General features: G+C 60.7%; 2 protein-coding genes across 14 annotated transcripts; one reads left to right on the top strand and one right to left on the bottom strand.

Annotated features, from left to right (window-relative positions):
• Positions 1 to 15,606: 15,606 nt before the first annotated feature.
• On the bottom strand, positions 15,607 to 108,424 carry DNMT3A (DNA methyltransferase 3 alpha). Of its 13 annotated transcripts, none has more exons than XM_070069735.1 (23): positions 108,406 to 108,424; positions 82,684 to 82,931; positions 70,465 to 70,569; positions 55,092 to 55,362; positions 49,806 to 49,849; positions 49,361 to 49,507; positions 28,873 to 29,088; positions 28,422 to 28,580; positions 27,939 to 28,046; positions 27,551 to 27,707; positions 27,183 to 27,332; positions 27,054 to 27,098; positions 26,376 to 26,455; positions 25,734 to 25,846; positions 25,474 to 25,657; positions 25,185 to 25,269; positions 23,556 to 23,701; positions 22,243 to 22,333; positions 21,984 to 22,132; positions 21,089 to 21,174; positions 19,697 to 19,766; positions 18,616 to 18,734; positions 15,607 to 17,083 (listed from the first exon to the last, which is right to left on the bottom strand). In XM_070069735.1, exons 2-23 carry the CDS (start codon positions 82,744 to 82,746, stop codon positions 16,942 to 16,944), a joined length of 2,730 nt encoding a protein of 909 aa, XP_069925836.1. In that variant the 5' UTR covers positions 82,747 to 82,931; positions 108,406 to 108,424; the 3' UTR covers positions 15,607 to 16,941. The 13 variants fall into 13 exon arrangements, with proteins under 13 accessions (XP_069925836.1, XP_051696799.1, XP_051696793.1 ...); XM_051840839.2 differs by lacking the exon at positions 108,406 to 108,424 and adding an exon at positions 108,045 to 108,218; XM_051840833.2 differs by lacking the exon at positions 108,406 to 108,424 and adding an exon at positions 107,416 to 107,551.
• On the top strand, positions 105,970 to 108,320 carry LOC138848742 (collagen alpha-1(I) chain-like). The gene is made up of 2 exons (XM_070069523.1): positions 105,970 to 107,903; positions 108,080 to 108,320. The coding sequence occupies exons 1-2, from the start codon at positions 105,970 to 105,972 to the stop codon at positions 108,318 to 108,320; spliced, it is 2,175 nt and encodes a 724-aa protein (XP_069925624.1).
• Positions 108,425 to 111,407: the final 2,983 nt, after the last annotated feature.

Here is a 111,407-nt window from a genome sequence, read left to right as displayed (position 1 = left end):
CACAGCAGAGAGCTGGATCGGAAGAGGAGCAGCCGGGACTCTAATCAGGGCTCATATGGGATGCCGGCATTGCAGGCAGTAGCTTAATCAGCTGTGCCGTAATCCTGGCTCTGGAGTTTTTAAATTAAAAATGCTTAAATAGGCCGGCGCCGCGGCTCACTAGGCTAATCCTCTGCCTGCGGCGCCGGCACACCGGGTTCTAGTCCCGGTTGGGGCGCCGGATTCTGTCCCGGTTGTCCCTCTTCCAGGCCAGCTCTGCTGTGGCCAGGGAGTGCAGTGGAGGATGGCCCAAGTGCTTGGGCCCTGCACCCCATGGGAGACCAGGAGAAGCCCCTGGCTCCTGCCATCGGATCAGCACGGGGCGCCGGCCACAGCACGCCAGCTGCGGTGGCCATTGGAGGGTGAACCAACGGCAAAAGGAAAACCTTTCTCTCTCACTGTCCACTCTGTCAAAAATAAATAAATAAATAAAAATTAAAAAAGTTTAAAAAAATGCTTAAATAAAAACTTCATTGAGGTATAATTTACATACAATATCTGCACCTTTGTTAAATGAGTTTTAATGAAAATCTACACCCACATAACCATCAGATGGTTCAACATTTTTTCTTCTGATTTCTAATTTTTTAACCCAGTAAACAAGTGTGGTTTCAATACTTTGATAAAAAAAATAAAATAAAATTTACAGGGGCCGGTGCTGTGGCGTAGTAGGTAAAGCCGCTGCCTGCAGTGCCGACATCCCATATGAGCACCATTGGAGTCCTGGCTGCTCCACTTCCGATCCAGCTCCCTGCTAATACACCTGGGAAAGCAGTGGTTGGGCCATCTTCTACTGTTCTCTGGCCTCTTTAAAAAAAAAAAAATGTGGAGAGAGAGGGGAGAGGGGGTCGTTTCTGTTTCAGGCTTGGCTGCCCAGGGCCTGCGGTAGCTTCCCACTGCCCCTCTGGGAGTTCGCCTGGGCAGAGCGCGTGCCTGCCTGGCAGAACCAACCACAGCTCGACTAGGCCCACTGACTCCCAGCAGTGGAGTCCCAGGGCCTCGAGCTCCGAATCCAGCGGGTGGGGGTGCCCGCCGAATTTCATCCGGGTCTGCGGGGGTCCTGGTCCCTTCGGCCCGTTTAGGCACAGCAGCTTCAAAGCACAGCTGTCTGTCCCTCTGCTTCCCACCTGGGCGGGCTCAGGCGTCCTGCTTCCCCTGGGAACCGTGACCACCCCCCCACACCCGGGCCCTCTGACTCCTACCCCGGACACGCAGGGACAAAGCACACGGCAAACCGGAGACGCAGCCGCGGGAGGCAGCCGTGCACCTCCCAGACCTGCGCCCCTAGCTGGAAGCAAGCGCGCGTGTTCCCGCGGCGGCCACCGGGCCCGTGCTGCCCAGTTCCGCCGCAGCATCACCTGCAGCGTCCACCAGAGCTCCGCCACGGCCCCAGTTCCCAGTTCCCACTTCCCAGGTGGCGAAACCGCGCCTCCGGGCCATGACGTAACTTGCCCACGGCTAGAGGCTGCGGCAGGCAGCCCCCCAAAACCTCGCCTCCGCATCACCGCGCTCCCGCCACTGACAACCAGCTGGGGACCCCTTCCCCACCCCCGCACACAGCTCCGGCCGCGGCGTCCTCCTCGGACACCTGCAGGGACACCCCCCAAGGTCCCCTAGGCACCAGGGGACACCCCACCGGGTTGGGCCGGGCACTGCGGGCCCCCTCCCCGGACATGGACGGGCGCACACTCCCTTTCCGGGGTCCCAAGTGCTGCGGCTCGCACTTAGACCTGAGATGTTGCTGCGACAACGCTCGGGCGTGTCACCCCGCCGACCGAGCACACGGAACCCCCACCCTCGGCGCGCCCGCCGACGCCGGCCGACGGAGCGCTCCAGGCGGCTACGTCACCGCGCAGGCCCCGCCCCGCAGAGGCGGGCCCTTCCGGCTCTCCCGGAAGTCCCGGAGCGCGGCGGAGGGCGGTGCGCGCGTGCGTCGGGGGCGGGGCTCCGGGGCTGCGGTGGCCTGCCCCTCCCCCAGCGCGGGGTCGCCAGGGAGTGGGCTCCGCCGGTGCGGCGTGGTCCGTCCCAGTTAGTGGCGGTACCGGGGATCCGCATCCGGCCAAGCCGTGGACGCCGCAGCCCCCAGCCCCGGGCTAGCGCCACCACTCGGCTGCCTTCTCGTACTGTGCTAGGGCGTTTGGTTTTTTTCTTTTTTTTTTACCAAAAAATTACGTAACTGTATGCCGATTTGTGGAGGAACATGCTAGAATACTTACCTAAGCATTGCTGATCATGGAAGCATCTAGAGAAAAGACAAGAAAGCAACCTAAATGTCCGAAATTATGGATGAATTACGGCACGCCCACGACGCGGAGTAGTATGTAGCCATTAATGGCCTCTGAAAATGTTGCAGCAGAGCAAACAAAACAAAACAAAAAAGTGCGTGGTGTGTGTGTGTGTGTGTCTGGCCCCTCTTGATGGCTCCTGCTCCACAAATAAATTTTTTTAGGATTTTAAGATTTATTGTATTTATTTGAAAGGCAGAGTTAGGGAGAGGAAGAGAGAGAATCTTCCATCACTGGTCCACTCCCCAAATGGCCACAACTCACAGGGCTGGGCCAGGCCAAAGCCAAGAGCCAGGAGCTTCATCAGGTCTCCTATGTGGGTGCAGGGGCCCAAGCACTTAGGCCATCTTCCACTGCTTTCCCAGGCCATAGCAGAGAGCTGGCTCAGAAGTGGAGCAGCTGGGATTTGAACCAGCGTCTGCATGGGATGCTGGCATTGCAGGTAGCAGCCTAACCGGTTACACAGGCCCCATAAACAAATCTTTAAAAACTTGTGTGTATGAAAGGAGAGATACAGGCAGGTCGTCCTTTTGCTGGTTCACTCCCCACATGCCAGAGACAGCCAGGGCTGGGCCGTGCAAGCCCAGAGCCAGGGACTCCATTCTTTTTCACGTGGGTGGGGGGGACCCAAGTGCTTGACCATCACCTGCTACCTCCAAGGTGCATGTCAGCGGGAAGCCGGAACTTGAACCCAGGCAATCCACTATGGGGTGTAGGCTTCCCGAGAGGCATCTTAACTGCCGTGCCAAACATGCACCCCAAAAAGATATGTTCAAAGGATGGTGATGTGGAGTGCAGGAGACTTCCCGATCAGATGTTTACAGAATAGCACCCGGCACACAGCAAGTGCTCCATAAAGGTTAGTTCTTATTACAAGGTGGGGTAATAAGGAACTACATGATTTTAAATTAGTAGGGTTGTATTCGCATCCAGCACAAAGGAGAGACATGGAGAAATTCCAAGAGCGATCATGGAATGGGATTATGGACTGTTTGCTTTTCTCTCTTCTTTAACTGCTGTAAAGTTGGCGCGATTCCTGGAGTGGCCACACGGGGGACACAGCCTCTAGTACAGTCTTTCCCGTGGAAGGCAGAGGCAGGGTCCCTCCTGGTGCCAGCTGCAGCCGGGCCCTGGCTGCCTTTCCCCGGAGCCCGGAGTGGAGGCCTAGGGTGGTAGCGTGGGTCCCTGCCCCCTATCCCTGGCTGGCCCCGTCAACCAGCAAGCCCAGGCCCCGGGCTCTGATGGGCAGAGGTGTTCTGATCCAAGCCCTAAGCTCCTGGGCTGGGTCTACAGCAGTGGCAGCAGAAGCTGCCTGGCGGCAGAAGTGAGTTAGTTTCAGGTTGCCTGGTTTCTTTTGTTAACATTTATTTTATTTATTTGAAAGGTGGAGTTACAGAGAAAGAGGTCTTCTACCCGCTGGTTCACTCCCCAAATGGCCACAACAGCCAGGCGGAAGCCAGGAGTCAGGAGCTTCTTCCGGGTCTCCCACACAGGTGCAGGGAACCAAGCACTTGTGGGTGCAGGGCCCCAAGGCCTTGGGCCATCCTCCACTGCTTTCCCGGCCATAGCAGAGAGCTGGATCGGAAGTGGAGCAGCTGGGACTCGAACCGTATGGCGCCCATATGGGAAGGCGGCACCACAGCACCCGCCCCTCAGGTTGTCTCTTGACTGGAGAGAGCAAGACCCATTTAGAAGGCGCTGCCACCTTCTGCTGTGCAGCCCCACTGCCGACCCAGCCGTCCAGGACCCCTCGGAGGGAGGGTCCCCCGGGAGCTCTCCTGCCCCCACGCCATCGTCCCTACAGGGCAGGGCATCCTCCCCAGCAGCACACACGGCGGCTCCTGCCAGGGCAGGACTCACTTTTGTCAGGGCCCTGGGGGGCGACTGAGGGAGCTGAGTGCCCGTGGGTCGGCTATGCCAGGCCGTCCACCTGCCCAGGGTCCCTGAGGGCCAGGAGAGGGGTCACGGGTGGGGACGAGGGGCTTCCTGTCACGTGGCATCGCACCCAGGGCACCGAGGCGCTGCTGTGGGCCCGGTGGGCCTGCGGGCTCAGGGCCAGAGGCTGGCTGCTGACCAACCGCAGCCCTGGCCGTACTCGGGGAGCTTTGCCCTCGGCCCGCATTCCGTCTCACTCTCAGAAAGCCCCGGCCCAGCACAGTTTCTGCGGCAGGAATTTTTGTGAATTTGCTTAAATACAGGAGAGGTTCCAGTTCAACAGGAAACAAGCGCCAGTGTCGAGTATCTTCGTGCGGGGGTGCGGCTGGCGGCGGGCAGGGCCCAGCCTGACGGAGCAGGCATCCTGGCCACGGAAACGTAGCTCTGGGGGCCGGCGCCGTGGCTCAGCGGGTGAGGCTGCGGCCTGCAACGTGGGCATCCCACACGGGTGCCGACTCGTGCTCTGGCCGCTGCGCTTCCAGTGGCCTGGGAAAGCAGTGGAAGACAGCCTGAGTGCTGGGCCCCTGCACCCACGTGGGAGACCCGGACGAGGCTCCTGGCTCCTGGCCTCGGCTTGGCCCAGCCCTGGCTGTTGTAACCATCTGGGGAGTAAACCAGAGGATGGAAGATCTCTCTCTCTCTCTCTCTCTCTCTCTCTCTGTCTCCCTCTCCCTCTCCCTCTCTCCCCCTGTAACTCTTTCAAACAAATAAAGCTTAAAAAAAATAAATCAAGAGAAAGAAAAGGAAAAACACAGCTCTGGCCTTGTGCCCGTTTCCACCAAGGGGCTTAAGGTCGCAGGTGCAGCCCAGCCACGCCCTGGGACCCTGGCTCCCAGGCCCCTTCGCAGGCCATGGCACCACACCTTGCACCCACACATGGTGGTCAGCGCCCTCAGGCCTCCTTGGAGAGAGGACAGCTGGGGATGGGGGTTTTTGTTTGTTTTTAGTTGCAGATAGAAGCGGAGACCTGCAGCTCAGGCAGGATAGTCTGACCTTCTAGCACTGCCTCTGGCAAACGAAGTTTTCTGCGCCTGCGGAGTCGCCCTGGGGGGTGCGGCTTTCCTGAGCCGCAGAGCCAGGTGGGGAGGTGGGTCCCCGTGTCCCGCCCAAGCTGGGAATTCGCCTGCTGCTTTTACTGTGTAAATAAAGCCTCCTGATCCAGTGCCACCACCACCCCCAAAAAAGAAAGGGAAATGTGGGGCAGATAACAGGATAGTAGGCTCACTGGGGGTACGAGTCATATCAGTTTAAAAGCCCATATTCCCTCTGCACTTACAGAGTTGCTGTCCCGTGGGGTGGATGCTGGCTTGGAGGGGCTAAGGCAGCCTGGTGGGCTGTGGTGTCAGACAGTTTGTCTGTCCATTTGCTACCTTTATGAGCCTCAACTTTCTCATCTGTAAAATGGGTGTTATTATCTGAGTCCTTGCCTTTGCATGGGAATTAAATGAGATAAGGCGTGGAAAGGAATTGGCAGGAGCCTGCATCCTTAGGGAGCTCAGTCCCGTTTGGCAGGTGCACGGTAGGACTCCCGAGACTTGGGGGACTCTCAGGACAGGCGATGCCTCCCTTCCTCCTGACCCTGGGCTCCATGGGCAGAGCGGAGGGCCCCTGACGTCATGAACAGCTCCCAGCCCAGCAAAAGAGCCTTCGAAGCCCCTGTCCCAGAGATGCTGCAGGTGAGGAGCTAGGTGTGGTTAGTTATTCATTCAACAAGGCATACCCGGCTTCAGGGAGCCCATGAAGGAGAGGAGTGTCTGTTTCATTCCTCACTGATTTCCATCAGGTGAGGGAAACATACGAGAAATGAGCAAACCCTGAGCAGAGCCGGAAAGAAGCCAAGAGTGGCCACAGAAAATGGGGGAGACTGTCAGGGTCCCAGCAGGGCTCGGCTCTCATGGGGGCGCCCAGGGCACGACAGCAACCTGTGAAATAGGAAACCCAGCGGGGTCCCCCATGCAGTGCCTGGATCTACCAGATGTCGGGGGACTGGGCTGCAGAGCCGTGCTGTGGCCCCTGGGCCACGCCTCTTAGGGGCCAAGGCCCCCAGAGAGGACAGGCAGTGCTCTGCCCCCTGCCCACGCTCCAGGCCCTGCCCTGCTCCCAGAATCATCTAAGCCCCCCCACAAGTGTCCAGTCTAGGCAGGGGCTCGCACGGGGGTGATGCAGCCCCTGAGCCCACAGTCACCGTCGTGCCCGTGGGAAGAAGAGAGGAGCACTTTGGGGTCCGCCCCGTGGTCTGAACCTTTCGGAGTGTGTGTGTGTGTCTGCGGGTGTGTCTGTTTGTGTGTGTGTGTCAGTGGGTGTCTGTGTGCGTGTGTGCGTCTGTGTCTGTGTCTCTGTGTGCCTCTCTGTGGGTCTGTGTCAATGTGCGTCTGTGTGTGTCTCTGTGTGTCTGTGTCTGTGTGCCATCGGGAGTCACCTAGGAAGCTGGCCCCGCCCCTCCAGGTAAGACCCCATCAGACCGTGCCTGGTCTAAGTGATCTACCTGCCAAGACCAGAGACGCTAGGTGCTCCGCATAAACCCTATCAGCTCTCACATGACCTTATAACCGCAGGTCTAGGTCGTGCACACAATAGGCACTTATTAAAAGTTTCTTAGAATAAAAACATGAGAAAAAAAATTTGGAAACATAGTTGCTCAAGGACACAGGGCCAGTGGGGGCAGTGACTTGGCCGTGGCCTCCACCTCACCCGACGCAGCCCCACGGGTGGTGGGCGGAGAGGGAGCACGGAGCAAGCCTGGAACAGGGAGTGAGGAGCCAACACAGGGCCCCAGCGCACCAGCCCCAGACTTGGAGAGCTGGAGTGTGGATGGGCGACTGGAAGACAGGTTTTGAAATTCTGGTCTGGGGGCCAGCGCGTTGGCACAGTGGGCTAAGCCTCTGTTTGCGGCGCTGGCATCCCATATGGCCACCGGTCCTAGTCCCTGCTGTTCATCTTCCTATACAGCTCTCTGCTGTGGCCTGGGGAAGCAGTAGAAGATGGCCCACGTGCTTGGGCCCCTGCACCCGTGTGGGAAACCTGGAAGAAGCTCCTGGTTTCAGATCGGCTCAGCTCCAGCTGTCGTGGCCATTTGGGGAGTGAACCAGCGGGTAGAAGACCTCTCTCTGTGTCTCCCTCCCTGTGTGACTCTGCCTCTCAAATGAACTCTTTAAAAGCAACGCAGGCCTCGCCGTGATGCACTCTGCGGCCAGGACATGGGACGACGGCACCCAGCAGAGGGTGTGAAGACTGAATGGCTGACACAAAAGATGCTGGTCTGCTCAGACTCGCAATCCGTGTCACTTGTCACAGTGGGTACGGCCGCAACCTTGCGGTGGCGCAACAGAGACCAGGGAGATCCTGCCCTTGCAGAACGTGCATTTTAGCGAGGAAGGCAGACGATTAAACAAAATAATGTCTGGATTTCAAGACTGACAGCTGTGAAAATAAGAAAGCGGGGGTTGGGGGTGGGGTGGGGGTGGCCCTGGGACTCTCCAAGATACAGTGGTTAAGGAGAGCTCCTCTGAGCTGAGATCTGAAAGGCGGGAAACAGGTAGGGGAGGGAGATGGCAGCCTCCCAGGCACAGCAAACAGCACGTGCCAAGGTCCTGCGGCAGCACAGCCCTTGCTGTCTACCAGGGAAAGGCAGCCAGTGTGGCTGGAGTGCTACCTGAGGAGACCGGGCGGGACAGCACACGCTAAGGCACCACCTGCTGCTGAGTGGCTGGAAGGGGCGTGGCATGGTGGGGGCAGAGAGCAGTCAGGCGGCAGCCGACGGGCGCTCGGGCAAGCGGCTGTGCCTAGGTGAGATGGGTATGCTCTGAGGATGCCAGTCAGCCCGGGAAAGCGGAGAGGGAATGGGGCCGTGGGGGCGGATGGCCAGCAAAGAAGCCTGGGGGGACAGGAAGGGTGGGTGGGCGGGGGAGGAAGGACAAGTCCTCGCCCTGCTTGGCTGAGGACAGCCTGTCTGTGCTGGAAGCAGAGTGCAGGGCTAGCTGGGGGGGGGGGGGGGGGGCTGGGACCCCATCAGCACCTCCACATCCCCGCCCTGGACCCAGGAGAGCTGACTTTACCCGAGCCGTTGGCTGTGGGGGGTAGGGGGCCTCTGCCATCAGCGGCACGGGTCACTGAAGGCCACAGGCTTGGAGACCCAAGACAAAACCCAGGTTTGTGAGCGGAAGATTAAAGGCCAGGGTCACCGGGGACTCGGGCCAGGGGTTCTACATGGCGGGGGGGGGGGGGTCTTTCTTCCAACCAGGACCAGGTTCGGGGCACCTGGGGCTTAGCAGTGGAAGAGTAGTGGCCGATGGATGAGGTTTGTGTCACCCAGGGAGACAGCTGGTCACTGCCCCCAGTGGGGACTGGGCCAGCCGGGGTCTCCCACGGCAGTGCCCAGCCGCAAGCTGGCGGGAAGCAGCGCTGTGCAGCGCCCACCGCGCAGGCCTGTGCCCCGCCTGCTCTGTGGGTGTGGCCTCTGCAGCACCAGCTCCCCAGGCAGCCTCCAGGGTCCCGTCTCCTCGGTTCCACCCAAGCTCCCTGAGGCAGCTTTGCTGCGCCCAGCAGGCTCCATCACAGCCCAGGGGCCCAGAAGCGGCACTCCCCAAGCGCCGTGACCACTGCCCAGGCCTCTCCGGCCCCCGTCTCTAGCTCTGTCATCAAATGACACCCGGGGGCTTTTCTGAACCAATGGCCCCGGCTCAGGCGACACCGAGGGCTGGCGCCTGGCGAGGTTCTGCCCTCTCCTCCACCGCCTTGGAGCCAGCGGGCTTCCGTCCGGGGTCCAGAGAAGCCAGTTTGCAGAATTCATTGTCCAAACCGTGTGCGGCCATCTCTGCCCTCTCACTAGATGACTTCTAGTGTCTCAAAAAAGAAAAGCGCCGGGAGGAACCCCTGCCCACCAGCACACGGCTATGGCTTCAGTGTGCTTCGGCCCGAGACTGGGGTTGAAATCCTTGTGCGGCCGGTCCGAGCCCGGCGGCTCCACTTCTGCACCAGCTCTCAGCTGTGGCCTGGGAAAGCAGTGGAGGATGGCCCGGCTCCTGCAGCCACGTGGGAGACCCGGAAGAAGCTCCTGGCTCCTGGCTTCCGATCGGCTCAGTTCCTTCCAGCCGTTGCGGCCAATTGGGGAGTGAACCAGCGGATGGAAGGCCTCTCTGTCTCTGTCTCTCTCTGTAACTCTGCCTCTCAGATAAATAAATAAATCTTTAACAAAAAAAAAATCCAAAAACACAAAGAAAAATCGACAGACGCCGTGACGGGCCTGAGAGGCGGGGCCTGAGGAGGCGATGAGGCCCTGGGGGGCCGCCCTTCCCGCCTCCACAGGCCCGCGCTTGTACGCCGCGCCGTGACGCGACGCTACGACGCCATGACGTTACGACGCCGTGACGTCGTGACGCAGCGACGTCGCGCCAGCCCTCCCCAGGCGTGGCCCCTCCATCTTGGACTTGCAGCCTCCAGAAACGTGAGCTCAGTCCACTTCCTTCCTGTGTGGATTTCCCGGTCTCGGGTGCTCTCGCAGCCGCAGGATGCCTGGAGTGGGGGCAGACGCCTCACGGCCCCCGGGTTCCCAGGTCACCCCGTCTCACATCCGGGATTCAATAAAAAAAAATTTTTTTTGGCCGGCGCCGCGGCTCACTAGGCTAATCCTCCGCCTAGCGGCGCCGGCACACCGGGTTCTAGTCCCGGTCGGGGCGCCGGATTCTGTCCCGGTTGTCCCTCTTCCAGGCCAGCCCTCTGCTGTGGCCAGGGAGTGCAGTGGAGGATGGCCCAGGTGCTTGGGCCCTGCACCCCATGGGAGACGAGGAAAAGCACCTGGCTCCTGGCTCCTGCCATCGGATCAGCGCGGTGCGCCGGTCGCATCGCGCTGGCCGCGGCGGCCATTGGAGGGTGAACCAACGGCAAAAGGAAGACCTTTCTCTCTGTCTCTCTCTCTCTCACTGTCCACTCTGCCTGTCAAAAAAAAAAAAAAATTTTTTTTTTTAATGTAGACTGTAGGGGAAAGAGGCGAAACTGTGAAGATGCTAACTGAAGCTCTCTTCATGGCTAAAACGTACATGAACACCCCGCAGCAAAGTGCCACGCAGCCGTTCAGAAGCATCCTACAGCAGCCGCGACAAGAATGGAGAACACGGGAGGGCCTGCAGGGACGGGCGCGTTTGCTCCGTGGCTCCCACTCTTGTCTGATTTCCAGGGCTGCCACGGAGGTGGCGTGTCCTCAGCGGAACCGCCCGATTCTGACACTTCTTCCGCTGTCGCCGGGAGCCAGTGACGGTTGGCAGGGGCGCGAGGACAGAGGCCTGTGTGCGAAGGGGCTTTGCGGAGCACCAGGCGCCGTCCACTCGCGAGGCAGTTCTGGGGGTGCCCGAGGGACCCGGACTTGGGGCCCTGAGGCCGGCAGCACCCCCAGATGGCTGCGCAGGGCGTCACGGCAGCCCTGGCAGCGCTGGCCGCTGAGCGGAACCCGGCTCCCGCCCCCAGCCTCCACCCGCACCTGGAGCTTTCTAGAACAGTCCCAGCCCCCTGGGCGCAACTTGCTACATGCGTCCCCTCGGACAGCCCAGCCTGCCTGCCCTCTGGCTGCTCTGCTGGCCAAGCCCCGCGGGGAGGGGCAGAGACCCAGGGTGTGCGGACCGGCGGAGACCGCGCCCTCCCGCCGCTCAGGTCTCCGAGGGCCCGGGCACCAGGGCCTCCCCCAGTCCTGCTCACTGACGTCTGTGAGCTCGAGGCCCCCAGTGTCACGCCCCCGCCCGCTCAGGTTCTGCAGCCCCTGGCCTGGGGAGGGAGGGGAGGGAGGGAGGGGGAGGAGACGCAAGACAAAAGGACATTAGGACGGTGCTTTTTCCGGTTTTCTTTTTGCACAAAAACAGTCCATTTATTCAAGTGTTGTCCAGCACAAGTACATTAGAAAGGAGCTTTTATTATATTCTTCTGGGCACAAAAAAAAAAAAAAAGAAAAAAAAAACTGTGATGAAGGCGGAACTGACAGACTTTTCTACATCTGCTGTACGCATTGACCTCTTTAATTATTTCATAAACAGCTATGTCACGAGCATCACTTACACAGAGTACAAGAGGACACCCGGGACAGGGACCCACGCCCCTCCCCGATGGCCCAGAACCAGACTGTGAAATGTACATTATTATTGTCAATAAATAGAGAAGCAACCCTAAAAACAAACAAAAAAATACAGTGGTGAAAGGATGCCAGAACCAGGAAGAAGGAAGAACAAAAACAAAACAAAACAACAACAACAACAAAAAAAAAAAAAAAAAAAGGAGGAACTTAAGAGAAAGGAGAGGGGCGGGGGAAGGGGAGAAGCTTCTGGAAGGTCCTGCATTTAGCTGCGTGGAATGTGGAGTGAGCGCTCTGCCACCAGGGGTCAAAGCGAATCGTCTGTAACAGTAAAAGTTATTCCCCAATCAGCTACGGAGTTTACTCTTCAGTATGGATACATGATTTCCCACAAGTAAGTAAGCACCCGCTACTTCAATGCCTCAGCTAAAACACATGAAATCGCTCATTTAGTTTTCAAGTACAAAGTTAAAATGCCTTTTTAATAATAATATATCAGAGTAAAATAATAGTCTCTTTTAAACTCCACTACAAGAAAACAAAACAAACAGTCATTGTCCAGACAGCAGACTTAATTTAACAATATATATTTTTAATAAAATGTTTTAGCACCTTGTTGAGTCACCTCCTCCCTCTGCGTATTCTAAGGAATTTCAGCGTTTTTGTCTGTCAGATTCTAGGGCTATGCAACCAGATCGGTCCATGGAGGGGAGTGGGACGATGGTGATGCGTTAGGTCACTGCTCATGTCCTCGGGCAGCAGCTGGAGGCCGCGGCAGGCGCAGGGGAGCGCCCTCAGAGGGGGAAGGAGATGGGGAAGTCGGGCCAGGGGCCTCCGGGCGGGGAAGCGAGTCCCCAGCCAGAGCTGGCCTGAGGGCCAGGTCACCACTAGCTAAGGGCCGTTCTCTCCTGTCTCCCGGCTTCTCCCTTCCCCCACACTCCAGGGCTGGGGTCAGAGCCCGGTTCTCGGCGACACACAGGTCCAAGGGCCTTGCCTTCTAAGACCTCAGCTTCCTTAACCACAGCGCACAGACCGAGCGCACATCCTGCAAAGCAGCCTGGGCCCCTTCCTCCCCGGGAGCTGCCACCTGCCGCTCTGGGCCGCCCCTCCCTAACTCCTCTCCCACTCTGGGGGGCGGGGGGGGGGGCTGTAGCCACTCCCTGCCCAACTCCAGTGTCGCCCTCTAGTCACAAGCAAACCATAGAAGCCTGATGACACACTCGGATCACTCAGACCAAGGAGGTGACCCCGCCAGGTCCGACCCCACCCACTGCCTCCTGAGGGTGACGGCTCGAACCACACTAGCGCCGCAGTGCCCTGACTGAGAACAGCCACAGGGGCTCAGCACTGCCTCCGAAATCTGCTCCAAACACAGCCGGGCGCAGGCGTGCCCGCGGGTCTGCTGTGAGAAGTCTTTCCGGGCCGGGGAGGCTGGCCACCCAATCGGGCTGCCCTGGGAGTGGCCAATGCTTGGGGACCAGCTAAGTGGGGAGTGAGGGGAGCCGGCCGGGACGCCCTCCCTCCTGCCGGGGCTGGCTGGCCCAGCCCACAACCCCGGCCACAGTTCAGAGAGCACCTGGGCCGCTCACTTGACAGCCACACCAAGACCAAGTGGCCCCACGGACTCCTCAGGGGCGTCTGCTCTTCAACAGGATGTGCATAGGGTAACGCCAGACCGCCCAGGCCCGAGACTCCTCTAGCCCTGGCTTGCTGGCTTCCCCGCCTGCTGCTTGCCTATGTGCCTAGGCACCCACCACACAGTCGCAGGCGTACAAGGGTCAGCCCCAGCCAGCTTGGGGCCCTTTCAGTGGGGCTCAGCGGCCACCTGCTGGGAAAGAGGTCCTGGCCCTCCTGACCCCGGCACCTAGCTGCCGCCCCCAGGCGAGGGCACCGTCTCTTTGGCATCAAGCTCCACCTGGCACCTGTGGCAGGGAGGCTCCAGAACCCTGCCTTCCCAGGGAAAACGGGCCTGCTCTTTGGAAAGAAAATTCTACAGGGAACATCCTCAAGAATCCCCCCTGGGCCTGATGGTGCCCCCTCGCCTAATACCTTCCCCGGCTCCGCCCACTCAGGCGAAGTCCCCCCCATAGAAGGCGGGTGGCCCAAGAAGCACCCTAGGCCTGTTTGTGGCTTTAGAGTGTCCCACTGGGCCATACTGGCACACTCCCAAGGTCCCCTGCACCTACCAGGCTCTACCATGAGGCCAAGCCCGAAGGCTGGGCTGGAAGAAAAGCTGGTGATTGTCGCCTCCTGTCCCTGCGCTGGGCCCCCTCGCCCACGGGGCAGCGGGGCCACTCTGGGGCCTGCTCAGGTGCTCTCCAGTAGCCGCGAGGAGGCCTGTGCCCAGTGCTCCCAGACTGCCACACCAGTCCCCTGGGGTGCTACGTGTTTGGCTCTGAAGCCCCGGGGGAGCTGGGTTAGGGAGAACGGCCAGTTCCTTCACAGGTGCCGGCAGTCAGCGCAGGAGAGCCAGGAGCTTCAAAGGTAGGCCCACCCGACTGCCCTGCCGCTGTGGGCTGGAGACCTCAGCCAGCGGGGGAGGGAGCACCTGGACTGCCGGGGCAGCCCTCCTCCCCCGCCTGCCCTCCAGGGGTGGTGCTGGTGGGCTCCAGGCCACAGGATGGAGGTGGAGGGCGGCTGGAGCGAGGAGGGGACAGGTGAGCACCACAGTTAGCAGGGGCCTCCTCTTTTCCAGCCCCACGGGCCCAGCGCTGTGATCTTAGGGATCAGCCCATCCAGGAAACAGGCTGAGGGTCCAGCAAGGGCCAGGACCAAGCACCCATCAAAGGGGCCAGAGGCTGCCAGCTGTGATCAAGCCCCAGGGCATGAGCAGGGATTCCGGTTGGTTGCATCACGAATTACTAATTAGCTTAAATCACAAGGTGAGGTTCACGGTCCCATTTTTTTCCCCCAGTGGAAGCCCCATGGCCAAGACAGACAGATGTCAATTTGATTTCGATTGGGGAGAATAGGTAGGGGGAGGTGAGGGCTGACTTTACTGGTGCCTAAAGTTGCAGGTCAGTTATCACAGGTTGCTAACAGAAGAATCTTTTGACATCACCAGGGGCAAAAGAGATAGAACACTACCTGCTAGAGGAGAGCACCTGCTAAATAAATCCTCCTCCTTGTCCTGCCTTCAGCACCTAGCAACTTCTGGGATTGACAGTCTACCTGCAACCAGGGCAACAGAGGTAAAGAGCTGCACGGGCTGACTCCACAAAGTCCTGAAACGGGGGAGAGGGCGCCCCCTGGCGTGTGTGCGAGCGATCCGTTAGGCTTCCGTCGGGAGAGCTTCCTGTGCATGTGTGCGAGATTGACTGTTTGGCGTGGGGCTCGCGTCTGCAGCGGGGACCCGGGCTCGGCACCCCGAGCCTGCTTCCCCCACTCCCCACTACATAATATTTCTTAAACATGACCCTATCTATGTATTTATATAGCGCCTATCACCGTAGGCCCCATCTTTCTCGGGACGAGGACTGGGACCATGTGCTTCGCAGCACACCTCCCAGCCCTTGCCGGTCCCAGGAGGTGCCGCCCACCCCTCCCATTATAAAATATATATCTCTATATGCCACATATCTACACCCCAGCCACCCAGGCAAGCAACGCCCGTCGGGCCCTCGCCCTGGAGCCGCCGCCGCCCCTTCCTACCGCCACTGCCGGGCTGCCTGCCTTGGTAGGAAGCGGGACCAGGCGTCCTCGAGCACTTGGGCTCCAGGTGCTGCTGACTCGCGCTAAGAGCACAGCTATCATCAGACCAAGTACTAGAAAAGAAATACACACCACTCCACGTGCGCGCGCGCACACACACACACACACACACACACACACAAGGAGAGAGCCGGCCGGGCCTCCCTCCAGCCCTGACGCACCTGACCCGAGAGGAGGGAAGGAGAAGAGAAGAGTGAGGAGCCGGAGGCGGGCCCTGGGGACACCCCGGCCCCCCGCCCGGCCGCCTGGCTCTTGCTGCACCCAGTGGCCCACCTGGCCCGAGGGGCGGGAGCCAGGGCACCAGAGCCACCGCCACTTAGAAGCACCCTGCTCCCCGCACCTTGGTTTGAAACCCAAAGGGAAGGGGGTTGGGTTTTTGTTTTCTTAAAGAAAATCTGAAAACAAACATAATGATAACCAGAACCATAAGCATAATAACGATAATAAAGATGTCATTAGCCTCCCAGTATAAAACTGCAGCCTGTGGAGATGACCAAAAACATCACATTCCAGGGGCACGTGGCCGCCTTGTGCACAGGGGCTGGATGCTGAGGCCTCATAAAAGAACACACAAGAGGCGACTTAGACAGGAAGCACCAGTGCGCTCTGTATGTTTTTTATTTGCTCCAGGTGGGTCTGTAACTGTCACTGGCCCACACTCTGGGTCTTTCTCATCCCACCGCAGGAGCCCTCAGATCTGCGGGCCGCTGGGAACGAGGAACCCTCACCCTGCCATCCTGCCCACGGAGTCTCCTCTTAGAAAAAAATCAAAAGGTTATTGCATGGGTCTGGCTGATACCACTCTCAGCTCTCCACGCTCCCGGCCACCTCATCTTACATCCCCACCGCCCGTCCCGTTTTTTTGTTTTTGGCAGGGAGAGGCGGGAGGACGCCGCTCCCCAACTCTCCTTCCTCCTTCACCTCGTTAAAAACCAAGGGGAAAAAAAAACAACCCAGCAAGCTGCATCCCCTTTCTCCACCCTTGGTTGGAACCCTTTGCACGTAAGGCAACGTGGAACTGATGTTTTTACTCATCTCGCTGTTTGAAAGCACCATTGGGAAGTCGGGTTGTACAGTAGTTAACAGTACCTTTTATATATATATCTCGTATCTATCATATATATATAAACTGTAAACAAGAGGTAACAGCGGCTTCTAGAAACTGATTTTCTTCAAGGTCTCCTGTGTGGTAGGCACCTGAAATACTGTAGAAAAGGGTCTTGTGTGGTGTCGTGTCCCCTGCCCCTAGTTGGATTCTGTTTTGCATGACCAGGAATGGTGCTGGCAGGCAGCTCATGGCTGGAAGAGAATGCGGCTGCCTGAGTGTCTCTATTTTCTGTCCCTGCTTGTGCTCCTAATCTGATCAGGCTAGAGACAACGAAAAAAAAAAAAAAGATATATAGTAAAAAACAAACAAAAAAAAAAACCAAAAATTCCCAATATATAGATTTCTATAGAATTTCCATTCCCTCTCTCCCACCGCCCCTCTCAAGGTATTGTTACTATTTTGTTGTCGTTGTTACTGATTTTTGCTGCAATAACCCTCTTGTTTCAGTTACAGCAAGAAACAAAAACCCAAACAAACAGAAAAACCCCTCTGAAAGAGTAGAAAACAAAAGGTTTGACCCAAAAAAATGAGGGGAGGGGGAGCAGAGAGGAAAGGGAGGGAGGGGTCTCGGTTTTGTTTTTAAATAGGACTGAAGATTAACATTGAGAAATCAGGAGATGATGTCCAACCCTTCTCACAAGGCAAAGCCCTCCGGTATTTCCGCCTCTGTGGTTTTTGTTTTAAATTCCTTTTTCTCTTCTGGGTGCTGATACTTCTCTCCATCCTCACGTTCGTGGTGTTTTATTGTGTTTTGTGGTTGCTGTTTGTTTGTTTAACTGTGTCACTACCTCGGTTTGCCCCCACGTCCCTTACACACAAGCAAAGTATTCCTTCAGCGGAGCGAAGAGGTGGCGGATCACGGGCACGCTCCACGACCGGCCCAGCAGCCTCTGTCTCGCCAAGCGGCTCATGTTGGAGACGTCGGTATAGTGCACAGGAAAGCCAAACACCCTGGGGACGAGAGGTGGGAGGGCGCTTGAGTGCTGGCCCCGCCAGGAGGCATCGGGCGCCCCACGCTCACACCCACGCGCGCCACCTCGCATGCCTGCGTCTGCACACTCTCTGCCCTGCACAACCTGCGTGCCAGGCCCCGAGACCACGGCCTCATCTTCTAGGGCGCAGCAGAGACGGGAGTCAGCGCCCCGAGATCCTCCAGGCACGCCCCACGGCGTCTCCAGGCCGTGTCCTACACTCACAGCACCAGCACCTCCCCAGCGGGAGGAGACCCTGACCTCCTGCAGAGTCCCTGTCTGCGTGAGTGGTGTCTCCGTCTGGGTTCCGGAGGACCAGAGCCCCGAGTCCAGAGTGCACGGCCTCAGGGTGCTTAGCTCGTAAGGCCCACGCACCTTCTGATCTTGTTCTACAAAATACAGCCAACCCTCGGCATCCTCCAGGGTCAGATTCTAAAACCCCTGCTACCAAAAGCCAACAGATGCTCAAGTCCCTTATGCAAAACGGCACAGCACTGCAGTCGCTACTTAGGACGCCGGCATCCGCACTGCAGTGCTCGGGTTGGGGTCCCGGCTCCACCTGACTTCAGCCTCCTGCTAAGTGCACACCCCGGGAAGCCACAGGTGATGGCTCAAGTACTTGGGAGACCAGGAATGCCATCCAGGCTTCTGGCTTTGGCTTGGCCCAGTGTGAATCACTTGATGGTGTAAGTAAAAAACAAAAATTTTGAAAAAGGAAAAACAAAAGGCGGGGGGGAGGGGGATAGTGTTTTGCCATGCCACCTATATACATCTGTACTCTTTAAATCATCTCTATCTGGAGTATCTAACACAATATAAATGTCATGTAAATAGTTATTATACCTTCTTCGTACGAGAAGTCTACACATTCAGCACCCAGCACAGGTGAAACTTAAAAAGTAGTATCTTTAGGGCAGGTCAAGACACTGCCTGCAACTTCAGCCTCCCATATGAATGCTGTTTTGAATCCCAGCTGCTCCACTTCTGATCCTGCCCCCTGCTATTGTGCTGAGAAAGCATCGGAAGATGGCCCAAGTGCTTGGGCCCCTGCCACCCACGTGGGAGACCCGGGTGGAGTCCCGGGCTCTAGGCTTCAGGGTGGCCCAGCTCTGACGATTGCAGTCATTTGGGAAGTGAACCAGTGTATGGAAGCTCTCTCTCTCCCCCTCCAACTCTGCCTTTCAAAAAAAACCTAAATCTTAAAAGAAAAAACCTGACAGTTGGCTGAATCCTCAGACACAGTGGGCCAGCTGTCCCTACAGAGGCAGCACGGGTCAGGGCAGCTGCTGGGCGGCAGGAGCTCGCTGGCCGAGCCGCCAGGGACGGGCTCCTGGACTCCTCTTGCTGGAATCAGTCTTAAAGGCAAGAGATGTCCGCAGGAGTCCGCCGGGTCAGGAAAGCTGGGCAAATTGTGTGCTGCTCACGTGGGGCTTGCGGCAAACGCGAGACAGGAAAAGCGGAGGCGCCTCCCTCCCTCAGCACGGCAAGAGGCTGGCAGGCAGACGCGGGTACCTTTCCATCTCAGTGCACCACAGGATGTCCTCCTTCTCGTTCATGAAGACGGGGAAGTGCTGGTCTTTGCCCTGCTTTATGGAGTTTGACCTGGTAGTGATGGTCCTCACTTTGCTGAACTAGAGGACGAAGAGAGAAAAAGAAGTTGAACACGCGTGCATTCAGCCACACACAGGTCCTGCAGCTACCGAGCAGGCCAGGCACTCACCAACGCCGGCCAGGCCCGGGTCCATCCGGGGGCTAGGGTCCAGCTGCATCCGGACAAGCTGGGCTGGCCAGGCGGCAGCCTCCATGGGCCCCACCAACCTGCTTTTCCTCCTACTTTTGTCACTGTGCATCCTTCATCCCAACCCAGCACGTCAGATTCTCCAAGTCTCCCAAAGAACCTCTTTCAGAGGTGTGCTAACTGGCAGGCCACAAGATACCAAAGACCTCAGGGCTAAGAGACACTCCCTGGGGTGTCAGCGGCACAAGCACTCGGCGCTGCTGGTATGGAACCAGCGCTCCACACAGGCACACACACCAGGAGGTTTCTCCCGGAAATGGAGCTTCCACATCAGTGGAGGCTTCCCTGCTTTCACAGTGGGTCCTGGCTGAAAAAAACAAACTGAGCAAGGCCACAGGGAGCAGCCAGCGGTCAGGAGACCTGCGTCGATCATCAGGGCACCCGGTCTGGTTGCCAGCTCTGGCTCCTGACTCCAGCCTGCTGCTAACGCAGGTCCTGGGAGACAGCAGGTGAGGGCCTGAAGTCACTGGGTTCTTGTTACCCACATGGGAGAGACTTGGCCTGTGTTTCTGGCTCCCAACTGTGGCGCAGGCCCAGGCCCAGCCACTGCAGGCTTTAAGGCAGCCGATTAGCAGATGGGAGCTGTGTCTCTTTCTGCCTTGCAAAGGAAAAAAAAAAAAAAAAAAAGCCACAGCACATCCAGGACCTTGGTGTCCACCTCCCACTGCTCGCCAGGGAGGGAGGCGGGTCTGAAGGCCAGCAGCCTGCACCCTCCGCTCCTGTCCACCACAGCGCCTTCTCCACCTCGCCCTGTGCTCTGCCCTGCTCCCCGCGCCCAGGGGTGCTGAGGCTGACCTTGGCTATCCTGCCATGCTCCAGACACTCCTGCAGCTCCAGCTTATCATTCACAGTGGATGCCAACGGCCTGGGGGCAGAAGAGAGACTGTCACAGCGGGACGGACCCCAGCAAGGGCGCTCACCCCCCAGCAGCCATCTGACTCCCACCGGCAGGTAAGGGCCCCGCCCCCAAAGCACACACATAGGAGTAACCCTCCTCAAGTACCCCAAGACACACACACACACACACACACACACACACACATACTGCAGCCATCCATAGACACAGATCCACCAAGCAAAGTCAAGAGTGGTCTCAGACAACCAAGGGCAAGTGACACCCACCCTCAGGGCAGGGCGTATTTTTAAATGTTTGAAAAGTCCCACCACAAAGCAAGCTTTGAGTACAGAAGGCACTGTATCTTGACTTGCGGTGGGTACGCAGGCTGTACACCCTAGATGTCCAATTGGAAAGAAGACATTTTGTACAGTTCCCAAAGGCTGAAGTCCTGAGCGTTCCCTCCCTTCTCAGGGCCCAGGCCAGGCAGCTGACGGCCAGCTCCGGGGTGAGCACTCTGCACGGGAACCACAGGGACTTGCCATCTAACCAGGCGCTCGGTGCGCCTCCCGGCCCCAGGTGGTGCCTCTGCTTCTTCCAGAGCGCCCAGGTTCTAGGGTTTTAGAGTTGGAAGCAGCAGGTGTGACCGCCACAGGCCCACAGTCTATCCAGAGACACCACACCGAGTCCATGAACATCCAGGCCTGTGCAGCCCACCTGTTCTCCCCTCACGCACATCCCGGAAGGTCTGACTCCCGTGGGAACAGCCCAGAGGGGGACCAGACGACTGAGGCCAGGTTAACTGACACTCGCCAGGTTCAGGTGAACAAAGGAGGCTGAAAAGCCATGGCTCACACATGCTGGAAAGTAAACAGTTCCCTCCAGGGTGGATGCCAGGCTCCGCTCCTGAACCATGCCTTTCTCTTCACGCAGATCTTTGAACACTGCAATTACTACACCCAAAAAATGAAGCTTTCTTCTTTCCTGGTTTTCAAAATCTGTGTAATATCCAAAATGCAGTAAATTCTTCCAACAGTGTGATCAAGACACTGAGCAGAGCCCTGGAGCGGCACCGGGCTGCCTCGAGGCTCCCTGTCCTGCAGCAGGATACGGGCAGCTGGGAGACCACTCCCTGTGCTTCCCGGCCTCGTCCTCCACGGCTGGCCTCAGGAGAGCCCAAGGTCGTGCAGGTCATTAGAGACCACCACGGGCGGGCTTCTCACGCTACACCCAACTGCCTTCCTCCTCGACGCAAAGGGACGAAAGTGAACAAGGCGGCAAGCCATCGGGCAGAGGGGGCCCGCTCAGCGCCCCCACCCTCAGACCTCCCAGGCCCGGAAGCTCTCACCAACCTGTTCATACCGGGAAGGTTACCCCAGAAGTAGCGGGCCCTGTGTGCGGCCGACACTTCTTTGGCATCAATCATGACGGGGTTGGACTAGAAAACAGGAGAGAGCGCCGAGGTGAGCCGAGCAGGGGTGCTAGGCGGGACTGGGTGATTCTGCTGATTTGGAGGTCATGTCCTGGGGTAGCCAGAAGCCTCCAGGAAAGGCTGGAATGAAATCTAGCCACACTTCACACTCTCACAGGAACATTCTAGACCGGCATGGGCCACATGAACTTTCTCCAACAACGGGAAAGTCCTTCAAGTACGCTGTCCTACATGGTAGCCACCAGTCCAGCAGCTATACCCGGGTGGCTATGTGTACTAAGAAGGAACTAAAGGTTTCCTGCTACTGTCAACAGCCCCAAGCGGCTCATGGCTTCCACACTGGACAGTGCAGCACTGGTCTGGGGCGTGAGTGTGCTCACTGGACACCAGAGGGAAAGGAGAGACCTGTTCACCAGCCTGTGCTTAGTGACTCCAAAGACAGGAAAACAGGCTAGAGCCCCGCCTCGGCCCACCCCGAGAGTGCTGCCTGCAGCACCAAACTAATGCTCTGAGCACGGCTCAAACTAGACTCAGTACTGAACTGGACTCATGGCACACAGAACCCCCCACCCCAGGAGGCTGGACCATACCCCTTTAGTGAAGGCCACACTCACAATCCCACCTCGCACTGAGACCACTGGCTACACTTCCAGGGGGGCCTCCAACACTGCTTCCTCCCTTTCCACCCAAACAGGCCCCTTGCAAAGCAACAGTCACCAGCCCCCAGCTCCATAAGGCAGGTGAGATGGCGATGAAGCGGCAGCCCAAGGTAGAAGCCATTAGTGAGCGGGCTGAACCCCAGTTGCTGGCTATACCTCGAGAAATCGTGAGATGTCCCTCTTGTCACTAACGCCCATGGCCACCACATTCTCAAAGAGCCAGAAGAAGGGGCGATCATCTCCCTCCTTGGGCCGCGCGTCATGCAGGAGGCGGTAGAACTCAAAGAAGAGCCGGCCAGTGCCCTCTGCGAGGTGGGAAGAGAAAGCCGTCAGCTGGCTGGCTGCGTCACACAGTGGCAGGTGGGGGAGGGGAAGAATGGGGCCCTGGGAGCTGACCCCTGGAGGAAGCACCTACCATACAGCCCCTTGCGGGCAGGGTTGACAATGGAGAGGTCGTTGCAGGGGCTGCCCCCGATCACAAGGTCAAATGGGCCCCATTCCTGGATCTGGGAGGACAGGGACAGAGGCAGAAAGGAAATCACCTGTGAATCCGGCAGAAAAGTACTTGGCTTGGGAGGGGGGGACCTGGCCACCCCGCATGACTGCTGCCCTCGCTGCAGCCACAGGCAAGTCTCTGAGGCTCTCTGGGCTGAGCTCTCTCAACAGTAAGCAAAGGGACCAAACTGGGTCATCTGTGGAGCCAACAGGGGACCCAGTGTGTGCCACGAAAGCAGCCACTTAGGGGCTGGCGCTGTGGCACAAGTTAAACCACGGCCTGCAGCGTGGCATCCCATATGGGCACCAGTTTGAATCCCGGCCGCTCCACTTCCAATCCAGCTCCCTGCTAATGCACCTGGGAAAGCAGCAGAGGATGGCCCAAGTGCTTGGGCCTCTGCACCCACATTGGAGACCTGGAAGCAGCTCTTGGTTCCTGGATTTAGCCTGGCCCAGCCCTGGTCATTTGCAGTGATTTGGGGAGTGAACCAACAGATGAAAGATCTCTGGCCGGCGCCGCGGCTCACTAGACTAATCCTCCGCCTTGTGGCGCCAGCACACTGGGTTCTAGTCCCGGTCGGGGCGCCGGATTCTGTCCCAGTTGCCCCTCTTCCAGGCCAGCTCTCTGCTGTGGCCAGGGAGTGCAGTGGAGGATGGCCCAAGTGCTTGGGCCCTGCACCCCATGGGAGACCAGGATAAGTACCTGGCTCCTGCCATCGGATCAGCGCGGTGCACTGGCCGCAGCGTGCCGGCTGCGGCGGCCATTGGAGGGTGAACCAACAGCAAAGGAAGACCTTTCTCTCTGTCTCTCTCTCTCACTGTCCACTCTGCCTGTCAAAAGAAAAAAAAGTCTCTCTTTTCTGTAACTCTTCGTTTGAAATAAAAAAAAGAAAAGCAAGCAGCCACTTGGCAGGAAAGGAAGCCAGCCCAGTGCCTGGGCCATCTGATCACCGTCCCTCAGTGTCCAGAGGGCCTGTAGTGGCCACAGGCAGCCCCCGCCAAGGGCAAGGGCAGAGTCACACTCGGGTGGGTGGAGGTTGGGGAGACGCTATTGTTCTCTATCAGCAGGGCCCTAGTCAGAACTTGCCCAGGGAGTAGCTCGGGCCCCACACGAACAGCCCCCCATTCCTATTTTTCATCTGCCCGTTCCCTGTCGAGATAGAGGAGACGTGGAAGATGGAGGGAGAGAGACTGGGGGGACGGGTGAAGGGCGGGACGAGGCCACCGACGTACGTGCTTCTGTGTGACGCTGCGGACGTCCCCCACGTACATGATCTTCCCCTGGTGCCGCACCATGCCCACCGTGATGGAGTCCTCGCACACCTCTGAGGCGATGTAGCGGTCCACCTGGATGCCCAAGTCCTTCAGCACCAGGAGCCCTGTGCCAGCCGGCAGAGAGCACCGTCACCCAGGGCCAGCACCCAGCCAGCTGCAGTGCCAAGTCCCGTCTCTCTCAGACTGGAATACCAACAACACGGCCGTGACTGCAGTGGCCCCCTCCCAGCCTGGCTCTCTGGGTGGCAATCAAGGTCAGCAAGACTGACCCGACAGTAGCAGGTCAGGGAGTCTCTGTTAGATGTGAACACATCTAAGCCTGGTCCTTCCTCACCGCCCACGGCAAGCTTACTCCACCCTTCTAGTCCCAACCAAAACGCCAGTGTCCCCGGCCCTGGAAACCCCCGGCACTCGGCCCCTTTCTGGAACTGCATCTTCAGGACAGAGGCGGGGATGTCCTTCCTGGGGCTTCCTCCCCGCTCGCTCCCTGCACTGCCCACCTGACTGTGACCCGTCCCCAACGCTCGCCGAACCATCAGAACAGACTGTAGGGGAGAAATCAGGGCACAGCAGCGCCACAGGCTCCCAGCAGGCCTCCCACCACGGCGCTTTTTATAGCCGCCTGGGGTGTGACGTGACGTGACGTGAGAAGGCCTCCAGGTTCCAGCCTGGGCACTCACAGCTGTGACGAGCTACTTTAGGTCACAGGACACTGGCACTGAGAACGACAGACAAACGTCTGGCCGCCTGCGCCCTCGGACCCGGGGCCGCATGCTCAGGTGGCCTTGTCTCCATCTGGCTCGCTGCAGACAAGAGTGCTCAGGGAGCTACTTCTCTCGCCAGAACTGGGAGGCCCTGGGCCTGGCAGGAAGGGCACTGTCTCTCAGGAGGGCTTGCTGTCAGCATCGGCGACCACGTGGGGAGCAAAGTCGTGTTGCATGGTGACCCCGCTTTTCCTAAGAGGCATTCCCAAGGAGCTGAGGATCTAAGTCTATAAAAATGTGTGTATGAGGATGCTCGCCACAGGGCTGCTTCTAATAATGCAAAACGTAAACAACCCAAGGGGGCCGTGCAGCACATCACAGCGCTCCAGTCAATGGGACCGCAGCCAGCATTTACAAACAGAAAAGGTAGCTCTGCAGTAGCCGCCATGAGAAAGCGGTAACATGATAAACGACAAGCAAGTTACCACACATCACACACTCACTGTGCTCTCGCTCCACACACACGCATCACTGGTAAGATGAGACTTAGCCTTGTTTATCAAGACACAGTGTTACTGCACGCTCTGGTCACCAAGTCTGTTCTCGGAGGCTTTGTGAAAACCTCCGTCACTGACTCAGACCTGCCCTTCAGCAAGCGCAGGGCCCACACGGGCCGCGCCACCCCTCGGGCCCAGCCTGTGTCTTTTGCACACCAAGCATCCACCTTCTGTGTAATACTTGAATAGCTCTTGTGTTAGTAACTGTTCTGTTTCATCAGTGTCACTCACACACTCACACTCACACACACACACACACACACACACACACACACGCTTCCCCGCCGAGAGTGAGGGGGCCGGTTCTGGGAACCTGTGCTGCTCACCTGTAGCAATTCCATCAAAGAGAGACAGCACCCGGATGGGCTTCCTCTTTTCAGCTGGGACAGGCGGGTAAACCTTCGGAGGGTCCTAAGTAATGGGCCCCAACAGGTCAGGCTCCGCCTGGAGGTGTCCCACAGGCCCCAGCCCCGGGCTGGCCCTCCCAGAGGTACGCGGCAGCTCCTGGCTTTCTAGACCTGCGTGCCCAGTGTGCACTCCGGCCCACGGCCAGGGAGAAGCACTGCGGCTGAGGCTGGGCAGAGGGTTCGAGCGCGCCCCAGGCCCGGCACTCACGAATTCCTGGTCGTGGTTATTGGCGAAGAACATCTGGAGCCGAGAGGGCCAGTCGTCCCGACGCCGCAGCAGCCCGTAGGTGCCCTTGTGGCCACACATGTAGCAGTTCCAGGGGTCTTCCTTAATGGCCGCCTGTGCAGCCCCCGGCCCCACCAAGAGGTCCACACACTCCACACAGAAGCACCTGGAAGGCGGCCCAGTGAGCACAGGGGCCCCTCAGCCCCTGGGCCCAGCGAGTGGCTGCAGGGGTGGGGTCTCACCGGCAGCAGTTGTTGTTCCCACACATGAGCACCTCGCGCCCCCCGCAGCAGATGGTGCAGTATGACTGATAGCCATCGTCGTCGTACTGGTAGGCGCATTCCAGGAAACAGTTCTAGGGAGCAGCAGGGAGGACCCCAGCACAGTCAGGGCGGCGGCAGGCGCTGAGCCCCGGCTCTAAGGACTGACTCGGCCCTGAAGACCCCACTGCCCGCCCAGCCAGCACTAGGCCTGCTCCACACAGCTGGGTCGGGGGCGCCTTCTCTCCACACACACTGTGCTCCAAAGCACAGCTGGGTGGGAGCTGCCCACCCCGCCTTGGTCCTTCCTGCAATCCTGGGCCTTTGCATTCAGGGTCCACCCACCAGTCAACCTGCCCCATCCCTGCCTCTGTGCTGGCCACCGCACTCACACTAGCGAGGGTGACACCGAGAGCCCTACCCTGCCCATGTCCAAGGACAAACTGAAATCCAGAGAAACTTTCAGAGGAAAAAATAAGAGCGAGTCAGAAGCTTGGAGCCCAGGGGTCCATGTGATCAGGACCCTGCTCCAGAGCGAACCCCAAGAGGCCTGTGCCACACCCCCAGTCGGCTGCCACCCCCCACACGTGCACAGAGGCAGGAGGGGCAGGCCACGGGGCCTACCTTGCAATTTTGGCACATTCCTCCAATGAAGAGGGGGTGTTCCAGGGTGACATTGAGGCTCCCACACGAGATGCAGATGTCTGGAAGGCAGGGCGAGTGCAGTGAGCATCGGCGAAGGGCGCCCTCCCAGCCAGGCCAGAGCCCAGGTCGGGAGAAACAGGCCCGAGCTCGGCGGGGCCCCATCCCACAAGTCCATTCCTCTCTTGGACAAGCAATACCAGCATCCGTGAACAGGACGACACAGGTGCAGGACACCACGCACAAGAATAGGGCCCTGGCTGTGAGCCATTCGGGAAGTATTTCGGAGACAGTTTCCAGTCCTGGTCCCCTGCCCCCAGTGCTTCTAGGCTTCAAGGGCCCCAAGCCACTGAGGCCAAGGAGAAGATTTGGGATGAGAAAAGCCAGGAAAAAGGAAAGGCCATGAAGCATCTTCGGGAAGGTTCAATCAAATCCACCCTACTCTGGCCCACTGCGCCGTCCCAAAGCCCATGCCATTACCAAGAGGGCAAAATTGCAGCACCAGGGCAACAGATGGCACGTGACGCAGGCTGGAGATGGTGGACAACGCAGGACAGACCGCTCACACCGAGCGTGGGTGTCACAGCCCCTGGGTCCTGAGCCCTCCCAAGAACCCGTGCCGCTCTGTGCGCGACCTCCTGGCCCCGGCGGGAGGCTTACCCTCGATGTTCCGGCACTTTTGCCGCACCTCGTACACCAGCCGCTCTGCAGAGGGGGGAGTACAGCATCAGAGGTGGCCAGCGGGCTGTGCCCACCTTCCACGGCCGCTCTCTGCCGCCGGGCCAATACCTCGTGTGCGCTCATCAATGATCTCCTTGACCTTGGGCTTCTCCGTCGTGCTCTTCCGCGGTTTTTTGGCTGGTGGGGGTGGGGCGTAGGCGGCTGCCTCGGGTTCCACCCACATGTCCGTGTAAACTTCTTTGTAGGGGTTCTTCTCCTCTGCCAGGCAGCAGGTAACCAGGTCAGGGTGAGAAGGAGCACGTGCCGGCTGCCCTATCCTACCTACAGCAGGGTGCAGTGCGGCCCCCAGAGTGGCTGAGCCCTGAGCCCTCTAGCGGACCTAGGCAGCTCTCACCCAAGCACAGCTTCCTGAGCCCCGGCCTGGATCTGGCAGGCCGACAAGGGTCTCGAAGGCTGGGGTGGGCATCTAAAGTTACCTTCTGGTGGCTCCAGGCCCTTGGGGCCCGAGGGCTGGAATCCCCCAAGGGCCCACTCGATCATCTGCTTGTTCTGCACCTCCACGGCCTTGGCAGTATCACTCTCGTCACTGTCATGGCAGGCCGGGAAGAGCTTGCCCGCGCGGCTGCTGGCCACCTGCAGAGCAACGGGTCAGGGCGGAGTCAGGACTGCCAGGAAAGCAAGCTCAAGGCCTGGCTCGGAGAGCGCTGAGGATGGGTACAACAGGTGGGGGTAGGGGGAGGCGATCTGAGGCGGGAGGAGAGGCGTGGCCGCCCCAGGGCCTTGCTGTGGACTCGCTGCCCGCTGCCCAGGCCAAAGCTTGGCACCCTGGCTTCCAGGGCCCCCGCTGTCCAGCTCCCTCCTCACCTGCAGGACTTCGTAGATGGCCTTGCGGTACATGGGCTGCTTGTTGTAGGTGGCCTGGTGGAAGGCGCTGCAGAACGAACTCAGCGGCATCAGCTTCTCCACGCACACCTGCGGGGACCGGCGGCCATGTTGGCCCTGCTCCCACCCGCTCAGGCACCTGCCAGGGCCTCTCTACCGCCTGGGGCTGGGAGCACGAGGAGGACGAGTCCTCGAGGGGATGGGGACGAGAGACACGCCACTAACTTCCCCATGCCAAGGGGGCGTCCTTCCCAGGAAGGGGAGGAGGCGGCCTGAGCCCGGTTGGCAGGTTCATAGTGCAGGGGCTCCGTCGGGCTCTGACCACAGGCCCAGGCTACTCTGCTCACCACGCCCAGAGCCAGAGCCCACTCCGACCACCCCAACTCCATTCTGCCCCAGCCAAAACCGCAGGCCCCGCAACCGAGCCCCCTCCCTGTCTTCCCCCAGGGCAGCCCTCCAACTCACCACTGAGAACTTGCCGTCTCCGAACCACATGACCCAGCGGGTCCCCTCGGCTGCACGGCTCCGGCCCGTCATCCACCAGGACACTATGCGGCCTGGCCACCAGGAGAAGCCCCGCAGTTTCCCCCACACCAGCTCCCCAATGCCAAAGCCCCGGCCGTCCTGGAGCCCCAAGGAGCAGAAATCATTACGCGGTGGTCACGAGGCCCTGCCACCCGGATCCCCCCGGGGCAACCCCAGCCCTGGGCATCTGGGGGGGCAGGACAGCCGGGAGGAAGCTCCACCTGAATGGGGCGAGACAGAGCAAACTCGGGGCGACGAAGAGGCTGGGGGTCGGGTGGAGAGAGCGAGCGGCCAGCGGGAGATGGAGAGAGGAGAGCAGGACGGGAGGAGCTGGCAGTGGAAGGCCCCAGGAGAGCTGGACAAGGCTGTGGTGAGGAAGCAAGCCGCTCACCTCGTACTCCGGCTCGTCGTCGGCTGCTTTGGTGGCGTTCTTGTCCCCGGCATCAGCCCCCACGGGCTCGGGCGTAGTGGCCACAGTGGGGGAGGCGGGGTCGGTGGGCTGCTGCACAGCAGGAGGGCTGGCCTCCTCCACCTTCTGGGGCTCCCCGGACCCCTGGCTCTCTTCTACAGCATTCATCACGGCAATGACCTTGGCTTTCTTCTCAGCCTGGGGGGAAGAAGTAGGGGCCTTGAGCTCCCAGGAACTAGCAAGGCCACCTAAGACTCAGGGGGCCTCTTCTCAACCTGTCTGTGGCCTGAAGACAGGGACAGAAGTAAAGGGCCGGAGAAGCAAAGGCTTCCCACATCAGCCCAAGCGGCTTGCTACGGAAAAGTGGAGCAGTGAACTCAAATCAATCAGCTCAACCCCAGCCTTCTTAGGCAGCCCTGCTCCCTGGTCTCGCCTCTCAACCTGCTTAGCACATCAGGTGCACACCCTCACACAGGAAGTTTGGTCGGATTCGAGTCTTAATCATGCACCGTTGTTCAGGCACACACTTCGGCTCCGTCCTCTCCTATCTCCTTCCCAGTCGCGAGCGGGATCCTGTGGTCTTTTTCTCTATAAGTTCCCTGGGCAACGAACCCCTACGATTGCTGGTCTCCAGACCACAATTCTGGTTTAGTGATCAAATCACTGTCTGGAGTTACAAAGCAGGCTTCTCCCCTATCTGCCGGAACACCAGGACAACTCCCTGAGGGCCGCCTGCTCCCAGGCTCAGCCGCCAGCCACCAGGGGCCTAGGGCGGGGGGTCTTCAGGATTATGCCCACCCCACCGGTAGGGCTTGCCGTTCTCTTCCCCTTCCGGGTACAGCTCCCTGATCCATGAACATGCTGTGAGCCTGCGCTCTCCCTGCCATCCCACCAACACACGGCCAATCCACAACCCCCCATCATTCTCCCCCGGGACGGCCTCCATCCTTTCACCGTATCACACTCGTCTTTCGGGCTACGATCCGCGCGCCCATTCCTTCTCAAAACCTGCTCCAGGATCCCTATAAAGGAGAATGAAATCCTTGATACTCGGCTCTGAGGACCACCCAACCTCATCTCACCCCGCTCAGACTCTAGGACGCACAGGCCTCGGACTTCACGGCTCTGCATCCGTTTCCACCACATTGGACTCAAAGTAAAAAAAAAAAAAAAAAAAAAAAAAAGCCCCGTTTTCCCAGAGCCTCGAGCGCGGAGTGCAGCCCCAGGCTCTGGGTGAAGGGAGGCTCGGCTCGGGAAGAGCTCTAAGGGGGAGCTAGGACCACCATGCACGTTCCCATCTTAGCCGCACAGCTGGTCTCAGCCGACTTGGGAGCAGTCCTTTCTGGATTGCTCCAACCTGAAGCGGTTTCTGGTCACCTTTTCTAGCCAGCTTAAGGACTCTCCAGCTGGGGTCACCGGACCCCAGATCCGACGGTGCCAGGTTCAGAGCTTCTGCTGTGATCCCACCGGCCCAGTGTGCTGCCTCACAGGCATCGTCCTGTTCTGTTGATCCTCCCCGCCTGCTCCGTGAGTCCCAGGATGTTAGTCCTAGTCCTCCGCCTGACTCACTCAACAGACTCTAAAATGGGATAACGTGCCCTTTGCCCCAGCCCACAGACAGCTGGGAAAATGAGCTCGCGGATGGTGGAGGTGGAGGAGTGCAGAGTGATTGCTCACCCCTCCTGGGCCCCTCTCTCACCTGGCGGGGTCTCTGCCCGCCCTTTCCTTCTATACCCCTCAGCAGTCACGTCCTGCCCTCCCAGAAGGGGCACCCAGGAGGGGCAGGAGGATTCCCTCCTGGAGCCGCCATCAGGAACCCGCGCCTGCCTGCTCCTTCCGCCCTGCGCCATCTGCAAACTTCGGGCAGGAAGACGGACCTGGATCAGGGTGCTGCCTTGGGTGTCCCCAAGGCCCTGTGTGCAGCGGAGCCTGGCCCCTCAGCCAGGACAAGGTGTGCGGGGGGGGGGGGGGCAGGGAGCCGCGGCGGGTGGGCGCGCACCCTGCCCAGGCGCCCAGGTCCAGGAGCAGCGCCTGACAGGCCCTCGGCACTCCCCCACAGCCCCTTTGTCGAGCTCCTCCGCCCCTCCATGCTGAGTTCCTGAAAATCCCCTTCCCCCACAACTCCCTTCGGCCTGTCAGCTGCCGCCGCTGATAGGTGCTGCGCATCCAACCCACTCGGCACAGAGCACGCACCCGGCCCGCCTCGGAGGAAGGGGCCTCCATCAGGACCAGGCGGCAGGGTGGGGGAAGGAGGAAGGGGTGGGTAAGCAGCAGGAGGCCGAGAAGGGGAAGAAGGGGCCGAGCGGCCGGTGGGGGAGGGGCTCATTAGAATAGTCAGCCGGGGCAGTTGGAGAAGGCACCCTCCTCTCACACTTCTAGCTGCACCCTGGCAAACAATAGGAGGAAGAAGGGTTAACTCCGGGCCCTGGCTTCGGGGCCCAATGCTCCTTACCCCCGAGGAGCCCGGAGACCGGGCAGGATCCACCAGGGACACCACACCATCCCCCCCCCACCGCCAGCCCAAGAAGGCCACTTGGCCTGGAGTTTGTCCAGCCTAGGAAAGCCATGGGTAACTCCACTGAAGACCGCCTCCCGGTCCAGTTCCATCTCCCCAGGCAGCTGTCCGCCCCTGCCTCCCCCAGCCACTCCTCAGGCTTCCCATTCCAAAGGTCAGAGGTCTGTGCGCCACCGCCTCCCAGCCCACGCGGCCTGGGGCCATCCCAGAATCACAGGCCCAAGGCAGGCTGCGGCCCAGGGCCCCTGTCAGGGTCACAAGGCCCCCTCCCACTTGTCCCTGGCCGGGTGCCTGGTGACTCCCGAGAACTCACGGGAGAGGGCTCTCCCTCTCCAGAGGCCACGAGCTGACAGGGCCCTGAGGACAGCGCGGTCCCCCAGCAGGGAACACGGGTCAGCGGGATTTGCCAGGCGCCCACCTGCCAGCAACTCAGCCCAACCTGCTCCACCAACTCCACCAGCCAGGCCGCCTGCTCCCCGGCCCCAGCCCGTGGCTCCTCCTGTCCCCCCTGGGAGCGCCAGGTGCCACTGGCGCAGGGGCAGAGTGGGGCCTGGGACTCCCGAGCAGGGAGTAGGTGGGACAGCTCTGGCTCAGCACCTCGACAACTCGCGGGCAGGACCGCAGCTGCTGCAGGCCGGCGGGCACACTTGCTTCTTTTCAAGCACCGAGGGCTGGGTGATCCTCCCACCGGCCGGCCCGGCCGCCTCCCCGCCCCCGGTCTCCCCAGGGCTCCGTCCAGGAACCTACCCATAAGGCCAGGTGCAGCCCCTCTGCGGTCCGGCTCAGGTGTGAGCCCCGGCCCTGAAGCTCTGTAAGTAGCTGCCCGTCTGGGGGGAGGGGAAGGGGGCGATGGGGCTGGGGGCGGAGGGGGCCAGAGGGAGGGGGAGGGGGCGCTGGGGGGGAGGGAGGGAACATTTTCTTTGTCTAGAACTCCAGGTCACGTGGGCCCCGCTGGAGGGCCTGGTTGGCTGTGCGCGGGCCGGGGGAGGGGGCCGGCCTCCGACGCTGGCGCTGGGCCAGCCCCTCTCCTCCGGACCGAGGGGCGCGGGGCCGGGGGGCGAGGCCGGCCTCCGCCCGTTCCCAGGGCCCCCGCCCTGGCCGGGCTGTGGGGAGCGCCCCCTCCTGCGGGACCGGCCCGGGCCGCCCTGCCCCCCTCTCCCCGGCTCTGGAGGAGCTCGGCGCGGGGCGCCCGCTGGGGGCTGGGGGCCGGGGGCCAGGGGGCGGCGAGGCTCTCGCTGCGGGACCTGAGCGAACCGGGGCCCCGGCGGCGTAAGAAAATCGGAGGCTTCCGACGGCCTGCGAGCGCCTGCAGAAAGTTGTTAAAAAGTGAGTTTCTCAGAAGCACAACCAAAAAAAAAAAAAAAAAAAAAAAAAGGAACGCTTACAGATAGGGAGACGCAGCGCTCCAGGAAGACAGCAGAGCCGAGGCCACGGACTGAGGCCCCGGTGCCGAGACCGGGCGCGCGCCGGGACGGGTGTTGGGCAGGGGGGCGGGGGGGAGGATCCCGGACCCACTACAGGTGCTAGAGGGTGGCGCTTTGAGAACCTCTTGCGGGCCAGTTGCCCGGGGTCCTTAGGTCACTCCGGGTTTTCCCTGGACTTCTCCTCATTTGCAAGGGTAGGAGTGGGGGAGGGCGCCGGCTCAAACGTCCAGCAGTTCCTTCACTCCCGTCTGGAACATCTGCCATTACCAGGCCTGAGCCTGAGGGTGGAGCCTCCAGGTGCAGCCCCGGCCACTGCAGAGCACAGGCGCCCATCCCAGGGCGGACCCGCAGTCCCCACCCACAGCCCTCATCAGGTGGGCTGGAGCATCAGATAAGGAAACAGGCTGCTGGCTCTGCCCTCCAGGAGTTGAGGGATTCCACTAGACTTGGACAGATATGAAAAGATCACTGAAAAACAAACACGTGTAAAGATAACTGTGCCACAAAACACCCAGCAGATAGCCTAGCAGAAAATGGGTGGTGCGGTGATAAAAGAGGTTAAAGAGGTCAGTGCAGAGACCTGGAGGAGGTGGGAGGGGGCAGGAGGAAAACTCCCAGCACTGACAAGCAAACCCGAGGGACGCAGGGCCAGCTGTCAGGGCCGTCCTGGAGTGGGTTTCTAAGGAGACAAGAGGAAGGGATGTGTTACAGAGAAGCCTGGGCTCAGGCTGCAGGGTGAACTACAACAGGCGCACCTGTCAGAAGAGCAAGACCTGAGTTCCGATTCTACCACGAGGATCCTGGCACTTAACCCCAAGAACTGCTTTGTCCTCTGCAACACAGAGTGATAACCTCAGCCTTGCAGGGCCCAGGAGGTGAGGTAACGCCCCAGGTGCCTGGCTCCCAGCTGCAGTCAGCAGTGAACAGCAGCTGGAACAGGCACTGGCAGGATGAGGTCAGGAGATGCACCAGAGGGCCCCGGCCCTCCTGGGGCTTTGCATGGCAGAGCCAGCAAACCATGAGCAGGGCGGAGGAACCCCCTGGGGGTGCACATACCTCCCCCCCCCCCAAGCCCAACCTTCAACCCCGAAAGGCTGGGTGCAAGTGTGCAGGACATCCCCAGCCCTGAATGCTCCCTCTGGCCAGCTCCCAACCTTGAAGGAATGCAGTGTGACCTGCTCAGCCGCCTCTCTCACTGATAGCTCCTTAGCATCCAGGCCCTGTCATCCCACCACCCCAGCCCCAGCCCCCTCCACCCGGAAAAGGAAGTGTCTCTTCCCATGATCAGGTGGGGGGCTCAGCACCCGGGGGGCTCAGCACCCAGGCGGCTGCTGGTCTTGGAGCTTCAGGACAGTACTGATGCCAGCATGTGCATCGGGGAACGTCCCAAGTACCCGGACCTGCTTGCCTTCTCTGGGCCCACACAGAGCAGCCTCTCTCTGGCCACCATCACACTTCTATTCTCATCCACGCGGGACTCCTATACTGGTGCTGGTTCCACTCCTAGCCTCTCCACTTCCGATCCAGCTCCCTGCTAATGAGCCTGGAAGGCCGTGGAGCATGGACCAAGTACCTGGCTGGGAGACCTGGATGAAACTCCTGGCTCCCGGCTTTGGCCTGGCCCGGCACCAGCCACTGTGGCCATTTGGGGAGAGAACCAGCAGATGAAGATTTGCTCTCTTTCTCTCTGCCTCTGCCTTTCAAATCAATAAATCTTTTAGAAAAACACACAGAGAGAAACAGGGCAGCCTTCAAAGACCCTCAGGCCGATGGCCTTGGTCCTCCTGAGAGGCTGGGGGGGGTCTTCTGATTGAGATAAAGATAGCTCAGAATAGCAGCCTAGTGTCAGGTGTCAGGTCGAGAAGCCCTGTTCTCGGAACTGATAAAAGTCTGCTGAAAGGAGGAGCTGGATGAAAAGAAGGTCTGGGGGAGGCGGGAGCCTAGCAGAGGCGCTGGAGAGGAAGTGGCCTGCGCCCAGCGGGGAGGGCGGTGTGGAGAGGCTGTGGCCGCCTGAGCCCCTGGAAACGCCCCTGAGAGACACCTGACTCTGCACCCCATCCCATATTCACCAGGCAAACTTCTGATTTTAATTACATCTTCCAGCGACTGATTCCAGCAAGTTGCCAGAAACAGCAGGACAGTGTCACAGTGTGGGAGTCAAGGACACGTCCTGTTAGCAACGTGGGTGTCCTCTGCAGAGTGCCATCCTAGTGTGTCCACTGGACTTCCCAGAACCCCCCACCCCGAACTGGAGGAGCCCCTCGGTGGTGACACTGTGCCACAGAGCAGTGACGCCCGAGCTGCAGGTGGTAATGGCCGCTCCTGCCTGACCGGTTTTAGCTCAGAGGTCAGTGTCCTTGCTGAGCTTTGTCAGAAAATCCAGCGCTGGAAGGGTGCGGGCGGACATGCTGCCGCCATCACACACGAGACTGCTGCCCCCTGGGCTCCTCTGCTCAAAAGCAGGAGATGCCACGGCCGCTATCAAGGACGCCTACAAAGCGGCGCATGGTGAAGTTGGCTGTGTGGGTTCTGCCACGCATGCATCCCCAGTGACCCCGTGACAGGGGTCTGCACCCAGACTTGTCTGCTCTGAACACCTGCCACCCCCAGCTCCGGAACATGCATGACGTTCAAGGCCCCCACAAACCCATCACGCGACCCACTCTCCACCCACTCGGTATTCCTCCCTCCGCGCTGCTGCCGCCAGCGAAAAATCCTCCCTGTCCTTTTATGCCATTTCACCAACGGCCTCCACCAGCAAAGTTCCCCAGGCCTGCACTGCCCACTGGGGTGGCAAAACAGAAACAGAAACAAAATGCAGTTGTTGAGGGCCCCAGGTCACCTGCAGCCTGGGCGAGACACCCCCATCACTGCCCCCCACCCTGTGCTCCCCGACTGTCCCTGTCGTCTACTCTGACCCCTTCCTGCTCGTCCTGGCCCGGGCTTGTTGTAATCCTATTGTAGAAAAGTGACTGTGTCCCATCTTTCTCCTCCCCAAGATGAAGTGTCCCAGAGAACAGGGACTGGATCCGGTACGGCTTCACAGGGGAGTACCTCCCACTTCACACAGATTAAACGGAATGCAACCAAATCCCGGGAGCCTCACCCCCAGTCAGTGCCCAAACTCCAGGCTGGGGAACGGGCACCTGGCATAGCGCAAATCCTAAGAGCTGCCAAGAGCTGGGTCTGGGGCTCTCTGGAGAGGCCAGGAACCTTTCTTTTCCTGCTCTCCGCAATCCATATGGAGGTTGCAAGCAAATGACCAGGACCGGGCTGCTGGCAGCGAGGCTAAAAATAGCCACAGCATGGAGTTAGCAGGACTTGTTGCTAAGGAGACCAGTCGCAGAGAGAGCAACCAAGCAGGGAGAAGGTGTCAGACTGAACACAGGCCATGCTGGGTGGGGGGAGTCGCCCTGAGGGTGGCGGCCCCCAGCTCCCACCTCCAGGTGTGCAGCTCCTGACTAGTGCTCTGGGTGGGGCAGACGTCCCTGGCCCTCAGTAACTCATCTCCATGGAAACTGCCACGACTGGGGGGAAGTACCAGCCCCTGGAAAGGAGGCCTCTGCCTGGAGCTGGTTGTTATGGCAACACCCCTTCCTGTCATTCTCTCTCTCCAGGCTTCTCCTGAGGGGAAGGGGTGGGGCCTGGTCTTGGCTGAGCCCGAAGGACCAGGAAACACCGGCTTCCTGGCGGGACTGACCTGTGCGGGGCTCTCCAGAAGCGCCTGGGAGCCCAGAGGGGCACCCACCCCTGGCACAGGGCTGGGCCCCCTTACAGACCATCCCACCAGGAGAACCCCACAGCCACTTGGGTTCTGTATGAGGATCGATTGGCCACAGAGGATTCTTTTCTATACAAATTCTTGGGTGGGCCTGTGGCACAGCAGCTTCAGCGGCCCGGGACGCCAGCATCCCATCAGCAGGCTGGCTTGAGTGCCTGCTCCTCTGCTTCCAATCTAGCTTCCTGCTAATGCACCTGGGAGGTGCTGCTGCTAGCTCAGGTACTTGAGTTCCTCACCTCTATCCTGGGAGACAGGATAGTGCTCCTGGCTCCTGGCTTTGGCCTGGCCTTGCGCTGGCTGCTGTGTGCATTTGGGGAATGGACCAGTGGATGGGAGGTCTTTCTACATTTCAAATACATATGAATAAATAAATAAATTAAAATGCAGATTCTTAGGCCCTGCCTACATATGTAGATCCGGCAAGCCCAGAGTGGGGCCCAGGAAACCATGACAGCCTTCTTAGATATCTCTGACCTTAGCTATGGGCGGGAACCACCGTGTGCACCAATGAGGAAACAGCCGGAGAGCGCCTGGGCCCACCTGAAGGCTCTGAGCCATTAAGGGAAGAGGAAGTGGTCTGGAGAGGGGGAGGAAGAAGGACATGGGTGCTCAGCGCCTGCCCATGTTGGGGATGAGTCGGTCCTGCTGCCATTGTCTGACGCTGGACTGGGCGCTCACCCGGAAGCCTCCACCAGCTGTCCCCTATGGCAGAAAGGGGAAGGCAGGGAGCTGGGGCGTCGGCAGCCCAGGCAGATAATTTGGGCTGAAAGAGAAACCATCCGCCTCCTGAAGCAAAGCAAGGGGTCGCCATGGCAACTGCAGAGCGCTGGCCTGGTTGGGCTCCATGCCACGAGCCCAGACCTGGGCCCTGCTGCAGAGCATCCTCTGGGAGGCCATGGAGGGAGCAGTGCTCTGGCACCAGCCATGGGGCAGGTCGTCCGCCCCCCTCGCCAGCCCCCTCTCAGGGCCTGTTAGGAGCTGTGAGGCTGCCTCAGACACCCCGACTCCAGGATCTGTGAATCCTGAGCACCTGTGATGGTGCCACTGCGGGACGCCATGGGTTGGGAGGGGATGGTGATGCAAGAGAGGGGCCTCCGCGCTTCTGTTACTCACAGCCTAACTGTGTAGCCAAGGCCCACTGCACGTGAACCACGGGCCTCATTCAGCACATCACCCAATCAGACAGTAAAACCATGCAGTGAGGACGCCTGCTCCATGTGCCGAGAGAAACCGGGGGCGGCCAGCAGCAATGAAGCCAGGAAGACCAAGGGAGGCGAGAGGAGGTGAGCTAGCAGCGGGCAGCACTCCAGGGTTTTCCAACAGGAAGGGCCAGGTTTGGGGCAGCATCTGCAGGGGGAAGCACTTCTGGCAGATGACAGGAGGCCACACACACACCTGTTGCTGCAGGAGAGGGCACGGGCCTGCCTTTAGGAATACCCATCGAGGTACTCACGTGCCAGGTGGGCAAGCCACCTGCCTGAGGGGCAGCCTTCCCTCTGTCCCCACCTCTTCCCCCAGGCAGCCCTCGCTGGCTTCCTCAGCCCCTCCACTCCAGAAGGGAACAGGCTTGGAAGCCCCAGCCTGCCAGACCTGCCTTTGGACTTCTATGGCGTCACTGTGGCCTGCTGCCTCTCCCAGGGTCTGCTCCCCAAGGGGAGGGCTCCTCCATAAACCTAGCTCTCCATCCCCTAGCCCAGAGCTGCAGGGTCTGTGACAGCACTGGGAACAGAGGTGCCACCACAGAGGGGCCTCATGACCCCAGAGATCACACACCAGGAAAGGCAGGGTGGATGGGGCCAGGGGTGGGGCTGGGCAGGCTGCTTTAACCGATGACCAGGACTTAAATGGCCACTCGTGTTCCGTGGATCCCACGGGTTTCCCAACCTGCCCATGGGACCGCAAATACTGCTGAGCCTCACAGATAAGATCTGCACCCTGCGGAGGCAGGAGGGGCCCTCTGGCAAGCCTGCTCTCCAGAAGGCATCCACGCTGTCCCTTTGCTTGGTAAATAGGACCCCAGAGTTAATTCCATCCTGGGGTGGGGTATGAGGAGCCTGGCAACCTGGAAAACCTGCACTGCTTCCCCTTCCCCCACCCCCTCCAGGCTGCAGGGGTCCAAGGGAGGGGCCTTTGGGACCACCATTCAGATTCAGGCAGCAGGTGCTCTCAGGTTTCAGGGTCCAGGGACCAGCAAAGCTATTGCTGAAAACAGCAGGAGCCGGCCATCTCCATCCCAAAGGGGAAATTTAAATTCCTTTCCGGTCCTCTCCCCCACCCAGGCTCCCACTGTTCCCCGGGTCCCTCCTTCCTCAGCTTCTCACTCTAGGCCGGAGTTACTGCCACCGGGGCTGAACATCTCAATCACCTGGGACACCTGAGAGGTGACCCGGGCTGGGCCTGCCACTAACGCCCCGCTGGGATCCCTTGGGCCCAGGCAGCCGTGTCCCCGGGTGACCCCAGCGTGCAGCCGGACCCCCAGCAGGCGACATAGTAAATACACCCGGCGCGTCCTTTGGGGATTCTCTTCTGTACCAGATTTTGTTTCCGTCTAACCTGAAACTCCGTGGGTGGTTTTCAAACTTCAGAAAGCCCCACACCCACCTGGGGCAGCGGGGTGGGAGGGATCAGATTTCCCAGGTTTCAGCAGCTCCAGAGCAGGCCCTGGAGCCCAGAAATGCCTTTCCAGGCACTGCCCTGCCGGGGTCACTGCCCTGACAGCGTCTTTGCCAGTAGGAAACAAGTTCAACCCACTTTTCCCTTCTTTGCTTTCTGCGCCACAGAGCTGTCTTTCACATAGCACCTGGAGTCAGGGACCAGGGGCGGAGGTGCTTTCCCTGTTGCTGTTCAGTCCATCTGGGCTGAGAGTAGAAACATGTGCACTGCCACCCTCCCCTGACCACAGGGGAGGGGTCCTCACCCAGCGATGGCAGGTAGGGAAAGGGGAAAACCCACCCCACGCCCCTCGTGATCAGCAGGGGGGAGAGGAGGGGAAGGGGGGCCCACAGGGACCTGATGGCAGGCAGTGAGGAGGGGGCTCTGTCCTGCCCCGGACCTGGAAATCCTCCCAGATGCTGACCCGGTGTCCAGATGCCCCTCGCCCTCCCATCCTGTGGGTGGCAGCTGCTCTGGGCTCTGAGCTTCTATGTCCCTGTCTCTTGCCTGCACAGCCCCTCCTCTGGGATCCAGACCCACCTTCTGAGCTGCCCACTAACCCTCTCTCCGTGGACACCAGCCCTCTGGCTGCTCAAAAGCAGCTTGTCCAAATTCAAAAGCCTGCCCCAGGGCAATGAGGCACAGCTACTGCTTACACACTGGAGTGGCAGACTTGGATGGAGTTCCTGCTCCTGTCTTTGGCCTGGCCCAGCCCCGGCCATTGCAGCCACTTGGGGAATGAACCAGTGGACGGAAGGTCTCTCTTGCGGTCACTCTGCCTTTCAAATAAATTAATAAATTTCTTTTCTTTAAAAAAAAAAAACTCACCCATCTTAGGAGAGTATCTTCATGACCTTGTGGTAGGTAGAGAATTCTTAAGAGTTACACATACATACAGTGCCCCCCCAAAAAAGTCAGTTTGGACTATATTAAAATTCAAAGCTTCTGCTCATCAAAATACACCCTGAAGAAAATGAAGAATCAAGGGCCAGTGTTGTGGCTTAGTAGCTTGGGCCCCACCTGTGATGCCAGCATCCCAGACAGGGGCCGGTTCAAGTCTTGGCTGCTCTACTTCTGATCCTGTTGCCTGCTGCTGTGTCAGGGAAAGCAGTGCAAGATGGCCCAGGTAGACCCAGACGGAGTTCCAGGCTCCTGGCTTCAGCCTGGCTGTTGTGGCCATTTGGGGGGTGAGCCAAGGGAAAGAAGAGTGCGTGTGCTCTCTCTCGCTCTTTCTAATGAATCAATCTTAAAAAAGAAAAAGGTTTCTAATGAATCAATCTTAAAAAAGAAAAAGGAAGAAAGTCTCACCTCTAGCCTCCTGCCCCAAACCTGCTCTTCCTCCAAGATTCCCCGTCTTGGCTCCCAAGTGTCAAGAGGGCTTCTCCCTTCCCTCCAGCAGGGGCGAGTTCCAGAACTCTTTCAAGTCTGCCTCTATTGCCTGGGCCCTGCCCGGGCCCCTCACAGCAGTGCCAAGCTGCAGTCGTCCCCCCCACCCCCACCGGGGCAGGAAGGCCCGCGCCACTCTGCACTCTGAAGCTTCCCTTGCCCACAGTCTTCCCAACTCCTCGCCCTCAGAGGTGCCTTTCCCTGAAAACACCTTCCTCCCCCTTTATACGGATGGAAAACCCCAAAGGCTCCCCCCACCGCCCCGGGGCGGGGGCAGCTCCCTCACCCTCCCAGGGGCACACAGCAAGTCCCCCGGGCACGCCCCCGCAGCTGGCCTCCTCTCCGCCAGCACAGCTTGGCGGCCTTGTCTCTGAAGCCAACAGCACAGCAGCCATGATGTTGTCTCTCCTGCGGTCGGCCTCAGAGAAAGGGCCATGGGGACGCGTCCCAGAGTTGACCCAAATCCACCAGACAGCCCCTTGGGGAGCGCCACTCCAGCGTCCTGCGGGACTGCTTTGACCCTGGGCCTCAGGACCCCGCCCCGCTGTGCCCGTCCCCCACCAGCCTGCCCTGGCCACGCTTCTACAACAGCCCCCACCCACACGGTCACGGCCCACCTCTGCCAGGGAGGGAGAGGTCCCAGGCAAGAGTCAGACTCGCCCTTAAATTCACTTCCGTCGTGTCCAGAAAATGTCAGAGCATGGTGGTATCTTTTTTTTTTTTTCATTTTTACTTATCCATTTTTATTTGTTTGAAAGGCAGAGAGAGAGAGACAGAGATCTTTCATCTGCTGTTTCACACCCAATTGCCCACAACCCCACAACAGCCAGAGCTGCGTCAGGCAAAAACCAGGAGCCAGGAACTCCATCCTGGTTCTCCACGCAGCTGGCAGGGCCTCGGGACTTGAGTTATCACCACCACCTGCTGCATTTCCTCGGAAGCTGACAGAAAGCAGAGGTGGGACTCAATCCTGGGCTCCTGGATTCAGGATCTGGGAGTCCCAAGGGCTGCCCCCTTGCTGGTGTCTTAAAGACCAAGCACGCATTTAAAGCGGCTGATTTAAATAATGAATGAATGGTCCCATGCTGGATGGAAACTATCAGTGAGGGGCGGATCTGGGGTTTGGTGGCCCAGCCAGAATCGCACAAACGCCTGGCGTGTCAGACAGTGGGCACGCTTCCCAACGTCAGCTTCTCAGTGATGGACTCAAGCCCCTTCCCCATGCCCAGGTGTGGATATGAAAATGAGCGCCCTATCTACCTGTCCCATTTGGGCATAAGCAACAGAGGAGGAAGTGGGACGGCAGACAGGAAGGGAGAGGAAACCCAGCCTCCAGCACCAAACAAGTGTGTTGTGCAGACATCTGTTCTGTTGTTTCCGAGGCAGAGAGCGAGAGCGAGAGCGGGAGAATGAGCTCCGGTCTGCTGGTATGCTCCTCACACTCCCACAACAAGGGGGCCAGCACTGTGGCGCTGCCTGTGAGCAGAATCTCATGTGTCAGCTAGAGTCCTGGCGGCTCCACTTCCGATCCAGCTCTCTGCTGTGGCCTGGGGAAGCAGCAGAAGATGGCTCAAGTGCCTGGGCCCTTGCACCCACGTGGGAGACCCGGATGGAGTTCCAGGCTCCTGGCTTCTGCCTGGCCAGCCCTGGCTGTTGCAGCCATTTGGGGAGTGAATTGGGAGATAGAGGATCTCTCTTTCTCTCTGTAACTCTGCCTTTCAAATAAGTGAATAAAATATTTTAAAAAAAGCTCCCACAACAGGCCTGGCAGAAGGCAAGCGGTGGGGACTCAGCCCGGGTCTCAGCCCAGTTCACAGCTGCTTCTCGGGCTCTGCACCAGCAGGGAGCTGGAGACAGGCTGAACCCAGGGACTCCAGTGTGGGACTCCCGCATCCTAACTGGCATCTTAACACCAGGCGAAATGTCTGCCCTATTTTTTTTTTTTTTTTAGGATTTATTTACTTATTTGAGAGAGAGAGTTACAGAGAGGGAGACAGAGAGAGAGATCCTCCATCCCTTGGTTCACCCCAAATGGCTACACAGCTGGAGCTGGGCCAACCCAAAGCCAGGAGCCAGGAGCTTCTTCTGGGTCTCCCACATGGGTGCACGGGTCCAAGGACTTAGGCCATCTTCTGCTGCTTTCCCAGGCTATACCAGAGAGCTGGATCAGAAGTGGAGCAGCTGGGACTCAAACTGGTACCCACAGGGGATGCTGGTGCCACAGGCAGAGGCTTAACCTACCATACCACAGCACCAGCCCCACTTCCCTGAAATTCTTAAAAAGCAGTTCTGACAAGGATGTTTTGCGTATATGGCACGTGGCGTGTAAGAATTCACTCGGCCCTCTGGAATTTACAATGGTCCTGCATGTAGTACAGCCGGCAAAGGGAGCCACAGACATGACTCCCCTTCCCTCCCCTGCCCCCCATATGAAATTTTAGAATCTCTGGGGTCATCTAGTCTCTGCCTGTCACATTACAAACCAAGACACTACAGTGCAGAGAAGAGAGAGAGCCCCTCGTCAGGAGCAGAAGCTGAGACCAGACACCAGTCCTCGCAAATCTCATTCCGACATTCTCTTAATCCAATTTCATGGCAGCATGCGTTCGGCCACGAGAACACAACAGGGCAAGGGCAAGGGCAAGGCTCAGGCCCAAGTGGTGAGGCAGGAAGGGCTGGCCAGGAGCACCTGCAGCCAGGAGCAGGGTTGGTGGCTGGCCGGCCGGCCTCTCTTCTGAAACTGGGCTTCAATTCCACAGCCACTGAAGACTGGAAGCCCAGTCATTTGGGTGCAACACAGATGCAGCCGAGGATGGGAGAGCAGCTGTGCCCAGTGCACCTGGCCGTTAGGTTATCCCCGTGGCTCTTAGTTTCTGGAGGGTGAATAGGGCGAGAACTACTTATAGACACAGCGCAGAAGCATCTTGGCAGTTGCGCCTGCTGGCAAGGAGCTGCTCTGCGGCCGAGCTTCCCCCGGGGCAGGCTGCTGGGGTCAGCTAGGGGCTCCTGCCCCCCACCCCGCCCCATCACACGCTCACTTATTTTTTCACGGCTGAGAAGTGCGGGCTGTCCGAGGGGCCATTCTCCATGACCCCAGCACACTGCAGTGTGCAAACAGCATAGCTGAGCACAGGTCCCTGGGGAGCGCCTTCGTGACAATTTTCACAGCTGATGGCAAACGCCAACCCTGGAAGTGCCCCTTGATTACCAGCTGTCGCAGGGGCACCTGTGCGGTGCAGCTGCTTCTGGGAAAAAAGCACTGGCTGGGCCTGCTGCAGAAGCCGCTGTCTCCTCCCAGGGCGAGGGGACTGAGGCAACCCTGCGGGAGCTCAGGTGCCAGCGAGCAAGGAGTCTCCTGTCGCTGCTACCCTTGCTGATAACGCGGTCCCCTCTGCACAAGCCCAGGAGGTCGCGCCCTGTCCGCCTTCTTCCCAAGGCCCCAGCCCCAGGCTCCACAGCAGGAGGTGGCCAGGCGGACATTCCCAGGCCTGCTTCTCACGGTGGGCGGACACCAGGGCTCATAAAGCCACGGGAAGCAACATTTGCTCCCAGAAGCAGCCGCACAAATGGCCAACAAACATACGGCAAGACGTTCAATGCCACTGAAAGTCCTAAGGAGATGCCACCTTCCCGTCCGTTCGACTGGCAAAATCCTCACCTTGGCCAAGGTGGGAGCCATCGTACAGCCTGGGCACAGGACATCCGCTGGCGCTGCCCTCCGCAGAGGAAGATTCGCCAAAATTCAGGGGCCCTTCACCGCAGGCTTTCTCCCTCTCAGTATCCATCTCAGAGCAACACAGCCACGCCACACCAAGGGGCACGGCCCGGGACGCGCCCGCCACAGTGCTTGGACAGCAGGGTGGCCCACCAACGAGAGACTGGCTGAGACCGTGGTAATCCATGTGGGGCAATAGGATAGTAATTACGTGGCTACGGTGCCCAGACTTATTGTAAGTGAAAAACCAACTGTAAAACGAAACTACAGTGTGGTTCCATTTATGTAACAGGGGAAAAAAAACTGTGAAACAAAATTATATATTTATACACACAGAGATAGAAGGATAGAAAAAGTAGTGACATATCCGTCACACTGTAGCATCAAGTACCTCTGGGGGAGAAATTAAAATCGTGTGTGTAGGGGGATGGATTTTGTTTTTTAAGATTTATTTATTTGAAAGGCAGAGTAACAGAGGGGGAAAGACAGAATCTGCTGGTTCGTTCCCCAAATGGCTGCAACTGCAAAGGCCGGACCAAGCTGAAGGCAGAAGCTAGAACTCCACCCAGGTTCTCTCACATGGGTGGCAGGGGCTCAGGAACTCGAGCCATCACCTGCCTCCCAGGGTGCATATGAGCAGGAAGCTGGAACCAGAAGCAGAGCAGGGACTCCAACCCAGGCACTCGGAGATGGGACGCAGGTGTATCCCAAGCAGTGTCGTAACTCCTGCACACTGAACACCAGCCTGCGTGCGAGGAGCCTGAGTGTTGCGTGCGGCCTCATTAATCCACAGGGCTCTGAGCTTAGGCTAGGTTAGCCACTCGGCACACCAGCCCTGGGGACAGAAGCGTCCAGAGTGCCTGCACTGAACAAGCTCAGGTCGGCCAAAAGCAGAAAACAAACTGGCTCTGTGGCTCTGTGCCCAGAGACCAGCGGATGGCCACGTCCGCCCACAGGGGAAGGCATCTGTGCAGTGGGCTGCGGCCCCGCGCCAATCAGCGGGACCTGACTTAGGCAGTGTCTGAAGCCGCCTCCAAAGGCTACAGTGCACACGAAGGCTTTGCTACTTGGGGTGCGGGGACCCCAGGATACTGCAGCCCTAGTGACTCATTTTCATCACCATGTGACACTCCTCAAGCTTCCTGTAAGTGCAGGGTCCCTGTCTTCAAGCCAGGTGCCGGGAGGAGAACAGGTACTGGCATGGCCCCTGCCTCGCAGTCCTGGGCAGTCTGGGCAGGGTGGGGAGGGTAGGAGGAAGCCGCAACAGCAATGGGCCATCATGGCATCCCCAGACCACAGGCCGTGGTGCAGCCTGGGAGGTGCAGGCCCCCAGCAGACAGATGGCCGGCCCGAGGCCTCTGCACCTGCCTTGCCTGCCTCACAGTGGGGGCAGGGATGAGCCAGTAGCTGGGGAGAAGCCCTTCCGGAAGCTACAGCCCCACGCAGGACTGCCTGTCCTCATGATGACCACGAGGAAGAGGAGTGCAGGATCAGCCCCTTCCCACCCCACCCCACCCCCCGGCAAGGTGAGCCGTCCCACCCCCACACAGGCCCAGCGAGGACAGCGGGGACACGGGGTTGATAGGAATCCAGCATCACGTAACCTCGGGAACCTGTCCACACCCGGCTCCTGCTGTCCCGCAGGCACGCCTGTCAGCGCTATGGAAAAAGCACCTCACAGCGCAGGGCCCGGGGCCTTGTCACAGTGGAAACCCAAGGCCCAGGCTCCTTCGTTTACCAACCTCCCAACTGCTCAGCCGCCCAGCGGCCAGCTACCACCTGTCCCCTGCCCAACACTGGGTCAGCCACGACAGAGAAGACACGATTAGCACAGAGGAAATCGCTGGTGAAAGTACCCCACAACATGAGCAGTAATTCAAGGGGGTTAGAAAGGTCAGGGGGAGAGTGGGCTGGAGGAAGCCTAGAGAACTTTCTGGATGAGGCAGCAGCTCTTGGCCTCCTCCCTGGAGGGTGGTGAGGGGAGAGCACAGAGGGAGCGCAGGCAGGGCGGACGGAAGGAGCTTGGTGAGGGGAATGGAGACCTCATGGAGAGCTGTGGGGTGTGTGCGTGTGTGGGCCCACAGGACTGAAGCCTGGAGAGACAGCCAGAGGGCTATCCGACGACACCGGGGTGGGGGGACAGCAGGGAGCTGGTGCACGCTCCCAGGGCTATCCGACGACACCGGGTGGGGAGGGCCCCACCGCGCCTGGTCAGGATTAAAGTACCCCACATCCAGAGGAGGATGAACGAACAGGTGCAGGGCACAGAAGCGAGCGACAGAGGTCACCAGCTCAGAGGAATGTCCCGTCTGCCCCATCTACCTACTCTAAATTTCACTCATTTTGGAGTATTCGAAGTCTTACTAAATCTGGGGTGGGGTGGAAAACCCAGGGAGGCAGGGAAGTAGACAGCAGCCCCCCTCAGTAACGAGGTCTGAAGGACAAGGCAGTCGAGAGGGAAGGGGGTGCACGCGGGGACGGTGTGTGAGGCAGGAAGGTCCCAGGCGGAGCCGCAGACTGGAGGAAGGGGCAGGCGCAGCCCGGCTCAGGTGCACCTTTGCACAGCCACGCCTCCTGCTTCTCTCTGCCTGCACCTGCCCACACGGAACTGCCACCCCCGAAAAGGCCATGCTGGCTTGTGCCTCAGGACCTTGGCACAGGCTGCACACCTCCTTCTGAAATGTCTCCCCTCTCCCCTTCCCTGAATTCCAGCTCTTCCATTAAAAGCCAAAGCCACCTCTTGGACCACCAGGAGAAATCGGTCTTAGCCCTGTGCAAGGCCACGTTCCTTCTGCAGGCACCGTGGGCCCCGAGCCTGTCATGGGAGGGAGGAACCCTCTCCGCTTCTGGGAGCCTCCACTGTCTCACTTGGTACTCCGACTGGGCCGCTCCGGTAGCTGGCTCTGTAAAGATGCCCTGGAGACAGCTAGAAAGGGCAGGCATGGCATCCTGCAGTCGGGAAACGCCGGCTGGACCTCTAGGTGACGTTGTCTGGGCAGCAGCTGGAGCCGACGATGAAGCCTGGCTGCCCAGCAGGAGGGGAGGCGGGTGTGCACAGGAGAGCAGGTGCGTGGACCCAGACATGGAGGATGGGGGAGCCGTCAGGAAGGGCATGGGGAGGCAGAGCTGGAAGAGCTGCGAGGAGCCCGAGACATAGGGCGACATCTGTACCTTCTTACCCCGCTGAGGGAGCAGTCGCTGCTCTTCAGCCGGGGGCCTGAGCAACCTTGAGGCCACCTGTGTTTTCCCAACAGCCCCTTCCCTGTCCCCCAGCACAGCATGGCACGGCAGGGGACTGTGTGGAGCCTGGAGCCGGGCACCCACAGGAGCAAGAAATCTCCACTCCCGTCCCATCCTGGCCACTCCCCACTTGCCAAGGGAGCTTGTGGCCCGACACATCACTCTCGGGGTCCCCAGTGCCCAGCCTGGAGGCCAGGGGGCCGGCAGTGCTAGTGCCTGTGCTGGGCAGCATGGACTTCTTTATGGACATCTTCCACTGTGGCGTGGCAATCGGGGGTGGTTTTATTAGCAGAAAACCTGCTTTGTTCAGGCGTCTCCGTGTTGCCAATCACAAGTCCCCTACAACATGTTACATTAAGTGCCAACTTGTTCACGGTCTCCTGTTGAATGCCCAGTGTTCCCTTGTATTGGCTGGGGCAGCAGATGGCAAAGGTTTCTGATTTACGACAAAAGCCCCGGAGGAGGGCTGAAGCTGGCGTCAGGTACGTGTGGCCGATGCTGCTCCCTACTTGTGCAGGGAAAACCCGTCCTCAGATTCAGCACTGCGGAGCATCTACCTGGCATCTTCACTGCTCCCGGGCGCTGAGTCTGACCACGGACAGCCTCCATGCTGCTGCTCGCCAGGCGCACAGTGTGAGAACCACAGAATTTTCTACACAAGCCTTCGGGGCCGAAACCCGAGTGTCTGGTCTTCCCACCTCCTATGACGCGAGCGCAGACCCCTGCACAGCACAAGGGGTTACAAAGCAGAGCCCCTGTCCCGGAAGGAGGGAAGAGCCCCAGGGCCCGGATCCCCACCCCAGGCCACACTCAAGCTCAGGGTTAAACGCCTCTCTCCCCCTAGACGTCGGCCAGGCTGCCCCTTTCCCATCTCTTCCAGGAGCCCCAAGGAACTGGAGACGAAGTCGCCAGACCTGCGGCCCCGCGGGCGCCCTCCAGAGCAGCTCTTACACAGCTCTCCTGTCCTGCTACAGGCAGGTCACACCCACTTCTTCTGGAACTTTCTCTACTAACCCAGCCCAGGAGCAGCAGCTCAACACACCCGCTGGGCGGGGCCAGCACAGCAGGTGGAGCTACTGCTTGCAAAAAGCTCCAGTGGACTCCTGACTACTCCACCCGGTTTCAGGCCAGACCCCCGGGAGTCGTCGGTGACTCGGTTTCCCCAGCCTCCAGCCCGTCAGAAAGCCTCATTTCATTCTGCCTCCGAAACACACCTCGCAGCTGCCTTCTCGCGCTGCCACTGGAGTCTGCACGCGAAAGCCTCCACGCCCCCCCGGGACACTCAGGTGCTAAGCAGCCTCCCGCAGCCTCGGCTGGCCCCACTTTCTCCCTCGCTCTTTCAGCCCAGGGGTGCCTCTGCCAGAGGAGCCAGGGCCTGTTTGTTCCGTCTCTTCTGCCTAGAACAGTCTCCCACACCCCCTCCACACAGAGTCAGCTCTGCAGTTCTTAGACGCCACCTCCTCCAAGAAGTCCCTCCTGACCACCCCATTGAAAGCAAGCCTGGGTTTTCGTTTTTTCAGCCCCCTAAGGGCAGGGGGCACACACATGATGAGACCCGGGCGCTGCAGTGAGCGCATGGACACGCAAACCGATCACTACCCAGGGACGAAGCCGCTCCCCAGACATTTGAAAGGTGCACCTGAAGCGGACAGCAAGGCTCAGCCAGGCCCGGACAACAGTGCCCAAAGGTGGCTGAGGCCGGCGTCTAGTTTCCCGGCTCTGTGGGCGGTCGGGGCCCAGGTCAGAAGGCGCCTCACCTCCCTTTTCCAGCGTGCCAGCCACTCGTCCCGCTTGCGTTTGCTGATGTAGTAGGGGTCGCCCGCCTGGAAGGTGAGCCGCGGCATGGGCCGCTGGCGGAGGCTGGACTCCCAGCCCAGGCCGCCCCGCAGCCGGCCCCGGGAGCCCTAGGACAGACACAAAAGACAGACGGATGGGCGTTAAAGTGGGCACTTCGAGCCCTGCACCAAGGCTCGCTTCTCCCAGAGGGGCCCCAGAGGGCACTCACGTGGCTCAGCGTGCTCCTGGCCAGAGCAGAGCGGGGTGCGTGGGTGGGCGGGGGCACAGAGCCCACAACCAGGAGGGGACAGCAAGGGGAGGTGCTGGAGCAGGCGCGCTGGCCTCTTGGGGGACAGCCGGCCTCCTCCCAGCCTCCACCCTCACCGTGCAAATAAAGGGCGGGACAAGATTGAGGAAAACACTTGCCTCCATTTTCATGGATTCCACATTGGTCTCCTTCTGTTCTTTGCCTGTGGGGAGAGAAGAACAAAGGGTCAGTTGGCAGAGTCACTGGGAGTGGCTTGGAGGCCCCACTTGTGCCGGGGGTCCCTGGCCTGCCGGTGGCAAGCACGATGGCTCTGAGGAATCGGCAAGCCCTGGAACAGAGGGCACCGGGGCCGCTCTTGGGCTGAGCAAGAACGCAGGGCTCTGGGCTACGGCTTCTGGCCGGGCCGCCCCCAGCCACCAAAGTGAGGAGCATCATGGCTGGGCTTGTGCCCGGGGCATGCCCAGGTGCCCTCCAGGCCCTGCGGTGCCTGTGTGGGGTGACCCCATCTCTGCAAGAATCAGGGTCCTCAGCTGGGAAATCAGGTGCTGGCCGGGCTCTCCAAGGTTCCGGATGTTTGGGTTCAATTATGAGCAGTCGCCTCTGTCCCTCCTGCCTCTCTGCCCGCTGTGTGGGTGGGCTCTCTGCGCTGGGCAGATCCAGGCAGGGGCTCAGGGACCTCCCCCCAGCTGCTTCTCCCCGAGTGAGATAAATGTTCTACAGTCAGCAGGCGGTTATACAGTGCTGGTGCAGGGCTGGGCATACAGTAGATGCTTAACACACGCGGTGTGTTCCCCTCTGCTGACACCCAGCGCTTCCCGCGGCTCTTCCCCGGACTCCCCCACAGCACCCTGTCCTCCTGGCCTGGTCCTCAGCCCTCGGCGCCCCTGGCAGGCCCTGCACCCCGGTCCCACAGCCGCGGGCCAGCTGCCCAGGCCTGCCCTGGATCCAGGCCCCCGAACGTCCTTCTCTGATGGCGAGACACAGTAGAGCGTGGACCCAAAGCAGGAAGGTCACGGCGCTGGCTCAGGGTAAGGTGGGGTGGGGGGGTGGGGTGTCGGGGGTGGGGGTGGGGGCGGGGGGAGTCAGAGCCCAAAACGGAAAAAACAGCCCCTGCTTCATCTCCTGGCCTGGGGCGGAAACCGCCAGGGCATTGACGGGCTCTGAACACTCAGCCCCCTCCCCCACGGGGAAGGCGCAGGGGGCATGGGGCTGGGGTCGGCCTCAGCAGCAGGCCGGAAGGGCCGGGCTCTGCGAGGGGACCCCCGCGGACCCCCGTGGACCCCCGGGCCGGGCGCCGGGCGAGTCAGACTGGCGGGGAGCGGCCAGGGAGGAAGCACGTGTCTGCCACGGGCACGTGCGTGGGCGGCCGGGCGGGCGCAGCGTACGTGGCCGGCCTTTGAGGGCCCGTCTTCCCCCGCCGCGTCTGCGCCTCTTCCTCCCCGCTTCCTTTACGTCGTCCTGTCTCCCTCCGCGGCCGGCTCCCCAACTTTCGCGGGGCCCCCTCCTCCTCTCAGCCCTCAGCTCCGCCAGGCGAGGCCCTGGGCTGCCAGAAGGGGGCGCCGGCCCCGGATCGGCCACGGCCTGGTGGGCCCGGCCGGGCCTCCGCGCGGGGCCGACCCGCTGCGGGCCTCCTAGTGGAGCCCGGAACAGCTGCAGCGGGCTGGCGGCCGGGGCTGGCGTGCGCGACCCCGGGGCTGGCTCCGGCTCCGGCTCCGGCACCGGCACCGGAGCGGGTCCCTGGGCTGCCGCCTCTGCCCAAGCCTCGGCCGGACCGCGGGTTTCCCACCTGGGCCCTTCCGCGGCCTGTGACACTGAGGCGGAATCATTTATTCATGAGCATGGAAGGAAATCAGGGCTCACAGCAACGGTGCAGATGACTGAACGCTGGTCCAGCCCCAGGTCTGGCAGATGAGGGAAGTGAGGCCTGGGGAGTGGCGGGAGACCAGAGGTCGGGGCTCCCTGACGACCGAACCCCAGCCCTCGCCACTGCCCCACCCCCTTCCGGATTCCGCAGCCTCGTGCTCCCCAAAACAGAATGACTTTTAGTTATGTAGTTTCTGACTTCTTTCTGGAATGTTCTCCAGGACAGGCTCTGCGCATGCCCAGAGGGATCGCGCACGCGCACGCGCACACTGTCCAGGCTGGCCCAGTGAGACGCCCCCCTGGCTGCCTGGAGCGCGCGCTTGGCTGGAGCCTGGGAGGGGCAGCTGCTCCCTCGGCACCAGCCCCATGCAGTCCATCTGCTCCTGGCCCAGACCCACGGGCCCTGGCAGAGCCAGGTGGCTGTGTGCCCTCCAGGGTGGTCCTGACAGGCCCGGACAGGACCCTGGGGGCGTCTTGGGGCGCAGCAGGCGGGGGAGGCCACGGCTCGCGACCCTTCCCTGTTGGTCCAGGACGACACCCAGCCGGGGGCCCAGGTTCTTTCTCAACAACCCTGAACCTCCAGGACAGAGCCGAGGCCAGGTTCACCTCAGGGCATCGCTAGTCCGGGGCTGGCCCTGGGCCCAGTTCGAGCGGAGAGGAGCTCTCTGCTGGCCTTGATCCCGCCTCTTCACTAGCTGGACAAGCCTGGGCGGGTCATTTTGCCTTTGTGGACCCTCGGTGTCCCCATCGGAAAATGGGGAGCACTCAGAGTGCTCCTCACAGGATCAAGGCGGGGGCGCGAGGGTTTCTCAGACTGTAGGGTGCACAGGAATCCCAAGGACATCTTTCAAGCATGGTTCAGTAGGTCCCAGCAGGACCTGAGACTACATTCCAGCCTCCCTGGCTCGTGGATGGCTGTGGGCAGCAAGGCTGGAGGACAGCCAGCCCACAGTGGGCGGCAGGGAAGGAGAGCCACGTTGCGGGGCCACCTGCCATCACCTGCCTGTCCGGGGCTGGCCCTTGTGCCGGCCGCTCCCTCCTCTCGGTTCTTTCTCCTGGCTGTGCTGGCAGAGCCTGGGCTCCCTGCGTGCACACAGGAGGGTGCGCGGGCCACAGGAACCTCTGCTTTTGCCATGTCGGAACCAACGAAAGGGGGTTCCGGTGGAGATGGAGACAGAGGGGGCCCCCGAGAAGAGCCCTGGAATGAGGGGAACTGAAAGGAGATGGCGGCCAAGTTACTTCCTCCCGGGCTGGGGTGTCGTTCCTCATCGGAACCAGCCAGCTGAGCATGCGCTGTGCATCAGCTGACCACTGGGCCGGGAGCCGGCCTCTGCACCTGCTGCCCCTGGCAGATCCTCTCCTCCACTGCCCGTCTCCCAGCTCAGCATCTGGGCCATTCACGGTGGCCTGCAGGGGCCCCAGAAAAGCGTTTCCACTTCCTGGATAGCTGGGGCCAATGGCAGTGTCCCCAGCTGCCATTTGTATTTTGGAGGTCAAAGAGACTTCCGGCAGGTTTTTTTTTTTTTTTTTTTTTTTTTTTTTGCCCACCCAGACTAGCACTTAAAATTCTGAGGAAGACCCACCCAGTGTCTGGAAGTCCCAGACCCACGCGGCACACCTGACCAGCCCATCTACACGGCCACCTGGCTCACAGGTGCTGCTCCCTGACACAGCCCCCAGAACCTCTCCCCCTGCCACAGGTGGCAAGTGATCTTTTCACATCATGAAGCCGAGTGCACCACCCTGAAAGCCCGGTCTGGCCCCCTGTGTCTCTCCCCAGCTCTCTCCACGCCTGCCTTGTGGCTTCTGCCTGCTCCCTTGCACTGGGGAGCCCACCTGGGAGCGAGTGTCCCCGCTCTGCCCCCACATGACGACTCTGGCTCCCCCTGCAGCTCGGGCTCACTCAGCACTCAGCTCCGGGCACCAACACACGCTTCCAAGTATGCATTTCTGTCTCTCCGGCCCACGGTGAGGTCCCGGAGGGCGAAAACCAGGTTCCTGCTCCTGTGGGTTCCCTCAGTCCCTGACACAGATCCTGGCACACACTAAACTGGTATCTGGTAAACACCTGTTGACTGGCTGAAGCAGGTACTCCCGTGAGCAATAGAAAGGGAGATGGGGGAAATCCCAGACTGAAAGCCAACCAAAACCAACCCGTAGAGTTGCCCAACAGCCTGGAGCATGGCTCCATGCACCAGGCAGGAAGCACAGCCGGCCTGAGCAGCGGCAGGGTGCCAGCCACGGGTCGGTCCCAGCCTCTGGACACCCAGAGACACCTGCCCACAGCGAGCACCATGTCGAGCTGGGAAGGGATCCCACTTCTTCTCTGCCTCAGATTCGCCCCACCCAGACCCCATGAAGTGTGAGGACACGCAAGGAGGCCTGCACGGCCAGGGGGGGACCACCCTGGCACTGAGCACCTCCATAGCAGCAGGAGGCTGGAAGGCACAGGACCAGGATTTCGTGAGCCCTGGGTCAGCTGCGGACAGGCCTGGGCCGTGAGCAGGCACTCTGTCTCCGAAAGTCTCCTTTTCTCCCTCCCCTACAGATGGGCACAATGCCACCTGGGATGGAGTCAATCAAACAACAGGGCCTGAGAGAGTGGTTGGCACACAGCCGGGGCAGTATCAGTACTGGCTGAATAATAAATGCAAGATATTATAAATCACACTTGGAACTCTCGCTTCTGGAAATAGTCTATTCCGCAGGAATATTAGGTTCGGATGCGTGTGAAAATAGGTTCCGCCAGTTGATCAATTTACTCATTCCATCACCCGGCACTTGGAAGGAAGATGTTTTGAAATTAAAATGCACATATGCAAAGCAACCTGGCAGGACCCTGGGAGGGCCTGATGTGAGAACGCGAGAGGAGGTGCTGTGTAAGCTGCGAAGCCCTGTGCAAATGCTAGTTGTCCTCATTACTGACATGTTTACAGCTTGGTTGGCCCTGAAAGCGTTGGCTTAACCTGAAAGAGAACAGTGGGCAGCGCGCCAGGATTCCAGGGCCAGGCCGAAAGTCCCCTGACGGAAAGCTCTGGGCTAGGCCACGCAGGCCACCCTCGCCCCGCTGCCCTTGCCTCCCACCCTGCGTACCACACAGTCACGGCCAAATTCCCAATCAACCAAACCACCTGCTGCCCTGAGCGCCCCCGTCAGAAGCTACCTAACTGGGCAGTGCCCAAGAGCTGCTGGTCACGTGGTAGTGCAGGCAGGGGCCAGGCGGGATCTGAGGGAAACTGAGGCACACAGCCAGCCAAGGAGGCAGGGGGATGGCCAGTAACCCAGTGTAGCAGCCACTGGCATCATGCACACCCCCGTTGCCAGATCTAGCTTTGTCTCTGTGTGTGAGAAGCCAGAACTCCAGATTTTTATGTGAAATTTCTTGATTTTTAAATATTGGCAACTAATTTTTACAATATTTTACACACTACACGAGCCAAGTAAACCATGTGTGCGGGCCGTACTCAGCCAGTAGCCTCCGGGCCTCAGCCTGGGTGAGCAGCTCAGCTCCCTGCTCCCCAGCCTGGCCCTCAGGGACTCCAGTGGGGCCCAGAGAGGACACCCCTGTGCCGGGCACTCACCCTCGCCTGCAGGGGCTCCTCGGCCCTCCTTCGGGGTGCAGCAGCCATTCTCCACCGCTCTGGAGGCTTCGGGCGGGGCCTCGGCTGCACCCTCGCCCTCAGCTGGGGCCCCGCCCTTCTGCCCCCCAGCAGGGCTCCCCTCCTCCGGCTGGGGCTCACTCCGCTTCTCCAAGTCCCCGTTGGGTAACAGCTCGGAGGGCCCTGAGTCCTGGGCCATGGACGGGGACTTGGAGGTGACCGCAGGGTCCTTGGGCGTGTCGCTGCTTTCCACCTGGAGGGATGGAGACAGACACACAAGGGGAGGGTTAGGGCCGTGGTTGGAGTCCCCGGGCAGTGCTGCTGCGTGCTGCCCCTCTGGCCAGAAAGACTGCTCGCAGAACCCTGCAGTAAGCAGACCGGGCCGTGATCCTGCACACGGCATCGGCCTGAGCCTTTGAAGCCAACGTGCGTGTGTGGACTCCAGCTTAAGTAACGGGAAAGGAAAGAAGGGGCGCCCCCGTGGCCCACTGTGGCCACACGGGGCTTCACAAACTCACCCCCATGCTGTCCGTTACGCCTGCAGGCTCCCCAGCAGTGGACCCCAGTGCCCCGAATCAGTTCTGGGGAGCAGGGCTGGCCTGCCCTCTGGAGGCCACTCAGAAGTGTCCTTCCCCTCTGCGTGGGTCCCCACAGGCTCTCAGACCACCCCAAGAGCCGAGGCCCCCGAGAGCAACACACAGTCTCTGCAGGACCCCTCTGAGCATGGGGCCCCTCCACTCCCCAAAGGGCCGCACTGCCTTCTCCCGTAGCGTCAGAGCTGAGCTCGCTAAGGTGTCAAGAACCAAGGAAAGGAAGAGCAATCCCACCCGCCCTGGGCAGTGTCCCATGTTGGGGCCAAGGCTCCTCTTGCCCATGAGCCCTCGAGGGCCTCTGACTCCCTGGGAGGCAGCCCAGGGACCTGAGGCTCCGGGAATTTTGTGATTGGCTCCAGCTCATGGTTTTTTAAGGACAGCTGCGTACCTCTTTGCCCTCTGCTGTCTGTGCATGGCCTGTCCTCGGCCACCTGGATGCAAGCGGCCAGGACATCTTGGGAAGAATGGACGTGTCCGTCTTGGGCGGGAGGAGGCAGGGGTCCCTGAGCTCACCACTCTGCCCCCACTTCCCTCCCCGGGCACTGGGTGCACTGAGTGAACCCTGCCCCACTGGTTCTGCTTGCAGAAAGTCTGCCCAGTACTGGCAGAGCAGACCTCCCAAAGGCTCAGCTCGCAGACACAGCCGCCTCGGTTTCCCCACCTGCCAGGTGCGATGGCCAGGCTGGACAAGTGGAGGCTGTGTGTTTCTTATTTTTATGATCTTAAATATTTTAAAGTTTTATTTGAAAGACACTGAGAGGGGGAGAGAGAGAGAGAGAGAGAGAGAGAGAGAGAGAGCAAGAGCACTTCCATCCACTGGTTCACTCCCCAGATGGTCCGAACAGCTGGGGCCGGGCCAGATGGAAGCCAGGAGCTCCATCCAGGTCTTCCACATGTGGGGTAGGGACTCAAGATGCCCCTGCTAGGGTGCATCTCAGCAGGAAGCTGGATCAGAAGTGGGGCCGGGACTTGAACCAGGCACTCCAACATGGGATGTAGGTGCTCTTAAGGTACTGCCTCAAATACACGCCCCTTGGGTTTGTGTCTTTTTTTTTTTTTCAATGTATAAAAGTCAGACACGTGTGTTGTAGAAAATCCAAACCACACAAAAATGAATAGTGTTAAAGGATTAAAGCTCATATTCTAACTCCCTAACCCCAAAATTATTTACCCAAGGTAAATCACTATGGTTTGGTGAGTATCCTTTCTAGATTTTCCAAGGTAAAAAAAAAGATTTTTTAAAAAAGATTTATTTATTTGTTTATTTAAGCCTGGAGCCTGGAGCCTGGAACTCCATCCAGGTCTCCCACATGGGTGACAGGGGCACAAGCACTTGGACCATCTTCCACTGCTTTCCCAGGTGCATTAGCAGGGAGCTGGATCAGAAGTGGAGCAGCCGGGACTCAAACTGGCACTTGTAGGGGGTGCCGGAGTTGCTGTCAGTGGTTTAAGCCAGTGTGCCACAACGCTGGCCCCTGTGTAAATTTTTTTTCCTACGATGTATAACGATGTGCAGGTTCCACGAGTACACACACGTATTCCCACACACACATCCGGACCCCAAGGTGGTGTTTGCTGAGAGGGCAGGCACCGCTCACAGCACTCTGCCTGTCCTCTCATGGAGCAGGCCCCGTGCCCATGGCTCCACCCCCGGGCAGGTGGGCCTGGCTCCTGGTGCAAGTGCCCATACGGTGGGGCTGCATTCCTGCCTACTTGCTTTTGGCAGCCATGAGCACCCTGCACTTAGGGCTGTACACACCTGTGTCCCAGACGTGGACTAGCCAGGTTAGGGGGCCTGTGTGTCTCCGTGTGGGGAGACACTGCCCAGTTCCCCCCAGAGGGCTGTGCCACCCAAGTGCACAGCACTGGCCCCAGCCCCTGTCCTGCACGGTGTGAGCTCCAAGGTTGCTTCCCTTCTAGGGATCTAGAATTTCAACTCTGAGGAACCCCGAGTGGACAGACAGGGGCAAGGGCCTTGGAAAAAACCCGGAACAGAACCAGGGTCCTCCCAGGTATACGTTCCTCCCTGCCAGGGCTTCCGGGTCCAGGAGGCCGCCCGAGGAAGCAAAGTGACTTTGCCAGGCTGCGTGGGGGGGCTCCGCTCCATGGGAAGCCAAACTGTGTGCCCTCCTTGGCTGCTGGCGCACAGGGGCTGCATCAGGTCGGCAGCGGGGGGAGTGGGGTGGGTGAGGGGGTGGGGAGGCCTCCACTGAGGCCCAGCACAGCCAGGAAAGCCAGATGCAGGCGTGACATGCAGTGAGCAGACCCCTGTCGCCCCACGCAGCAGGGTCTCGCCTCTGCTGAAGCAGACAGGGCTCCGCAGGCCCAGAATGCTCCTCCCTGCCACCTTGCAGTCGCCCTGTGCAGGCAGCCTGGGGAGTGGCCCATCCCTGCCTCAACAGCCACCTTCCAGGGTCCAGCTGGGCCAAGCACCACAGAACCCTGGCAGAGCCACCACGAGGGAGGCAGGCAAGGGTCCCACGGACTCTGAGCCCCACGGAGCTGCTCGAGACGTCTTCTCCTGCCTGAGGGCCACACGGCCTCCTCTAGCCCCGGGACTCGCTTCCTGTTGACCACCAGCTCCGTAGCATGGAGACCCAGCATGCCCAGGCTGAGGGTCACTCAAGCAGGCAGAGTAGGAATGCCGCCCAGGCCGTGCAGCAGCCCATGCCCCTTTCTTTCTTCTGGAGCTGCTACCAAGGCTGGAACCCCCTTCCCACCTGTCCACACCCCCTCCCTGTGCTCTCTGCTCTGATGAGCCCCGAGTCAGCCAAGCTCTGGGATTAGAGAGAGCTGATGGCCCCTGCCAGGGACAACCCTTGACCCACCAAGAACCACCCCGGGGGACTGGCATCGATGCATAGTAGGTTGAACCTACGCGTTTGACACTGACATCCCATATCCACACCAGTTTAAGTCCCAGCTGCTCTACTTCCAATACGGCTGCCTGCTAATGCACCTGGGAAAGCAGCAGAGGATGGCCCAAGTGCTTGGTCCCCCTGCCACCCATGTGGAAGACCTGGATGGAGCTTCTTGCTCCTGGCTTTGGCCTGGCCCAGCTCTGGCTGCTGTGGCCATCTGGAGAGAGGCACACTCAGCCAGGCCTGGACTTGGGCTCCACCTCCAAGCCCTTCCCCAGCTACCGTCTCTCTTCTCCTGTCCCCTGGCCCCAGCAGCATGTCACTCCTGGAGGCAGGGACTTTGCGTGACTCAGCTAGACTGACAGGTGCCGGATCAGTATTCACAAGAGACTGATTACTGCAAAGCTAGGTTCAAAGTGATCATTTCCTGCTCTTAAGCTTGGAATTGGAATGGTGGTATTGCTGCCGGGGCAGAGGTAACTGGTAAACCCTCTCTCATTTGCTTTGATTTTGTCTGCTGCCTTGAAAGGGGCCGTGGGACCCCTGGGGCTGTCACTGCGCCCATTACCTCTGACCACTGTGGAAGCCATCAGCAGCAATTGCAATTCTGACTTCCTCTCTCCTCACCTGTGGCCGTGGGAGTGGGCGGGGGGAGACACAACAGGAACAGCAGCAGGGAGCAGCCCTTCCTTCTACTCCCCCAGCTCCACCCTGGGTCTGAGTAAGGCAGGGTCCTGTCTCCCACAGCCCATCACGCCTCATGCTGGGCTTCAGACCCTGCCCAGCTCTCAAGGGGTCCCTCAGGGTTTGGGGACCACAGCTTTCCTTCCTGGCAAGACCCCCGTAGCCTGGGGACATGGCCTCCTGCCTCTCTGCTGCCTGTCACCACCCTCCCTCAGGCCTCTCAGCTGGGGGCCATCCACTTGGCTGTCACGTGGAGGAGGGGTACTGGCATCCAGTGGGTCAGGCCCAAGACGCAGGACAGCCCCTGTGGCAGGGAGTCACCCCCAGATGTCAAAAGAGGCTTTGAAAAACCTGGGGGCTGCCTTTTGTAAAACTTTTTAAAAACGGTGATAAAATATATGTAACATAAAATTTACCATTTTACCCACTTTCCAGTACACATTAAGTGTGCTCACGTGGCTAGACCCCAAGCAGGAACTCAGGCCCACAACCATGATTCTGCTGTCTTCTAAGGAATACTTTAAAGTCTGTGTGTCTCACGTGCACACAGACATGCACCTGCAGATGTACACACAGATACACCCACAGATGCACACAGACATGTACAGATGGGCACACAGAGATAGGCGCACACACAGATGCAAACACACACAGACACACACAGAGATGAACACAGAATGCGCACACACAGACACAAATGCACCTATGCACACACACAAATGCACACAGACACAGAGACACATACAGAGTCTCACATACACAGATGCACACACACAGATACAGGGGCACACACACATGCATACACAGACACACACAGATGAACACACACCTCCCACCCAGCTCCCTGCTAATGTGCCTGGGAAGGCAGCAGAGGATGGCCCAAGTGCTTGGTGCCCAGCATCCATTCGGGAGACCCGGAAGGAGCTCCTGGCTCCTGGATTTGGCGTGGCCCAGCCCAGGTCATTTGCGGCCTCTTGGGGAGTGAACCAGCGGATAGATGCGCACACACAGACACAACTGCACATACGCACACACACAAATGCACATAGACACAGAGACACGTGGAGTTTCTCTCTCACACACAATGTACGCATACAAAGATGCACAGAGAGATGCACACACATATACAGGCCCATGCACAGATGCACACATACACACATAGATGCACACACAGATGCACACAGAGATGAGCACATACGAACAGATGCACACAGACATGTACAGATGCACACACATACACAGGTGCATACACAGTGCACACACATAAGCATACAGATATATACACACAGATGTACACACACACAGTCTCTCACCCACATATAGATGCACACACACACAGATACACACACACAGAGAGATGAACATATACAGACACACACACAGGCACAGAGACAGACACACAGATAAACACAGACAGGCACACACACACCTGGCAGGGATTTGTGCTGGGCGCCAGTCTCGGGAAGCCTCGGCCTCAGCCCTGCCCCCAGCTCCCAGCCTCCTACCGTGTAGCTGGCAGGTGGGAGCAGCTGCTGGGCCTGCCTCGCCCCCAGGGGTGGGTGAAGGCCCCAGCCCACGGCATGCCACGCTCGCTTACAAAGCTCTTTCTCAGCCTCTCTTGTTACAGCGCTCACCACGCTGCTGCCCCTGTTGGTCCAGCTCGTTGCTTCTCTCCTCCACTGGGAGCCACACGTTGTTCGTCTTTTCATTTCTCCGCACCTCCAGCTCCCCAGCCCCCAGCACAGACCCCGGCACACATGCACTTATGAAATTAATGAACTTCAGGGGCTGCCTGCGACACTGGCATCCCATGTGGGCACAGGTTCCTGTCCCAGCTGCTCCACTTCCGACCCAGCTCCCTGCTAATGTGCCTGGGAAGGCAGCAGAGGATAGCCCAAGTGCTTGGTGCCCAGCAACCATTTGGGAGACCCGGAAGAAGTTCCTGGCTCCTGGATTTGGCGTGGCCCAGCCCAGGTCATTGCGGCCTCTTGGGGAGTGAACCAGTGGATAGAAGACTTGTCTGTCTGTCTCTCTGTCTCTCTCTCTCTCTGTGTAACTCTGCCTTTCAAACAAGTAAATAAATCTTTTTTAAAAAAGTAATGAACTTCATGAGCACAATGAGGCTGGGGTAGCTGGTGCTGCCCACTCTTTTTCGAGGAGCAGGTTCCATGGCCCACGGCTTGCGTGGGTCACTCGAGTCCCACATCTCCTACGTGTTCAGGCTGTCTCCGGCCTCTCAGGAGAAGCCCCTGCTCACCAATCCCAGGAACTCCGAGAAAAAAAAGGAGCCCCTGCTGGGCCCCGGAGGGGCCGGGAGAGGCAGCTGGCTTTTTCCATGGCAGCACGCACCCTGAGAAAAAGCAAGGTGGCGCCTCCTCCCGCCGTGAACCTGTCCAGGCCAAAGTCTACTCCCCCCCCCCCCCACTCTGCAAGAAGTCTGGGCCAGACCCCAGAACTCCTGCCCTGCCTCCCCCAGGGGAGGCCATAGTGCCCACGGCAGGGCAAGGGCAGAGCGCCCAGTAGGGAAAATTGGCTTTAAAAAAAAGTTTATTTATTTTTATCTACTTGAAAGGTAGAATGAGGGAGAGACCTTCCACCTGCTGGTCCACTCCCCAAACGCCCACAACAGCCAGGGCCAGGCCAGACCACAGCCAGGAGCCCAAACTCCCTTCAGGTCTCCCACATGGGCGGCAGGGACTCAAGAACCTGAGCCATCAGCTGCCGCCTCCCTGGATGTATCAGCAGAAGCTGGATCAGAACCAAAGCAGCCAGGACCCAGATCGGGTGCGCAGACGTGGGCTGCACGCATCCAAGCACTGCACCACAGCCCCTGCCCCAGCGTTCAAGAGCTCCTTTGTTAGGGTCGTGGTATTTACACACAAAGGAAAAACGAGGCAGAGAGAGGTGAAGGCAACAAAGCAGGGGACAGGGGGCCCAGGCACCTGGTTGCAGGGTTCACCTGGAGGAGAGGAGCAAGACAGACAGGGCCTACGCACCTGCCCCTCTCCTCCTGGCCTCCCTCCTGCCCTTGGGCTCACCAGAGAGGGCCAGGCCTGCCGTTTCGCCTCTGAGGCTTCTGCATGGCTCAACTCCGTGCCATCCGGGAACTCTGCCACCCAGCCAGCCATGGCCTGGGGACACGCAGTGCAGTCGGGGTGCGCCCTGCTGCCACAGGACAGGGATGTGCACGGATGCCGGTGACTCAACAGAGACCTGCGAGCCCCTCCCCTCCACTCACACAGAGCGCTGTGCTCCTTCCGGTTCCCCCACTCCCGCAGGGCCCCAGCCCCTCTGCCAGCCTGGATTTTTCCAGGGTAATGCTGGTTTCCGGAATAGCCATCACGTCCACATAAGCAGGGCAGGGCAGCACTGGCACTGGGCCATGGCCGCCACGCCCCCTGGCCTTCCTGCAGCAGTCAGCCAGAGAGGCCCCCTGCCCATCTTCCTGGGGTGAGTGGAGCCAGACCCCGAAACTTGGGAAGTAGGACCCTGACCCCAACTTCCTTCTTCCCGATGGAGCAGCTACAAGGGCCACATGTGGGGGCTGGGGCAGCAGGACCATCAGCCAGAGAGGGCCACTCTGGTCCCCACCCATGCTCCCCTTCCAGGCCCCACCAGCTCCACACCACTTCTGCACTGAGCTGCCTTCCTCCCTCCCCCGACACCACCCATCCAGGAGTCTAAGGAGAGGGACTCAGGGCTCAGTGAAGCCTGACGGGTCACTCAGTTGCAGCCTTGGGAGGCTGTCCTGAGCCACAGCCAGCCAACAATACGAGACCCAACATGCGGTAGGTGGCCAGTCCACAAGTCCAGCTCCAGCAGGGACACCTGCCCACCTGGAAGCCCAGGGCCTGGCTGTGCTCCTTCAAGTCAACCTGCAAAAGGCTCCAGAATGGGCTGGGCACCCTTGCCAGGCCCGGGATGGAGAGGAGGCCCCCGCACCTCTGATTTCTGGTTTCAATCTCTGCCAGCCCCAGGAGACAGGTCTGGAAGGAAGGGGCTCCACCACGGAGAATGGTGCTTCCCTGACCTTCTCGAAGGTTCTCGGGAGGCATTCTCCCCCGCTGCCCCAGCTGCGTGTGCTCAACCTGCGCCCCCTGCCATCATCTCCCAGCCTTGGGGGGTGCTGGCCCTGGGAAGCCCTTGGGACGGGGGAGCTGTACTGTCTTCAAGCTAGCCTTCCCCAGGAGCACAGAGCTCTGTAGGTGGGGATGACGAAAGACACACGTCAGCAACACCCAGGGATGTGCGTGCCAGCAGGGACGCGGGGGCGTGATGCAGGGGCGGCCGGGCTCCGAGGAAGACCACAGCCTCAGCAGACACCTGTGTGAATGAACGCTGCGCGGGCGGTGGCTCTGGTGTGTGTGACTCGAGGGAAGGGGCCAGGGAGAAAAGAAATCAAACTGGGTATTTTTCTTTTTTTGAACAACAAAGCTGAGATCCTGCAATCTCAGTTCGATGCTCCCCCTCAATACAGCCAGTTTTCTCAAGCAGCTTCCAAGAGGGCCCCTGCTCCATCTGCTCCCTTCTCTGACGACAACACTGATGCTGTCCCTGTTATGATGTCACTGGCGCCTGGAGCTTCCAATTCTGCCCAGCCACTGCTCCTCCCCAAAGACTGTGGGACTGTTTTCTAGCCCAACCCCCACCCAACCTCTTATCTCTGCCTGCACTCACCCCCCCCCCCAGCCTCTATGTCTGCATGTACTCACCTCCACCCAACCTCTATGTCTCATGCACTCACCCCCCAGCCTCTATGTCTGCATGCACTCACCCCCCACCCAGCCTCCATCTCTCATGCACTCACCCCCCAGCCTCCATCTCTCATGCACTCACACCCACCCAGCCTCTATTTCTGCGTGCACTTCCCCCCCAGCCTCTATGTCTCATGCACTCACCCCCCAGCCTCTATGTCTGCATGCACTCACCCCCACCCAGCCTCTATGTCTCATGCACTCACCCCCACCCAGCCTCTATGTCTCATGCACTCACCTCCACCCAACCTCTATGTCTCATGAACTCACCCCCCAGCCTCCATGTCTGCATGCACTCACCCCCCACCCAGCCTCTATCATGCACTCACCCCCCACTCAGCCTCTATCTCATACACTCACCCCCAGCCTCCATCTCTCATACACTCACACCCACCCAGCCTCTATCTCTGCGTGCACTCACCCCCCCAGCCTCTATGTCTGCATGCACTCACCCCCCAGCCTCTATGTTTCATGCACTCACCCCCCAGCCTCTATGTCTCATGCACTCACCCCCCACTCAGCCTCTATCTCATACACTCACCCCCCAGCCTCCATCTCTCATGCACTCACACCCACCCTTCACACCCACCCAGCCTCTATCTCTCATGCACTCACACCTCAGCCTCTATGTCTCATGCACTCACCCCCAGCCTCTATGTCTGCATGCACTCACCCCCACCCAGCCTCTCTCTCTCATGCACTCACCCCCACCCAGCCTCTATCTCTCATGCACTCACCCCCACCCAGCCTCTATGTCTCATGCACTCACCCCGCCTCTATCTCTCATGCACTCACCCCCACCCAGCCTCTATCTCTCATGCACTCACCCCCACCCAGCCTCTATGTCTCATGCACTCACCCAGCCTCTATGTCTGCATGTACTCACCCCTACCCAGCCTCTATGTCTCATGCACTCACCCCCCACCCAGCCTCTATCTCTCATGCACTCACCCCCCACCCAGCCTCTACCTCATACTTACCCCCCACCCAACCTCTATGTCTCATGCACTCACCCCACCCAGCCTCTATCTCTGCATGCACTCACCCCCCACCCAACCTCTATGTCTCATGCACTCACCCCACCCAGCCTCTATGTCTGCATGCACTCACCCCCACCAGCCTCTATCTTTGCATGTATTGAGCACTCAAGGGTGCTACTTCCTTCACTGCCTCCTCCTCAAAACTTCCTGATAGGGGCTGGTGTTGTGGTGCGAGGGGGGTAAGCCAGAGCTTTATGCCGGCATCCCACATCAGAATGTCAGTTTGGGTCCCGGCTATTCTGCTACCGATCCAGCTCCCTGCTAATGGCCTGAGGTGGCAGTGGATTATGGCCCCTGCCACCCATGTGGGAGACCCGGATGGAATTCCTGGCTCCTGGCTTTGGCCTGGCCCAGCCCCAGCTGTTGCAGCATTTGGAGAGTGAACCAGTGCCTGAAAGATTTCTCTCCCTCTTTCTCTCCCTCCCCTTCTGTCTCTCTGCCTTTCAAATAAATGCACCTCTAAAAAAGAAAACTTCCAGATAAATGTGTTTTTCAGAGATGACGAAGAGTAGAGACCCCCTCCACCCACACTTCCGACCCACATGGAGTACATGTGCAAAGGGAGCCCTATCCACTCGGCAGGCAGGGCTGCTCACAGGCCACAGCGCCCGCGTGCGCCGCCTCCCCCACGCCTTGCTCGGAGAGGCCCTGGTCGCCGGGTGATGCTCTGCTTCTTTGACTTCCCCGACCCCCACCCCCTTCTGAAGGCCCCCTCGAGCTGGGGCTCCTCGGGCTTGTCTTCCTGGCTTTCCCAGTTATGCTCCTGGTGTCCACACCGCTGCAGCAGGCCCTGGTGCACCGCTGATGCGATGGCGTGGGTCAGGGAGCCAGCAGGCGGGTCTGTGGGAGCAGTCAGGAAGTTCGAACCTCCTGCATTACAGCACGAGCCTGGGAAGGCAGAGGAGCCGGCGGCAGCGCACCCTGCTTGGCTCCCTGCAAGGAGAGCGACCGCCAAGGGCCCCCGAATCCTGTCACACCAAGCTCTGGCTTGAAACCGAGGGGCAGCAGGCCATGGAGTTGCGGTTGGACGGGTTGGTGCAGGAACAGGTCTGGGCTGGAAACAGGAAGGGATCTGAGCTCTCTCTTGGCGCAAAGTCAAAAGGTCCTCTCTGCTAGCCGCTGTGGAGCAGAACCCACACGGCCAGGGCCACAGCCCTGCTGGCTGGAGCCTCAGGGGAGCGGCGCCCTGCCGTTCCGCAGCTCCCCCCACCCCACCCCGACCCGCCCATCTTCTGCTCCAAAGCGGGGCCATCCTGCCTTCCTGGACCCCGTCACTCAGGGTTGTAGGGGCGGACGCAGAGGGAGCAGCGCGGGCTTCAGCTCAGCACCAGCCCCCAGCACCCCTCCCCGCCTCCTCCCTCCCCTCCTGAGTTATTCTTAGCAAGAGGTGACCTCAGAGTGCTCCTTTTGAACAAAAAATAACCCTGGAGGAAGTTGGTGGGTATAAATCTTCAATGAACAAATTCATACAGCTAGTAAACAGGGGCCGGGGCCCCACGGGCCGGGCAGCCCCAGGGTCTGGTGGGCAAGGGCAGAAGCCTTCCTTCCAGCGCCCCACGCTGGAACCACCCATGGAGCACAAGGGCCCTCACAGGGCCGTATGGCCTTGTGACCAGGCAGCAGCCAGCCCCACACACCCTCCCTTGTTGCCCTCTATGCACCCAGGAACTGGTGACCAGGGAGCTGCCTGGATCCACACACCCCCACCCACCCCCGGGCTCGGGCCTACATGCCAGCCCCCTCCTCCCCGTCATGGGCACTGGGCAGCCCGCAGGCCCTGGCCCAGGTGCCAGCTCCCTTCCGAAGCCCCGCCCAGCCCTGCAGCTGGCTTCCTGTTTCCTGTGCCGGCTCACACGGCAGCATCCTGGCTCTCAGGGCCGAGCTGCCGACACAGCAGGCCCAGCCCTCTGTCCTCAGACCCTGGCTGCCTTCCCCCTGCCGCGCCGGCTCCCTGGCGTGTGGGTCAGTTGCTCCCCGCAGTTACAGCTCCCGCGTGTGCAGGCCGGTCCTGGACACTTTCCCACGCACTCCTGCGTGCGTTTGCCGCCTCGAGATGCTTACTGAGGAGGCAAGGGGCCCAAGTCCCGCATCGTCCTGAACCTTGGTCTCTTCATGTGAACACGGGATGGTAATGACAGTGGCCCCCACCTGCCTTCCACGGGGGTCACCGTGAGGCGAGGGACACGGTCTTCAGACAGCTTGCCTAATGTTGAACAGGAGCGGGAGCGCAGCATGGCCTGGCTTGGTGGGGAGACACAAGCTCTCCCCACCTGCTTTTCAAACTCTCAGGGATCACAGACCAGGGGTTTTGGTTTCGCACTTTTAAAAGTTCTCTATGCACCGAGCAAGGATGCTTTTGCAAAACATACAATGCCACTGTTACAGGAAAACGCCAGGGGCGGGTGTTCGGTGCAGCGGTTAAGATGCCCGTTTGGGACGCCGACGTCCCACATCGGAGGGCCTGGCTCCAAGCCACGGCTCCACTTCCAGTCCCCGCTTCCTGCTCATGTGTGCCCTGGGAGGCAGCATGATGATGGCCCAAGTACCTGGGTCCCAGCCGCCAGTGTGGGAGACCTGGACTGAGTGCCTGGCTCCTAGTTTCAGCCTGGGGCAGCCCTGGCTGTTGCAGGCATTTGGGGAGAGAACCAATGGATGGAAGACTGATCTCTCTCTCCCTCTGCTTTTCAAATAAACATAAATCAATCGATAAACCAAACAATTTCAAAGCTCCTGAGCACTGATTCTGGGATTCCACAGGGACAGGTAACAGTGAGTGCTTCTGCGAGAGAGATCTGCAGAGCATGGGCTCGCTGGGCTTGGAGCTTGTCTTCCGAGTTCTCGGTAATTCACCAGCATGAACCTCACAAATGGGTCGGGAAGGGGGAACTCTCGGGGGAGGGGGTCATGACAGCTGACCTGGGCTTCATCTTCAAGCGAGGCTTTGATGGGCCGTGGCACTGGGCCAGGTGGAGAGAGGGGAGGCAGCGGGAGAAATGGGTGTGGCCAAAGGGGTAGCAGTGGGCGCCAGGGCAGGGGCAGGAGAGGTCAGATGAGGAGGAACCAGATGGAATATTCCAGAACTTGTCCCTTAGCAGACAGAGTCCTGGGAGATGCCTGAACAGAGCTGGGGGGCTGCATTTCCTGGGGCTATGGGGGCCTCTTCTCTCTAGCACAGTGCACTGCAAAGAAGCCTTCTGAGTGGGGCGGCTCCTCCACGGCAGGTGCTGGTACCTGTGCTGTGTCCGCTGTGGAGGGAGGACGGGCGGGGCCTGGAGGGCACGGGGGTGGGGTGGGGTGGGTGGAGCTGGTGTAGGGGAGGGCAGAGCCTTGGACACAGGTGCCCGCAGAAGGCAGACAGATGGCCTTGCAGGCAAAAGAAGGAGCCAAAGACGCTCCGGCTTGGGGCTAGGAGGCCACGAGCAGACCCAGCTCGATCCCCTTGTCCGTCTGGACTGGCCGAGCGCCGTGTGCACAGAGCAAGCCTCCAGGCCTCCGGCAGCGCCGCCTTGGCTACACCTGCCAGGACCCGAGCCAAGCGCCCTTCCCTCTAGGCTGGCAGGATGACACGGGAGAGCTCCTGGCTACACCTGGCCCCCACAGAAGCACGGCGTCCCTTCCCGTCAGCTCAGGCCCCTGCTCCCCAGGCAGCTTTGCCCTCACTGTGTGCTTCCCCCGCTGGGGCCTCCCCCTGAGTCTAGGGGGCTGCAGGGGTCGCCCAGGCCATGGGTGGCACCACAGCAGACCACGACTCGCACAGGCCGCACACTGTGGGCTGCTGAGAAGCCGACGCTGGCCCCCACCCGGAAGGCCTGCCCCCCCGGCCTCCTGTACGTGTGGACTCCACTTTGCTCTGTGCCAAAGCGCCGCAGGAGGCGGACAGGGCAGGTGTTACAGACAGCCGTATTTTACCAATGAGGAAGCAGCTCAGAAAGGCTGCGTAACTTCCTCTAGGTCACACAGCCAGGAAGCAGTCAATCCAGATGCTGCTTCCCCTGTCAAACTGCACCTCCGTGGCCTGCCAAAGAGGACTCAGCCTTCGCTGGGGCTGGCTCACTGGTGCCCGAACCTGCCAACTCCCCGCCACAGGTGCAGGGGGAGCGCATCCTCACCACCTGTGTCCATCGGAAGGGCCCCCAAGGCTCGGGCAGTGATGGACACGAGGCCATGCAGGCAGTGGTGCAGGATCTGAACCCTGGTCTGCCCAAAGCCAGGGCTTTTTCTTTCCCACGGGGAGCCTGCGGCAGGTGGGAGATTTATACGATAGCCCTCAGCCTCTTCCACCCACCGGGCTGTCCCCTCTCCTCTCTTACCGTCCACAGAGGGCCACCCGCCTGCCCGACTTCCTCGTGCCCTCTGACTCATGCTTTTCCCCGCCGCTCGGGGCCGGCCTTGCCTCTGACTCCAGAGACACACAAGGATGCCTCAGGGGCCGCTGGGTCTCCCCTGGCAGGGGCAGGGGCTCCTGCGCCCAGCGCCTGGGTCTGAGGAAGCAGGAGCCTGCTACGCATGGGGGGGGGGGCTGCCCGCCCGGGCTGCCACGTGCCCCCTGGAGAGCACCCTGCAAGCTGGAAACGCCTTTGAAGCCTCATTTTATCAATGTCACGTGAACGTTTCATTCCAGGCCGTAAAACATCCCTTTGCTTTAATATTAGAATGTTGGAAATCACTCACCAGTTAAATTACTTCACTTCCGCCCCTCTTCCCTGCCGCGTCGCCAAGCAGAGCCGGCCGCCATGCACCTCGGTTTGGGCGGACTCTCCGCCCTCCCACCCCCTGGGGTCCCGCAGATCCCTGGCTCCAGCCCTGTTGAGAACTTGTCCTTGAAAGCAGAGTTACAAACCCAGAGCCCTTGGATCCCCTCATTCTCAGCTGGACGGGGCTAAAAGAAAGGACCCAGCTGTCCGTGGTGTCAGGCAGCAGTCACAGCTCCCCCTCTGCACTTAAGACATGGTGGGGGGGGCCTGCAGGGCTCAGCCCCGCCCCCTGGGGCTGCCCCCCCCCCCCAGCAGCCATGGCTCCCAGAGGCCTAGACCCTGGCCCTCCTCTGACAGGGACCACCAGCAGACCCTGGGCCTCAGTTCTTTTCCTGTAGGCCGGGGGTGCGTGTGGCCCTGGAGGGAGGGGCCTGCGCGTCCAGCCTGAGATCTGGCCAGCTCTCGGCTGCCCCTCCAAAGTGAGGCCATGAGTCAGGGGCCTCGGCCAAGTCCTGCTCCAAGCCCTGTCAGCCCAGTCGCCTGCACTTTCGGGGCCTCTGGTTGTTGCTACAGAAAACAAGGGAGTGGAGGGTGGCTGTGGGGCTCGAAGAACGGGCAATGTGAGTGAGGACTGCAGCTGGATGGACTTGCTCACCACGCCCCCAGGTCCCTACAGGACACACGCACCTGGCCGCTGACTACGGCGCGTGCACGCGGAAGGACACTCACCGGCGGGTGCTTGCGCTTCCTCCCGGGCCTGCCCACTTTCCGGGCGGTGGTGCTGGGCTCCTGCCGCTCCTCTTTGCCACGAGGCTCCTCCTGCTCTTCTCCTTCCTGTGGGCACAGACACAGCTGGTGAGGCCAGAGGCTGATCCCACAGGTGCATCCCCCCCGGGCCGGCCTTGACCTCCCTCCAGCGAGGACTCCTCCCAGCCGAGGACAGCCAGGCTTCCCAGGCTGGGCCGCGTCGCTGCTGCCCCGCACGGTGATGAACCTCTTTTCTGCGTGGCAAGCCTTGAGACTCCTGTGGAGCCCCACGGAAACACAGCTTGGGGGGGCTGGTGCTGTGGTGCCTGCAATGCCAGCATCCCGTATGAGAGCCGGTTTGAGTCCCAGCTGCTCCACTTCCTGTCCAGCTCCCTGCTAATGCTCCTGGGAAAGCAGTGGAAGATGGCCCGAGTGCTTGGGCCCCTGTACCCATGTGGGAGAAGCTCCTGGCTCTGGCTTCTGCATGGCCCAGCCCTGGCCACTGTGGCCATTTGGGGAGTGAACCAGTGGATGGATGATCTCTCTCTCGCTCTGTGTCTCCCTCTTTTTCTGTAACTCTGCCTCTCAAAATAATTAAATGAACCCTAGAGAGAAAGAGAGAGAGAGAGAGAAATCCATCTTCAGGGTCCTTGGGGACAGCCTGCTGCCCTGCAGACTCCACCTCCCTCTCCTGCGGGCTGCATTTTCCGACCCCCAAAATCCCAGCACAGACCGTGGTAAAGGACTTGCTTCTGAGCTCGGAGTTTATTTGTAAGGGAAAAAAAAAAATCTTCCCAAGCAAACAATCACATTAGTGATCTACCCAACGAACCATCGTCATCGAAAAGAAACATTCCATCTGCCGACGTCTGAAGAGTGCGCGCTGACGGACGAGAGGCCGGCGCAGGAGACGGAGGGCGCCTGCCTGCATTGTGAACACTGCCACCCGGAGCCCGTGGGCAGCACCGCCTGGCACCGCACAGGCGCGGCTCCCTCGGTCCCTCAGCTTGGCCCAAGTCTGGGCCAGAAGTGTGTGGCGCTGGCTGCACCCCCACCCGCACCCCACCCCCGGCACAGCATCAGTCCTACACCTAGAAAGTCCTGCCTCACTGCTCCAGCCTGGCCACAAACCACCCACAAGTCCATTCTGACTCAGCCCGGCTCCGGCATGACTAAGCCCCGGTGGCAGTGGCATTGGGGAAGGAGACACAGGGGACCCTGGCCCAGCAGAGGGACAGCAGGTGGCTCTTGATGGTCGGCGCAGGGTCAGGGGCCGAGGATGTCAACTGAGATGGCCCTCCAAGTCCCACTCAACTTTCATTTTCTGTGACTTCAAGATAGCATGTGGTTTGCCACTTGCATTTTCAGGTGACGGGGGTGGGGGACGGGCCAATGGAAACCAACTGCGACCAATTGCCGGGATCTGACCACGGGGACAGCATCACTGGCCCTCCGCCGGGCGGCGGTGGCGGCTGGCCTTTCCAGGCACACCGGCGGGATGGACCAGCCCAGCTCCAGGTCTCAGAGGCCTCCGAGGAGGTGCGAGTGGAGGGCAAGTGTCCTCTTGGGCCTCAGCAGCACAGGTCAAGTAGGAGAGAGAACGGCCAGAGGCGAGCGGAGGACGCGGGGCACTGTGGGGCGGGGAAGGTGAGCGGTGCCCCAGGAGGCTGCCAGGAGTCCCCAGGCTGGCCTTGGAGAGTGGTGTCACTCAGCTGTGTTGCACGACACGGCAGTGGGGACCAGGGCATTACAGGGGGAGTCCTTAAGAAGCCCAGCTCAGAGAGGGTCTGAAAGAGAAGGCGGGGGCGGGAGCAGGGGCGGGGAGAGACCCTGGACCCTGGAGGGGCCCTTTTCAGGAAAGCACCGCAGAGAGGCAGTGGGGGCAGGAAGGCAGCCAGCAGTGGGTGTTCTGGAAGGCCCAGCCCAGGGAGGGCCACGGGCACACGCCCCAGGGGAGGTGGGCCTGCTGGCTCTGAGCTGTCCTTGGGAGATTCCACAGCCACCCCATTGAAGAAGGGCTCGCTTGGTCCCCACGGGGAGGAAATGATCCCTGACGCAGCCTGACGCCTGTGACGGCTTTGGCGGGATCCACTCAAGAATAGGAGGGCTGAGGCCCCGGCGCTGCTGTTGGTCTGATCCACCCCACTAAACAGGCACCGTCTTGGTCAGCATTCACATGGCCAGGGCACAAGCAGGAGCCCAGCGTGTGCGCCCACCGGCACCAGCACCAGTCTCAAGTTCTTTGTCCACAGAATGGGCGTACGAAAGAATCCACTTGCCTACTCCTCAGGTTTTGATGGGCAGATGAACAAATGATTCATCTCCTTGTCTGGTCTGGTCCTTGCTGAATCCCCGGGGCAAGAGCAGATTCTAGAGAAACCCGCACTGTCTAGGAACCCTGGGCTTTGAACAGTTTCTAGGACTTTCTTTTATTCTGAAATCATCAGCGACGCGAAAGCCCCTGATGGGCATAAAGCAGCCGTGACAGACACACCAGGCTCCCCTCAACAGTACAGAAACTCTCTGGGGACGCCACAGGTGACCCCTGTCGCCTGCACACAGCGGTCACCCCTCGCCCTCGCCATGAGTGCTGGACCTCGCCTGCTTTCCATGCTGCAACCAAGCCCGGGAGACAGGTGGGCCAGGGGGCGTGCCGGGGACCAGGCAGGGGCGCTGTGTGCCGAGCCTGTACCAGCACTGCGGCCTCGGGCACCCCTGGGTGGTGCTGGAGGAAACCGAGTCTCCACAGCAGCACCCAGGTCTGGGCGACTCCCGGCCCACGCCCTTCCCAACGGGCCCCGGGGCATGGGATTTCCCGCATCATCCCGCTGCGGGTGTGGGGCTGACACACGGACAGGGTGAGCAGATGGCCCCGGGCCGCGCCCCTCCAGGGAGGCGTATCAAGTGGTTCCTTCACGCATCTGTCACGGGGCCTGTTTTATTCAGTCTCTTTGCTGATGGGCTGAGCGAAGGAATGTAAAATATGCTTATCAAATCTGCAAGTAGCAGTGAATTAGGAGGCTCTGATGCCCGCCCGGGAGCAGCTGAGAGCGGTCACACATTGGGCAGGAACACATTTGCGCCCAGGTCAGTTTCCTCATGTGTCAAGGATGGGGCCCGAATGAGTCAGACCTTCCAGCGGGGGAGGGGAGAGAGCTGGGCTCGGGAGCTGGGTGGGGACTTTCTCTGCCTTTGACTTCGGGGCGCACGGCAAGCTGTCTCACCTCTCTGAGCCTTGCTTCCCTCATCTGTGAATGGGGGATCACCCAGTCCGCTTCACGGCCTTGTCGCGGGAATTCAGTGAGCAGCATACCCGAAGCTGACACGTGACAGCCGCCCGAGAACTGCTAACTTCCTCCCGCTCCACGCGTCCTGACCAAGACATTTCACAGAAGCACCTCGCTCCCTGCAAACCCCAGCTCGCAGCCCTGCACGTGCAGCTGTCACTCACGGCACAGACGGATGCCGGCATCTGGCGGAGCGCTGGGGCCCCCTGCTCTTTCCCAAGTGCAGAGCCCTCGCAGAGGGGGCTCCCGGGGCCTGAGGGGCAAGCCCCCCCCCCCACTTCGGCTGGGTGTAGGAAGGGCCTGGGGTCTGGCTGGATTGCCTGGGTCTTCTCTCCACACTGGGCGCCCAGCAGCACACAGCAGGTACAAAAACAGCTGCTTCCCTCTCCGGCACCTTGGCAGACAGCTCTTCTGCCCAGGCCACCTTCCCCGCTGGCTTCCCAGCAAACCTGAACTCCCTTTCCCAGCCTCGCTGCCTCTGGGCCCCTCCTCCCATCCGTTACCTAGACTGAGCCTAGGCCTGACCCTTCCTTTCCAACAGGACAGGCCACTCAGCAAATGCAACTCACCCACACACAGACGCACCCTGCCCCCAGGAGACAGGTGTCCCCTCACCCAGGGACTGTCTGGCCAAAGTCCGTGCCACGAATCAGCTTCTGCAGTGGGCGGCGCTCTGCCCTGAGCTGCCCAGCACAAAGCTCTGTGCAGCTACAGCCACCGCAGGATGGTGCGCCCGGCGCGACCACGCCAACGACGACGGCAAACCCACCAGGCACTCACAGGGACAGAGGCGCCAGCTGACCCTGCAGGGGCTGGACAGAGCTGCGGCAGAAGCAGTAGTCACTTGGATGCGCTCACTTCCGGAGCCCTCCAGAGCCCCCACCTCCCAAAAGCCCACCCACCCTCCCTGATGAGTGACTGCTACATAGTAGGTGCTCAGGAAATTATCCAGGCCAGACACACAGCCGGGGGCACACGGACACATCCGCAAACGGCGTAGGAGGCTCCGGTGCCACTGGAATCTCTATGACCCCAGAGTCAGGGACTCACTTTCTAGGCTTGAACCTAATTGTTGCTTTACGTTTGTTTAATTCTTTCCAGCTTTCAAAGCACTTCACACTGGAAGGCCTCTTAGATTGGGCGGTTCCCGACAGCCTCTCTCTGAACTTCTAAGGCTATGATTTGACCTACATTTGCACGCAGCTCACTGCACGGATTATTTTAAGTCACGTACGACTTCTCTGATGAGCTGGGCTATGCCGATGATAATCTCTCCCAGCTATAGAACGTGGCAATGGGCAAGCATTTCCACACGTTACTCTACTTTATTCCTACGCTGCACAGGCAGCACAGCCGGGACTCTGAGGTTCACAGGGGTTATCTGGCTTGTAGCAATCCCTGAGAAGGGATCCTACAGAACCAAAATCCGCACCTCTGACCCCGGCCCGTGGAACCTTCCAGCACCACGTGTCACGGACCCTGCAATGCCACGGTCTACTCGCACACGGGTGTGCACACAGATGCGGTGACAGCACAAACCTGCAGGCAACCCAAGGCGAAGGCTCTCACACAGACGCACCCTGCCCCCAGGAGAGAGGTGTCCCTGGAGGCCCCCACCCAGAGCCAGCCGGGGGAGACATCCGTGCTCCCTTCAGAACTTAAACCTGATGCTTCGGACCCAGCATCGGTGAGCAGATGTCTCCAGCGGGTGTGCGAGTCGAGGGGACGAACTTGTGGGGTCCAGCCAGCCACCTGCTTGGGCCCCCTGGGACAAGAAGCCCGTACAGCCCCTGCCAGTTGCAGGCTGGCCTCCCAGAGGCTGTCTGTGCTCATGGAATCGAGTACAACGAATCAGCTTCTACACTGGGCAGCGCTCTGCACTGGGCCGCCCAGCACGAGGCTCCGTGCAGGAGCACCACTGCAGGATGGTGTACCCGGCACGAGACCACGACAAGCCCACCAGGCGCTCACAGGGACAGACGTGCCAGCTGACCCCGCACGGGCAGCAGCAGCTATCGCTTGGGTGTGCTCGCTTCTGGCGCCCTCCAGAGCCCCCACCTCCCAAAAGCCCGCCCACCCTTTCTTTCCATTCCTCAGCGATATCTAACAGACATCAGGGCTTCATATTGTAATTGCAATGCAGGCCACACCCCTGCAGGGCAGGGGCCACGGGCCCAGCGGCCCCCTGCTGAGTCCCTGCAGCTCCTGAGTGCTTGCCCACAGCAGGTGCTCCGTATGCGCTAAATGGCTGAAAATGGCCGTGCCTGAGGTTTCCCTGGGGCTGCAGCCCTGCCTCCACGGCCTGGGCCTCGCTGTTTTCTGCAGCCAGTGGAAGGGGGCTGCAGGCCGGGCCAGACCTCACACCCACGAAGCAGCACATCCCAGCCAAGGTCACCCCAGGGGGTGCCAGTGAGGTCACAGGGCCGGGGGGGGGGGGGCGAGTGCCCTCTCCTGAGGGCCCACTGTGTCCTGGATACAAAGATAAGCCAGTGGGGAAGGCGGGGTGGAGGCACACAGCAGCTAACGCCGCCGAGGCCAGCCGAGCGTGCCCGCAACTCTGCTGGCAGCCACCTCCGCGGGCACCCAGCCCGCTCCGCTGGCTCTCGCAGCAGCCCACCCAGGCTCTGCTCGGCCCTCACCTTCCAGAGGAGCCAAGATAAAATTACTTTGCAGCCGTGTGACCTGCGCCAAGTCTCTGAACCTCTCGAAACCTCAGTTCCTGGCCTGTTAAATGGGGAGAACGGGGGCCGGTGCTGTGAGGTAGCAGTGCTGGCATCCCATATGGCTCTCGGTCCTGGCTGCTCCACTTCCGATCCAGCTCTCTGCTGTGGCCTGGGAATCTGCCCAGTTGCGGCCATTTGGGGTGTGAACCAGTGGGTGGAAGACCTCTCTCTCTGCCTCTGCCTCTCTGTAACTCTGCCTTTCTAAAAATTAAGTATATATATATATATATATATATATTTTAAATGGGGATAATGACAATAGGCACCTCCTGAATTACCGTGGGAATGAAAGGAAACTCCTTTCCCCGCCCATCCACGCCGTCCCCACGTGACATGGGAGGATGCTCTGTGGCTCTCTGCAGGCCTCCAGCCCACCTCCCAGGTGTCCTGGGACAGCAGCTCCAGCTCCCTGCTCTGCCTTTCCGACCCTGGCCCTGGGGGACCCGCCCCTCACCCGCGCTGGGCTCATCCTGACATGTAGGGCAGGAGAGCGCCCCCCAGCGGCAGCCGCTCTCCTGGCCCCCAGAACATAACAATGGTCCCCCATCCAGAGGTAGATCTCACTGCCATTTGCTTCTGTGTTGCTTCTGTCAACAGGTGACAGGACCTCAGGCCTCCTGTGCCTGCAGAACAGGAGAGAGAGAGAAGTTTCCCTCACACGCTGGGCTCTCAGTGGGCTCTCAGTGGGGCAGGCAAAGTGGTGCAGTGGGTTAAGCCATTGCATGCACTTCCTGCATCCTGTATCTGAGTGCTGGTTCGAATCCGGGCTGCTCTGCTCCAGATCCAGCTCCCTGCTAACAGCCTGGGAAAGCAGTGGAAGATGGCCTGAGTGCTTGGGCTCCTGCACCCACAAGGGAGACCTGGAGGAAGCTCCAGGCTCCTGTCTTCAGCCTGGACAGATCAGGGCCATCGCATTCAGTAGGGGAGTGACCCAGTGGATAGAAGATATCTCTTTCTCTCTCTCTCTCTCTCTCTCTCCCCCTTTCTCCACCACTCTGCCTTTTAAATAAATAAATGAATATTTTAAAAGCAAAAAATAAGTAAATAACCCCTGGTGCTTACCTCCCATGCCATGTGGGGCCTCACTGGCCCTAACCCACAAAGGTGCAGGCAGGCAAGTGAGGGAGTGACAGGGAAGCAACACACAGGTGAACACACAGAGCGACCCCCAGAATGACCCATCAGGCGGAGGCAGTCGTGCCGCCCAGACGCCGAGTCACGTGGCAGAGGCCAGATTGAAATACGGCTCTATTTCCAGAGTGCAGCCGGCCCCGCCCGGGACTGTGCTGACCGCAAGCTTAATTAAACTTGACATACAATCATGCCTAACTTAAGCACAAAACCTAGGTCCTGGGCGGCTCACGTGTGGGCGCTGCGGTACATCACACACCTGCCGCGGGAGACCCAAGCATCGGGTCACCTCCACGGAGTGCAAGACACACGGCCATGACCCGTGCTCCTGACCAGCAGGGGGCAAGTGGCTTTTCCTCTAAGTGAAGTGACCACCTGAAGCCCAGAGCCAGCCTCAGCGATGGCGTCGGGGCACTGGGGGGTCACAAAGGCGGAGTATGCCCAGGAGGGGCCCACAGACCCGTGCGTCAGCAAGAACGCAGAGCCCGGGGCTGGCAGGGACCTGCCCAAGGATGCTCTTGAGCTTTCGTCCCAGGGCAGGGAGACCCTCAGAGCCCGAGCGAAATCAGTGCTTGCCAGGCCTCTGGGCTGGACTTCGAGGGGCAGCACTGGCCATGTATGTGCGCTCACACGCCTGCACATGTATACACGTATACACATATGTGTACATGTGGCTGTGCTCCCCAGAACCAATCCTCGCACACACACACTGCCCTTCTGCTACACAGCAGGACAGGGTGTAATCGGGGGCTGCTCAAGAGGCCCCTTCCTCCTCGGGGTGGGGGGCTGGGCCCCCCATCTCTATCTTCCTGCCCCTACTCTCTCACTAGCTCCTCCAGGGATGGTGACTTGGTTCACCCAGTAGACGGCGCAGCCCTCCTGCGTGCTACTCAGGTGTCCAAGTCTGGAGCAAGAGAGGGAGGGAGGGGAGAGGCGGCAGGAGTGGCAAGCAGCAGCGCGTCCACGGCAGGGTCTCCACTGCACGTGCACACAGCCCGCACGCCGGCTTGCGTGTGCGACAGCCTACAGGAAGTGAGGTGCCCCCAAGTCCACCCAGGGCGGGGCAAGGCTCTCTCTGGCCATCCCGACTTCCGGTCTAACACAGCACACTCGAACCTGCAGCAGAGGCCCCTGGAACGTCCACGGTCGCCTTGCCCGCTCCCTCTGCCCGCCAAGGGCCACCCCCCACAACCTGCACATCCCCTCTAAGCTCCTGGCCTCCCTGCTGCTCTCCTCCCCACTGTCTCCAGCAAGGCCTGTCCCCTCCCTCTGAACCCCACTGACCAGCTCACCTGACCACAGTCAGGGCTGTCTCCCCCTTGCCCCCCCAACAGCCCCCACCCTTCCCATCGTGTGGTTGCCGGGCGGGGGCGCACACCCCCATGAGACTACACGGCCAGGCCGCCACCGCCCAGAGCTCTGCACCTGCCTGCAGGACCTGGACCCCGCCAGCAGGGTCGCACCCACCCTTGCTTTCCCTGCCTTTCTCTCCATAGGATGAGCACCTGCTCTGTGCCACTGCAGGGCCCAGCCCCCTCCTCCCCAGAGTTTCCCACCCAGCAGTCCGGCCTTTGTAGCCTGATGGTCTTCCCAGGTGCAGCTGCTGTGGGGAGTAATGCAGGGCGGCCCGAGGCAGGACTCGGGCCAGAGAAGAGGGAGCATTAGGGAGAGGGCCTACTCCGGGCAGAGGAAACCCACACACAAAGGCCTGGCAGCTCCAGGAAGAACTGGAGTGAAAGGTGCCTGGAGGCGTGGCAAGGAGGCTGGAAGGGCGTATGGGGCCAGGCGGCAAAGGGGCCAGCAGGCGGCCACACCCCTTCCCTCAGGCTCACCAAACAGTTCCTTTGTGCCCGGTGCCTGTGGCGCCTCTGCCATGCTCCGCGGGCTGCAGACCAAGCCTGTGCCTCCCCCTCTGCAGCTTCCCCGGGGCCTGGCATTCACAGGCGGCCATGGTGGCTGCCGGAGACTCTGACCGCCCTCCCCGGGGCAGCTCCCTGGCGCTGATGGAGCCAGCCCGGAGGTGCCAGGGAGGTGTGCCAGGTGAGCCGGCATGCGCGGCGTGGGCGTGGGCTTGAGGCCCGGCAGCTCACCACCACGCACTCGCTCTATCGGCCCGGGGGATCTGTGGCTGGGCGTGTGTTGCTGCTCGAGCCAGAGCAGTTACTATGGGTAGATAATAATAGCAGTCGTAATCCTTCATAATTGGACCAGACTTTGCTGTCTGCAGGGTACTTCCATGCCCATGACCTCATCTGACTTCCACAACCGCCCCGTAAAACAGGCAGGGCTAGAGTTTCTATCCCCAGTTTCCAGCTGAGCAAACACAAGCCCAGATGGCCTGAAGTCACATCTCCAGTGAGTGGCATCCTCTGGCCTGGGACCTGAGCCTTCTGACTCCTCGGCCAGCTCCCCATCCCCATCCTGAACCCCTCGATATTGTGGGCCTGGCTTGTCCATGGGAGGGGGCCAGGAGTGACACAAGGCGGTGGAGCCAGCTACCTGCCACCATCCCCCCCACCCAGCAAGCGCCTGGCTCTAGAGCTGTCTGCACATCCGGCCTGGGCAGGGGGAGGCTCCGGGTCACTTAATTCGGCTGGCGCCATGGCTCACGTGGTTAATCCTCCACCTGTGGTGCCGGCATCCCATATGGGCGCTGAGTTCTAGTCCCGTTTGCTCCTCTTCCAGTCCAGCTCTCTGCTGTGGCCCGGGAGGGCAGTGGAGGATGGCCCAGGTCCTTGGGCCCTGCACCCGCTTGGGAGACCAGGAGAAGCACCTGGCTCCTGGCTTCAGATCAGCGCAGTGCCGGCCATAGCGGCCATTTAGGGGGTGAACCAACGGAAGGAAGACCTGTCTCTGTCTCTCTCTCACTGCCTGTCAACCTGTCTACCTGCCAAATAAAAAAAAAATTCCTTAAAAAAAAATTCAACAGAGGAACAGAGCCAGGCCCAACCAGAGCAGGGAACCAGCACCAGCCATGGCGACCACAATGGGCACAGGTGGCTGTGGGCCGCCCGGCTCCATGGCTGCAGGCTGGACAGGCAAGTCGCTGGACATGAGGGTGTGTGTGTGTGTCTGTGTGTGTCCCTGGGCTCTGTGGGCACGAGGGTGTGTGTGTGTGTGTGTGTCCCTAGGCTCTGTGGGCATGAGGGTGTGTGTATGTGTGTGTGTGTCCCTGCGCTCTGTGGGCATGAGGGTGTGTGTGTCCCTGGGCTCTCTGGGCATGAAGGTGTGTGTGTGTGTCCCTGGGCTCTGTGGGCACGAGGGTGTGTGTGTGTGTGTATGTCTGTGTCCCTGGGCTCTGTGGGCATGAGGGTGTGTGTGTGTGTGTGTGTGTATCCCTGGGCTCTGTGGGCACGGATATGTGTGTGTGTGTATGTCCCTGGGCTCTGTGGGCATGAGGGTGTGTGTGTGTGTGTGTGTGTGTGTGTCCCTGGGCTCTGTGGGCACGAGGGTGTGTGTGTGTGTCCCTGGGCTCTGTGGGCATGAGGGTGTGTGTGTGCGTGTGTGTGTCCCTGGGCTCTCTGGGCACGAGGGTGTGTGTGTGGGTGTGTCCCTGGGCTCTATGGGCATGAGGGCGTGTGTGTGTGTGTGTGTGTCCCTGTGCTCTGTGGGCATGAGGGTGTGTGTGTGTGTGTGTGTGTGTCCCTGGGCTCTGTGGGCATGAGGGTGTGTGTGTGTGTGTCCCTGGGCTCTGTGGGCACGAGGGTGTGTGTGTGGGTGTGTCCCTGGGCTCTATGGGCATGAGGGTGTGTGTGTGTGTGTGTGTGTCCCTGGGCTCTGTGGGCACGAGGGTGTGTGTGTGTGTGTGTGTGTGTCCCTGGGCTCTGTGGGCACGAAGGTGTGTGTGTGTCCCTGTGCTCTGTGGGCACGAGGGTGTGTGTGTGTGTGTGTGTGTGTGTCCCTGGGCTCTGTGGGCACGAGGGTGTGTGTGTGTGTGTCCCTGGGCTCTGTGGGCACGAGGGTGTGTGTGTGTGTGTCCCTGGGCTCTGTGGGCATGAGGGTGTGTGTGTGTGTGTGTGTGTGTGTGTCACTGGGCTCTGTGGGCACGAGGGTGTGTGTGTGTGTGTGTGTGTGTGTCCCTGTGCTCTGTGGGCACGAGGGTGTGTGTGTGTGTGTGTGTGTGTGTGTGTGTGTGTGCGCGTGCACAGGACCCATAGCCAGCATGCAGAAGAGGCTCCCGTCTAGACCCACTGCCGACAGGCTGGGCTCAGCGCCCTCAGCTGTAGAGCTGGGCCACTGTACTTGCCCCTTTTGTCTCCAAAGACAAGTGGAACAACAGGAGGGAACCCCTCAGAAAACAGAAACACCTCTGAGGATGGGCGGGGAGGGGCAGGAAGGGACTGAGCACGTATGAGCAGGTCTCAGAGCTCCGCTGGCCTCCTGCAGGCAGTACCGGGCTCCAGAGAGCGCAGGAGCCCCACAGCTGCTGCCAACCCCGCATTCCACAAACAAAACTGCTGCAGCCGTGAGCGGCCCCTCTGCGGCTCCCAGACCCCAGCAGGCGTCACCAGCCCCTACCACGCCAGGCAGAGGAAGGAGCTATGGGGGCGCGGGCACAGCAGCCCCAAGAGCCGGGGACCCACAGACACCATCATGTGGGCAGGGGTGCCGAGTCACAGTGCTGAGGGCTCTGGGGAACCTGTCCTGTGGATGCACCAGGCCCCACAAGGTCCCGAGGCAGCCTGTAGCGCCCAGGGGGGCTTCCCACCTGTGTGGCGTGAGCCCCTCTAACTGGTGTAGGCCCAGCTTGCTTCTTGGCATTAGGGTGGAGGGCTCACAACTCTGAAAACAGCTCCCAGGCCAGAAGCCACCACCTCTCCGGCACACCCCCACCATCACCCCATGAGTGGCAGGGTGGGCTTCGCGCCACCTCCTGTGGAAGCCAGGGATGGGTGGCCACACCACCACCCAGGGCTCAACCTCCTGCTCCACCTCCAGCGTGGAACCGTTCCCGGCCTCAGTGTCCCCATCACCACCACCGGGACGCCACCCTGCTGCGCGGGGTGCTCGGAGCTCAGCACGCCCCAGCTGTCCCCCGACCCGCGGAGCCCGCCGCTCACCTTTCGGTCCTCGTCCCGCTCCGGAGCGGAGCTGCTGGTGTCCCCGGGGCCGCTGGAGGGCATGGCGGGCAGCTGGGTGGCAGGAGGCAGGCCGGGGGCGCGCGGGGCTGGGGGGCTGTCGGGCTTCGAGGAAGGAGTTATCGTGGTCTCGGCGGGCGGGGGTTAAAGTGTGAACATAGGTCCCGGCCTTGGGCCCGCTGGCGAACGCTGCCTCGGTGCTGGTGGGTTCTGGCTTCGGAAGGCTCCACCTGCGGGAGATGGGAGGCGGGTGAGCAGGGCAGGGCGCCCACCCCCGCCCCCACCCGTCCCCAGCCCAGGGCCACGCCTGGCTTGTGAGGCCTCGGGCCTCTGGCCTCACCCCATCTCCCGGCCTCACCAGTGCCCCAGAGACTGGGGAAGCCGAGGCAGGCTCTGGCGGCGTGGCACGGCCAGGCTCCCTCAGGGCCCCCACAGAGCCCCGCTGCCGCGTTGCCGCGCTGGGCGCCTCCTCCCTTCTCGCCCCCGCCGCCGCCGTCGCCGCCGCCGTGTGCGTCTGTGCTTCCCGCACCCTCCCTCCCACCCCAGCCAGCCCCTGGGAAATCCCAGCCTCCCCCAGAGGCCCCCGGCCCCCGGCTACATTTTCCTTCCAGTCTGTCCTCACCCGACCCCCACCCCCACACCGCGGGCGCCACGTGGAGGAAGTGAGCGGCGGTCACAGGATGTAGTGAAATGAGTGTCACCTCACTTCAGGACCAGCGCCGGGGCCCACACAGCGCTGAGATCTGAGCTCAGGCCGCAGCCAGGCTCACGGCCCCGGTCCGGGGCTCAGCTCTCTAGGGGACGCCCTGGAGGGGAGAGGCCACGGGCTCCGCCACGGCCACGCCGAGCCAGAGCTGGTGGGCTTCGGTGGACCCTCCGAACCCAGGGGGCTCGGCAACCTCCCTAGGTCAGGTGTGGGCCTGAAGCCAGCCCAGTAACAAAGCCAGGGCCACGGGCCACAGCTGGGCGCCCAGGATGAGGGGGGTGAGGGTGGGGAGGGGGTGCTGGTGCCTCAGCCCCCCTGCACTAACGGCGCAGAGCTCCCCAGCCCCCCAGCCCCAGGGAGAGCGCCAGGCCTGCCCGGGAGGGGCTTGGCAGCCAGGGGAAAGTGGGAGGCCAGCTGGATCAGGGCCACCCACACCCTTCCCCTTGCAGTTCCCCTGCTGCTCCCCCGGCTCCCCTCCCTCCTGGGCTTCTCCTCCCATCCCCCTCCAGCCAGAGCTCCCTGGAAAACCAGGAACCGGAGGCGGCACAGGCACAAGCTTGGCTCTCCCGGGGGGAGAGGGGGGGCAGTCCCTGCAGGGGGTGGGTGCCCAAATCCCAGCCTTGCCCTGGGAGAAGTGGGAGAAGGCTGGAGCTGGGAGGGGCCTTGTAGGGGCCAGAACAGGAAGGGCCCAGACAGGGCGAGGGCCCCCTGCCCCCTCCACCCCAGCTCAGCCGCAGGAAGTCCAGGTATACCGCACCTCATTTCCCCACACTCAGGCCTTGCTCCCAGAGGGCACCGTGGGAGGAGTCCCCGGCAGACACCGGGCAGAGCTCCCACGGCACCAATCCTAGCTCCCGGCTGCACCTGAGGCCCCGGCCGGTTAGGACTTGAACCCAGGTTTCTCTGATTCTACAGCTCTGGGGTTGGGCTCTCGGGAAGCTACTCACACCCAACTCGTACGGCAACAGGGCCCGGGAGCCAGCAGCACCCCGGCAGCCAGCGATGCCCTCGGTACTCCCCACCCCCAACAAAGCCTTCGGAAGATACAGAGGCTGAGAGAGGCAGAGAGGCGGGGGAAGGACACGGACCCCCGTCACACGCCCAGGTCTCCCTGGCCTCAGTTCCCATCCGTCAGATGGGAGTGGTGGACCTGCCCAGCTGTTGGATACCCACGGGCAATGAGGCCGGAGGTGTGGCCGGACAAGGCTGGGGCCCCAGAATGGAGAATGCGAGACCCAGGCATGAAGGAAGGAAGCAGAGTTTGTCTCAACGCTGCCCGGGAGACAGGCAGACGGCACCTGTGCCCCCAGCAGCACTGCCCGTCGGGAGAAGCCGGGGCCTCCGCGGGGACAGCAGGACATCACGGGCACTGACCCCGGAGGCAGGCCCCGGAAAGGAACGGAAAGAGACGCTTCCTCATTCGCTTCTGCGCCACTCGAGAGCCTGACGTCTGAGCGGCAGAAACCGCCCTCACATTAACACAGCTGACCTGAGCCGCCCCCCGGTCCCCTGTGCTGCCCCATGGACCACCCCAGGCAGCAGGCGGGCCTCAAGCCCACCGGCGTCATCTAGAACCATCCAGCATGGCAGGCCACGTACTGCAGCACCCTGGGGGCCCCCTTCATGTCCAAGGTCCCCGGGCTCGGCACAGCACAATCCCCACCCCACCCCACCCCCGCCTGGACAAGCTGCCTCCTCTCAGGCGGCCTGGGCGCCGGGCGTGGGCTGCTCCCGGGCCCTAGGTCCCCACACGGCAGCCAGCATCCATTACGCAGCACCGCCCTGCTACTCCAGCTGTCCCCAGAACCCAATTGCCACCAAACACCTCCGCTAGGATCCCTGCCTCCACGACCACCGTGCCCACGGTGACCATGAATAACGTGGCTCACGGCAACAGGGACGTCTCTTAGGGAATCCGAGTGTGTGGGTGTCGCTACTACTACATGGACCACCAAGCTATTACGGAAAGGGATTGGGCTGTCTGAATACACACCAGGTTCCACTGCCTTCCACACGCAACCCTGAACAGATGTATTCCGCACTTTTTTTACTTACTGCTTTTTATTCTTCCAAAAGGCAGAGAAGCAGAGAGACAGACACAGAGAGGTGGACAGAGAGAGCTCCCGTTCGCTGCTTCACTTCCCAAGTGCCCACCACAGCGGGCGTTGGGCCTGGTCCAAAGCCAGGATCTGGAACCTCGATCCGGGTCCCCTGTGTGGGTGGCAGAGACCCAAGTCCCCGAGCCAGCAGCATGGTCTCCTAGGATGCACATTACCAAGTTGCTGGAATAGGGAGCTAAGGCAGGACTCAAACCCAGGCACTCTGAGATGAGGTGCAGGCATTTAACAGCTATGCCAAATACCTACCCAGGATTTTTTTTTTTTTTAAAGAAGATGTAAATTCACAAGACAAGAGATTCCACTATCCAGATCTGGAGAACTGCAAAGCAGCCCTGGGACCACCACATTTGAGGCAGGGGTATGAACACCTATTTGTAACAGAGTCCTGGACGTGACAGCGTCAGCTGCTCTGGGACTAGGGGTGAAGAGGGTGCAGGTGTGAAAATCAAGAGACGGAACGAAAGCAGCAAAATCCCCCGAGTCTGAAGGCTTATTCCTGTTCTCTGGAGGGCATAAACCAAGGACATTTTGCACACAGCCAAGTGGCACAGGGGAGAGTGGTGACACATCAAAGCCAAGGGCACGAAGCTGACTCGCCCACTGTGAGTGCCTCGGGCTCTTCCGCAGCGGGGCCCAAGAATGCTGGCAGGGGCTGGCATTGTGGGCAGCGGGCTGAGTTTCTGCTTGGGACCCCTGTATCCCCCATCAGTGCACCGGTTCGAGTCCTGGTTGCTCTGCTTCTGATCCAGCTTCCTGCTCATGTGCCTGGGAGGGCAGCAGATGATGGCTCAAGGACTTGGGCCCCTGGCATCCACATGGGAGGACCCGGATGGAGTTCCTGGCCCCTGACTTTGGCCTGGCTCAGCCAGGGGAGTGAACCAACTGGCGGAAATCTCTGTCTCTCTGTTGCTGGAAATTTATTTTTTTTAAGATGGCAGTCCAAGTAGACACACGGGAAGGCACCGTGTGTGAGACTGAACGCTGCTGTGTCCAGGGGAGGGAAGTGGGTCCGAGAGCACCGAGCCAGCGCAGCCTCAGACTGCTCAGCACCAGTCCTGCCAGCAGACCGCCGGGCACCCACACCTACACCAGTCCCGACCTGGAGTGCTCTTGGCCCAGCCACGCCGTCGTCAACTGGGGGAGTCAAGACACTTTCAGACGCACAAGGTCTCTCGGGCTCTGTCTCAGCGAGGTGTCCCCTGAGACCGGGACAGAGGAGCAGGGAGTCTCAGGAGGACAGTGGAAAGAGAACATGACGGCAGCCTGGTCCCCAGAGTGTCCGGTGCTGTTGTCGCCACGCCCTCTGCCACTGGACCCGACAGATCCGGGTATCACTCACCGCCACACTCCGCCATACAAACCCAAGAACTGATTGATGTCGGATATCGGTGGGCACTCGTCTTGGAGGATGACCCCAAGGTGGGAGTGACAGGGACACCAGTACTTGAGCCATCACCAGCTGCTTCCCAGGCTGTGCATGGGCGGGAGGCTGGATCAGAAGTGCAGCAGCTGGGACTTGCACCAGGTCCACCAGCACGGGACGTGGGCATCCCAGGAGGTGACCTAAGTCACTCTGCCAAGTGCCTGCCCCCACCTTTCACTTCTAAGGACCCTGGTGGTTCCACTGGACCCACCCAGCTCACCCAGGATAAATCTCCCATCCAGCCCAGGGTCCTCAGCGTAGTCACACCTGCAGGGTCCCTTTTGCCACGTAACCTCACACGTTCACAGGGTCAGGGGAGTAGGACTCCCTGCCTGGGAGCTCACCACTGCCTGCTGCAAGCACACGCATACGCACACTGACAGATGCACAGGACACCCCGGAAGAACCCTGCAAGTTTTGTTGATAGCGCCCCTGCCACAAAAACTACCAAGGAGGGTGGCTGGGGAGTCGAAAGGTTGGCCGTGGACGAGGCCTGCTAACTAGGAAACCAATGGAGGACTTCGGCATAGGGGCATCAGTGCAGCGTGGACGCACATCACTCAGAAACACGGACGTGAACTTGCCAGAAGAAACGGCGGAAGGAAGGAGGGTGGCTGCCTCTGAGACCGGGAAGAGAGGAGCAGTCAGGAACAAGGGTGTTTTGTGAGATTTCAGTCCCGTTTGACTTAAGTTATGTGCGTAGGCAACCGTGAGTAATAAGAATGAAGGAGACAGAATGTGGGTGGGACACGCACGGTGGTGCTGCGGGTGAAGCCGCTGCCTGGGACATCTGCATTCTACACTGACGCCTCCGGGACCCAGGCCTGCCGCCTCCTCCGCTCTGACCCTGCTCCTCGCTGATTCACCTAAGAGGAGCAAGTGCTTGGGCCCCTGCCACTCTCGCGGGAGACCCAGGTGGGGCTCCTGCCTCTGACTTTGCCCTGGCTCAGCGCTGGCTCTTGTGAGCATCTGGGTCGGGGAGTGAACAAGTGGATGGATGATCTCTGTTTTCCTCTGTCACTCAAATAAATTAAATAAAACGAGTAAATAAACATTGAGAAGGAGAAAGGGGGCGGCCTTATTAAGAGGCGCACGTCCCTCGTGCATCAGGGCTGGTGTCTGCCTGGGGGCCTCCTGTGTGAGTCCAGGGCAGCTGCTCTGAGAGCCCGGCGCCCAGAACTGCCACCATCGACACCGCCTCCCTCCCCACTGCTCCCCCAGCCTCACCAAACGTGTCATCCTCCAAATACATCATTTCCATCCAGGCCAGCCCAGGCTCTGCACCTGCACCTTCCATAACCCCGGCCACGGGCCCCCGCCGCCTCATTAGCGCCCCCTAGGCCCAAAGACCCACAGGTCCAGCACCTCCCAGCCATCATCAGGGCCATCCCTGCCACCACAGTCCCAGAGCCATGCCCCTGGCTGCTCAGCCCCCAGCTCCTGGGCACAACCCCCCACAGCCAGTGCCAGCTGCGAGGTCCCCTGACGGACCCATCCCAACAGGGCTCGTGTAGAACTGTCTCCTTCCAGAGCCGAACCCTCAGTGTCCACAAACCCAAAGCCTTGCTGCACCCCAAACACCCCCAGGCATCACCGAGGGGCCCCGCCCCTCCATCCCAGGTCCCCTGCCCTTCCCCCAGGCAGACCTGGGTTTGGTTGTGCTCGTGGCTCCACCCCCACCCCAGGTGCAGAGCACGTGCCCAGGCAGAGCCAAGCAGAGCCCGGCCTGGGACGCCTGGGACGAGGTGGAGCTGCTGTCTTGCAGCTGCCACGTGGGGCGGGCTTGCCTGAGATCAAAGGCAGAGGGCTCAGACTTCACAGCCGCTGCACCTGCAGGCGGGGCGTCTCACACACTCCTCTGGCCTGAGTCTATGACTGGCGGCTGACACGGCCCTGACTCACACGCCAGTCTCAGCCTCCTGTGGTCCTCCCAGGGAGGCCGACTGCATGGGGTCCCATCCTGGCCTCCTTCCTTTCACCCACTGATTTACTCCCCAAATGCCCACAACAGCCACGGCTGGGCCAGGCCAAAGCCAGGAGCCGGTAACTCCATCTGTCTCTCAAGTTGGTGGCAGGGGCCCAAGCACCTGGGCCATCCCCTGCTGTCTTCCCAGGACATCAGCAGGCAGCTGGGTCAGAAACAGAGCAGGCAGGACTCGAACCAGGCACTCTGTGGTGGGATTCGGGCTTCCCAAGCGGTGGCTTAACCCACTATACCACAGCACCTGCCCCCGGCCTTATTTCTCATCAGCTCTGGGATCTGACCCCAAACCATGCCTCAGTCTCCTCAGCTGTGAAATGGGGAGAACGAAGAGTACTCACCACCCGGGCTGCTGTGAGGTTTAAATTGGGATGCATTAAAAATGTTTACAAGAGTGGCTGGCACAGGGAAAACACCCAATAAGCCTTCAGGATTATCTGTCCCTGACTCACCCGGCCAGCAGCCTTCACCTCCTCAGAATCCATGGGGCGCCCGCGGGCAGCCAGCACCAGCGCCGAGTCCTGGCGCTCACCACACCCCCGAGCAGCCAGCCCGGCACACGGAGCATCTTCTCAATCCTTACAGCCCACCCAACTCTCGGGAGTCAGGGGCTATTTTATTTTCATTATTTGAAAGGCAGGGAGACAGAGAGACAGCAAGAGACACAGAGAGAAGAGAGATCCGTCCGCTCATTCACTCCCCAAATGCCTGCAACAGCCAGAGCTGGGTCAGGCAGAAGCCGGGAGCCTACAACTCCATCTGGGTCTCCCCTGTGGGTGGCAGGGCCCAAGCACTCGAGCCATCAGCTGCTGCCTCTTAGGGTGCACACAGCAGGAAGCTGGATTAGAAGCAGAGTAGCCGGCACTCAAACCAGATACTCCAATGTGCTACTGGGCCTCCCCAGTGGCATCCTAACCGCTCTGTCAAATGACTGCCCCAAAGTGGCTGCTATGTTTACCCCCAGATGAGAAAAACACAGTACAGAGAGGATGATGAGATCGCCCAAGGTCCCAGAGCTCGTGGGTGGTGGAGGCAGCAGATGCGATCCAAGTGTCTCCCACGGAGCTGCCCACGGTCCTGCACCCCTCAGAATCACCCACGGCCAGGCTGTGGCTGCTCCAGACACGTTAACTTGGATGCAGCGTGGTCAGAAAATAAAGTTTCAGGGCAGGCGTCTGACGCAGTAGTTCAGACACCACTTGGGACACCCACATCCCATGCGGCAGTGCCTGGGTTTGGGTCCCAGCTCCACTCCCAATCCCAGCTTCCTGCTCACACCCTAGGAGGCAGCAGCTGACGGCTCAAGAACTTGGGTCCCCGCCACCCACAGGGGAGACCCAGACTGAGTTCCACGCTCTGGGCTTCAGCCTGGCCAAATCAGGCTGTTGTGGAGACTTGGGGAGTGAACAGCAGATAGAAGTGTGCTCTCGCTCTCTCTCGCTGCCTTCAAGTAAATAAATACATAAAGCTTCAAATAAGAGAGAGAAGGCTTCCGGTCTCCCTTTTCTGGTTAGGCTTCCCGGAAGCGGGCACTGTAATATTGCAATCATAATGCTCGATGTCCTAGGCACCGACCGTGTGCCAGACACTGTCACCAAAGCAATCCCATTATACAAAGCAGGTTTTATTGTTATTCCCATTTTACGGAAGAAGAAACTGAGGCTCAGAGAGATTCCTTAGCTTGCCAAGGTTGCACAGCTGGAAGGTCCCAGGACAGGATTAGGAATCCAGGTCTGTCTAACTCCGGGGTCCCCACCTGCCCTATCGCCTGCCAGGTGGTGACAAGTGCCCAGCCTGGCACAAGCTGGGGGCCAGCAGGCAGCCTGGGTCTCCCAGGTGTCCCGGCTCCTGCGACAGAGGTGGGTATGGCGGGGGGAGTTCTTGTGGCACATTTGAGTGAGATGCCTCAGTCATCCCACTGCTCTGCCTATAGACATCACTCACACCCAAACCACCGGCTGCCCCTCAAGGCCCAAAGTCCCCGGGGACGGGCCCACATGCCACCTGCAAAAGCCCTGCAGTCACAGGGGACGGCTCCCGAGGTCCTGGCACCCCCAGCACGGGCACCGATGATCACACCACACCTGCTGCCACCATGCCGGCCGGGTGGGAGCCAGGCCTCTGCTCACCCCAGTGCTTATCACGGCACAGCCCCGAGGTGGGGGGAGGGGGAGGGTTATGCCCCAAACAGACTCTGCGAAGGAGCTGAACTTGTTCCCAGGAGCCAAAATGAGCCCACACAGACTTCCATACAGGAGCGCCATGGGACCCGGGAGTCGGGGTGGCCAGGTAGAAAGCCACTGGACAGGTCACTCTGCAGTCCCTGGTGGCTCTGAGTCTTTCGTCCCTGGAGGAGGGGACCCACGGCCGCACCTGTGTCATCTCTCTCTTTTCAACCCTCTCTGAGCAATGCTCCGCACCTGCCACGGCCAGAGCCCTTGCCGCCTCCCCCATGTGTCGGCATCAGCCCCGGACCTGCAGAGCCCCACTTCCCAGGGGACAGCACAGCACTCCTACTGGAAGGTACGGCGTCCACCGGCTTCCTCAGACCCCTCGGCCACCAAAGCATTGGCTGCGCCAAGTGAGTGGGGAGGAGAAGTTGGGTGCCGACGCGCCACAAAGCCAAAGAGGACCGTGTGGAAGCCAGGGCGGTCTCTGGTGCCTCGTCAGATGTCCGTGCCCCAGAGTCGGGGTCAGTGGAAAATTCCAGGAACAAAGCAAAGCAGGACAAGCGAGGACCCGGATCCTTCGGGGAGGAAGCGTGACCCACGGAGGTCCCAGCTAGCGTGGAGGAGATGCAGGCCGGGTAACGGGAGAGGGAAGGCAGAGGGCAAACGGGGCCTTGCGGACAAATGCGGAAGCGAGGCTGGGGCAGCTTTGCGATTTCTCGACCTCCTTGATGGATGTGTGGTTGTTTGCTTATGTGGTTCCCACTGTCTTGGTGTTTTGTTTTGTTTTTTCTCCTCTCTCATTCTTCCGATTGCTAACTTTATAATTTGATTTTTAGGTAGCAGAATGTTCAGGGCGACCGTGACTGGATTTCAGGCATTATAATAACTTGGGATTGACATGAGTGCTTACTCCTAGATTGGGCAAAAAGGTGAGATTATCAGCTAACTTTGGCCCGTGCTGTGGTGGAGCAGATTAAGTCACCACCTGCAGTGCCGGCATCCCATATGGGCACCAGTTTGTGTCCTGGCTGCTCCTCTTCCGATCCAGCTCCCTGCTATGGCCTGGGAAAGCAGTGGAAGAGGGTCCCAGTGCTTGAAGTGGGTGCCCCTGTACCCATGTGCAGACCCAGAAGAAGCTCCTGTTGAGGCCATTTGGGGAGTGAACCAGCGGTTGGAAGATTCTCTCTCTTCTCTCTCTCTCTCTCTCTCTGCCTTTCCAATAAGTATAAATAAATATTTTGGAGGAAAAAGGTAACCACGAGTTCACGGGTAGGCATCCCGTCATTTCGTGATCAGGTGTGTGCAGCTGATGGCTGGGCAGCCAAAGGGGTGAACTGTGCCAGCCATCAATTTATTCACCCTTCATTGCTTGCTCTGTGAAAATGCAGACGGGCCCTCTACGTATTTTTCCTCTGCCAGCCAGTTGCTGAGTGAAGCGCACTGTACAAACTTCAGGAGGGTGGCGATTTCCTCCCTAAACCTGGGGTGCTCTCTTGGAGGGCCCCTGCATCACACACGACCAGTGCAGCGCCAGGCCCGCAGCCTGGGCACTCTCCCCGGCAGCAGGTGGGGCTCCCAGCGCAGGGCTCCTGCAGTGTGTCTCTTCCCTGTGCCCGGCCCCTGCGCGGCTGCAGCTTGTCCAGGGCCCAGCTCCTGCGGGCACGCCAGGCTCTGCCTCTGGCCACAGCAGGGAGCGGGTGCCAGCAGCATCACCAGGAGTCTGGGGGCCGGTGCCTCCCTGTGAGTAACTTCCCCTGGGACCCAGGAGGATGGATTTCCAGTAGAGTCCACCAACAGGGCTCCGCAGCGACTGTCTGCCACATGGCGGGGGGCACGCTGAGACCTGTCCATCCAGGGCTGGACCTCAGCCCCGGGGGCCCCTCCCTGGGCACTCTGGGGGCCGCTGGGGCAGTGGCTGTTCTCATCATTACTTCTCTAATCTCACTGAGATCTTTTTCCTTCTTCCTAGCCAGTCCCTCGTGATGCCAAGCCTCTGTCATGACTAAGACTTCCTTGTGTTAAACTTGCCCTGTTCAAGGCACGGCGTGGCGCCTGTCCCCCAGGGTGGACCCCGACTGACCATCACCCGTGGCCTCAGGCCTTTGTCCCTCCTTGCGGGGCCTGAGCCCTGCGCGGCACTCCTGCCCACTCATCACTGCGCCGCCGGCCAGCCAGGCCCGGGAGCAAAATCCACCACTGGGCTGCGAGCGGCTCGTGAGCCAGCGTGTTCCCCGCCGCACGCACGCCTGCACGCCCGCACGCACGCCTCCCCTGCCCCCAGCTCCAGGGCTCGGTCTCCTGGGCTGGCAGCAAACACAGGGTCGCTCCTGTGCCCCCAGGACACACACACACACACACCACACACACCACACACACCACACACACACACCACACACACACACCACACATTCACACCACACACATACACACCACACACCCCACACACATGCACACCACACACACATACCCACACCACACACACACTATACACACACCACACACACACACTCACACCACACACATACACACACACCATACACACTACACACACACGCACACATACCATACACACACCACACACCAGACACACCACACACACTCACACCACACACATCCATACAACACACACCACATACACACATACCACACACACACACCACACACACTACACACACACACACACACACCACACCCCGGCAAGGGGCTGCAGCTTTCTAGCTATCCTCACCTGGCTGACCCGTAGACCCCCAAAGACCTCCTGTTTGGAACTGGCCAGATGCTTCCCCTGCCGCCTGAGCCAGCCATGCGCATGCGTGCGCTGGCTTCTCTCTGGGTGTGTCCACGGCGCTCCCGTGTTCCTCAGCTACCCACACCCAAATCCCTGCAGACAAGGTCCCACGTCCAGCAGGCACCTGACCCCCAGGGGCTCCCCCACCTGAGTCTTGGTGCCAGAGACACAACAACTCGGGCGGGCCTGCCCTTCTGTAGCGGGTCTCTCTGTCCCGGGGGTCGCTGCCTCCCTCCCCAGCCTCTCAGCAAAGACCGTCCACACGAGGCTTCCCCAAGCTAAATGAGAACATGAGAATGACCTGGAGCCGACTGCGTGCACCCCCGTGAATGTCCCGCACGCCCCGAGTCGTTCCTGGGTGGAACTCGATGATTTCCTAATAAAGCTGTTCTCCGCCTGCATCCCACACCCCAGTGCCTGGCTCAAGTCTGCTTCTCACCAGCAGCCTACTGCGGCACGCCCTGGGAGGCAGCCGATGGTGGCCCAAGTGCTTGGGACCCTGCCACCCACCGGGGAGACCCAGAGGGAGCTCCCGGCTTCTGGCTTCAGCCTGACCCAGCCCTGGCCAAGGTGGGTATCTGAGGGAGTGAACCAGTGGATGGAAGGTCTCCCTCTCTCCATCTCTCTCTATTGCTCTGTTTTTTTTTTTTTTAAATAAATACACTAAAAAAACCATATATAAATAAATAAACAAAATAAAATGCAAGCCATGTGATGCCAATGATTGCCCACTTAAAATGCAAACTCTGGCCTGGTCCCGCACCCACAGCTGGCTACAGCACGGCCCCTCCCTCCAGGCCCAGTGAAGAGCCCCAAGGACATCCCCGGGCTCCATATGTGTGTCTGTGTCCTCACCACTCCCGCCTCCCAGGGGAAGGCCAGCTCACTGTCCCCCCTGGGGCCTCACACCAGCACCCTTCTCTCACCTGCCTGCCCCCTTCTCTGTTACCCACCCAAGGGTCTCCAGGCAGCTTCTGCTGGGCGGCCCCTTGGGGTGTCACCCATATAGGGATGGGTCTGTTCTTTCCCCAGCGAGGTCACAGTTCATGCTTTGCATCTTGATGGCCCCCCCCAGCCCACACTGGCGCCTCCTTTAGACTCCAAGAGGCAGAGGGGACTGTGTGATGTCACTCCTAGGCAGCTGAGACACCCCCAGCACAATGCTGGGGTGCCCAGAGTGACCGCCACAACCCCCAGTCCAGGGGTCACTCGGCAGAGCCCCCCAAGGCCCTGCACCAGTGGAAAGGTGCCAGCTGGAGCTGGAGCTCAGGGGCTCCCACGCCATGGTTCCAGGCCCCGAGGGAGGGGTCAGGAGGCTCCCAGGGAAGGCTGCATCCCGGGATGGCCCATGACTACCCTGTCCCCACTCCAGGAACAGGCCAGCTGCCTTGGACCCCTCTGCCACGCCCTCCTAGATCAAACGACAGGAACCAACCTCTGCTGACCCTCCCTCGAGTCAAAACCCAGGAGCCCCCTCCCCATTCACTAAGGAGGGGAGGAACCCACTCCTCCAGGAACCTCCCATGGCATCCTGGTCTGTTTCCCCTCACCCCTGCCCCAGCCAAGACCAGAGAGCGGGCAGCAAGGGTCCAGGGGAGGAAGGAGGGACCCAGCACCCCAGGCAGCCCCTGCCCCGCCTCCCTGTACAGCAGCCCCCCCACAGCCTCCAGGGCGGACCCCACCTGTCACTCAGAGACCCACGGGGGCCTCAGCTTCCCAGTCTGTAGCATGGGGTGAGCACGAGCCCCACCTCATAAGTCTGCTTTAAGACAGGAGAATCAGCGGAACGTTTTTCGCAGCGTCCAACAAACAGTCTCTCAAACGTGATTAGGTGATTAGGTCAGGTGCAAGGCCAGGAGGGCTTAGGGAAAGCAGACCCCGGCTTGAGCCCACTCGGAGGAGCGGCTGTGGCCCCACAGCTGGGGCTTCCCACCTGCCCTGGCCCTGGGAATCTCACAGCCACAAACATGAACACACGTGTGAGGACACACAGAGACACAGACACAGACACACCACAAACACGGGTAACACACACAGACACACCGCACACACTGACATACACAAGTGACACATACAGACACACCGCACACACTGACACACACAGGTAACACACACAGACACACCACACACACTGACACACACGGCTAACACACACAGACACACCGCACACAATGACACACACGGCTAACACACACAGACACACCGCACACACTGACACACATGGCTAACACACACAGACACACCGCACACACTGACACACACGGGTAACACACACAGACACACCACACACACTGACACACATGGGTAACACACAGACGCCCTGTACACACTGACACACACAGAAACACATGTGTGAATACACAGATGCCCTGCACACACAGACACACACATGGGTAACACACAGACACACCGCACACACTGACACACATGAGTAACACAGACACCCTGCACACACTGACACACATGTAACACACAGACACACTGCACACACTGACATGGGTAACACAGATGCCCTGCACACACAGACACACACAGGTTATGGACACAGATACACTGCACACACTGACACACACAGAAACACACATGTGAGTACACACACAGACCCCCCACTGACACACCTTTAACACACACAGATATACCACACATACTGACACACACAGAAACACACATGTGAGTACACACACACAGACCCCCCCACACACTGACACACAGGTAACGCATAGGCACAAACACAAGTGTGAGGACACACAGAGACACACACAGATGCCCCACATATACTGACATGGGTAACACACAGACACGCCACACACACTGACACATACATGGAAACACACACAGAAAAGCACATGGAATAACACACACCACACCGACACAAACAGAAACACATGAGTAACACAGACACAGCATACACACTGACATATAGAAACACACATGTGAACACACAGATGCACCACACACACAGAAACACAAATGCACATGGAATAACACACACAGATGCACAACACATACTGACAAAAACACATGGAAACACACCAATCCATGCACATGAAGTAACACACAGATACACTCACACAAACACAGAAACACACAGACAAATGCACACAGAGTAACACGCGCAGACACACAGAGACACACACAGCCCCGGGCACCTGCAGTGCCAGGCCTCCCCCGCAAGGCACGATGCATCCCTGTGCAGGCCAAGGAGGCGTTAACCCTTCACAGGGCGGTTCCGGGGGAAACCCACAGCATGCCCCATAAACAGACGCCTGCCACGGTGCCCTCCAGGAGCCGCGGGCTGCCCCAACTGAGCAGGGCGAGAAGAGAGAAACCACATAAACTTGGTTGGCCTCTGCAAAATTAATACCAATTACAAAAACATTTACGTGAACTGCTTACCATTTACACCTAATTACCATGCGGCACAATTATGCATATCATTAAGGGTATGCTAGATTAATTGTGTGTACGTTTCACTTGCTGCTCCACCACACCCTGGGCCCTCCTGGTGCAGGACAGGCCTGTGGCGTGGGTCCCCACGGTCAGGTCCAGGGTGGTCCCCGCCCCGCAGCCAGCCACAGAGAGCCCTGCGCTTGCCAACGCCAGCAGACTGCTGGGAAGCCTCCACAAGGCAGAGAGACTTCAGAGCCCCCCCGCCCCGGCTCTGCGTCCCCTGAGGTCCAGGCCATCAGGCCCAAGCTCGTCTCCCTGACCCCAGCAGCGCTCCGCACCCCCTGCCCTGGCACTTGGAGCCAGCTACACAGCTAGGCCCCTCTGCTCTCCACACCGCGCCGGGCAGCTGCACACAAACCCTCCCTCTCCATCACGAAAAGTCGCAAAGTGACCGAGGCCCCGGTCCCCACTCTCGGCAGACACCCCCGGGGTGCCCCGGATTTGGGGGACAGCATTGGGAACAAGAAAGCTCATGGCACGAGGTGAGGGGCGCTTCCCAGGGACAGGGGCTCTGCCACTGCCAAGGGACAGGAACAAACAGGCCCCCAGGGAGGCAGAGGCCCAGGGGCGGGCACGGGCACACGTGCCTCTGCGCGCCAAGCTGCGAGTTGGATTTTCATCCTCAAACACCTGTGAGGCCAACTGGATGGGAATCTTTTAAAAGATGAGTGAAACAAAACACCCAGGTTTAGTGCAAAGAGCAATGTTGGCAACGAAACAAATAAACAACAACACAAGCCGGGAGGCTCCGTGCACAGCGCACGTGGTGACACCGAGGGACTGCCGAGGCTAAGCGCTCTGCCCGTGGATGGACGCGCCGTCAGTCAGCCCAGGCCCAGGCATACACAGCACACACCGACGCACGGCACACACGGGCACCACTTGATGTGACGCAAGAAAGGCCCATTTCTATTTCGGAGAAATAGTTTCTGTTTGCTTTTCAAAAATGTCGTCCCCAGCTTGTCCCCTCCCGTGTCAGCCTCTGAACAGAGGCCTGGGGGCTTTCTGTCCACTTCCGGTCCACACTGGCTTCTCAGAGGCTGAGGAGTCCCAGGCCAGGGAGCGGAGGCACCAGGTCTGGACCGTGCGCTCAGCTTTTGGAGAGAAATGACGGAGAAGCGACAGCCCAGGCCGAGCAGCACCGGTGCCTATGCTGTGCACACCTGGTTGAATCATCGCCTGCCCCCAACACCCATGGTGGCCCCCGATGGCGCAGAGCCCCGGGGGAATGGCGGTGCAGGAAGTCCAAACGCACCTGCTTCGCTCACCCATCCCACTGGACGCCCCCTGCAGGTCTCATGACTCAGGCCCCGCCCTGGCCCAGGCTCCCGGTGGGTAACCTCCCACCTACAGCTCCAATCCCACCTCCATGGGAAGCACCCCAGCTCTCTCCTCGAGTCCCCCACCCACACAAGTGGCTGAGTCAGAAGCCAGAGGCCCACCCGGCACCTCCACCGCCCGGCTGCTCCTCCGGACTCTGCTTCCTAAATGTCACAGAGCAGCGCAGCCTCCTCCAGCCCACGCGGCCTTCTGCCTGGGCTCCCTGCCGCCAGCCTCACCTGTCCAACCTTCCTGCCTTTCTTCTCCTTCTCTCTCTCTTTCTCTCTTTCTTTCGACAGGCAGAGTGGACAGTGAGAGAGAGAGACAGAGAGAAAGGTCTTCCTTTGCCGTTGGTTCACCCTCCAATGGCCGCCGCGGCCGGCGCGCTGCGGCCGGCGCACCGCGCTGATCCGATGGCAGGAGCCAGGGGCCAGGTGCTTTTCCTGGTCTCCCATGGGGTGCAGGGCCCAAGGACCTGAGCCATCCTCCACTGCACTCCCTGGCCACAGCAGAGAGCTGGCCTGGAAGAGGGGCAACCGGGACAGAATCCGGCGCCCCAACCGGGACTAGAACCCGGTGTGCCGGCGCCGCTAGGCGGAGGATTAGCCTAGTGAGCCACGGCGCCGGCCCTCCTTCTCCTTCTTAAAGATTTATTTATTTCCTTGAAAGGCAGAGTGACAAAGAAGGAGGGAGAGGTCTTCCATCCACTGGTTCACTCTGCAGATGGCTACAACAGCTGGGGCTGGACCAGGCTGAAGCCAGGAGTCTGGAGCTCCATCTGAGTCACCCCTGTGGGTGGCAGGGGCCCGAGGAGTTGGGCCATCTTCTGCTGCCTTCCCAGGCACATTAGCAGGAAGCTGGACCGGAAGCGGAGCAGCTGGGACTCCAACTGACACTCCAATATGGGATGCCGGCATGACAAGTGGCAGCTTAACCCACTGAGCCACAACGCCAGCCCCCCATCCAATCTTCCTAATGCCCCAAAATGCCCTTTCTCGAATACAAATGCAGGCATGTGACTCGAAGCCAACACCACGGCTGCGTAACAGCCCCGGCCCCCACAGCCTGGCCTGACCCAGCCTCCCATCCCGTCACTCCCCACGCCCCAGCTGCACGAGGCCACATGTGCCCTCCAAGGCTCAGCTCGAGCTGAGTCACCTCCTTTACAATCTTCCCTCTCCCCAAATTAGACTTCCCTTCCACTGCCCCAGGTGCACCCAGCCGGGGCTCTTAGCACGCTGCCCTCGCGTGGGTGGGTCCTCGCCAGGCCCCCCAGCTGCCGGCTCCTTGATTCCTGTAGCCAGGACCTGGCACCCAGCAGGCCTTTCAGGGATTCGTAGTTCTGAAGCCGGAGACCTCCAGGGACAAAGCCTGGGTGTGCCAGCTGGGGCCCCGCATCTCTGCTCGTGGAACCCGGCCCTGGAGGCCAGGCCCCCGGGATGGTGTTGAGGCAATGGCCCAGCCCCACCGGGCTTCCAGCACCAGGCAGGCCGGGAAGCACAGCCCTGGGAGCGGGTGGCAACAGCACCGCGTGCTGCTGGAATAAACCATCCAAGGGAGCCACTGCCGTGTCTGCTGCTGGCTGCCTGTGGCCTGGGCCCTCCCACGGCTGCAGGCCCAGAACCCAGGGGAGCGGCCACGAGATCAGAGCAGGCCCTCCGCCGGCAGATCTCGAGAGGCTGACGAAGGTGCAGCCTGATTCTGGATCTGCAGAGGAAGAAACGGAGGCCGAGTGAGGCCAAACTCCCTGCTGGCACTGGGCACGGGGCCTGGGTCTGGCTGCAGAAGCCCAGGAGTGCCTGCCCCTCCCCCTTCTCTGACCACGGATGTGGGGGTCATGATCAGCCTGACTCTCCCTTCCCGAGGGGTGAGGGAGCCGGGCCACGTCTGTAAGCAACAGGTCCTTCCTGGGGTCCTCCCCTCCCCCTCCTGCAGCCCTGGACGGCCCCTGGGCGCTGGCCTTTCCCCGGGCCACACCTGTAAGAGGCTGCTGTCTCATCCCTGATTTGCAGGTGGTCAAAGCCGCATGGGGTTTGCTCTAATCTGGCTCTGCCTGACATCTGAGCCAGCGTCCTTTTGGTCCTGCACATCAGTGCCCCGCCGGCCTGGAACCATGCGACTGGTCTGCAGGGGGCCCAGCTCTGGGCTCATTCCAGAAGCAAGGCCAAAGACTGAACAGGGCAGCCTGGTGCGGGGGAGGGGCAGGGAGGCACCCATGGGCTGGGCTGGGCTGGGCTGGGGGAGGGAACTGTGGAAGGAGGAGGTGGGTGCTGTTGCCAAGCAACCTGAGCCTCTGGGGTAGGTAGCAAGATAACCACCGCCTCCCTCTCCTCCCCACCCTGTCACCTGGTTGCTGCCACCTGCTCAGCGGGCCCCCAGATCAGAGTCAGGCACAACTTGAGCCCACATGCCAGACAAGTCCCCCAGGCGTCCCTCCCGCCCCTCCTCGGGCGTGGCAGCCCCGGGTGCTCTTCCTGCGCCAGGGCTGGGCCACCTGAGCGCCGCACCTGGGCTGGGACCCAGCCGTGTCTCCAGCTCCTGCCTTTCAGGCAGGTCTGCTCCCCAGCCTGGGTCCCCACGCTACAAAGCCAATGCCATTCACTCTCCCGCTCGGGGCTGGGCTGCTCTTCACTCAGAGGCCTGAGCTTCCAGAAAAGACTGGCGCCTCAGGGCCCTTACCCTTGGCTGCCAGTCTCTGAGCGAGCCCACTTCGCGCGACAACTTTCTTCCTATTCGGAGCCACAGGCTTTTTATTTTTGTTGTCATTAAGAAAGTAACACATGTTCATTTGCATTTTTCCAAAGAATACAAACGTATAGAAAGTGAAAAGGCGAAAGCTTGGTCGACAGGTTGCTGTGCATCCTTCCAGAATGTCTCTCGCTATGCCCGTGGGAGCCTAGGAAAGTCTGTATTTGCACGAACTGAAATTTTACAAGAGCAAGCCGACTCCGTGCAGGGTAACCCAGCCCCGACTCCAGGCACCTAGCAGGTCAGAAGAGACAGGCTCAGTACTGCATCTCGCAGGTGAGGGGAAATGTTCAGAATGCAAGCAGCTGGTCTCCTGCCAACAGGCCCGGCCGGCTGGTGTGGTGGGGGTCCACTCCCCTACCACAGGCGGGGCAGCCCCCCTCCGAGGCCCCCGTGGCTCCCAGACCATGGCCTCTGGGGGACATTCACCATGACACAGTCCACATCCGACCAAAAGCTTGGCCAAGCACAGATCTGAGTCCACAGACCCACAAGCCTCCTCGGCCAGCCTCTTCTCCACCCTCCAGCTGGGGCCCTGGTTGATCCCTCTCGGCCGGGGCACCCACACCGACTCCCCGACGCGGCCATGGCAACAAGGACACAGGGCCAGGAGTCAGGAAAACCAGGTTCCTGCTCCCCATAAGACATGGTCCTCCGTGCCCTCTGCACCGGGACAGGGCAGCTGAGAACTGGCTGGGAATTAAAAATGACCTTGACATTTGAAACAGAAATGGGGAGGAAGATCGATAGGGATGGCCGCAGGAAGGAGAGAGTAGGAAGCTGGTCACTTGTCTAAAGGAGGCTGGCAGGAGAGCAGTGGGCAATGCAGGGCTGCGGGGGGAAAAAAAAAAATCCGCTGCACTCCGGGGCGAGGAAAGTCCCGGGCGTCCTCACTGCCCCTTCTCCCCGTCGCCGTCCTCCAGACAGGCCGGCAGCTGGGGATGTGACCAGCAAGGGAGATCTGTCCCTGGTGGACCCTTCCCAGTGGCTGCCCCCACACCTGAGGGCCCAGGCTGCTTGCAGGGGGGCAGGGGGGCAGGGGCGCCTCCCCTCTGAGTTGGTGGCTGGGTTCTGCTGAGTAGGGGGAGGGAGGAGGAGGGGTGGAGTCAGGCTGCAGAGGCAGGAACGTGATGCTCCACCCACGTTTCCTTGCAGGAATGTTCTGGATACTGGGACGCCTCAGCCTGGGGAGTGGGTGAGAGGGGATTCTTCTCCCACTGTGCACGCGGGGATAGCCACACGGACCACGGCGTGGTCGTCGTCGCGGCGACCCCCTGGGCTGCCGTCATTTAAACCCCACTCTTGAGTCTGGGCTCTGAAGCTCCAGCCTAGGGGATACAAAGAGCCAGGATCCTGCACCACATGAGCTCAGCAGGGCCCCTTCCCCTCCCGCCTCCCATCCTGGCCTCGCCTCCCATCCTGGCCTCGCTCCACCCCTAGTCCGCCCTGCAAGAGCCACTGTGATCGGAGCCCTTCAGGAGGTACGGGGGAGTGACCTGAGCACAGGCACCCCCTCCCCAAACAGATGCTTCCGGCACACCCCAGACCCCCCCACCCCTGCAGCCCCGCTCCTCCCCTCTCAATGAAGTCCCACATCTGCACCCCTCCTCCAAGAAGCCTTCCATGATTCCCCTCAGTTGATGGGGACCCCCCTCTCCTGTGACCCCAGTCTCCTTCTACAGTGAGTTGGGTACACCCTAAACTCACGACATCCCCTCAAAGCCAGCACGGGGCCCTGCTCCCAGGAAATGCTCAGCTAGGCTGGTGGGAAAACGCTCCGGCACAGCTGAGCTATGACTGTGGCACTCAGGATCTGAGGTGTGCACCAACAACCTGTTGACAATGTGATTTGTTAAACTCAGCCCTGGGCTGCTGGTAGCACTGAGGAGCCTCCCGCCTCTGCAGATGGTGAAAGAATCAGCGCTTTCCCCAAATGCCCACCATTCTGCGAGGGAGCCAGCAGGCTGGACACGACGTCTGGGAGGCCCTCCTGCTTCACCCGTGTACGCCGCCCTGGCTCGCCAACACCGCGTGCCACCTCGCTGCACCTGCACAGCCACGTGGAACTGCAGCCCACGCGCCCTCCCATTTTTCAGGTGAGGAAGCCGAGGCCCAGAGAAACGCAGTTTGGTTGCATCGGAATGCAGCTCCATCGGACCCCAGGGGCACATGTGGAAGCAGGTCCCATCTGTGCACACGCGGCTGCGCCCCGTGCACACGCAGCATGCACACTTGGCCAGGCGGATGCAGGCTCACAGGCAGACACAACGCGGGCTGCCACTCCATAGGGTCTCAGACGTGGTCACGTTTTGGGGAAAACTCTAGTGAGAGAGCAGTGCCGGGAAACCAGCCCTCCAAATTCAGGCGGGGAGCGATCGGGCACCTGCTCAGTGACCCTGCCTGGGAGCAGAAGCCAGTTCCTGACAGCTGTGCCCTGGCCCTCGGGTCAGAAGCCAACGACCTCTGGCAGGGGTGGGGAGGTGGGGGCAAAGGCACCCAGCAGAGACCCCGGGCTGCAGGAAACGCCAAGGCGGAGAAGCACACAGTGGGCACGGGAGCGCCCCTTCTGGTCTCCGGCCCCAGGGAGCGCCCCTTGCGGGCCCTAGTCCAGCGCCCAGTGCTCCCAGAGCTGAAAGTTCTGAGGACTGCCCGGGGAGTCTGTCTGTAACTCGCCCCACCCCCGCCCACCCCCAGCCTGCTGTGCTCACATTCCATTTCCACCCGGGGCCCAAGAAGAAGAGCTTGGAGAGACTCGGGGAGGTACAAACCTGACCAACTTGTGTGCAAGGGGACTTCAGAGACTGCGATTACAAGTTAGATTTATTTTGGTGCAGAACATTGGAAATCCACGGGCTGTTTTTTCTACAACACGCATTTTCCACCAACTTTGGGAAGACCCCCGGAGAGCAGCAAAGGGAGAGAGCACTCTACCACTAACCCTCTTCTGGGGGAGCACAGAGCCCAGGCACAGACGCCCTGCCGATGTCCACGGGAGGACTGAGATCCCCCGCCCCAGGGTGCGAGGTCCCTGTTGCCTGGCGACCACAAACCGAGTGGAGAGCTGGACCCGCAGCCAGCCACAGCCCAGCCTGGGTCTCCCAGAGTGCGACCTGGCTCACTTCCCCCTGGGGACCCTGGGCAAGCATCTCATGGTTTTCCTTGCTGGCTTTGAGAGAGGACCCAGCAGAGACGGGTGATGGTAAAACGCTCCCCAGGACCAACAGCTGTGAGCTCGGGACTCATCCACGCACATGGACGGACGCACACATGAACCTACAGACCCGCGCTGGAGGGATTACAGGCGGCCGGATGGGACAAGCCCGCCCCTCACAGCAGGCCTCCTCTCCCAGCCCTCCCAGCCCCGGTCCTACCTTCTTTCCTTGGGTGCTGAGAAACAGAGCACCCTGCCCCCACTCCTGAGTCTGAAATTCCACCAGGAGAATCTGAGCCATAGAATTTTGAAGTTGGAATGAACCTGCAAGCTCCAGTCCAACCCCCACCCGGCAGAGGAATCCTGTCCACAGACACCCTGACAGATGGCCACTGGCCGCCTCTCCCAGGCTTCTGCGGGGCTGGGGACGCGGCCTTGGTCTGCCAGGAGATTCACCTCTCCTGGGTCAGTCTCCTACAGAGGGCACCCAAGCCTGGGTGGGGTAACGAGAAAAGCATTGGTGAGCCCAGGCCAGGTCCACTCCTGCCAGAGCAGGGGTGAAGAACCAGCAAGGAGGAGCTGGCCAAGAGGCTGCAGAGGGCACCAGGACCCACAGGAAGGGATCTAGAAGGGGCGGGTGGCAGGTAGGTGCCTGCCCGCTGCACAAGTTGGCCTGGGGTCCTTCCTGGACACGGCTGTGGCTGGAGTACACACACACGGCTGTCTCAGCTCTGCCAGGGCCTCAGTGGAACCATCTTGGCCTCCACTCCCAACAAGAACTCTCCCCAGCCTAACTCTCCAAAGGCAGGTGGCTCAGCAAACTACCTGGAGCAGGCCGGGGAGAGCTCAGGAGGGTGGGCCTGACAGCTGGGCTCCTCAAGCCCCCCCCCCTCCAGGCGGGCCAACACCCCTGCAAGGCAGGGAGAGGCGCTCCCCTGGCTGCAGCCCGCACATCTGCCCAGGAGGCAGGAGGCACGCTGGAGCCGCACCTGATCCCAGGAGCCCTTCGGCAGCCGCCTGCCCCGGAGGCCCCGCGGCTGGCAGCCCGCGGTGAAACATGACGACTGCGCAGTCCCCCAGGGATGCTGAGGGCAGTCCCTGGGCACGGCGGCCAGGGGCAGGCCGGGTCACAGGGCGCAGGGCGCTTCTCTCCAAGGCTTTCCTGCCTGATGGCTGCAGAGGGGGCGAGCTGGGTGGCTCTGGGGCCGCAGCCCTTCCTCCTGCCTGGCGCAGGCCAGAGCTGCCCAGCTGGGTGCAAGACGCCATCTTGGGTCAAGGTGCAGCCACAGGGGGCACCTTCGCGGGACCCCCCCACCACGAAAGCCAGCGCCCCCTCCATACACACACACAGCCCGAGGGCGCCAACGCCGACTTCGCGGGCCTCGCGGCATAGGGGGGCGCATAGAGGGGATGGAGCGCACGGGGAGCGAGGAGCGGGTGCGCCCACGAAGGAAGGCTCCGGGAGAGCGAGACGCAGCTCAGCAGCCCGAGGGCCGCGGGCCCCAGCGGCCAGGGGCTGGGGGAGGCCGGGGGCGGGCCCTGGACCCGCGCCAGCTCGGTCCGCGCCAAAGGCGAGGGAGGGCGAGGAGAGCTGGGGTGAGGGCGGGACACGGAGCGCGGGGTCCCCCGGGGCGTGTGGACGCGGGGCCGAAGCCCCCGGTCTGCAGCCTCGGCGAGGCCGCGTCCTTCACTGTGCAGACGCGAAGCTCTCAAGGACACGTCTGCACCGGCCCGGCGGGGTGCGTGTGCGTGAGTGTGTCCGCGTGCGTGCGAGTGTGTGCGGGGAGGCGGGCTGCTGCAGGGGGCGACCCTAGGCGTGCCCCCCCCCCCGCGCGCCGCTCCCACCCCCGCGTTTTCCGGCCCCGGCGGCCCGGGATCCCCGCCCGCCCCCGCCCCGCCCCCACACTGCGGCGTCGCCACCACCGCCGCCCCGGCTCCCACGGCCCGCAGCGGGGGCAGGGAGGAGCCAGGCACGACGCCCCCCCCATCTCCCAAACGCCGCCGCCGCCGTCGCGGGCCGTCAGTCTCTCCGCGGGAAGGTGCGCCCCCAAAGTGGGCGCTCTCCTCACCCCCGCCGCCCCTCCCAGCTCCGCGGGCGCCCCGCACCCCCAGCCACAGGTGGCCGGAGGAGGATCGCGGCGCTGCGCTCCGCGGCCCGGCCCCCCGGTCACCCCGCGGCCCGCCCCCGGAGGCCTCCCGGGTCCCCCGCCCAGCCGGGCCGAGGAGGCCCGGGAGCCGGGGGGAGGGGCGGGGGGCCGGGTCGTGCCAGGCTGCCATTTTCTGCCGCCGCCGCGGAGCCTGCGCGGGGCCCGGCCCCCGCCCCCTCCCCCGCTCCCCGCGGGCCGCGGCGGGGGCCGATTATTCCGGGTCGGGGTCCGCGCCCTCCAGCGCGCCCCGGCCGCAGGCCCCAGGCAGGGCCCCGGGGCGGGGGCAGAGCCCGGAAGGCGGGGGCGGCCAGGCCGGGGCCCCTGCGGCAGCGCGGAGCCGGGCACGGCCGGCCGAGGCAGGCGGTGGAGGGGGCCCCCCGCGGCATTGTATGGACTTGAACTTGAGCCCGGAGCCGGGCGGGGGCGGGGAGGGGGGTCCGCGCCGGGAGCGGGCAGGACAGGAGGGGGCGCCTGCAGAGCCCGCGGGGACATAAACAAACCCTCAAATCCCCCGCGCCGCCCCGGCCAGCCGGGGCCGGCCGTCCCCTCCCGCAGCCCCGGCCCCGCGGGCGCCCGGCGCCGAGTTGCGGGGGTCCCGGGAGCGTGCCCCGAGCTGGGCACTGCCCGCCGCGGCGCCCCCCGCCCGGCCTCCCGCTCCGCGCCCGCCTCCGGGCCGGCCTCCCGGGCCGCCAGCGGCGGCGCTCATTACCGTGTGGCCGGTCGGGTCGGGCCGGCCCGGCTGCGCGCCCTGGTGCCGCGGCGCCGCGTCCCGGCTCGTCCTCTGCTCTCGCCGCCGCCGCCGCCGCCCGCGCGCCCTCCCTCCCGCCCGGCCCGCCTGCCTGCCTCGCTCGCTCGCTCGCTCCCTCCCTCCGCTCGCTGTCGCGCTCCCTCTCTCCGCCTCCTCCGCCGGGTCCCCCCCTCCCACCCCTTCTCTCCGCCTTCCTCCTTCCCTCCCTCCGGCCGCCCGCGGGCCCAGGCCTCCGCCCGCCGCTCGCCCCCCGCGGCCGCGCTGGCCCCGGCCCCGGCGCTGCGGAGCCGGCCCGGGAGGCAGCGCCGGCTGGGGGGCCCCGGGGCGGCCCGCGGCGGGAGCGGCCTGGGCGCGCGGCCGGTCCTAGCGCCCTCGGCCCGACTCTGCGGCCCCGCCGGGGTCCCCCGCACGCTGCGAGACGGAGGGCCGGACCCTGCAGCGCCCCGACCGTGCGCGGGGCCTCGGCACCCCCGCCTCGGCCGCGCTCCCGGCCACTCGGGGGGCCCCTGGAGTGGCGGCCGAGCCCGGGGTTGGGGGGCCTCGCTGCAGTCCTCCCCCACCACCCCCGCCGCCGCGGGCCGCCCCGCTACCTGGCGCTGCCTCTGCGCTGGGTCCCCGCATCCAGCACTGGCCGCAGGGACAGCGGCCCCTCCTCTCCCCCGGCCGGTGTCAAGTGCCTCCCCCCGCAGCCCGCGGAGCCCCCGGCGGCCTTCGCCCTGCAGTTCTCACGACCTCCACCAGAGCCCACTGCACTCTGCCTGCCTCAGCACTGGGGCTGGGGACAGCAGCGCCGGTCCAGCCCCGCCGCAACCCCCGGCCAGGTGCCGCCGCCGCCGCCGCCGAGTGGAGGCCCGGCGGCCCGGTAGGGCCACGGCAGCAGCGCCAGGACCCGCTGCCAGCCCGAGCCCCTCCCCGGGATGAGCCACCCTGCAAGGGGTGAGCTCCCCGTACCTGGAGGTGTCCAAGTGGAGTTGGGTGTCCTCCGCTGGGCACTGGAAGACTGAACCGGTTTTGTGGAGTGGGAGGCTGAGCGAAATGACTCGGAAAGTCTCCTCCAGCTGTGAGATTCCCTGCGTCTCTGCATCCGCCCTCACCCCCTCACTGTGGGAGGGGGTTCTCTATTCCTCAGCCTGCTCGCCTGGCCCATCCTCCCCAGCAACCTGCCCCCACCTGCAGCCTCCATTCCACCCAGTCCCCCAGCAGTACGCCCCGTCCCACACCCCAGACACCCCCTGTCCCGCAGCGGGCTCCGAGGCCCTCCCTGTGAGCAGCACCCACCACCGCCGCAGCCTTAGCCCTTGGAGGGTCCCAGGAAGCTGATTCCACCGCCCCTAGCTGTCCTGTCACCCAGGAGAAAAGGCGGGCCTTCCGGAAGGCCCTTGGACACTCCCAGGGCCTCCGTCCACCCTACCCTGACCCTCAGGCCCTGAGTTCACTCTCCCAGCAATCGTCCCGGGCTTCTCCAATGTCATCCTCACTCCATGTCACCCACGCTCCTGATGCGGGGCCCTGCCCTCCGTGGCCTCCGCCTCGCCACTTGCAGAGCCTCGTGAAGACGGGGACACTGCATGTCACCCGTGCAACCCGGCGCCTGGAGCACGGGAACGCTGGAAGGGCCGTGTGAGCTACAGGCCCCTCGCTCTGTGCCCGCTACTTGTGGGCGGGCACCCACAAGCTCTCAGCCTGGAGGAATGACTGGCACTCCTGTCCCTCCATCCAGGGCTTATGGAACCCTGCCCCCAAATAGCAACCACGCACCAGGTGCCCATGGTGGGCCCAGCACAGGACCCAGGACACAGCAGCTTCCCTTAGCCCTACCCCGTGAGGTGGCCTGTGGTGTCCCTACTTCACAAAGGAAGAGACAGGCGCGGCTGACGCAAGGCAGATGGGAAGTGGCAGGACGCGAAGCCGGGTGGCCGTGAGTCGGAAGCCACCTTTAAAACATTCCAGGAGCTCTTAACCAGCCCATCGCTCAGGGCCAAGATGGGCCCGTGTGGGCTTCCATTCAGTAGTGCTCTTTCTGGCGACATGAGTGGGAACCTGGGAAGTGTGTGACCCTGGGAGTCTGCATAGCCAGAGAGGCCCAAGGTGGCTGTGTGGGGAGCTCTCTGTCCATTGAGAAGCCACCTGTAGGCGTGGCCTGCAGAGGTGGTCCCAGCCCCTGGCCCTGAGGCCTTTGGTCTCACCCTGGCCTCTGGGTTACTTGGGTCTTTGTTACTTTAAGGTGAAAGATTGGTAGGAGCCGCTTAGGAAGGAAGAGGCCTGCTTTGGGTCACAGTTTGGGCAACTCGCAGTCCAGGATCCAGGCGATGGGTGGTGGCACGTGTGTGACAGGATTGCGTGATGAGCCAGGAGCAGAGGGAGAGTGAGCGAGCTGGACTGAACTCCGCTTAACTTTGTCCAGCCGCCTTCTGCGGGCCAGCCCCGGATCACCTAAGGACCCTCCACTGGAGACGTAACTGTCTCAAGCCTCCATCCTCCAGCCCTGTTGCTGATGGTGATCCGTGAACCATTGATGTAGGCCTTTGGTGTTTGAACATCTGCAGCAGGAAGCCCAATCCCATTCAAGCCACGGCAGACACCCACCCTCCCTCGCTCGTTCCTGCCCCACTTGGGACCACACCGGAATCCCAGTTGATCCTAAATAACCAGAAGCGATAGCAAACACCCCCAATCTCAGTGACTTAAAACCACACACAGCTGGGGCCTGTGTTGTGGCACAATGGGTGGTCGCTGCCTGCCATGCCAGCATCCCATATGGGTGCTGGTTCAAGTCCCGGCTGCTCCACTTCCACTCCAGCTCCCTACTAATGCGCCTGGGAAAGCAGCGGAGGACAGCTTAAGTGCTTGGGCCCTGCACCCACATAGGTGACCCCAAAGAAGCTCCTGGCTCCTGGTTTCCACCTGGCCCAGCTCCAGCCGTTGTGACCATTTGGGGAGTGAACCAGTGGGTAGAAGATCTCTCCTTTCTGTCTCTCTCTCTCTCTCACTATAGCTCTGCCTTTCAAATAAATAAAATAAAAAATAAAATAATTAAAAAAAACCCCACAATTTCTGTGGAAAACCATATGGTAGATCCTTAAAAAATAAAAATAAAATTATGTGGCCAGGAATTCCACTTCTGGATATATATCCAAAAGAATTGACATCAGGAGCTCAAATAGATTTTTGCATAACCACACTCACACAGCAGAATTCACCCTGGGACGGAGGTGGAAGCAGCCTGAACGCCCATTAGTGGACGGAGGGATAAACAGTGTGTGACGGACGCATTGGAATGTTACCCAGCCTCAGACAGAAAGGAGCTGCTGGGCTAAGCCTCTACTGGCGGCACCTGCACCCCATGTCAGAGTGTTGGTCCGAGTCCTAGCCCTCTGCTTCTTGTCTAGCTTCTTGCTGATGTGCCTGGGAAGCAGTAGATGATGGCTCAAGAACTTGAGTCTCTGCAGCCCATGTGGGCTTTGCAGAAAGAGCCCTGCTCCTGGCTTTGACCTGGTCCAGCTCCAGCCGTTGCAGTCATCTGGAGAATGAACCAGCGGATGGAAGACCTCTCTTTCCCTGTCTATCTTCCTTCCTCCCTCTCTCCTCCCTCCCTCCCTCTCTCCCTTTCCCTATCTTTCTTCCTCTGAAATAAATACATACATAAACCTTTTTTAAAAGGTTCTGGGATGGGGTGGTAGTGGTGGATTTCCAACTCTATGATTGTACTTAATGCCGCTGAACTCTACACTTCAAAATGGTTAAAATAGTAAATTGTTTGTATATTTTACCACAATTTTTTTAAAAAGCATGGAGAAACCATGAATTAATTTACTGAATAATTACAAAATCCCCACACGGTCTCCTTTCCTGCCCGTGTCACGTGTCACTCGCAGGTCTCAGAGGTAGGGGCTCTGCTGGCTGAGTGTGCAGGGACCGGCCATCTGGAGGAGGCCACCGGGGGTGTCACGGTG

The sequence above is a fragment of the Oryctolagus cuniculus genome, chromosome 2, assembly GCF_964237555.1.
Source record: "Oryctolagus cuniculus chromosome 2, mOryCun1.1, whole genome shotgun sequence".
NCBI classification, from domain to species: Eukaryota; Metazoa; Chordata; class Mammalia; order Lagomorpha; family Leporidae; genus Oryctolagus; species Oryctolagus cuniculus.
The sequence above is the reverse complement of the archived record's forward strand: the minus strand, read 5'-3'. Positions and strand labels throughout refer to the sequence as shown.

Coding starts and splice junctions, on each gene's coding strand:
- DNMT3A (XM_070069735.1), bottom strand. CDS start 82,746: ATGCCCTCCAGCGGCCCCGGGGACACCAGCAGCTCCGCTCCGGAGCGG. Junction 70,570..82,683: donor AGCGGGACGAGGACCGAAAG/GTGAGCGGCGGG, acceptor CTGTGCCCACAG/GAAGGAGAAGAGCAGGAGGA. Junction 49,508..49,805: donor TGGAATCCATGAAAATGGAG/GCAAGTGTTTTC, acceptor TGTCTGTCCTAG/GGCTCCCGGGGCCGGCTGCG.
- LOC138848742 (XM_070069523.1), top strand. CDS start 105,970: ATGGAGCGCACGGGGAGCGAGGAGCGGGTGCGCCCACGAAGGAAGGCT. Junction 107,904..108,079: donor GACCCTGCAGCGCCCCGACC/GTGCGCGGGGCC, acceptor CCCCGCATCCAG/CACTGGCCGCAGGGACAGCG.